Here is a 109240-nt window from a genome sequence, read left to right as displayed (position 1 = left end):
GCCCAGACAACCACTGAGACCTACACCCCCACGGCCACCATCCGCACCAACTGCCTGCTCTCCTGGACCAACATCAATGACGATGACACCATCAAGATCATGAACATCATCCACTCTGGATCTCCATCAGACCCATGCCCATACCACATCTTCAACAAAGCCAGCACATCCATCGCACCCCATCTCCGGAAAGTCATCAACACCTCCTTCGAGACAGCAACCTTCCCAGAGAGCTAGAAGCACGCCGAGATCAACGCCTTACTCAAGAAACCGAAGGCGAACCCCAAGAACCTCAAGAACTTCCGTCCCATCTCCCTGCAAAGGTCATCGAACAACTGACCCGCTACCTCGAGGAGAACAACATCCTGGACCCTTCCCAATCCGGGTTCCGCAGCAACCACAGCACCGAGACTGCCCTCATCGCCGCCACCGATGATATCACGTCCCTGCTGGACAACGGAGAAACAGCAGCCCTCATCCTCCTGGACCTGTCAGCCGCCTTCAACACGGTCGGCCACCATACACTACGAACACGCCTCCAGAACGCCGGGATCCAAGAGAAGGCCCTGGACTGGACCACCTCCTTTCTCTCTGGCAGAACACAGAGCGTCCGCTTTCCCACTCCGAAGCCACCGAGATCATCTGCGGCGTAACCCCAGGGCTCATCCCTCAGCCCAACTCTGTTTAACATCTACATGGCACCACTCGCCCACGTTGCCTGTCAGCACGACCTCAACATCATCTCCTACGCCGATGACACCCAGCTGATCCTCTCCCTCACCAAGGACCCCCACACCGCCAAAACCAACCTTCACAAAGGAATGAAGGCCGTCGCTGAATGGATGAGGAACAGCCGACTGAAGCTGAACTAGGACAAAACGGAGGTCCTCATCCTCGGATCCACCCCTTTCGGCCTGGTACGACTCCTGGTGGCCGACCGCACTGGGAACTGCTCCAACACCCACCGACCACGCACGCAACCTAGGGGCATCCTCGACTCCACCCTCTCCATGACTAAACAGGTCAAGGCCATCTCCTCCTCCTGTTTCAACACCCTCCGCATGCTCCGCAGGATCTACAAGTGGATCCCCACTGAAACGAGAAGAACGGTCACCCAGGCCCTCGTCAGCAGCAGGTTGGACTACAGAAACGCCCTCTACGCAGGAGCCTCAGCCAAACTCCTGAGACGGCTCCAATGCATCCAGAACGCCTCTGCACGCCTGATCCTCGACATCCCTCGCCGCAGCCACATAACACCCCACCTGAGAGACCTGCACTGGCTCCCGGTCAACAAGAGGATAACCTTCCAGCTCCTCACCCACACACACAAGGCACTCCACAACACCGGACCAACGAACCTCAACAGACGACTCAGCTTCTACACCCCCACCCGTCAGCTCCGCCGACCTCGCCCTCGCCACAGTCACCCGCTTCCGAAGAGCGACCTCCGGTGGCAGATCGTTCTACCACCTTGCCGCCAAGACCTGGAACACCCTCCCCATCCACCTATGGCAGACCCAAGACCTGCTTACCTTCAGAAAGCTCCTCAAAACCTGGCTTTTCGAGTAGTAGCAGCATTCCCCACCCCAGCGCCTTGAGACCCTCACAGGTGAGTAGTGTGCTGTACAAATGATATGATTGAATAATTGATTGAAGCTGCATTCTTGGCATTTCAAGGTGTCTAGGATGCAGTGAGGTTCAAGAATAATGCATCAAGGGTTTTTACTTGATGTGTTAAGTGCTAAAAGTGATTCCCTGGAATAACTTAACAAGGGGAGGCGGAAAGGACTGAAAACGAGCAGGGTGTCTGGTGCTAGGTGTGGTCAGGGCACTGACGGGCTTGCCTTTGGTGCACCAGCAGCGTGTCCGCTCAGCAGACACAAAGTGAACCCCACTTTGTAGCCGATTATCCAGGGAGCATGTCAGGGGGCATGGTGGATCAGTGCTACTTAGCGAGAGTCGGAAAAGGAGGTCAATTAAAATCTAAACTGCGGTCCAACAACTCCTCTATCCTACCACAGGCTACCCTGCGGACGAATAGTAATAGTAAATAAACACAAACTAAAAGAAGCGGGTAAAAGTTAACACACAAGACAATTTATAATGTTGAACAGCCTTTCCAATATGGCACCAGGAGCCAGTCACCACCTGAACAAGCATTTGCAATGCAATAGGTCTCGCATTAGGAAAGTTTGAGCTATTTGTACTGTAAATTAAAATTTTTTTATTTATGTGTTGGTTTTGAAAATAGCGAAATTAATAGCTTTGTAATTTACAATGCCAATAGTTATAACTTTCGCAAATGTGACACCTATAGCATTTGTAATGCAATATGTGTTGTATTTACGTGACTTACATGTATTGATTTTGCAAATAACAATGGTATTTAATTTTTTTAAATAATTAATACTTAAATAAAAGTTATTATAATTTATAATGGCAGTAGCTTAAAATTTTGTAAATAACTTTAGTGAAGATTATGTTCAGTGTATTTTATTGTGACGAAAATCCAAGAACAGAAGTGAAATATTAACCTCTTTTTGTGACATTTGTAATAAAGCTTGAACCATTGAGAGAACATATTTGAACCAGATTGATGCTGTGGTGGCGCTGAGTGATGATGTGGTGGCGCTGAGTGATGATGTGGTGGCGACGAGTGATGCTGTGGCGTTCAGTGATGCTGTGGTAGCGCATAGTGATGTTGTGGTGCCCCTGAGTGATGCTGTGGTGGTGCTGAGTGATGCTATGGTGATGCGATAGATAGATAAAGTGAGTACGATAGATAGAGTGAGTGCGATAGATAGATAGAGGGTGATAGATAGATAGAGGGCGATAGATAGAGTGAGGGCGATAGATAGATGTGTGTGGTTGTGTGTGTGTGTCATTGTATGTGTGTTGTGTGTGTGTGTGCATGGTTGTATGTATGTGAGTGCGTTTACAGAAGGATGTATTTGGAAGAGAGCAGAAGATCAGCATATTATAAGAGAACAGGTAGTTAAAGAAGGATGCGTGTTGCAGAGATCAACAGTTCAGCACAGTAGAAGAGAACAGAGAGTTAGACAAGTTGGCGGTGGAATGGAACAGCAGATCAGCACGGGAGAAGAGAACAGTGTTTTGGAGAAGGGTGCGGGTTGGTAGAGAGCAGCAATCAGGATGGGCCAACCGGACAGGGAGTTAAAGAATGAGGCAGGTGGAAGAGAGCAGCAGATCAGCAAATGCGAAGAGAACTTGGAGTTAGAGAAGTAGGCTGTTTAAGGGAACAGCAGATCAGCACGGGAGAAGAGAACAGTCGTTTGGATAATGTTGCGGTGTTGAAGAGATCAGCAGATCATGATGGGAGAACAGAACAGAACAGGTAGTTAAAAAAGCATGTGGGTGGAAGAGAACAGCAGAGCGGCACAGTAGAATAGAAGAGAACATGGAGTTAGAGAAGGAGGTGATGTGGAAGAGAGCAGCAGATCAGCACAGCAAAAGAGAACAGGGAGTTAGAGAATGATGCGGTGTAATAGACCTATAGTATTTGTAATGCAATGTGCTTTGTATTTATGTGACGTACTTGAATTGATATTACAACCAACAATTATTTCTAGTTGGATGATGTACTTGAAGGGTGGTTTTGGAGTTTTGATTTGCATTTTGGATATGGAGTTTTGATTTGGAAGATTGATTTGGCTTTTGTTTTGGAGTGTTGTTTTTGAGGGTGGATTTGGATTTTGGAGTTTGTGGGTTGATTTGTAGTGTTGATTTGGAGGGTGGACTTGGAGAGTGGATTTGGAGGGTGGAGTTGGAGGGTGGAGTAGGAGGGTGGAGTAGGTGGGTGAATTTGGAGGGTGGACTTGGAGGCTTGATTTGTAGGCTGGATTTGGAGGGTGGACTTGGCGTGATGGATTTGGAGTGTGGAGTTGGAGGGTGTAGTTGTATGTTGTTGTTGGAGGGTGTAGTTGTAGGGTTGAGTTGGAGTGTTGATTTGGAGGGTGGAGTTGGAAAGTAGAGTTTGTAGGTGAATTTCGAGGGAGTTTTTGGATGGTTGAGTTGGAGGGTGTAGTTGGAGTTTGGAGTTGTCGGGTGGATTTGGAGGGTGCTGTTGGAGTCTGGAGTTGTATGTTTGATTATGAGTGTGTATTTGGACGTTGGATTTGGCTGCTGGATTTGTTTTTTTGAGTGTGAGCGTTGAGTTGTCTGTTTGAGTCAGAGTGTTTTTATGTAGTGTGTAGATTGATTTGGCTGGTGTATTTTGATTGTTGATTTCCTGTGTTTAATTGTATTTCCTACTGTGTGTGTGTGTGTGTGTTGTTTTTCATAATTTCTTTTGTTTTTTCTGTTTGCGTCATTTTTTTGTGTGTGCTGCTGTTGGTCTTGTGTTTGATGTGTGTGCTTTTTTTTGTTGTGTGTTGTCCTTTGGTGTGTTGTAATTTTTCGTTTGTGTTTTGTGTGTGTTTTTTGTTATTTGTTCGTGTGTGTGGTGTATTGTGCGTGTGTGTGTCTGTGGTCTTGTGTGTTGTATTTTGTGTCTATTTGGGGTTTTTTGTGTGTGGTTTTGGATTGGTGGGGTTGTGTGTGCGTGGTGTGTGTGTTTTTTTTGTGTGTGTGTTGACGTTGTGTGTGTGTGTGTGTGAGGCTTGTTTTTTTGGGGTGATTGTGTGTGTGTGTGTGGTTGTGTGTGTCTGTGTGTGTTTTTCAGTTGTGTGTGTGTGTGTGTGTTTCTATGTTGTGTAGTTGTTTCTGTGTTGTGTGTGCGTGTGTGTTGTTTTCAGTGTGTGTGTAGTTGGTTGTGTATCTTTGTTGTGTTTTTTTTGGGGGGGGGGGGGAAATGTTAAATAGCGGATGTGTGAATGTCCCATAACAATATTAACGTATCTAAGTGTTTCGTTCTAGTTTTTTGGGGGGAATCACGTGCTATTTTGATTGACGTCCCCGTCAGCCAATGATATTTCAAAATCCTCTCGCGTTGCGTAACAATTTACGCGCGTCTATTTGGAAATCCCCATAATGGTGAAAGCGCGTCCTGTGTAAGGAGTGTCGGCTTTGTTGTCCGTTCAGTGCATCGTTCAACAGGTAAGTTTTTTTGTTTTGTGTTTGTGTAGTGTAATGTATTTGTTGATTTGTTGTTTCCTATTGTTTTATTTGCATAGTAGTGTGTTTGTCTTGCAACGAAGCATGTTTCTTTTGAAATGTCGGCTCTTTATGTATGTAATGCATTGTATCCTATTGTTCAGATCTAATTTGTTTATTTTTTGGTTTTGGTTACTAATTGTGTTAATAATTAGAACATAGTGTGTGTTTTTTTGTGTAATTGTGTAGTATTTTGTATATGTGCGTGAATCTTTTATATTGTTTCAACCCTTCTCTGTTATTTCAGTTATTATTCAATCTATGTTTGTATATCTTTTTATTTTGATGTGTATGTAAATTTCGTGCTGTTTACCACCAATGACTTTTTAAAATTTCTCGTGAACATGCAAGACTTGGATGGTGTTGCAATGATTCTTATAAAATGATAACATTTTCGATTAAGCTTATAGACCTAGTCCCTTTTTAAGGTGTCTGGAACAAGGATTACGATATATGAACAGTTTGTTTCATTTAAAAACAGCCTTCTTTGTTGTACTGTGTATGGCTGATACGGAATTGTTGAAAGTGGCCGAAGGGATCCAGGAAATATTAGAGAGCTTATGCCTGGATGCAGTACGGATATTGATTGTATCGAGTCATGTATCTTTTTCCCTTCGGCTTCGTCGAAGAATGTTGGCGTCTGACGTCATACGCGGAAGTATGACGTCAGACTGCAACATTCGTCGATGTTCACGAGAAATTTTAAAAAGTCATTGGTGGTAAATTCCTGAAGAAGGCGTGTAACGCCGAAACGCACGTCGATATTTACTGCTGTTTTTGTTACGAAGGATATTTTTAATTCATTTGTTATGTTTTCTGTCATAAGGACCAACTGATTGTTGTTGATTATTATGATGTATTGATGTACCGTTCAGTTTTACTGAATTTTATTATATAGTTTTGTGACACCGAATAAAACAATACACTTCCCTTTTTTAATCTTTCTATAGTTCTTTGTTCCTTCCTGAGTCCTCCACAAAGTATTGCTTGTATATTGTTGTTATTGCCTAGGAGAGATGTTTACACATATGTAGGTGAGAGTGTGTCAGTGTTCTTTTTCTGCATATTATGTTTTTCGTATTGATTGACGTAGTCCCTGTGTGTGTGATTGCTGTGTGTGTTTGTGTGACAGTGTAAATCAATGTGTGGTGTGTGAGAGTGATTGTACTTTTTGTGAGTCAACAGTATGTGTTGTGTGTGATTTGTTTTTCTTTGTGTGAGAGTGTGGGCTATTGTGTGTTTGTGAGTTGACGTGTTTCTGTGGTGTGTGTGCAAGGGGGACAGTGTGTAGTTTCTTGTGAGGGTGTCACAGTGTGTGTGTGTGTGTGGTCTGTGTAATAGGGGTCATTGTGTGTGGTGGGTGTGAGTTTGAAAAGCAGTGTGTGTCTATGTGTTGTGCGTTTGAGTATGTAACATTGTGTTGTGTGTGTTTTAGGAGGCTTTGTGAGGTTCTGGTGTCTGTGAGTTATGTTATTAGTGTCCCTGAGTACTGTGTTGCTGTTTTTGAGTGATGTGGTCGTGTCCCTCAGTTTTGTCTTGCTGTCCCAGAGTGATGTGCTGTTGTTCCAGAGAGATGTTGTGGTGTGCGTGAGTGATGTGTTGTTGTCACTAGAGTGATGTGTTGGGGTCCCAGAGTGATGTGGTGTTGTCCCTGATTGATGTTGTGTGAGTGTCCCTAAGTACTGTGCTGGTCTCTTTGAGTGATGTTGTGGTGTCCCTCAATGCTGTCTTGCTGTCCCAGAGTGATGTGGTGTAGTCCCAGAGTGCTGTTGTGGTGTCCGTGAGTGATGTAGTGGTGTCACTAAAGTGATGTTGTGTGATCCCTGAGTGATGTGTTGTTGTACCTGATTGATGTGGTGGGCTCCATGAGTGATATGTAATTGTCCCTGAGTGGTGTCACATAGTGATGTGGTGTTGTCCCTGAGTGATGTGTGGTTATGTCCCTCACTAAGGTGTGTTGGTGTCCAAGAATGAGGTGTGGTGTTGTCTCTAAATGATGGGTGGTAGTGTGTCATGTTGCTTTGTGCTGGTATCCCTGAGTGGTGTGTTGGTGTACATGAGTAGTGTTCTTTTATACATGTTTGATGTGGTGGGTTCCCAGAGTGATGTAGTGGCGTGCATGAGTGTTGTATTGGTGTCCCTGAGAGCTGTAGTAGTGTTATTGAGTTCTGTGGTGGTGTCCCACAGTGCTGTAGTGTAGTCCTTCTCTGCTGTTGAAATGTCCTTGAGTGTTGTGGTGGTGTCTCTGCGTGCTGTGGTGGTGTTTCCTTTAAGTTCCCCGGTGGTGTCCCTGACTGCTGTAGTGATGTCCATGAGTAGTGTGCTGCTGCCTCTGAGTGTTGTTGTGCTTTCCCTGAGTGGTGTGTTGATGCCTCTGAGTAGTCTTGTGTTGTCCATGAGTGTTGTGAAGATGCCTATAAGTGATCAGTTATTCTCCTTTAATATTGCACACATCAAATGTATTAATGTTGTGTAGCATTGTTTTAGAAGCTAAAAGAGACCTATGTAATCTTTTTATATCATTTGAATACTTTCTTTTTTGACATCCTTTATTCGAGGACGTAATAGGTCTTGTTGGTGTTGTAGGCTATGTTAGTAAGTCCATACAAAAAGTATTGCAGCGTACCCTATTTACAGAATGTACATATTTGCCATTGGCTAATTACATGTATGCATTAGTGGTGCATTGGAAGCAGTAACACTGGGGCTTATAGGGTCAAGCTTCCTGTACTACAGTATTCTAAAGTAAGCTAATGTTTTAATTTCCGTGGGTGATGTATTTGGTGATTTTTAATCAAATGTGTTCCCTGTGTTTAACAGCATGTTCAAATTTGCGCAGGGTGAATTACATGTTTGCCTTAGTGTTGCATCATGCGCACTAACCCTCTGAATTTTAGGGTCAACAATCCTGCTAGTCATTATTGTAAATAAAAGGCAGTCTTTTAATGTCCCTGGTGGATGTATTTAATTTTCTTCTAAAATGTGTTTCCGTTGTTTCTTCATTTTGTAAACAAGATTCAGTTTCCTTTTTTGAAATAAAAAAGAAACAGATTTGCCTTCACGCAGACAAACTAATACCATTTGACGCCCATGTTATCGTGTGCGATGGGGCATTTGTGTTTTAGACATTACTTCAGCAGTTGGTTCCCTTGTTTTTTGGTTTTTTTGAACACGAGATTCACTTCATGCAGCTTGGATTTGCATTTCACAGATGCTGCCCGACAACAGATTAGAATCTTTACGACGCTGCTTAAAGCACTGAAGTATCCTGTTGTAGTTTTGTCCCCAAACGGAGAAAAAAAAAGTGATGTTTCACACAATTGCAGACTTTCCGTTGGCTTTTGTAGTGTTAGTGTTTGATGTAAATGTTAAGGCTTCTAAATAACTTTCATCCTTTTTAAAAATTCCAGATTTGAAAAAAAAGAATTAAAAATAGCTTTAAAGTCCAAAGCAGTAAGCTTTTTGGTGTGGAACAAATCTTTATTGTGCTTAATTTGTAGGTATAGTGGCGCATGGTCGAAGGTAATTAAAAAAAATGTTTTAAAGATATTGACATCCGTAATTTCTTTCAACATTGCGCATATAAAAAGTGCAACGAGATGTTGTGTAGCAGGGTCAGATCGTGTGTTGAGCTGCAGTGAATGGGGTCTGTGATGTGTGGCGAAGTGGTATGAGCTGTGTGTGCATTAGGGGGTAGCAGCGGAGGATGGACAAGAGGCTGTGTAGCAGGGGCCGTTTGTGCGTTGAGCTGCAGGGAATGGGGTCTGTGAGGTGTGGCGAAGTGGTGTGAACTGTGTGTGCGTTTGGGGGGCAGCTAGAGTCAATTAGTCTTGGATCCATGCTTGGCTCAATCAAACAGAGGACCGAATGCATTAGAGGCCTTGCAGGACCTCTATATTTAAAGATCTGAAGTATGATCGAGGATTCGGTTTCAGGGACAATGAACATAATGTTTTCTTTCATCACTTCTTTTGGCAGTGCCATATGAAAGATTATATCAGCCACTGAGGATATTCTGGACTGTTTTCTCCTATGAGAAGTAGAAGAGTAAGACATTCATAATGTCCACTATACTGCCTACTTTCAAGGAGTTTGTCATGTTCTCGGTACAGTGTCTGTTCTATTGGTGTTAGTCGGACTGGACTGTACCTCTTTTTTCTAGGCATTTCATGCGTGACAGTTATCTTACTCTCGGGTGGCGTACTCTGCGAAGTAGGTATAGATATATCCTCTCCCATCGGAACTTGCTCTTAAGAATGATCAAGGAAGGGAGTTTTCCTAGACAGTGAAGACCACAACATATAGTGTTTCAATGTTAAACAAATGGGAGTGTCTTTTTTGTTGAAGGTTTTAGTGGTGATGACTTGGATGTCATACCCTTTGAAGTTTATCTGCAACAGCAGGAACATGGCAATCTGTGTTCTCCTCTTCTTTGACATTTCCTAGAGAGTGAAATATAGTCACAAACAGTATTGTGGAGAAAGTTGTAGGAACCCTACTGAAAGTAGCAGACCAGGAGGAGATTCTTCTGGGATGTTTCCTACCTCTGAGCCAAATTCCTTGTGCCTTTCTAACTCTAAACTGAACATTTGCCAATGAGGCACAAGATGAATACCAATGTGGACCTCTCAAATTTCAAACAAACTGAAGACCTATAACAACAACAAAATACAAGGCCTACAATCAAAGATGTCAAATGATGTGGAATTTAAACTGAACAAACTTAAACCTAAATGTTCAGTGATTCCAGCTGTATAGTGCAGAAAAATGACTGGCCATCAATTGCCAATGTAGTGTCCTCTGGAAATGGAAAATAAGCCAGAGTGGCGTAAAAGTGCAGTACAGTTTTTTTTATCTGTACAGCTGTACTACCTCTCCATATATGATATTCCATTTTAATAGAAGTATTGACTTCAGAGGATCATACTTTTAAAGGATCTTTTTAAAGGTTTACTTGGGTGCCCATACAAAAACCTTTACCTACAGGGAAGCACGTATTTATCTTGTAAATGTTTTAAGTATGCGTCAAACAGTCAGTACTGTACAGTCTACATGAATATCAGTGAAGGTGCTGTGACAAAGAACTCTGAATTTAGTTCAGAACCACAACAACAAATGAATATGTGTGGTCTAACACTACTTTGTGGCAAAACACAAATTCTACAACACTACTGTTTGCCCTCCAATTTTAAATGTTCAAATTCACAAAAGTTGTGTTTTTTAAGCAAAAATGCATAATTGTAAATCCAACAAGAGCCTTTCAGAGAATGAAACAATTCTAGTAGGCATGCACTCATTTCAGGTGAACATTTAAGAAACACACATCAGGGAGCAAAGATGAAGCAGAATTCTCAATAGGATCATGTGAAACCAACGAAGACAACACGTCCCCAGCAAGATCACCAGGCCTTTTATTGATTCCATCCTTGGGCTCTGTGCAAGAAGTTATTTACATTTATACAAAGGGAAGGAGGAGTGATTTGGTGGGGAAGGAGGGGAGATTTGGTGGGGGAGGTGAAGAGATTTGGCAGGGAAGGAGCAAGGGCTGGAATGGAAGCACAGGAAGAGCCTTGTAGACACGGCAGTGTGGCTTTGTTTAGTGTACCGCTTCTGAAATGAGGAAAGAATTCCGCTTCCTCTGAACATGTAAAGCTTTTAGTTTAAGGTGCAAAAATCAGCAGGTGAAGGTGCTGGAATACTGAGTTATAAAGTGGCAGAAGAAACGAGGTGGCACATTGTAAAAGGACACATTGTGAATTGTGTACTGCAGCCCCTCTACTGATAAGGAGCTAACACAAATGTGGAGTGTCTGGGGAGAAGTCACACTTTTGTTGAAATACTTAAGACCACCTGGCCCATAGCTCTCAATGCATAATTAGGCAACTTCAAGTATAAGAGGTTGGAAAACTCCTGTGCCATATAAGATCCGGTCATTGTGCATAGTTTCAAGGCGATAGCTGTCAGCAGGACTCCATCACACAGGTTTCAGAGATAAAAATGACACCAGAGCTTTGTCCTGGGTCACTGTGGGTTAATACAAAGTGAAAGTACATTTCCTCATGGGAACAGCTGAAGTTCAAACTTAGGAGCCCAGCCCAAAGCAGTCTTCATTACAGCAAGGGCAGCTGCCCCTAGTGCTACTGTGAGGCCCATCACTGCCAGCTTCACCAAGCGGGCGCTCTTCGGTTTGGTCATGACAGTCTTGGCATGGTTGTCTGTTGGAAGCAGTTCTTTGAAACGCCTACGCAGAACAGTATCTGGGTGTTGCTGGACTGAAGCCAGTTCAAAGTCTTTAAAGGTGGAAGCCGCTGTCCTGCAGGGAGTGGAGGAGAAAATATGAAGGAGGAACAGGAATGTTAGAAGGAGATGGGCCAAACTAAATACTCAGCCACCCCCCAACCCTGGCACATCAAAAGTTCCTCATTACGCAGAAGGTGGCACACATCCGCAAACTAGCCATTCTGCCCAAACAGAAATAACTACCCTCCAACATGAGAATCTATACCCATCAATCAAACATTAAAACATTACTACGATCCCCCACATCAGCAACTATGTCTTCTCCAAAAACAAATGACAGCCTTCCTGATCTCAGCAATTGCTACCTTTCCCCGCATCAGCAAGTATGCACCAACCCCGAAACACAAAAGACTACATCTTTTACCTGTTGATTTCTCTATTCAGACTTTAGAGATGCAAGTATCCCTCCTCTGATGCTGTTAATATCCATAATGCAGACCCCCCAAAAGATTAAATAAACAATAGAAGTGAAGATGATCGATGTAAATTGTATGAAAACATATTCCTGCCACATGAAGTAAATGAGTACCCGCCCTATCACAAAGAATGCCCCTCCCAGACTACCTTCCACAGATCAACAATAAGTATTTCCATTCCTCCAACAAATTACTACCCTCACCCACATCACAAAGTACGCCCCCACCGCCAAACAGTAATGACTTCCCTCCCTCACAACACAAAGTATGCCCCACCTGACCACGACTACCTTCCATAGATCAACAGCTACCCTTCCACACATTAGGAATTATGACATTTTTCCAAACATGACTTCTCTCTCCCACATTAGCTCATATGTCCTTCCCAAACACAAATTACCCCCACATACAGAATGAGAACTCCACCCTCCATTCAATGGAAAGCTCCTGTGTACAGGACACATCCATTTCTCAATGAATGGCGCAATCTTCGTGGCAGATAGTGGTGCCCCATATTCACACCAGGCAGTCTCAACCCTAAACCAAACAGCCAAAACCTTCCACATACCAGAAAAAGGAGAACCATTCTCCACCTATCATAGAAGGCAGCCTAACCTGTTTCCCTCCCCATCACTTTAATCAGCCAGCCCTAACCCCGTAGTACAGTAGCCGCAGGTCCCTACGCCTATTCTTATAGAAGGCAGCCCCACCACACACTTTCTACCATTCAAAAAGACGCCTACTGGAGGCATAGTGTGTCTAGGCACCCCTCCCCCAACAGTAGGCAGCCCCAACCCCCCACCCCTTCCAGGCCTGTAGCAGCAGCGTCCTTCGCCATTCCTGAAGAACTTTAAAGTAATAAACGCAATATTCAAGCACGTCATAACATTACAGCCGGCAGCTCACCCCCACTTTTGCAGAAGACAGTTCTTCTGCCTCATGAGCATAGCAGGATGCTTTTTTTAACTTATACATATGGGAGCTTCCCTTTTCCTTGCAGCACAGAGATAAATACCCATGGACAGAATTAGACAAATTACCCTATTAAGTCTACAGATACATACAACAGACTTTTGCAAAAACAAAAGTTTAGGAACCTAGTACAACATTGTAGTGGGAGCTGTTTGGTAGCGGCTTTAATTCACCCATCTGAGTCTCTTTAATTTCAACAAATGAAAGAAATCGCATGACTTTTTCATGATTAGGCAGTGGATAGCACAAATCCGGGCTACACAGGTTCTACTTTCTGTGAGCTGCCTAAGATGCCATTTTATTTTGTGAAAAAATATCAAAAAACAAGAACCTTTAATTTGCCCCTGTGTAAATAACAAAAAAATAAAAAATAAAGAAAAGCGAACAAAGATAAATAAGAGGAGAATGGACGTGCATTGTTGTCCTTATTAACTTTGTAAAGCACTATATTGCTTTGAAATGTGCTCGGAGACCGTCCCTCTGTAGAACGGATAAACCCAGCTTGCGTTCTTCAACCTTCTCGCGGTACTGCTACTAATTTACATCAGGCAGGTATGCGTGCTACATCACGGAACAGCTACAGTTATTTCACAGACACCCATCTCTTTTCTTCTGTGGCTAAGAACTGTTCTATGCAGCAATGCAGGGCCGAGCTATATACCAGGGTTGATTGAATTTATTCGGCATGAACTGGTCAATATGTAGCACCTTTTGTTGTCTACCTAATTTAATCACTCCAAGGAATTGATTCAAAATAGATCAAATTCTTTGGAAAATAGTGTGTTTTTTTGTTATAAATTAACTAAAAATACTGTGAATAAACCGCTCTGGCTATATGCAAGGCAGCTGTCTTTTAGTACCACTCTCCTGCAGTACAGCTGGGAGATTTTGGGCTCACATGTACGGGTGGGCAGTAAATTATGCTCCACCAGTGGAGTTATGCACACTCTGCGTTACAATTGTTAACATAGAATTCTGCCAAAACGCCACGAACCGCCGAGTGACAGTTTTTTCACAAGCGCGGCTCGCCAACAGTAAGTTGGCGAGCGAAAGTTGGCGTCCCCAGTACAATTTTCGGGCGCTAGAACAGCATCTGGCAAGATTTTCTCAACGTGGGCTGCTCAAAACCGTTCACACGGAGAAAGCTGCCACTTTAGTACAAAATCGATTAGCGCGGCAGCAAAAAAGCAGCCCACTCTGGCGTGCCGCATGGTGCAGCTCGGCCAATTTTGAAGCGCATAGACTAGGTCTGGCGCTACAAATCAGCGCACGGTGCTGTTTCCGCCCACTTGCGGAACTCCGTGAAATCTCAGAGTGTTCATGCAACTCCACGGAATTCAGCAGAGTGAAGCTCCACGAGTTCCACCAACTACTACTCACATCATAGGACTGCTGGATGCATTATTCTATAAACCTAAAGGCCTTGCAGGGCTGTTAAACGTCTAAGGATCTCATAAATCCAGATAGGCTCTACGGAAAGTATTTGCCTTTTAAAAAAACGCTGATACACCACCTGCTACTTTTAGGACGCTCAGATGTAAATATAAATTGGCCTTAGTGAGAGTAAACTATAGATGCAATAAAGCATGATTAAAACAAAGTAGCTATATCTACCCAATATTTTCAATATTCGCTGAGACAGGATTGTGTTTTCATACAACCTACATCAATTATCTTCACTTCTATTGGTTATTTGATCCGTCGGGGTCTGCATTATAGATATTAACAGCATCAGGTGAGAGATTCTTTCATCTTTAAAGTCTGACCACAGAAATCAATAGTTAAAAGATGGGGATGATACTTATATAGTAAGGGCTTTTATTGCATGCATGCAGCATTTTTGTATTTTGTTTCATTTTACGGAGAAAATACATGGGGCGGAAACCAGACAATTAAGTAAAAATAATATGAATTACGTTGCACATGGCTAAATATAAGAACTTGTCTGTGGCCAAAAACTGCTCAATTTCAGTGGCCTTAGGTAACTAACATCAATGATTTCTGTTGGAGTACATGGTAATGGTGATGTGAAAAACAAAAATTACATGCATCTGTTTGCTGACAAGAATAAAAGCCAGCAATATAAATAGCCTATGAATGAAAAAGTATGCGATAACTGCCCAGTGGACAGAAATTAATATTATTTTTAAGTAGCAAAGGTGAAATTGTGGCAGCCTATCTGAAACAAGCAAAGAGTTGATTTTGGAAGGCAAAATGTGCCTACCAGAATTCAGTGAGCCAGCGCGTGTACGAAATTCTTAAACAAAGGTAGGGATGAATCGCAGATCCTCAACATGGCAGCTAGGTGACATAACAAAAGGTCATTATCCAAAGGTATCGAAGGTGAAAAAGAGTCCTAGAACAAAAAGAGTACAAAAAAGTGATGTGCGGACTGCTTGAATCTCAGCCACTGATACCCAACTCGGGCCTCATCCCAGGCCATCGTTATTTTGTACAATATTCCACCTCAGTTTGGGCCCAGTCATATGCAAATCAGTCTTGACTCTGCTCCAAAAGGAAGAGCACTCCCTGAACTCCCAGGCCAGGTCATCCCTGAACCGAAACACAAACAACCCAAGACAGGTTTCACCCTGGACTGTTGTGCTTTATTTCCATGCCATGTTCTGGTGTTTTTTCCATCTTGTGCAGAAAGACAAGTACAATTAAATATGTTGCCAACAAATGCAGTACAGCAGTGTGTACAGAACATCAAGCTCATTCCAGACGAGATCCATGTTACCAAAAATGGCACGGACAATAAGTTGGAAGTAGGACCTGAGGGCATAGGGACATTTGGGATGGTCACTAGGCCATATGAACACAGCCCGTGAGCATGGCATAAAGAGAGCATCCACCATATAACAGTGCTTAGAGATAGGTGTTGCAGATATACCACACATGATGCCAAAGCGGCAAAAGTGCAGCAAACTTCAATGTCACCCAGTTTCCACAGAAAATGAAGCATGTGTTTTGAAGGGTTTATTAACGGTTTTAACTGAAAAACAGAAACCCTATCATTTATTGATGCCTTTAACAACACCCCTCAGTTGTTGGGTGAGGATCTTCTTGATAATCGCAGGACATGCGGAAAGTGGCTTTGAACAGTGGAGCAACAGGGCCAGTAGAATGGGAGTAGCACATCAGTAACACACAAGTGAACAGTTCAGAGTGGTCAATGGTCCACTGGCCATGCCAGTGTGATGTACACAGAAAATAACTTGGGTGAAGCATAACAGAGCCTGATCCATATTCCTGTGCTTCTTGTGTTGATACCCTGAGAATTTACCATTTAAGTAAAGAAGGCACCAGAATACATCCCGTTTTGTCAGTATCAATGGAGAGAATTTCTGTTTTGAGGCACTGATGCTGAAAACTGAAGTGTTGAGATGCTCAACTACAGAGATACCAACAATATTTGCTTAGTCTAAGTTTAAAATATATTTGGCTTAGACAGAGTCGATATGGCACTGCCTGCCTGCTTGCTGCGATAAGTTACACTTAGACGGCCTGTGAACCTGCATGACACTGCTCCGATATAAAAGCCAGAAACTTAATGTCTGACTGCCTGGCATGAATGGACCTTACTGACACTGAATATTGTCATGCCAGTTGTAGAAGGAAACATCTGGGGCCATATTATGCATGGGGCACAATCCTGGAAAATGTACCACATTATGGCGAATGTGCTGCCCCCAGGGCAGCCGCACACCCGCGCTGCTCCCTGGGAAGCGCATTCAGGTGAAACAAGCTCTTTGCATTGCTGTGGGGAGGGGGGAGGAGAAATGCGAGACACGGCCTGGCGGCCGTGAAAGTGAAGCCGGCGTGGGCAGTGAATAATTAGGGGAGGAGAAATGCCTGAGGCAAAGCGGCCAGGAAAGGATCCCTTTGATGTGGCCGTGAAAGCAATTAGGGAACTGGGGAATCCTGTGGGAGGGAGGCTGATTGCTTTCATGTGGGGAAATGCGCGTGCTTGTCTTCACGTGAACTGTTGAAAATCCGGCCTTCGGTTTGAGAACCTATTTTGGCCTCTAAAATTCTCCCCTATCCATTCCTGCGGAATGGCATAGGCTTGACCTAAAAAGGAGCAGCTGCTTTAAAGCCGCTCTTTGCTTTTACAGTGTAGGCGCCAACCCGCCTGCACTTTTAAAGGAGATTAGGGATCCCCTTGCAGCAGAGAGCAGCAAGGGCATGTCCAGGCGGTCTATGGGATACCCTTTCCCTCCGCCAGAGGGCTGCTCTCCGGTGAAGGACTGTCAGTGCACCTCCTGAGGGCTTCTTTGCCTCTGTGCCCGCGTCTGCAATATATAACGGGCGCAGAGGCAAAGGGATTCCCTCATTTGCATGGGGCACGCCCCCAAGCAAATGAGGGGATGCCCCCTGTGCACTAGCACTATCTGTATTACAGAAGGACCAGCACTAGAGTCTGCAGCCCTTTCTGTAATACTGCCTGGGTGTCGCGCAAAGAGGGCGCAAACGCCCGCTACGCCCCCGGGGCACCTTGTGTAATACGGCCCCTGACATCTTTAACGGAATAATTATCAAAATAGCTACATACATAGTATGCTTGAACACAGAACACATGCCAAACACACAAAAAGGTTAAAACAATAAGAGCATTGCCAAATGTCCTACTTGAAATTCGGTAAAGAAAACGCAGAAAAAAGATGAGATGTAGCCCTTGCGAACAATACTCGGTCTGCATTACAAAACTACCCAGCATCGATAGGAGGGTTTGTGCAACTCAAAATAATAACAAAAAAAGTCAAAAGAATTCAACAGAAATTCAAGGACAGCATTCTACCTGCCCCCAGCTATCACCTGTGCCTTTTCTGAGAGAAAACAAAAAGCTTCAAAGGAGGCAAGTTCGTGATGAGAATGAAGAAAGAGAAAGGGGGAATTATGAATGGGGACTAAAGCAGATTCCACCTTCACCCTGCGCCATCCGTCCCTTTGTTCTTGGTTCAGTGTGCCGATTATTTCCAACACAGCTGCATAACAAAACAAAAAACCTCACCTCTCTGCCTGCTGCTGCTGGGCCGCCTCTCTTGCAAGTTCTGATGGTGGAAACTGAACAAAAAGGTCTCCTGCTCGGCTGATGAGGGTCTCGTAGGGCAGGTCCTGTGGAATCTGCGACAGAAGGTGGTGGACGGAGGCCATGTCACATTCACTTTCCAGAACTTCCTCCTCCCGGTACAGGACAATCTGTGGTAACCCAAGGAGCAAACGACTTAGTGCAGAACTCCAACACCTTAAGCCACAGAACAGGTGAACAGCACCATGATCAAACATAAAAACCAAGTGCTCATACATCAGGTCGGTGACAGGGGACACTTCATAAAGTAAGCCACTGAAAAGGCAGACTACATCAGAAAATAACATCTTATAACAGAGACTTCAAAAGTGTAGGCCAAAGACAGTTATACTACACCAGGAACAAGCAACTATGAGTCAAGCAGGTATTGATGTGGGCCACAGACAGGGATAACATTGCTCCAGGGTGATGCATCTTAAACTAAAACTGTTATATTTTAATACAAAGAAAGTTAACACACCAAGGACAATACTTTTTAGTCCGAGCTGTCACTAGGTAGGGTCCAGAGAAGGTGTGCCCTGCACCAAGAACAAAGCGATACAAAAGGGGATGATGGACATAGCATTTGAGCAAATCAAACACTCTCCCCCAGTCAACTGATCTGGGCTTAATCCATCACCATTCTTTAGCTCACTCAGCCACCCCAGTTCAGACATGGCCATATGCAAATCAGGCTGACCCTGTGCCTCATGGGAACAGTCCAGCCCGAACTGCCAAGCCATGTCTTCCCTGGACTGGAAACAAGCATCCTGGGAACGGTTTCGGGTTCATAACCCTCATCAGTCAGGCTATCTTGAATACAGTGGCTAAGTGAGCAAGGCTGATTAGCATATGGCCATGTCTGAACTGGGGTGGTGTGGTGAGCAAAAAAACGATGGATTTAGGCCCAGATCTCTGTACTGGGGTGAATGTATGACATTGTTCTGCATTCTGTCCATCAACTGTTGTTTTTGCATTTGTCACCCCGAGTTGGATGGGTATGTTCAGACGTGAGTCCCGTGCTCTCCACGCCACTGGAGTCATGCTATCCTGGCTGAAGACGGCTGATAGCCAGAAACCGGTCCTAGGATGCTTGATTCCAGTCCAGGGAAGACATGGCTTGGCAGTTCGGGCTGGACTGTTCCCATGAGGCACATGGTCAAGGCTGATTTGCATATGGTCATGTCTGAACTGGGTGGTGTGGTGAGCAAAAAAAACGATGTATTTAGGCCCAGCTCTCTGTACTCGGGTGAATGTATGACATTGTTCTGCATTCTGTCCATCAACTGTTGTTTTTGCAACTGCACCAAGAACAAGCTTGCCAGCACCTTGCATTATTAATGTAGGCCATAGACCATCTAGGGACACAGTGAATAATGTGAGCCACAGACAAGGCACACTACACCACAAACAAGCATTTCTAAACCAAATGTTTATACAACTGGTCATGGAAAATAGTCAGGCCCAAGCATTTCACAATCAAACGTTAAAGCAGTGGACCACATAAATGAACAAGATGGAAAATAGGGCCGGCACCAATGAAGGCCACAGTGGACTTACGATATTTAAAAGAGGCTGCGGAATTGCTTTATGAAATCCATATTATTTGTTTAAAAACTTTAAATAGAAGGCATATAGGCCAGAACAATTTAATAAATCGGAAATGAATTTCAGCAAACAAATAAGGCCAGAAGATCTGCACAAAACAATTTTAAAGTCCGACTTTTAAGAAGGAAGTGGTGCCCTTAAAAACTGAATAAATATGTATCAGTGAAGGTTCTCTTTCAGTTAAGTCCAATATGTCAGTCATTTCAAGATTGAGATCAGCCTTGGTTCATAGAGGCGTAACTCATGACGAGCGGAGCTCGTCATGAGCGTCGAAGGGGTTAATCACCTATCTGGAAAAAAAATAATGCTTGGAGTCCGAGGCACCCCTTCCCCCACCTTCTCTATTAGAATTTGAGACAAGCAAACATAAAACTAGAATATTAATAGAGTCCATATGCTTTAATTTTTTACCGTAGGCTCTCTCAGGAGCAGAGGCTTTCACTTTTTACTGTCTACCCCTTGACTGGACAACCTGTCAGTCCACTGGAGGTGATCCATGCCTTTGCCATGTCGTTTGACAGTACAGTGAGGCTCTAGTGGTTAGAGTGCATCCAGTGGGGGTACCGCCACCCGAAGCCTAGAGTGGCTACTGTCCCCTCATACCAGATAAGGGAAGTCTGACAGATGGTGGCAGAGGAATGTAGTCAGGATGCACAGGCTTCTAAAACAGACTCAGGTTTGGTTTAGGATTCACCACCTTTCTCAAGTAAAATAAAAGTAGTCCTCTATAATTGAGGTCCAAGCATTCCCCATAGTGGGTGGTGTGCAGTGATATGTTATATGTGCATTTGGTGTGTGGTGGAACAGGAGACTGAGATGAGTGAATGGTGTTATGGCAGCCACAGCTTGTCGGACTACACTGCCCACACCGGTATGGGGGCCGCTGGACAGTAGGAAGGTCCACTGTACCCCCCTCCTGCTACAGATTCTCCACTACTCGGAAAACCTCCAAATGATCTGAAGTCGAAAGGACGCAGACTATAAGACGCCATAGACTTTCCCCAGGACTCCGATACGAATAAATCCAGGAAACTATCGTCATACGTCTTTTCTTCTTATTTTGATACACTTTTTCACATTTTATTCATATGACCACTCATACACAAGCTAGAGTACATCATATCAATTGTTTATTCTTGGTTTTAGTGGACTCTGTGAATAAACTGCATTTAATACAACTAACTTACAATTGGTGGTTCTTGTATATATACCATATTCTTGAGTAGGTAAAAAAACTACAAGTTTCTTCTTCAGTAACAAAGCAACATAGTGGAGATCTATCGAATCCACATTATTTGTGCAAATATTTAATTGAAATAAGCCTACTGTAATGAAATGGGATTGGCAACACTTCCCAAATGAACAATGACAAAAGCCCTTTTACCCTTGCTAAAGACCCAAAGTCTATCAAATCCTTATTAAAATAATGCTAATCTGTGACCTGATCAACTATTTTCCTACACAATGCCTTGAGGGCTGACATCCCACATATCCAATGTGGCAAGAAGAAAGGGACCTAATGATCTTTGAAACAGTATGCCTGTAGTTTAGAACTCAGTCTAGCAAACCATGGAGTGGACATTAAGCCTTCAGCTGGAAACAAAATGTGGACAAGAGGTTTACAGTCAGTGAGAAACTTGAACTTTTTTTTACCCAGATGAAAAATTGGAATGATTGGGTCCCCAAACACAGGACAGATGTTCCCTCTCTGTGACAGCATATCTCTGCACCATCAAGCTAAAAGTCCTGGAGGCACAGGGTATTACTTACTACCTGTTCTTCACTCCCATGTTTTCTGAGCAAAACTGCTCCTAAGCCATATGAGCTGGCACCCACTGGGATGGTGTGCAGTCTTTTATACAAAGCTATTTCAAAACTGGAACAATACCAATTTTAATCTTTAGAGCTTTCAGTACTATTTGCTGATCTTTTCACCACATAAAAGATGCATCTTTTCTTAGAAGTTTGCACAAGGGTAACATGCGAGTGGCAAAGCTTTCCATAAATGTATAGTAGTATTCACGCAACACTGTGAAAATCTTGGTCTGTGGGCGGTGGTACATTCTGGATATCCTTAACCAGGAATGATTTTGCTACTAAACCTTGTGCAGAAACTGAGTGTCCTAAGTACTCTACATCCTGTTTGAATAACTTACATTTTTCAGACACAAAGTCAGTCCTTTCATCAGTAACCTTGACCAAACTTCATACATAACTTAATGCTGTTCTTCATTTTTGGTGAAGACGAAAATGTCACCTTTGAAGCATTTTACATTTTTGTTCATGTTTTAGAAGAAGTGAAACATGAGACCCTGAACCATGGATGCTAGGGGTGCTTGTCCTAACGGCATCCTACAGTATCGAAATAGTGTAAATGTGAGAGGAAGGCAGGGAGAGACAGACTTCTCTGCATGTTCAACCTGATGAAAGGCTTGTCTGAGATCAAAGGTGGAAAATGCCATGGCGCTCTCCAGGAGAGCACAAGAAGTTATTTTATTCTAGGTTAGGCTGCCATTTAAAAATAAAGCATCTCGGGCACGAAAATCAACAGATGCAAGCGGCCACCCTTTTTGGTCAAGACTACAGTGGAATTCTCTACAAGCATATCTTTCTCGAGCTCATATAAATGTTTTTGTAGATTACCCTACACAGAAAGAGGTACGGCCCCTTACATTTTGCTTGACCACGTGGCTTCCTTCTCGGAGCTTAAAGCAGTGAAAGTATCCTTTGGGCTCATTCACTTTGTGGTTGAAAACTTGTGGAAGTGCTTTGATGTTCTGAAGTCCTGGGTCAGATTAGTAGATTGCTATTACTGGTTCAGAAGTACATGGATTAAAGATAATTTGGAATACATTCTTATCTTTCCATTCAAGGACACATACCCCTTTATGAGGTTATTTCTACCTGTGTGGTTCTTGAAAAGGAGAAATAGCCTATATGTCTATTTTCCGACCATCAAAGATGAAAACCTTGATGTCAGGTCTCAAGAAACCCAACTTGGACCCATTCGAGGCCAAAATTATTGACCTATTTCCTTGCTACCTGTTCCCACCAAGATTTTGGAAAAGGACCTAAATACTCAGCTAAGCACCTACATTGAGCAACAGCATTTGGTTGCCTTCCCCCCAAAACGGATTTAGGGCAGGCCACATATCTGAGACTGCATTAACAGCTGCAGTAAACAACATTCGTATGCAAGTTGATGCTGGACACACTACATTGCTGAAGCGGTTAGACCTATCAGCGGCCTTCGACACCATCTCCTTGGCAAAGCTGACTAATCGTCTTCAGGAAATCGGGGTGTCAGACTCTGCCTTAGAACACTTGGCTTCATTCCTCACAGACAGGTCACAGAAAGTACAGATGGCAAATTCTATTCTGATCCTATATCTACTTTCTGTGGAGTACCGCAAGGCTTTTCCTTAATTCCCACCGGTAATCTACGTTTTTTCCGAATCTTTTTTTCCGCGGACTTTGAGTCCGCATACCAACACTCCGCGAGGTCTTTGACCCCGCATACCATCACTCCGCATTTTTTCACAACGCGTGTGCATTTACCACGCATGCCTTTACAATGAATTACGTTATAAAAGCATGTATGGTAAATGCGTTGTGAAAATAAACAACAGAATTCATGAAGATGGAACTAGGAGGAGAGTGGAACCACGACGAGAGAGAGGTAAGTGGGTTTGGGTTAAATTTTTAGGGGTGGGGGATCGTGCTGGGGTATTGGTGTTGTAGTGTAGTGTTGTAGTGTTTGTGTAGTGTAGGGTTGTGCTGGGGTAGTGTTATAGGGTTTAGGGTAGTGTTGTAGTGTTTGTGTAGTGTAGGGTCATGCAGGGGTAGTGTTTTAGGGTAGTGTTGTAGTGTTTGTGTAGTGTAAGGTCATTCTGGGGGTATTGTTTTAGGGTTTAGGGTAGTGTTTGTGTAGTGTAGGGTCATGCTGGGGTAGTGTTTTAGAGTTTAGGGTAGTGTTTTAGTGTATGTGTAGTGTAGGGTCATGCTGGGGTAGTGTTTTAGGGTTTAGAGTAGTTTTGTAGTGTTTGTGTAGTGTAGGGTCATGCTGGGGGTAGTGTTTTAGGGTTTAGGGTAGTGTTGTAATGTGTGTAGTGTAGGGTCATGCTGGGGGTAGTGTTTTAGGGTTTAGGGTAGTGTTGTAGTGTTTGTGTAGTGTAGGGTCATGCTGGGGGTAGTGTTTTAGGGTAATGTTGTAGTGTTTGTGTAGTGTAGGGTCGTGCAGGGGTAGTGTATTAAGGTAGTGTTTGTGTAGGGTTAGAAAAGTGGTTTATGGTAGTGTAGGGGGGTCGTGCTGGGTAGTGTAAATGTAGGAAAAGGACTGTGTCGAGGGCGGATTGTGCAGGGGTACTAAATTAGGGTGTAGGGTAGTGTAGGGTACTCTCACTTACCTTTAAAACTTTTACAATGAGTATACCTTTAACATGCATGCCTTTGCGTTGTAGTGGCATGCGTGGTAAAGGCATAGTCGTTGTAAAAGTTTGCGTTGTTATAATTTGCTGGGTAATTGTATTTGCAGTGTAATAATTGCGGGGTGATGGTATGCGGGGTAATTGTTTGCAGAAAAACGTCACATATTCGTCCCACCCTGTTCAATATATATGGTTCTCCCTTAGCCAAGGTGATTCAAGCCTTTGGGTTGGAGGCCCTATCTTATGCTGACGACACACAAACAATTGTGTCCATTACAAAAAACTTGGAAGCTTCAGCAGCTAATTTTAACAGGTGCAGCACGCTGTTGCCTCCTGGATGGCAAACAACTTTCTCCGACTTAATGGGGACTAAAACGAGGTTCTGGTCTTCCACCACCAACAAATATATGGACCCACTCATGGTGGCCAGAAATGCTTGTATCATGCCCTCACCCTGTTGCTTCAGCAAAGAATCTTGGGGTCATAATTGACAAGAAAGCTTTCTTTCGACCCTCATGTGAACAGAGCGGTATCATCCCGTTTTTTAGTTACCCGGACCCCGAGGAAGATCTTTCCTTCTTTAGCTCTTCCATCGCAGAAGCATACAGCGGTTGCCCTGATCTTGCCCAGATTAGATCATTGCAATGCCCTTTATCTAGACATTTACAAGAGATCCATTCATAAGTTGCAGCTTGTCCTGAATGCTGCAGTGAGACCGATTTTAGATTTTCAGAAATTTCGTTCGATCTCCCCTACCATTCGAAAATTGCATTGGCTTTCTGTTGAAAAACAAATTCTATTTAAGGCCTTATGTATTGTTCATAAAGCACTTTTTAACCTTGGCCCAGAAGGCATAAAACACCAGTTCCAGCACCATGTCCCTGTCAGACAGCTGCCTTCTGCCAACAAGAACTGGTAGTACCCCGGTTCAGAAAGGCAAAGAGGGGAGGAACAGCCTTTTCTGTGGCCACATCCAGACTCTGGAACACCCTACCTATATCAATCTCTTGTCTAGAGTAACATCCCATCTTTCATAAATCATTAAACACCTGGCTTTTTGCCCTTTAATCTTTCCCTGACCTGGCTTCCCCTATCAGTGCTTTGATCCCTTGAGGCATTGTTTGCGCTCTACAAGTTGATTATTCATTCAGTTGCAAGTAGAGTAGTCACTTTTGTCCCAATACAGATTCAAAACATCCCTTAATGAGAATCGTCAACGGGGAATTGCAGCTTGCCATAAGAGTTCCTTTTTCCTGCAGAATTGGAGCCTATGCCTGGATGGCTTGTCTGGACTGTCCTCCTTTACGCTATTCACATTTTGAACCAAATACATCATATTGCCAGCCTTGCTGCTAAGACTTATTGCCATTAGAGCCCAGTGCTACTGGGCTCTAATGGCAATAAAATAAAACTTCGAAAAAGACTCAAATCCTCTCAATAACAGAGGACCTGTTCTAAAGAATCTCCAAACGAGCAGACTTTAAGGCCTCCGGAACTGCCAAAACCCAACACACGAAGACACCACTGCACCCGTCGCCTTCGACCCAAGTTAAAGTGGGTCACCAGTACCAACAAGGTTCCCCAGCACCCTCTCCTCCCAGTCTAGAGTCTTCTATGTTTTAATCTCTCCTGGACTCCCCGATGTTGCTTGCAGCCTCTGCACACAGACCCCCTCAACCGCAAGTACAGCAGTAAGGAAAAACCCGATGCCTAAGGACACCCCTGCACCCATCGCCCCTGGGCCTTGGAGAAGAGGACCAAAGGTGTCCCTAAGCATCTCCAGAGCGGAGACCACTTGTTGGTACAGCCCAACTGGCTTCCTAGCCATAGCCTGCAGCCTCTTTTTACAGTGACTGGTCCCCATTGAAGCGCATTGGGCTCCCAATGCTTATTTGAACCCTGCACCGTGCCACTGGTGGTGTTCAATTGGTGCTGCCTTGGACCTTGCCTACCACTCACCTTAACTCCGGGAGATAGGTCCTGTAAGACAATGTACTGTACCGGTGTGCAGAACTTAATCTTCCTTCCATAAGGTAACATTCAGAAATTGCATAGCGTCCACTTTTTAAAGTAAAAAGCATTTATATTTAAAAACATACTTACCTGAACGATTTTTCTCTGATGCCAAATCATATATAAAGAAACCTGGTATTTTCATAAATTGGTGTGGATCTCCTTAAGTCGTGTTGTCATTTATTAATGATAGTGTGTATTTTGGAAACGTCTTGCACTCCTCTGTGTTAAGCCCAAGGATGCTCAACGACACTATCCCCTAGTAGAGCACTCTGGGACTGCATAGCAAGCCCATGTTCCACTCCTAAGGGAACCCCTGGACTCTATACACGGTATATCAATTTATTGATATATCACATAAAGAGCCAACATCCTACAACAACCAAGGGAGGATGGAATGGAGGCAATGGAAAGGCGAGGGACAGAGCAGTACATTTTTTCCTTTGTCAGAGGTGCCCGGAATTCACAAAGGGAATCATGGTGGGCATAAAACCATTTACTTCTGCAAAGGAAAATATGGAGAACTTTCCAAGGCATGGTTTGTCTTGAAGTTAAGGAACGCCCACAAACATGTATGTTTGCGGGTATTCTCAAATCGTTCTCTAATGCATTACTACCATGTACATGGTTGGAGATTTTCTCCAGCCAAAGGGAAGCAGGAACTCCTCTTCCAAAATGGGTAGAGGAATAGATCACATCAAAGCTTCCTGGAGGTGCTTCTGCCATAGAGACAAATGTTCTTCCCTCAGAAAAAACAAGCATTTTCACAGGAGGCTCTATTCTCCAGGTCCACTATGGAGAACTCCAAAATATCAAGTATCAAATGAGAGACAAGAAAATAATAAACATGAATTCAGCATAATATTTCTAGCAGCAATCAATAAAATAGAAAATTGCCCATTCAGAGCATCAACAGCCTGTGAATTGTCAGGTCTAACCTTGAAATAAATCCCTTTTATATAATAGCGCTATAATGGAGGGTATGATTATGCCTCCCACATGGGCTGGTGCTGAAATTATACCTATTTTCAAAAAGGGATCCCCTCTTTTGCCCCTGAACTATCGTCCCATTAGCCTCCTGGATGTGACCCAAAAAATATTTGCCCGTGTTTTACTGGAGCGACTACATAGCTGGATGGAGGAATTTAACATCTTAACACCCCTCCAAGCAGGCTTTAGAGCACAGGTCTCGACAGTCGATCAGATTTTCAGACTACAAATGATTCACTGGAAGATCGTGAGTATCGAGGGTGGTACTCTGTACCTTATCTTTGTAGATCTGAAATCTGCATTCGATTTGGTCCCCAGGGAGAAGCTGTGGTTGATTTTCTTAGAGATGGGGGTCCCGGAATATCTCTGCCATAGGTTTGCTTGTTTGCATGAGGGTAATTATGCACAAATTAGATACGGCAATTAAACTTCCCCCATCCCAGTAGAACGAGGTGTTCGTCAGGGATGTGTTCTCGCCCCAACCCTTTTTTCCCTTTTTGTTAACGGGCTCATAGATCATCTGAATAAGGGCTCCAATATTGATGCCCTCAAGCTTGCAGGGCGCAGTGTACCTGCCCTGATGTTTGCAGACGACACGTTATTGCTTGCAAAGTCCCCTATGGGCATCCAGAGGACTCTTGACCATTTCGATGCCTTCTGCAAACATCGGGGCTTGGAGAATAATCTCCAAAAGACAAAATTTATGGTATTTAATGGGGGCAAAATGAATATGCTACTTACCAGTATGCATCTGTTCTTGGCATGTAGGGCTGCTAACATTCATATCTATTGCATAGATCGCCGCCTAGTGTTGGGTCCGGATGATTGCACATTGTTGTCCTGGAAGAGTCTTCGAAGTATCACGAGATAGGTGGCTCCTCCCCTGGACTACAGTGCGCATGGGCATCGACTCCATCCCCAGATTGTTTTTAGCCATTGTGGCAAAGATGGAGAGCGATAGTGTAAATAATGTCCATGCTAGTGATGAAATGCAAGAAGTAATCTGCAGCTGCTACAGGCGCCGGGGAGGAGGGTGGGCGATATGAATGTTAGCAGCCCTACATGCCAAGAACAGATGCATACTGGTAAGTAGCATATTCAGTTCGAGGCATGTGGGCTGCTAAATTCATATCTATTGCATAGAATACATAGCAGTCCCCTCATTAGCGGTGGCCGCTCGTGCCAGCTGCAGAAGTCTGAAAAAGAGTTTTGAGAACAGCCTGTCCTACAGCTGCCTGCTGTTTAGAGTGCACATCTACACAGTAATGTTTGGTAAATGTATGTGGTGTAGCCCACGTGGCTGCTCTGCAAATTTCTTCCAAAGGAATGTTACCTAGGAATGCCATGGAGGCCCCCAACTTGCGCGTGGAGTGCGCCCTGGGGGGGACCGTTAAAGTGCGTTTAGCCTTCTGATAACAAATCTGAATACATTTAACGATCCACCTGGCTATTCCTGCTTTGGAAATGGGGTTGCCTTTGTGCGGTGCTGAGAAGGCAACGAAAAGTTGCTGTGTCTTTCTAAAGTGTTGTGTTCTGTCAATGTAGTACATCAATGCCCTTTTAACATCCAGCGTGTGGAGCATTCTTTCCGCTACTGTTTCTGGGTTTGGTAAGAATGCGGGCAGTTCAATCGTCTGATTGACATGAAACTGTGACACCACCTTTGGAAGGAACTTGGGGTTAGTGCGGAGCACTAACCTGTTTGAATGGACTTGAATAAACGGCTCTTGTATTGTGAGCGCTTGTAGCTCACTAACACGTCTGAGAGACGTGATAGCAACGAGGAAAGCCACTTTCCATGTCAAGAACTGAACCTCACACGAATGTAGAGGCTCAAAAGGCGGGCCCATCAACCTAGTGAGGACCACGTTGAGGTTCCACACTGGAGCGGGTGGGGTCCTGGGAGGAATGACCCGCTTCAGCCCTTCTAGAAAAGCTTTAATGGCAGGGACCCTGAAAACAGAGAGATGCTGCCTGTTCTGAAGATAAGCCGCTATGGCGGATAAGTGTATCCTAATGGAAGCGTACGCTAGATTGCATTTGTAAAGATGCAACAAATAGCAGATGATGTTAGGAATGGATGCATCTAGCGGGTTTATGTCATGTGCTGTACAATAAAATGACAAACCGCTTCCATTTTGCTGCATAGCAAGCTCTTGTAGTGGGCTTCCGTGCCTCCCTGATGATGTCCATGCATTCTGCAGGCAGGTTAAGGTAGCCAAACACTAAGACCTCAGGAGCCAGATCGCCAGATTGAGCTGGTGCGGATCTGGATGCTGAATGTCGCCATGGTTCTGCGTCAAAAGTCTGGGTGTGAGGTGCAGCCTTTGATGCGGTACCACGGAGAGTTCTAGGAACGTGGTGTACCATGGTTGGCGTGCCCACGTTGGAGCAACCAGGATGAGTGTCATCGAGTGTTGCTTTAGCTTTCTTGCCACCAGCGGTATTAGAGGTGCTGGGGGAAAAGCATACGCAAATCTGCCTGACCAGTTCATCCATATCGCATTGCCCTGCGATTGTGGGTGAGGGAACCTGGCGGCAAAGCTTTGGCATTTTGCGTTTTCCCTTGTGGCAAACAGGTCTATCTCCGGATGACCCCACTGCTGGAAGTACGGGCGGAGTACTGATGGATGTATCTCCCACTCGTGCATTTGATGGCTGTACCTGCTGAGCAGATCCGCCATCTGATTGTCCTTGCCCGGGAGGTGTTCCGCCATGAGGAAAATGTTCCTCTGAATGGCCCACTTCCACATGCTCTGAGCCAGATGAGACAGCTGTGGAGAGTGCGTACCCCCCTGCTTCTGGATATAGTACATGGCAGTCATGTTGTCCGTCCGGATCAACACGACTTTGTTGCACAGATGTACCTTGAAGGACTTGATTGCCATCAACTCTAGATAGTTGATGTGCATCTTCTTTTGCTGTGTCGTCCATAGTCCCTGCACCGTGTAGTGGAGCACATGAGCCCCCCATCCCTGGAGAGAAGCGTCCGTCGTCATGATGATCTGCGGCACAGGCTCTTGGAACGGTCGGCCCTTGCAAGGGTTGTGTGGATTCCACCAATGCAGAGAGCTGTATGCCCGACCGGTCACCAACACTAGGTCTTTCAATTGTCCTTGAGCCTGTGTCCACTGATGCGCCAAGCATTCTTGGAGCGGACGCATATGCAACCTTGCGTGCGGGACTATGAAGATGCAGGAGGCCATCATGCCTATCAACTGCATAAACACTCTTGCTGGGAGTGATTGTTGCGGTCTGAACCGTCGGATGAGCGACTGGATGTTGTCGATCCTCACCTGGTTCGGCTTTATAGTCGCGCCTAGATACTGCCGCACATGGGCTGGCTGAAGGTGCGACTTTGGATAGTTTAGTGAGAACCCCAGACTGTGAAGGAGGTGAATTGTGTGGGACATGTCTGCGGCGCACTGCTGGGCCGACTTTGCTTGAACGAGCCAGTCGTCTAGGTAAGGGTAGACATGTATGTTCTGTCTCCTGAGGTGCGCCGCCACAGTCGCCAGACACTTTGTGAACACCCTGGGGGCAGTGGTCACTCCGAAGGGTAGGACCTTGAATTGGTAATGCTTGTTTTGTATGATGAACCTGAGGTACTTTCTGTGGGATGGGTGGAGTGGTATGTGAAAGTAAGCATCCTTGAGGTCCAAGGTTGCGAGGAAGTCTCCCTGGTTTAACAATGGAAGAACCTGCTGCAGTGTTAACCTTTCAACAATCTTTATTTCGATCTATATGATCATAAAAGATGTACAAGCAAACAACAATACAATATTTAAAACTGTAAAAATGGGAGTAATCAGTTAAAAAATCCATGACATGATTCTTTGACAAAGAGAAATGCATCTTTAAGAACAATCGTTTCCAGTTATTACAAATAAGTTCTTGGAAATAAATTAGGGAGAAGTTAGTCCAGGCTCAGTTGAATCACTTAAAATTCTTGCACGTACTCTCCACATAGCTGTCAAAAACTTCGCCATTACAAATACTGTGGGAGGTGTAAGATCAGTTTTAAGGACTCTATAGGCTGGGGCATAAGTTCGGAAGCCCAAGTTCCTTAAATATGGCATGAGCCAAAAGCTCCTAATGTTGCGGTAGGCTTTACAGAATAAAACCACATGAACGTCATTTTCTAATTTATGGTTACACGCGGGGCAGTTGGGTGTGGCCTGTTTGTCATCCCAATTTTTAGTAAGCGACCTCAAAGGAAGAGAGCCATATCTCCATTGTAAATAAATTTTCCTCACATAAACAGGAGACATTGCATCAAGGACATGTTCAAAACTGTAAATGTCTTTTGTTTTAATGAATGTGTCAGTCAAAGAGCCCTCCCGAATTGAGGTAATAGATCTCTGGAGCATGAAGCCATAGAAAAGTTTGGAAAGTGCTTTCCTAGAAAGCCTTAACGATGTTGCTTGGGGATCGTTCCATAACTCTGGGACTCCAAGGGATGTACACATATCTCTTATATACTTGAGCCATTGAATTTTGGATATAGATATCATTCTAAGAAGCTCTTGCAATTCGCTTCTATAGTGACTCAAGTCTTGACTACTCCAGAGACGCCTCCAATAGGTCAGTGGTTTAAGGCTCACTTCTTCGCTAATTGGGCACAGTGCCAAGTCCATTCTCAGCGGAAGTAGTGGAGTGCTTAAAGGAAGAGCCGTCAGGTGCCTAATAAAATTGTTCTCGGCGACTTGAATGGAGTGTAGTGGTGTGTGGCCCCATAGTTCAGCCCCGTAAATGATACCACCCCGTGCTTGGGCCTTGTAAATTTGTATTGCAGGTGCCAATGGGCGAAAGGGGGATTTCTTAGCGATTCTAGTGATTGCACCCGCCCTCTGGATTAGTTTGGTGGTTGCTTTTGTTTTGTGCGGCAGCCAGGTTAGATTGTGATTAAGTGTTATGCCCAGGTACTCAATCACTTTAACTCTCTCCAGAGGTGTAGGCCCTAAACGAGGATTTGGACAATTTTTGTGTTTGCGGCTCAGGATCATAAATTTTGTTTTTGTTGGATTTATTTCTAGGCCCCTTTTATTACAGAAGTCCAGGAATCCATCCAGGATCCTTTGCAGCCCCATTGGTGTTTTGGACAGCAGCAGGGTGTCATCCGCAAACATAATCGCGGGCACCCTGCTGCTGTTCAATGATGGGGCGTCGATGTTGGCAATTTTACAGAGGTGTTCTATCACCCCATTTGTAAACAGACAAAACAGGGTCGGGGCCAGCACACACCCCTGCCTAACCCCTCGTTGGACAGGGAACCTATCTGTAAGCCTGCCACCCTTTCCATACCTTACCCGGGCGTAATTGTTAGTGTGGAGCCTAACAAGCTGCAGTGTTAACATGTGGAAGTGTTCTGAGAGTATGTACAGGTTGAGGGGGCGTAGGTCCAGAATGGGCCTGAGCGAGCCGTCCTTTTTTGGGATTAAGAAGTACAGGGAATAAACCCCTGTGCCTTCTTCCTCCACCGGCACGAGCTCTATTGCGCCTTTTTGCAGCATCACAAGGACTTCTTGCTGCAATAAGTGCAAGTGCTCTGCCGACATAGGACGTTGTCTTGGGGGTATGTTGGGTAGAGTGGATGTTAGCTCTAAACAGTAGCCGAATTGGATAAGTTTCCTGACCCACCTGTCTGTGGTGATGGATTTCCAGACTGGCAGGAACTGCTGGAGTCTCCCCCCGACAGGTGTTGGATGGTCGGGGGGCAGTGACAGGGAGTCACTGTTTGTTGGCAGCAGAGGAACGGGAATTATTGTTGCCTCTGCCTCTGCCCTTTGCGCTGTTTCCTCTGTAACCACCTCTATTCTGTTTTGGGTACGAGGCCTGTGCGCCTCCCTTGTTGAAATGCGACTGCTGTGCCAATTGTCCTCTGGTAACACCCCGTGCACCTGAGCGACAAAAAGTGTTCCCTCTGTATTGCTGAGACTGAAGCGCCCCCATGGACTTAGCCGTTTCAGTATCTTTTTTTATTTTTTCGAGGGTGGTATCAACCTCTGGGCCAAACAGTCTGTCTGGATTGACGGGCTGGTTGAGGATAGTCGTTTGTATCTCAGGCTTGAACCCTGAGATGCGGAGCCATGCCTGACGCCTTAACATAACACTAGTGTTTATTGCTCTTGCTGCTGTATCTGCAACATCTAGCGCACACTTAATCGCAGCGTTAGAAATGAGCTTGCCCTCTTGTATCAGCATCTCAGCTCCTTCTTTAAACTGGTCTGGAAGGTGTTGTAAGAGCTGCTCTAAGGTGTCATAGTGCGCCCTATCATACCTGGCTAACAGGGCTTGAGTGTTAGAAATGCGCCATATGTTGGCTGCCTGCGCAGCCACCCTTTTGCCCCCTGCCTCCAGCACTTTAGACTCTTTGTCCGGGGGAGGAGCTTCACCCGTTGTTTGTGAATTCGCCCTCTTGCGGGCATTGGAGACCACCAAAGAGTCTAGAGGCAACTGTCCCCGAATATAAGTAGGGTCACCAGGTGCCGGCCTGTATTTCTTTTCAATACGTGGGTTCACCACTCTGGCTCTGGTGGGTTCCTTAAAAATGTCTGTTGCATGCTTGAGAACCCCCTTAAGCATTGGAAGTGTCTTCACCGTTTTTTCTGATGCCGAAAAAGTATCAAATAAAAAGTCAACTTCCACTGGGTCGGCATGCATCTCTACTTTGTGGTTTGAAGCTGCCCTTTCAATTAAGGCATTAAATGCCGCAGAGTCTTCAGTTGGAGAAGTTTTAACACCATACAGATGTAGGTCACTGACCAGCTGTTGGTCCCCCTGATCACCAGAGTGTATCCATGAGTCTTGCTGCTCATCAGGGTCAGTATTTTCAGGGAAGTCATACTGCTCATCTTGGTCACCCTCATCCCCATTGGAGCCAGTGGGTGAAGGTGTAGGACTCCTCCCAGGCCCTTGAGGAATGGGTTCAACAAGGTCTGGCGTGTCTGGTGCAGGCCTTTTCTTTTTTAGAGGTATGACATAGGATTCCACAGGCTGTGCCGTAATTTTCCTTTTGTAGAGCGTTAATCTACCCGTGTCGGTGTCGATAAACTGCTCCGAATGTTCGTCAGGCAAGGGTGGCCGACCAAAACCTCCCGTTAGCTGAGCCACTGAGTCCTCGGTCACCGTACGAGGTGCAAAAGCCTTCGGCGCCACCTTCGGCGGTAGAGTGTAGAGGATCGGCATCGAAGTCTTCTTCAGTGGAACACTCTGCTTCGGCACCGAGGGTGTTTCCTGCTCCGACCCCTTGTCCTTTATTCGTTTCAGGGAGTCCGTGACTTGCTTTGTAAATGAAGCGGATGGCTTCGTCGAGCCGACCGACGACCTCTGTCCACCCACAGGGGAAGATCCAAGCGTCGACGATTTGACTTTGGCGGAGGCGCGGATGCACCTTCGACAGCTGTGCTCCGGTCCCCTGTCCCGGCCTTAGTCGTCGACGTCGCTGACATTGGAGCAGCGGATTTGTCTTTCTGCGTTGGGGCTCCAGACTTCGGCTCGGTGCCCTTTGCCGACGCCGTTTCGACTGTCCGTGTGCCTGTTGGTGCGGCAGTCTTTGCTGAAGGTGTCTCGACAGTCTTTTTCGACTTCGACTCGACTACCTTAGACGACACTGGCTCGACGACCTTCTTCGAGCTGGTCTCCTTGGCCCCTTTCGGTACCTTAGCCTGTTCGACAGCCTTCCTCGGCTTCGAGGCCTCCGAAGACGACGGTGCCGATGCAGACCCAGACGTTTTCGGTGTCGATGGTTGGTCGGCCATCTTTGTAGTTTTCGATTCCGAAGGTTTCGGTTTCGATTTGTGTGATGGAGGCTCCGCTGTCGTGTCCGTAGCCGGGCCAGGAGGCGGGGCCGAGGATCGAGGAGTAGGGTCGTGGGTAAGGCCGTGTGGCGATCCCGTGACCTGAGCCTTAGTAATTGTACGCACGGGGCATAGCTCTTCCTCCGAGCTATCTTCTGCGGCCCCATAAACTTCCTCGTCGTCCCCTACCTCCTCGACGTTTTCGTCTAGGTCCAGGCCCTCGATGGGTTCTCCGTAGTCGGCCTCGACCTCCGCCGATGAAGGTGAGATCTGCAGGTGAAGCTCTTGCTCGTCTGCTTCGGGGTCTGTAAAGATGTCGACAGGCGCAGGTGCCGATCGCTGGGCCTCGAGGCGCGCCACGCGCCGAATCTTGAGCGTCTTCTTCGACCTGAATTTGGAACAGGCCATACAGTTGGCCTCGTTGTGGTCCGGCGACAGGCACTTGTTGCATACAGGATGCACGTCGATGTGTGGGTATTTTGAACCGCACACGGGGCAGTACTTGAACGGGCTTCGTTCCATCGTAGCGTCGTCCGGTCTTGCTGCGTCGACAGGGCCTCGATGACCGAAGAGTCACCCGACTCCACAGTTATCCGACTCGAAGAGTTGGAGTACACACGAGACCGAACGCTAACAATACCGACGAAGTAAAGAAAGCCTTGTGGCCTTCAAAAGTTGTTTTATCGATTCCGAACAGGAGACGTCGAAATCACATCCGAACCCAATGGCGGAAAAAAACAATCTGGGGATGGAGTCGATGCCCATGCGCACTGTAGTCCAGGGGAGGAGCCACCTATCTCGTGATACTTCGAAGACTCTTCCAGGACAACAATGTGCAATCATCCGGACCCAACACTAGGCGGCGATCTATGCAATAGATATGAATTTAGCAGCCCACATGCCTCGAACGTTCACGTAATAACCCGACCCTGAAGGGTCAACCTCTGGAAAGAGTTGTAGTATTTGATTACCTTGGTATTACTCTGACAGAGAAAATGGATTGGGGAGCGCAGACCAGCAAGGCTAACTTGAAATTAACCCAGGTTTCGGGAGGCATCCAAAAATTCTTTAAAAAAGCAACACAAAAGCAGGTTCTTCCACCTATGGAAGCCTATAGGGCACAGGCAAGAAGTGCTGCACTATATGGTGCAGAAATTTGGGGGCATTGTGCGCCATTAACTCTAGAACGCACAGAGAATGCGTTCATTAGACAGCTCTTTAGCCTCCCAATAAGTACAACCCTAATTCCATTGAAAATGGATCTGGGAATTAGGTCTATTTGTGAGGAAGCTGCATTAAGACCATTAACCTTCTGGAGACGCTTATGGAGCACTCCCGAGTAAGCCCCGTATAGAGAGGAATTAACTGAGATACTGGGGCTGAACGGGGCGAGTAAGATACCCTGGTTGAGACATTTTTTTTTTTTTATAAATCTTTTTATTATTCTAAAACAAGAAAAAAGGAATAGACCTATCCGTTGCCATACATACATACGTTGATAATAGGGTGAACAGGAACGATAGCAGGATAGACGTGGAGCAACAGAAGAATCCCTGAGAGGCCCGCGCTAATGAGTACGAAATAAGACTTGCAACATTACAATCGATAAACAGTTTAAATGCGGACCCTCAAGACCCTCCCACCCATAAAATCAAAACAGCAGAAGAATCATGGCAACCAGACACTAGAATTTAAAAACAAAATCAGGATATTCCGCCAATATTACTAGTAAAGGAAAAACTAAAAAGAGATTGAAAAAAAAAAGGAAAACCATATGAGCAATAACAGAAAGAAAACAATAAACCCATCCCCCCACCCTGCACCCCTGCATACGGCTATCGCCTAACCCCCACTAGCAGTGTGCCTGTCGCCCCAACTAACTAGGTTCTAAAAGTAGAAAAGAGAAAATGTGGGGGAGGGCATTTCCGTATGAGCTCCCGGTCCCCTTTCCCCCCGCCAGAGACCAGCATCCCCTATGATGAAAAGTCAATAATATCTATAATCACAAAAAATAAATTAGGGGGAGCCGTGATGCACCGCCCAACCTCCCGTGAGACCAACAGCCACGAATTCTACATCTATTAAGGCCGTAATAACAACTGCAGTCGATCACTCTCAGCCCTGGCCCTTCCGAACCACTATATGAACCCCTCCCATTACTTCAGCAGGAGAATCAAAGTGAAAAAAGAGTCTGAGTAAATGCAGTACAAAACAATTAAAAGTCAGCAACTGCTCAAGAACTTCAGCAGCACAGGAACACTCCTTCATGGACGGATAGTCCCAATGTAGTTTTCTCCAAGATCGTAAAGTCACTAAAGAGGGAAAGGATGGAACAGAAGTCCAAGGATAATCCCCCACAGGATTCTCCGGGAAGGGGACGCAAATCGATTCTCCCAAAGTCAGCGATGATGGTAGTTATGTCAATATGTTCAAAACACTGGGTTCGGGATTTTCCAGGAGACCAACCAAGGGCTGCTGCTCCTCTTGTCGCACGGGGTCCTCGTTCAGAATCAAGATGGTCGTCATTGAAATCGTAGCTTGTGGCAATACCTGAGATGTAGCAGGGTCCGGTTCCACGCACTCCATCTCCAATAAGCCCGTCATCATTTTGTGAATCAGGGCATCCACATGTGAATGAAATGCCCCGATGGCTGCCAATACCCTCTTCAGCGACGGCTCACGCTCCGTCCGGTCCTTTTCTCCACGCTCAACACCGATCATGTTCACTTCCCCCGGGGAGCCCGGTTTCTCCGGGGGGGAACTGGCAGGAGCGGAACGGACGGCGTTGAAGGGGACTGGTCGGTGTCTGCAAAGAAATTTTTAAAGTGGTTCAGGACTTTACTTCTCCTGCCGTCTGTACTCCTAAGTCATACTCACACTGACTCTTGGATACAACAACTAGCCACCTTCTTTGTTAGTAAAATTACAACTATTCAAGCCTCTCTCTCCCTCTCTTGTTCACGACCGGATTTGAGCCATTTAACTTCATCATCTTTTGTGGAGGGTCAAGGCCCTTTCCTCTCTGAATTCCCTCACATGGGTCTTAGTACATCCTTGGATCTTTTGTCAGGTTTGAAATCTGGCTCTCCTTTAGACCTATGTCCGGCCAAATATTTGGGGAAAGTGGCATCTGCCTTAAACACCTTGGTAAACCCTCTTTTGAATTCTTCCCTGTCTACAGGGGTAGTGCCTCAGGCATGGAAGCGCGCCATGATCCTACCACTGCTCAAGAAACCTACCTTGGACCCCCTCATCCATGCCAATTACAGGCCAATCTCCCTTCTCCCTGCTCTGGCGAAAGTGGCCGAGAGATACGTGCACAGGATAATTTCCAGTTTCATCGAAGGAAACGACCTGTTGCACGCCTCGCAATCCGGTTTCCGCGCTAATTTTTAGCACGGAGACGGCTTTACTCGAGGTCACTGATGCCATCAGGGAGGTGCTCGATTCTGGGGGAAAGGCCATGTTAGTCATGCTTGACTTGTCGGCGGCATTCGACACCGTTCCTCACGAAGGCCTCCTTGTAAGACTCTGGGAATGCGGCCTTCGCGGAACGGTGTGGAACTGGCTTAAATCTTTTCTGGCCGACCGCCGGCAAACGATCTGGGCGCCTCCTTTCTCCGCTGATATGGCCCCGCTAGAGGTGGGAGTCCCTCAGGGCTCCATCCTCAGCCCTATGCTTTTTAACATCTTTATGGCCCCTCTGGCGGGAGTCGCGGAATCGTTTGGTGCCCAGATCGTGTCATACGCTGACGACACCCAGCTCCTGTTCACATGCGATAGGGGCGGGTCTTTTAATGGCATACAGATCAGGGATTGTCTTGGCGCGGTATTTGAGTGGTTTAGATGTCATGGCTTAAAATGCCACTCCGACAAGTCGGAGCTCCTCTTTTTTGGCTGCGCTCCCGAACCCAATTGGAAATCCTGGTGGCCACAAGACATGTTTCCCCCTGATAATGTGTCTCTTAAGGCCAAAAATTTGGGAGTGATAGTGGATTGTGAACTATCTTTTGGGCCTCACATCTCGTGCCTCTCAGGAAAATGCTTTGGCATTCTACGGATGTTGAGGAAATTTCTTCCCCTACTATCAACTCAATTATAGGAAAACAGTTGTCCAGGCCTTGATCGGTTCTCGACTGGACTACGCAAACGTTCTTTTCTTGGGTTTACCGAAATATCTTTTGACCCGTTTGCAAGTAGTCCAGACCTCGGCAGCCCGAGCCATCTATGGACTCCCGAGGAGAGCTGGTGCCACTGCTTTATTGAACACCTTCTACCTATCTCTAAGAGAATTCTTTTCAAAAGCCTGACTGTGGCCTTTAAAGCCCTACACGGCACTGGCCCCCAGTATATTGGGAAACGTCTTTCCCGGTACTTACCTATCAGGACCCTGAGGTCATCTGGTCTGTCCATGATGACAGTTCCTGCATTTCGGCGTGCAAGAATGGGAGGTCGGTCTTTCCGTTACCTAGCACCAAAGGCTTGGAACGATCTACCATTGTCCCTGAGACAGGCTCCTTGTCTTCTTGCTTTTAGGAAGGACCTGAAAACATGGCTCTTTACAAAATAGATTTCCTCTCCTTTTGCCTCTGCTTTTTTTCTGCTGTTGTGTGGTTGTTTTTATCTGCTGATATTCTTCGCCAAAGCGCCGGGATGCTCCATGGAGTAGCCGTGCGCTATAGAAGAAATAAATTAACATAACATAACAATATGTATCTTGCTTCCGCGAGCGAAGACCCCGACTCACCGAACCCCGGCCGGACCACATCGGGTCCGCGGGTCAGGGACCTCCACCCCCGGCCACTGTCGTGCCACGTCACTCCTCCCTCGATGTTGGTCAGGCAAAATGAACACCGTCGAGATCGGGCAAAGAAAAAGCCTCCACTGCGGTAGACCGGACCCTGACTGCCTCTCACGGCCGATGTTGTTCAACTACGACACGGCCAGATCAAAACTCGAGGCCCCGGCTCTCCTGCTGGATTAGGTCACAAACTTCAACTCGACGCAGCTCCGTCACCCAAGCAAATTAAGTTTTCGGAATTGTACCATCGGAGTGAGCATCGGTTCATCTACACGGAGGTCGGGCGTCAAATCAGGATTATCGACAGGATCTTTTGGCAGGATACAGAGGTCGGCGGAGCCGGGAGCCTAAGCGGCCATCTTGGTTGCTAGCGTAGCTCCTCCCCCCTGGTTGAGACATTTAAAGTTGCTATGTGTGGAACTGGGACGGGTGGATTTGTGGGGGGAGCCTCGAATTGTGTCACAATCCATTACTAGGAAGGCCCTGGTTGAGGCTTACAGGGAACATCGGTTGTCCAATCTGATGAGTAACGGTTCAACTGGTCAACTGACTAATGCTTTTCTTACAGTTAAAAGTACTTATTGGGCCGAGACCATTTTGGATAGTATTTAACCAGCGTTGGCCCAAAAATTGTTTTTACAATTTAGATATGGGTGCCTCCCGTTTCGTTCGTTTGTTAAAAACTGGGGGGGACCATGATGCGATTGAATCCCCTGCCTGTGGTGAAGTAGAGGAAACCGAGGTCCACGTTTTCTTCCACTGCCACTCTTACAGGACACCTAGGCGACGCTGGTTAGTACCAGTATGTAAGAATATGGGCACAAGACACTTAAATGAGGCTTTTAGAATACTCAAAACTGAGTTGCACCCCGTAATTGTCTATTCAGTCTCCCATTATTTATTTTCCATGTGGTGCATAAGAAGGAAGTTTTTGGAGCCCGATCCCTAACGGTTGAACCCAGTATATGGTCCTTCCCCTTTTTTTTTAGAAACAAAATAAGGTTTATTAATTATGTCCCATGATTGAACAAATTTAATTGTAATTTTATTAACAATGAAGCCTTAGCTTCTGTTTTAGTAAGTTATTTTATTATATGTGTGTGGGTCTCTAGTATGGTTTTGTTCTAACAATTGCACAAATTATTTGCACTAGCACTTTATGGCCATTGCCTATGTGTTCGGTAATTGAATGGAAGAACTGTATTAATGTTTTTACCAAGTTTTTATCCAAGTTTTTATGTACTGTGGACATGTATATGTTTTTATGGTCAATGTACCGAAATAAAGCTTTTCAAATGAAATGATAATAGTGCTTTCCAAAAATACAGTCGTGCTGAACAAAGGTGAGCAGTGAGACATATTCCTATTTTGTTTGCTCTGCATAACCCAGATTTGCCCCTTCTTTGTAATCATCCTATCCAAATGAACAACATACAGCTGTCCTAAAAAGGAATGTGTTTTGATGTCGCTGTTCTAATGGCCCCCACATGCAATCCTTAACTAGGTTATCGGTAGATGAATTCACAGGATTGGGAATATCCCAGAGTTCATTAGTAATTAAAGATGCTCTTTCAAAACATAAAACAGAACCTTTTTACTTTGCCACTGCTTGGTTATAATAATAACTGCTGATCTCCAGGAATCTGAGCTGTACCCACTGCGTAGAAAGGCGTTAAAGACTGAGGCAAGCAGCGGAGCGCATATGTTTGTTTCCTTGTTAAACAGATCACACAAACCCATAACCGGTTCTTCGGTTTTGTTTGGTTTCTAACTTCAGATTGCTGCTACCTCAAGATCGGTGAGTAATGACATTCGTCTAACATTGTAACTGGGATATGGCCCCGCAGGCAATGCTCAGATGGGTCGGGCATACGCCAGGGTTGATCTCACGGCAGTACAGGGCAGTAAAATGCTCAACCCACTCTGTAGCTACAACATTAATGCCGAGGTTCTCTGGACTGCCCACATTGCACCTGGTACCAGTACTGCACATATTTAGTGTTTCCTATCCCTAGATGTCAGTATCAGAACATTGCATACTCTTTACTACATCTCTTTTTTCTCAGGCATTCTTATATTTTTTTCTTTAAGGCCAGTACCAGTTTACCATACAAAAAGTGCTTTCCTGGTCTAGCACTCTCCATGTAACTAATACAACTTGTCCTTTTTTTCTGGGTTTAGGGCGGAACCCGGAATGGTTAGGACTGTAAATAATTGTTGTTCTTTATTTCCTAAAGGACTGAAACGAGTAATACTCATCTGTGAAGGCTCCCCTCAAGAATCCCCCCAGGTTCTCGTTCAGTATGATGCAATCATGCTGGAACTAGATGAGTATAGTTCTCCGTCTTTCACCCTATAATTTTTGGGCCATTTGTCACATTCAGAGGAAATCTGGGGGTCAATGATGGGTGGATGAGTGCATCACTGGAGGATTAGTTGCATTATATATAAGCAGGTTGTGATCACTCGCCGGCCTAGGTTTGAGCTGCAGGTAGAGGTCAGGCCTCTACATCAATAAACTCATAGTCCATATGGGTACATCTCCGCACCTTTCTGTAAGTGCAGCTACCTGGATCGTATTTGACCATTCAATGAGTGAAGGTTGCTCCTACACATCAAAGCAAGAATTGCACTCCCTTCCTGCTGTATATGGCCCATAGAATATCTGCCTCTGGGATGCCCCATGCACCCTCTCTAATTTAAATGTATAGTAGGTCCCTGAATGAATATTAGAATAACTGCACACTACAATAATATACTTGACCGTGATACTGAAGTTCCTTCTTAGTTGCTCTAACTCTGCTTCTAGTGAGTCTTTTACACACCCAACCACCCTACCAACTGATCTTTGACGTGAAGTGTCTCAGAACAGGTCTGTCGACATCCACATTTCCAGGCCTCCCAATTGCATACCTCACTTATTCTTTAAAGCAGACTTATGGAGGAACCAAAAACAATTGCTAGTGGATTCATTAAGTTCCTATTTCTCCTGAAAACAACAAAAATGCTGCCTGAAAAACCACAGCCATTCGATATTTCAATTTGTTTTGGTCTAGACCTGCAATGTTCCAGTTCATACCTCGGAGGGTGAACAATTTTGCTTTGATTTTGCTCCTGTGGACAGGTTTGCAGCTCCAGGAATATTTGCAAGGTCCTACAGTAAACCTTACCCAGGGCTTGCTAGGGTTGTTGCCATCCAATTGGACGCCTTTGTGTCACATGGAGCCTATCTTTCACTGTTGTCTCTGCGGTCAATCATTTTTTTACCTCTAAAAAGGGACATTTTGATAAGCAAGTTACTGATGTTTTCATGAATTATAATAGACTTAAGCCTGGCACCCGTCCTATTTCTTTTTTTTTTTTTAATCTTTTTTTTATTAATTATATCACAAGAGAAAAAATATACATAGACATATCGGGCGGCAATAGACGAGCAGAAACAGATCTGTGGACGGGCAAATAAGTGACAAAACAATACACAGCATACGTCACGGTGATTCAAATGACGCTCGAACCAAAAGCAAGCAAGTAGAGAGTAATGTCAGCAAACACCTCCCACCTACACCCGCCCATCAGAAGTACAGGATACAAGGAACAAACATGAACACCCGAATATGGTATGAATAAGACTCAGGAGAATACGCCACAGCTCTTGTGAAGAGAGGAAAGGGGAATAGAAGGTCATAGAAAATAACAAAGAAAAATAAAAAACCCCACCCCCCACCCTACATCCCTGCCGATGGCTACGACCCAACCCCACTAGCAGCGTGTCTGTCGCCCCCTAAACTACACCCCAAGGAAGGGAAAAAGTTGGAGGAGAATGCAACTTCCCCTGCCCCGCTCGCACTAAGCAACACAAAATCGGATACAAACAGTTCAACGAATTGAGAACCGAAAGAGGCATTAGAAAGACAGAGCATTAAAGCAACTCCTTATCAGCAGCTGGCCGGGGAATCTGTCCCACATCATACGTAAAAATTCAACCCTGCCCCGCTTTAACACGCCCGTTGGTGCGTGACAACTGGACATTCGCCCCATAATACCATGTCCAATGAGCAAAGTTAACAGGAAAGCAAGGCAAAGCCAACACCATGTGAGGGTCCTGCGACAGGGAAACATCGAAACACAACCAACGATCGTCAGAGTTCAGCAACAAAGTACCAAACCAGCCCTTCAGATCAGGACGCCGCCAGGGCGATGAAGAATAGAAGGCCATGTCAGCCGGGCGCAAGGGCGGTGCAACTCGAATGGGCAAAGGCGCTGTTTTGTGGAAGTGTTCCGCCCGCAGTGTAGTTCCAGGCCCCCCTGCGTTACTCATGTGATCAATCCGGAACTTATACTCCACACCAGACGGAGCCCCACCTTTAACCAACTCCAGGCGTGGAACAGTAAACCCTGGCGTTGGCGCCGAGCCGCGAGCGGCGCTAATAATCACAGGATCAACGTGACTCCCGCCCGTCGGAGGGGTAACAATGGCGTCCAGCTTTAGTCCAAGTCCTCTGACTCCTCCCACCCAGGCAGCATGGAGGGAGCCAAGAGCAACAAAGAGGTCTCGAAACGTGGGCTCCATCATGTGGTTCTGGGCCAATCTCTGTCTCTCGGGACGCAGTTCCTCACGCAAAGCGGCATCCAACGCCAGATCAATAACAGCTGGTAGAAGAGCCGCGGTGGATCCACTAGGCAGGGGCCATCACCATTCTCAAAAAATAAGGGCAAGCTGCCATAGTCACCATGAACGTGCGCAAACCATCAGTCCCTGATGCCTTTTGCGAGACGCTGGCAAAAAGGGGCGCTTTGTGACACAGGAGACTGTTTCAGTGTTGAACCCTCCGAGTGCATGTAAAAGCAGCAACCTCTGCTGCACTGACGACTGGCGAAGCAGGGTGCACAGGTCTGTTGCAATTCCAGCCTGAATGGTGGTGTCGTGCCCAGCCCAATATGGCGGCCCCTTTCTCCACCGATCCACAACCGCCAGGACAAAAACCAGGATAAAATCGTGCGGGTGCACAATGAGGGATTACTGAAGTATGGTAGCCGTGGCTGGGTCGGCGCTCTTACCCCACCTCCACCAGCACAGGCTCCGTGTCGTCCCCCGCAGGTCCGTCTGGCAATCGCCTAGGCCCGCACAGCCACGTCTTCAATTGGCAGCGGTAGCCGGCGCCAACCTCCAGCACCTCCGCACGCAGCCCGACTCTGCCACGGTCCGGATAGCGAGGAGCCCAAGACGGGTTTCCAATAACGCCAGGACACCGGAGTCGCCGTCAATCATGCCCCAGATCCTCCGGCGTCACATCGTGTCGTCCACAAGCCTGTGCGAGCGGGAGCAGGCAGGATTTAAGCAGGATAAACGGTGCGGGCAGCAGAGCTCGCTGTCTAAGCGGCCATTCCGCTGCCCGGCCACCCGTCCTATTTCTAAATTATATTTTGTTGGCGTTTTGGGCACCTTGTTTGGTTGGATGAGCCATGGTCATCAGAATAGAGCAGTATGGAGTATTCTTTGTGGATCACTTCTATTCCCTTAGTGTTTGACAGCCCTTGAGCAGTGTAATATTAGTTTTGCGGTACAACCTACTGATCAGGTTACCAGTGAGGGTTCACCCTCAGCATCACCTTTTGTCAGAAAGGGCAAAGATATAATTTCCTCTTAAGTAATATGTTTGCAGAACGGCCTTCAAATATGTCAAAATGTTTCCTATGTTAAGGATGTCATACTTAAATATGGCTGGGTTTGAAAAGGACTTCTTGGTTATGGTCTTGTTTCTTCTTCTTTTTTTTGGTGTTTTTTTTGTGAGTGCCTTCTTGTCCTTCTGCCATATTTTCTCAATTCTGCTAATGAAACTGTATTTGCTGGTGGGAGTTCAAAAAATGTAGCTCAAATGCAAGGTGAAACATTGGTGGCTACCAGATTTACGGCTGCCTTGGCAGCTGATGCAAGTAATAATGTATTGTATTGTATTGTAATTGCATTTATATAGCGCTTACTACCCCTGACGAGGCGTCAAAGCGCATTTTCGGCGAGTAGCACGCTACTCCGGGACCCATAGAGGATTAGTGTTGAATTAGTATAGTGAAACATGCAAGTACATTTGAAGTGGTGGATAGGTTAGTCAGTTATTTGGATTTGGAATGATAGCAGAAGGATTGAGGAGGAAAAAAGGTTTGTATTTATATAGCGCTTGTTACCCCTAATGGGGTATTGAAGCACGCTACTCCGGAAGCCCATAAAGGATTAGTAGTGAATTAGTATGGTGAAATATGAAAGTAATCCCAGTGGTGGATATTAGTCAGTTATTTGGAGTGAGAAGGATAGCGAAGGGATAAAAGGGGAAGAAAGGTTTGCATTCATATAGCACTTGTTACCCCTGATGGGGTGTTGAAGCACGTCACTCCGGAACCCATAAAGGATTAGTGGTGAATTAGTATAGTTGAATATGGAATTTGAAAACTGAACATGTTAGTCTGTTAAATTTGATTGAAAAGGATAGTGGCTCAGCAGGTGGCGCGCAACAGGGTCAGTAGGGTTCAGTCACGCCCCCTGTGGTTAAATAATGCAGCAATCCTAGCCCCTCACAGAGACAGAGAAGCAACAGGACAGGCAGTGGTGGTAGCAGGGCAGAAAGAAAAAAAGATGGCAAAGCCGACTGTGGCCAAGCAGCAAGGCTTAAGGATTCACAGGCTGCCATCGATATTGGCAGAGTTGGCGTGAGCTCGATGATAGTGGGCAGGGACCAAGGGAATGACCATAACAGGGCAGCAGAGGCAAACAGCGCCTCAGGAAGGTGGGCAAATTGGTCTGTAACTAAATCCGTTCACAGGTGTATTTTAAAGGATGCAGATTTACTACTTTTTGAAAAATATGGCTCATAGTTTGTTACAAGGCACACTGCCATACAGAAAAATGAAACATTCACTTCTCTTATTACTGCATATGAAATTGTCGTTGTTCTTCATCTCCCTTCTTCACTACAAGGAGGATTGTAGGATTTGAGACACGGATTACTTCACTTTGCACTTTAATGCCTGCTCCATATTTTTTGTCATACGCATATGATTTTCTTTCTTTCCAGTCATCATGGTTCTCAATTATATATTACTCTTTCAATTCTCTTCAAATTTGTGTACATTTATTGTACTATTTCATTAACTAATTTTGTTAAAGTGTTTTAGTGACAGCACAATAGATATTTAAATCCATTAAACAATAGGGTATTTGAAGTTTAATCTGGAATCCTGCAACACTGAATTGAGGGCAATCTATGACATGAATGTGAAAAAGTAAGTACATCTTTTGGGCAAGTCTATTATATGTTCACTTTTATTACTATGTTATTAACATTTAATAATGCAGACGTTTACAAGAAGCCTGGTTACACATCAATTCCATGTGCCTGGGAGTCGCTTCTCATCCCATGCACATACTTCCCAACTCCTTTCCTTCCCTGCACTCACTTTTATGTTTCTTGCAACCAAAAGATTAATTACTTACCACAGCTGCAAAGTAAATGGGCATCAGTGGATGGCAAGCCAGGAAGAAGTCATATAACCGCAAGACATGCCGGAAGTCTGACAGCACGTGTCCAAACCATGTGATCAGCCAGCTAAGCGCAAAGATGGTGCCAACCTCTGCCCTGTGCCATACAACAAAACAAGTGTTAGTAGCTTTTTCTATTTCAGCCATTTTCTTCATCTCTTGGATGGGGCAAACTAAAGGAAATCACATTTTGAAAATAGGGCTCTTTTAAATTTGTAGAAGAAGATCAAATCAGTCAGCAGATCAGGCTGGTGAGTCTGTGTTGCTGCTCCTTCAGATGGGTCAGGAGTGTGGAAGGAGAAGCAGTTTGACCTCTACTACCCCTTATGCACTTCCTGTAGAGACCAGTGAAGGCCGCAAGGCATCCTTGTTGCCAGTGGCAGTATGAGTCAAGCAAACAGCCAAAACTGGGCATTCCTGTTGTCACTAGCACTCAAGTATAGGTAACTGCAATGCAATTCAACCTCAAGATACTTCCATTCCACCCATGTTGCCCTTTTTGTGTTCCAATGACTTTAATGAGTTTTAGGGTTATACAAAAAGGCAAACAGACAAAATATCAATGCATGGTAATGTCAGGTGCTTACGAGCAAGCTATCACAAAGTAATAACCAGACAAACAGTGAAACTGCTAAGAATGGTGGAAGACAATGAAATAAATGTAACATAAGTATAATTAGAAATAGCACAACACCCTATAGCTGTTAGGCTTGCTATGCATTCAAAGGAAAGACGACTAAAATGAGGGGTAGAGTCCAAGAGAATGCATACATCCTAAAGTCTTAATACACCAACCATGTAAGATAATGAACAAAAGAGTAGGAGAAGAAAGAAAAGAGAGGAAGGAAAGCAAAGGAGAGAGCCATGTGAACAAAGAAGGAGGATTTCAAGCCCAACCTGAAACATGTATGGAAGGCCGAGATGCTGGACTTTGAAAGGGCAATAGGGTCTACTGGGTGTTTTGTATGAAGGTGTCCAATTCTCTCCATATGTATTGTGAGGTAATGGGATTACCAGCGGATTTTAACTGAGCCGTGTGTGTGCTTCTAAAGTAGGTGGGCCAGACGAGACGTTGATATGGGACTTCCACTCTAAGAAGATGACCTTAAGGGCAGTGGTAATAAGTAGAGCAAATCCAAGTATGGGAGCACAATTGGAGACAGATGCATATGGACCCAGAATAATAGTTGGAAAATCCAATGAGATGGGCGTGGTAAAATATTTGCACAATTGGGAGGTAATATCTTCCCACTAAGAAGTTAGCAAATTAAGTAAGAAAAGCATTGGTTCTAGATCTCCACGCTCTGATTTGCATGACCAGCAATTGTCCGAGTTCATTTGTTTTAGTTCAAAGAGGCTACTGGAGGTGATGCAAAAAGTTTCGTTTGTGTTAACGATGGAATACATTTGCTTTTAAGTAAATGGGAGCTACTTTTCAGCCAGGTTCCATCTGAAGGAGGTGATTTACCAATGCCAGAGAAGCAGGTAGACCATTTACTCTGCAAGTCGGGGTTGAAATGGCTGGGGGGCACGTGATTTTAGATCTTGGATGCCACATGGTGTCCTGCATGCATGCATTAGAGAGTGGAGAATAAGGATGTCTTTAAAAGAGGTCCTGATTTGAAAATCTGCACTTTGGTGTTTAGGAAATCATAGAAATCCAAGTTGGAAAGGGCATGTTTCTGTTAGAGAGCAGAAAAGCTTAAGGGTTTGGTTTCTGAAAAGAGATTTGCCACTAGGGAGATGTCTTTGCTAGCTGATGTTGGTCCAATTGTGGAGGAAATTGTTGTTTAAAGCTTCTTTTTATTTCATGAAGAAATGGAGTAGGATTTGTTGATGTTAAGGAAAGAGCCTTATCCACCATTAGTAGAGCTTTAATTGTGTCTTTAAATATAATGTTGGAGTGGGGAAAGGTGTAATGAAGCATAGTCAAATTCACAATTAGTGGAAATGGGTGGCTGATATTGTTTGATACTAATCCAAGCAGGCATCCGGATGGGATCCACGTTAATCCATGGCGCCCTGCGCCGTCAGGAACACCATCTGGCAATTATGTTATGTTATTAATACTAGTAGAGCGCACGTTCACCAAAGGCTTCTTGGCTCTTAATAATAGCTGGAGCGATTAAGGCCTAATTAAAACGTAATATCATAAACATGTTTGAATAACCATGTTTTTAACATTCCATTGAAGGGCCCAAGTTGCAATTGAACCAGTTAGGTGGATTGCAGTCACCTTCTTTGAAAGTAAACCTGAGCTTTTAAAGACATTCTGGGTTTCTTCATGCACCAGAGAAAATCAGAGGTCAATTTTTATGTTTAAGATAAAAGAGTGGGAGAGGTGGACAGGGAGCATGCTTACCAGGAAATTGACTAATTTGGGTCACCAACATCTTCAGCGTTTCTAAACTGCCCCACCAAGATATGTTTAGGTGATTACTGAGTCAATGAATCCTTAATTCTATCAATTATTACGTGTTCGTTCTGTGATATGGACTTTGCCAGGTTGTTACAAAACCAAATACCAAAGAGCCCGATATTGATCTTGGTGAATAGGTTACTCCATCACAACTGTGACTGATATCCCATCTGCCGAAATATAAATTCCATTATATCCCAAGGGATTTATATTTTGGCGGATGGGATATGCATAACCGTTGTGCCAGATTAACCCTTCTGCCAAGATCTAAATCAGGCCCTAAGTGTTGGATTAATTTAGATTGCCCTGGAAATTTGGGTTCCCAACAAAGGAAGGGTAACAGTGGATATTTAGAGGTAAGACTTCAGTTTTATCTTTGTTCCAGGAGTAGCAGGAGAAGCCAGAGAATGTATCAATAATGGTTACAATAATAGGCATAGAAATAGCAGGGGATTCTGTGAAGGTTAAAATATCGTTAGCATTGTTGTCATTCTATCTAGGACCCTAATTCGATATTCCTGATGTATGCCCTTATGTGGTTATAATAAATAATATCCTTATAAAGGCATAAGAATCATATCCATATTTAGTCGTAGCCCATGCAGTCCAAATTAAGCAAGGCTACTTCCCCAGGCTCCTAGAGAGTACAACGAGTTCTCTAAACAAACCAAACCTCCAGCAACCTGGGAATTCCCCATGCTTTTGTTTTGATTTGTCCTAGAACTCCTGTGAGCACTGTAAGAACGGCCAGATCTTAGTGACATCTTTATTGACGTCTTATGTCCAACCTTACGTCAAACCCGGCACCTTTCAGGTATAAATATACCAACGTTGCCTTAAGCAAACACACGGTGGTTTGGAGCAGAGCGGCTATCTACTTGCCCGAGAGCCCAGCTGATGCGAGAGCCCACGGACGCCGCCCCTCCCTTTTGACGCACTGAGAAAGACGCTGTCTTTTTCTCCAGCCGAGAAAATCCAGCTCCGGTGTTTCCAGATACCCTTGCGGGTTGATGGGATATCGAGTCCTGAGAAAGAGATACCAGACCTCCTGCTTTCCATTACGCAGGTACGGAGCTGACTAAACACTTAAGAGAATTCTTGACTCAGATTCTTGGCAAAAACCAACTTAACTTAAACTGCTACTTACTTACTCCTTCCCACGAATTAGGCTTAGGTCAGGTACACCGGGGTAGGCGTATTTAGAAGCACCAGTTGAGTACGTTAGTCAATGTATATATGTATGTATATATTTTATCCATTTTAAAGTATCATATGGATAAGAAACCATATCAATGCTTTTACAGTATTATTTCATAATACTCCTTTTACTGTACGCACTTTACTTTACTATAAATATTGCAATTGTGGCAATTCATTTCTCTTGCATGAGAAAGAAGACTGCTCAATAAATAACACGTTTTATTGAAAACGCCCGTCTCTCTTTTCTCTGCACTCTGGTGAAACTAAATATGCACGATTGACTGAGTAAAATAGCTGTCTATTGTTTTCACACGACTCTAGAGATACACTCTTATTCTGAGGGAGCAAAGTTGTCATGTTTTATGGTTGTCAGAAACGAATCACTTCTTGTCTAATCAGGAAAGTTAACTCCTTCTTGAACATTCGAGAAAGTTTCTAGTGATCTCTGAGCTAGCTGGCAAAACTAATTAAGTCTAATATAGTCAGTAGAGACCTAGTCGACCTCAGTCCTACGTCTACACTGCTGTTTATATTATTCCAATGCGCAGAGCCTATTGGGAATATAGGAACTACACTACAGCATAGGCAGCCATTTTGAAGTCCATATGCTCGTATTTTAGGTTTGCAATTTCAATAGATTTGTCTAGCATTAACAGTTAATAGATCTATGGCTAGAAGAAATTACAGAGGGGAGAGCGGTTCAGCCCTCATAGGTGCCTTGTTGGAAGGCAAAAGAAGCCGACATAGCTCCAATGATTTGAATTCTCGCAGAAAGGTTAGAATACAGGGACATGACCATTTTAACGTAGAGTTTGCCTACTTTATACCTAAATAAGGCAACCTCCAGGTACAGCCAAGAAATCTTGCTTTCTCTGCACCATCTTTATAGTGGCAGCTGCAAGAGAATGCAGAAGAGATGGTCTGCCCTTGATAAGATCCGTCTGAGTAACATGGACTAACTTGGTGATCAAGGGTGCTAAGCATGTAGCTAGAATTTTAGCACAGATTTTGGTCTCCATACTAATTAAGCAGATTGGTCTGAAATTCTGTGGTTTGGAATGACCATTCCCGTCCTTTGGTATCACTACATTTGTGGCCTCAGCTGTAGTACCAAGACTTCCTTGGATGAGGCAAAGTAGTTCAGAATGGATTCCAAAGGGTTTATTATCATAGAGGCAAATGTTTTATAGAAACTGATGGGTAGACCATCCGCCCCTGGGGCATTGCCAGATTGAATGAGGTTAATTGCACCCTGAATCTCACTTCTCTCTATCAGCTTGTTTAGAGTTAGATTATATGAGGCAGAGACGGTTTTCATTGGAAGAGTCTGGAGGAATTTTAGGCATACCTCTTTGGGAGTGGTTATCGAGGGAGTTCATAGCTTAGAGAAGGATTTCTGAAACACCTTGAGCATATCAACCTTTTTGTTTTTACTGTTCCCTGACGGTCTTTAATTCTCAAAATTAAGGTTGAGGGGAGAGGATGTAGCCTTACAGCTAGAGCGGTCGTCCTCAAGGCCGGGGAACCAGGTTGGAGTCTCGGCAATGACGCTCAACATCCTGTGATTCTGGGCAAATCACTTAATCTCCCTGTGCCTATAAAAAAAATTAATATGTCTATATGTAACAAAACTGGTGCTCATGTAAGCGCTCTGATACCAGATGGCTCGGGTCTAGTTTGCGCTATATAAAACTCCCCCATAAAAAAGGTGCAATTTATTTTAAATGTAAAGTAGGCTGCTAGTGATTTACCAGCTTTATTCAGGCATAATATTTTGACCTTTCTGGCTGTGATCCCATAAGGGGGCACCATTACTAATTTTCTTTTTGTATTAATATTTAAGCCCTATAAGTGCTGCTAAGGCTGAGGACTCTTTAGAGTGCCTGTATAAAATTTCTTTGACTTTAATACCAGCCGTTAACCTGTCCAAGGATGATTTTATTTTTATATTTTACTTAACATTTAACTTTTTGATCACTTGGCCTCTAAAGAAACTTTTCAAAGTGTCCCATAGCGTGACAGGTTAAGAGCCCGATGTGCTATATCTCTAGTATGAACAATGCTAGTTATTATGTACATCTTGCACATCTGAATTGTTCTCTAGAACCTCTGTGATCATATGCCATGTACGAAATTCAGTTGAGGTGGGTGGGGAGCGTCGCGGGGGTTGGAGCCTTAATAAAAAGAAAAATGGCAGCATGGTCAGAAATTGTGATGGGTTCAATCCTGGAGGACAAGGGGTCCTGTAGGAGAGAAGTGTCTACTAGTGTGTAGTCAATTCTCGAAAAACTGTTGTGTGGGGGAGAGAAAAACAGTGAAGTGGTTACCTTGGTTGTCGTCATACTACGAGGTCATGAAATGTACATAGAGATCGCATTGCTTGGTTTGCTTTAGGAACTCTATATATATATATATATATATATATATATATATATATATATATATATATATATATTTGAAGGCGGAGTTTCTGTCTAAGATAACACCGATCAGTAAATTGATGTCACCTCCAAGAACAATTCGAGCATTAGATGGTACTAGTGCTGGTTTTGCCAACAGAGTGGAAGACAATTGTGGGTCATCACAGTCAAGAACATAAATATTTACAGCATATAGTTCAGCATCACTGTATTGAAGCAGAGTAAACAACCACCTTCCATTATCATTCTGTCCAGAGGCAATAATGTTTTGCCCAGAATTTGAGATTAAGGTGAGCACACAATTGTTCTTAGCGATTGCCCCCGAGCAGGATAGATCATTCACCCATCCACTGTGCATGGATAATGCCTCTTCATAACCAATGCTGATTTCTTGGAGAAACACAAGGTCTCCTTTAAGTGAGTGGCGGGAGTCAGTAACCTTTATGCGCTTCACAGGGTGGTTAAGGCCTTTGATGTTGAGATGACTTTCAATGCAGCCATGTGTTGGACGGGCATAGCAATGAGAAACAACTGTTTGGTGTAAGGTGCAGGAGAGAATTTCCCCAGCAGGCAGAAGGGGTGCCACACATTCAGAGGAAACATAGAAAATACCTAGTTAGACTGAAGAGGGAGGAGACAAACATTAAATAACCAAAAATGAATGTTCTCCCTTGAAGCAGGGAGATAAGCCTCGATGAGATAAAGTGCAGTGAATCGAGCAGTGGGGATTTCATGCAAGGGGGGTGGGGGGGGGGGGGAGAAAACCCTCTACACCTATATAAAATAAATAGGAGTAGGAAACAGCCTAGAGTAAGATATCTGGTTTGATAGAAATGACTGTTTCAATTACAAAATAGAATACTGAACATCGAAATACGACATATCCTTTATAACACAAAAGGAACAATAGATCCACATTAGTATCTGGGAGGGGCTTGGAGAACTGTATTAGTATGTTTTATACGCAGCTTCAATAGGGACCAAACACAGACAGCAGATAAACTAAAACTGTTAGGTTACAAGTTGGGCAGCTACGTCAACCCAGCAGTCAGGGTAGCTAAAAGTATGAAGTTTAACATTTAATTATTCAAAGATATGCGACAATAAGTGGTAAACCCCGCTTTGTCACCTTAAACCTGCAAAAGAGCGAGCATTACTTTGGCAACAGAACAGTAGAGTCAGAAGGCCAGGAGGTGAGACAAAGTGGTTGGAACAACTCAGTATGTTGACCTGGTAATATGGTGGGCAGGAAATGTTCATGGACTGATGAAATAACCAACATATAGTGAAATAATGGTTAGTGGGCACTGACATGGAACCACCTTACACCTTCAGAAATGACATATCAGTTTTGATGAAGATGATTACATCATATGTAATATTGTCATAACTCAGGTAGATGGAGACAAAAAGGTTACATTATACAAAACTGAAGATGCTCAGAGAGAGTACAAGGTTGAACGATGTACTATTAGATGCTATCATCCTATTGCATAACTGTACAATGGAGCAGTGATAAGCCTATCTAGGATTGTAGTTGCTATAATCCATGCAAGATTAAAATGTGTTAACTAGGAAAGTCTGCAGATAAGATTGTTCAGAGAAGACATGTGTTTGGCCTTTGCAAGCAATCTTCAATTTGGATAGACCAATGAAGAGGTGCCGAATCCCTTTGTCTGATAGGTTTTTCCTGAGGGCCAGAAAGCCTTTCTTCTGATGACTGTAGTCCCGGTAAAGGCTTGGGAGATGGAGACTCTGGAGCTTTGCCATAAGAACGACTTCAGGTCTCGAAAAATCTACTCACTCACTCGCTATGATGAGTCAGATTTTATCAGGTCGAGCTATTTTCAAGACCTACCGGTCTATTCTGGTGAGTGAACTTAAGCTAGAAAGGAACATGTGCTCTGTTCATTCAGCAAGTAAATGAACAATAAAGATACCTTTAAATCTTGTTTTTATCTTGACACATTTGCGGTCTGTTCAAGAACAGAGGTCAAATGTCAGTTTGTCTTTTTAGGTCTCGCCTAGGCAGCGCTTGTACGGTCTCTTCGAGACATGCTGCATTCAAGATATGGGCATAAAGCTCCGCACATCTTTTAATTGGCTCCTGTCCATGTCCTTTGTAAATGTGGCTTTTCATTGGTCAATAGGCTTAGTAGTCCCTCCTTAGTACCGCCTTGTCTCTTCTTGTAACCTCCCATGAGGACACCCCCTGTTACATGTGTTGTTACTCTCTAGGTTTTAATTACAGCCTCAAGGCACTATTTTCTTAAATGGCTTCAGGCAGGACACACCCTTGGTCCTAAACTAGGCTGGCAGTGGTTACTTCACTCGCTAGAAAATATCACATTTATATGAGACAGTCTATAAATTTCCCTTCATCAGCTCCACACAGAGTACAACCTAACCCAAAATTAATGTAATAATTCTTGTCGTCACATTTCAAAGCTACTAGTTGTACATATGGACATATCTATTTGAATGTACTCGTAATATTGTCTTGCATGCAATGAATTATGGGTAGGGTGTATTTAACATATCATCTGCAGTGTGCAGTACCATATGGGACCAAAAGAGGTCCCCTTTTGGCCACATATGATTCTGCACCCTGCAACATGGCTAGGTAAAAAAACACTGCCATTTATAATGCCAAAAACTCCAACTTTTTAGACATGCAGTGCTGGTTCCTTGCTCACTAGGGACCTCTAGGAGCAGCTTGCAGTACTGCACCGAGACATGCAGTGCTGGAGCCTTGCTCACTAGGGCCCTCTAAGAGTAGCTTGCGGTACTGCACTGAGACATGCAATGCTGGTTCCTGGCTCACTACGCAAGCATTTGCAATGCACTAGGTCTTGCATTACTGAGATATTGACTTTGCATTATTATTTGCAACGCCAATACCTCAAACTATTAGTAATACAAGACCTATTGCATTGCAAATGCTGGTTACTAATTGATTCTAATCTTAATGGTGTTTACTTTTATTTCCCTCACTACAGTCAGATGATTTTGTCAAGTGAGCTGTCTGACAATCTATGTGAAACAAATGTCTGTAGGTTGTCAGTTTCTTTCTAACACAAAACATTTAAATAGCTTGTAAATGAATAGTAAAATCATGTCAAAATATATCAGGAATAATGAAGGCACATTTTTTACATAATTTAGAAGTGTGATGCAAAGAATTTAATTGGAGAAAAACAAAACAGGAACACTTTACTTGGTGGTGTGCGAATGACAAATATTTGCAAAAACTCGATTTACAAACATTATTGTTTGTACACTACTTACAAACATTATTGTTTGTACACTTTATAATTTTATCAGTAAAACCACATGTCACTTGGAAGTATTGTGGCTATTTCAATCGAAAAAGTGCAAATGACAGTGTGTTACCACTTCATGTTTTAGTTATATATTTATTAAAAGTGATCGTTTTGAAACATGATTTGCGAAACATTCTTGCCCCTGCCCTGATAACAATGCTGTTCATGAACTAAGAGACAAGTCAAGGGTCATGTGTATCCTACATGTGGCTAGATTTGCATTATATATAGAGAAATAGTTTACTCTATTAAATCAAACAGACATATTCAACTCGCATATTTGAAGGTGCTCTCATATGTGACAATGAAGCAATTGGCGGCTCAGAAAATTAAAATATTTGCCCAGTATCGCATCATTTTTAACCAGTTTATGGGTCAAGCGCATTACAGTTAGGTCGTGTAGATCATTCAAGTTACTGGACCTGCAGGTCTAGTAAAAATGTTATGATTTTTTTAAGCTTGGCTTGATTTTCCTCATGTGTGCTGGGTTGAGATCAGAGTGTTGATGAAGAAGTGGTTTGAAAATTAGCCCCCATTAAGATGTAGCATTTTGGTTTTAAAGGTAGGTATCTGGTGGGCACGTTCAAGTGCAAAGTCTTTAGAGAATGTAATGCCAAGCATTGAGGAGATCCCAGATTCAAGAAAAGCAATCATCGAAAAAGCTTTGCCTTCAATGCCCTCAAGTAGGCTGAAAATGCTAAAGATTGCTTACAGCTCTGGGATTTCTCATTTGAGTGATGTTATTAAGGAGTCGGTTTTAATCAAGTGTTTTTATTGAGCACTGACAGGGTCTTCAGTCATGCAAATTCCACCCTCGACATTTGACATTCTACGGTTGAGCTCTTTAAGGTCCTTCCTGATTCCGGAAACCTCAACTTGTAAGATGTCCGTATTTGTTTTTGTGCTTTGAGCGGTTTTGTGTATGTTGTTTAGTTTTTTACAATTCCTTTGAGTGTGGTAGAGTGGTCTTGTTTTCTTTGACTGGGATGTCAGGAATCGGTGGTTCTTTTTTTGATCTCTCAAGATTAACTTTCCCATCTTTCTACTTGTGGTCTTTTGACTCCGCCATATTAAATAGCAGCATAACAGGGAACAAAACACTTGGGCTAGGAAGTACTTCAGCACTGACATTTGATACGCAAGAACCAAAGATGCATAAGCTGCTTGATCTTAAGAAAGCTGGGTATATCCAAGAAGCCTCAGTATGGGTGATCACTTATTTGGTGACAAAATGTGGTATTTCCAAAATGTGGTTCAGGTTGTTGTAGTGTGTGTTCGGGTTATGGCTTAAGGAGCTCTAGACAGAATACAGCAGCTAACATGCCGATTAGCTAGACAGAGGCAGAATTGTGGAAAGTAGTAACGCTGAGTGCCAATGTGGCCAGTGTGGTCAGGTGCTGCTAAGTGACAGTGTTGAGAGTGGACGGTGCTGCACAATCAATGAAGGCCTCTGTCATAGGTCAAAATGGTTGAACGGACAATGGAGCACTCAATTAATTGAGAAAGGAGTGTTTGGGAGATGGATTGAGGTGGTCTGTACAGAGGAAGTGCTGTCATCTCCAACCAGAATGCAGTTGCGTCTCTATCCTCAGCTCGGGGTTAACCGTATCTGGGTGGAAGGGGAATACACAAGATTTTATCCAGTTGACATATCCGCATAGAGGGTCAGGGTAGCGTTTATCATGTTGGGGACATCATGTATATCCCGTAAATACAGCAACATGTCATCGGCATACCGGGAGACGACATGCATTCCATCGCCCAAGGAAATGCCCCATAGTGCACCCTGTTTATGAAGCACCAGGTACAAAGGTTCAATGGCCAGCGAGAGTAATAATGGAGACAGTGGGCAGCCCCGAAGTGTACTCCTGTGTATCGGGATAGCATATAGTTATTTCACCATCCTCAGGAATAGAGTGCCAATTCCAAAGCGTTAGAGTGTTGCAAACAGATAGCTCCATTCTAACAAATCAAAAGCTTTCTCAAGGTCCAGTTCTAAACACTCAACTCAGGGCCACTTGGTGGGAGCATATTTAAGGACCCTAAAACATACATAGGTCGAGAGAGGTGTTTTGTGAGAGGACAAATCCATTTTGGCCTGGGTGTACCAAACCTTGAACCAATGGTGCTTAACTGTCCGCAAGTATTTTTGTTAATATTTTTTAGTCGGTATTAAGGAGAGCCAGTGGGCCATACGAGCTCGGGAGCTCGGGAGTTCAGGGGTTTTTATGGGGTTTGGGCAAAGATATAACCATCGCCATCCTCTGGAACTCTAAAAGTGTCTCCAAAGATAAAGCTTCATCATATATCTTAAGCAAGCATGGGGCGTAGGCTTTGTAGAATGTGTAGGGCAAACCGTCAAGGCCCGGCGTCTTGCCAATTGGCCAATGCTCTGATGGCATTGCAAACTTTGGATATAGTTAGTGGTTGGTCTAGTTCCAACAGAGCGTCCAATGGAATAGGAGGTACTGGTAAGTCAGATAAAAACTTGTCATGTGTGCATGCTGAGTGTGCAGCATAAATGAGACAATGCAGTCGTTTTACTAGTGTCACGTGTTTGCGCCTCACGTTGGCCAATGTGTCCGAGTCATCCAGCCCCTCAGCTGCTTGATTCTCTAGCCCCTGCAGTTTGCATTCTAGATTTGTGATGTCTCTGGTGAGTCTACGTCTTAGGTTACACTGTGCCCCTAGGCAGTGGCCTTTTAATGTCACCTTGAAGGCATCCCACTCAATCAGGCCATGTGAGGCCGTGCGTGTTGTGTTGAAAGTGGTCGTCCAGCATGGAACTCACTGAGGCCCAAAAATGTGGGTCCTCTAAGAGTGCTGGTTGTAACCACCATGTGGGTATGGGAGGAATGATATCTTCCCACTGCATCTGTAGGATTTGGGGGTTATGATCGGAGTGTGTGCGTCCTAGTCGGGAGGAGCGAGCGTGTAGCCACCCCTCCATTTATACAGGAGTGCAGTTGATGAGGAGCTGAGTACAAGGAGTAGACCTTCAACAGTGGGTTGCGGCTGCGCCATGCTTCCTCTAGATGCCATTGTCGTAGCCAATTAGTTAGCATGCAGTCATTGACGGTGGCAAGCGTACGCAGCAACGGAGGTAAGGAGCGGTCAAGGGAAGTGTCCAATACACTATTAAATTCCCCCCAAGCAGCCACAGAATCCCATCCCACCGTGAAAGGGTATGTGATAGTGCATGTAGATAGAGGGCTTGGTCCATGTTTGGTGCGTAGAGAGATCCCAGAAGAATAGGGCACCCATCCAGGTCACCCTTCACCAATACAGAACGGCTTTGGGTGTCCATAATCGATTCCACTGTGACAAATGAAGTGCCAGGCTTGATCCACAGGAGGGCCCCACAGGCATAACTAGAGAATCCTGTAGCATACACCTGTCCCCTCCATATTGGCCATGACTGATATATGGTGGGCATTGTGGCCATTATGTTGACCAGGATTGGCACAATAGTGCTCCTGGTATAATGGTGGGCATTACTGACATATCAGACATCCTCGATCTTACGGTGAGCATCCATAATTTAGGATTGTAATACCTGGGGATTTGAAACGTACGCTGTCCAGGTCAGGCATGTTCACATGCGAGCACGCAATCAAACTAATAAGCTAATGCCTAGGGACAGGATTTCCTGAAAAAGACAAAGGTAAGTTTGAAGGCAAAAATCATAGTTTTACAGAAAACGTTTTTGTTCTGGACAATTGAGCTTGTTTGTCCAAAATAGAAAGTGATATTGGATAGAGACGTGTATTTTAAAAAAAACAGTATGCTGATAAAGACAAATAGTTGCAATTTCAAAACACATTTGAAGTTAATAGTTCAATGATAATTCACGCCGAGCTTGGGAGGCCTATACTGTGGCATGTGATGCTTTGGTTGTTATTGCATTAGTCAGTTGGATACAGTTAATACTAATCTAAACCAATCTTATCTGATTCTGCCGTTTTCTGACGTTTCTGCTGATAACAGTCTGAAAAGCTTGGGTGCCCACTAATGATAATCCTGCTTAGGTTGTTCGTAGTGTAATGTTAACATTTGTGGTCACTATTTTACAGTAATAACATCAGCTCTTAGCTCTGGAGAACTTACTTGAGCTGAAGTAGCTCTCACTGCAGAAAAGGCTTGAGATCCCAGAGGGAGTCACCCTAAAGATAGTTCAAAGAAGAGCTCACTGCACTGATAATCATCTGCTCATAACTCAAAGGAGTGGCTGTTGTGGAAAGTAAACACACCCATCCTTTAAACTCACAGACTTAACACAGAGCCCAGGAGGACATGTCACTGATCATGGAATTAAAGTGAAGTAGGCCCATTATTAGCCATAAGGGCATGATGAATCTGGACAAAGACACTGACTCACAAGGATGAGGCAGGTCATCTGAATGACTTAAAACTGCTGGTGTCCATGTAAGGGTAATGCTACATGTACCATTAATTCAAACTTGTTGTTTATGGGGCACATGACCTCGATCTAAGGGAGAAGTGATTCGGCCATGTGGGGAGTTAAACATTAAAGAAAAGATCTACTGCTAACAAGCTTGCGAGTTGTGCACCGGTCTGTCAATCAGTCTAACAAAGCGGAGTGGGGATCAGCAGCATGTTCCGCTTCACAAAAGACCCAGCAGCACACCATTTCACACATAAAACTCACTACTGTCTGCCACTCAAACCCAACAGTGATACTAGGACAACAGAGCACATCCACTCACCGTTGCATGAAGTCATGCAGCTCTGGGTTCACTTGGTCAATGATAGGCATCAAGTAATTTAGAATGTGTTTGGTGTTGTCCATTGTTGGGTCCATGAAATCCCTGCAACCAAACAGATGTGAAATTGAGAACATGTGGGGAATTCCTTACTTGTTTGCTAAGTATTTTGCACCTATTTCGAGCATCTATATCTCAGGCTTTCCTCGTCGTAAATTACAGTCAGACCCAGTTAAAAGATTCAATGCACCCTAAACCAATCGGCCACTAAAAAACAGCAATAAAACTTAATTCTAGAACTCTTCACACAAATCCATGCAGGCAATCTTTCACTGGTGGTCTCTTCTAGCTTCGCCCTACTTCCTATATTCATAGTACTGTCTTCTCCGGTGAGTTCCCTTGCATTGTTTAGCCCTTTCTCCCCAACCCGACTGTTTCACTACACATTTATGAGTAAAGAGACCTGTTAACCTTGCTCAGCCCCCCCCCCTACTCCCCACACATGTATGGTGCTGAGTGATGCCCACCTGAGATGATGGGTGGATAACTTCTCCACGAGTGCTGTTGCCATGGTCTTTCCCACCACAAGTAGGAATGTCACTACAATGTCGTGGTACCCCTGGTAGTAGTGCAGTTGGGGGTTACGTTGCAGCACTTGCAGGATGATGTCAATCAGTTCTTCCTGAAGTCCAGATCGCTGCTCATCTGGCATGCCTACAGAGGGAAGAAGCATCAAAGTGACCTATGATTGGTTCTCATTCCTTGAAACAAAGAATTCAACTCATCAATCTTCATTCTACCACTGTGACGTCCAAACCTCATTGCATAGTTACTTCTAATCTGGCATACTTACCTTGGGAGGGGAAAATGAAATGAACCTTCAGCAAGACTCTAGGATCACATCCCTTTCTCAAGACCAGAGTCTTCATCATACAAACTTAAACCCCAGCGCTCAGCAGCCACAACCCACTTTGACTGCCACAAACTTATCTTCACAAACCATCCACAACACATGTGACTTTGAGGAATCCCCCTGCATCCTCAGATTTCTAGAAAAAGTTCTTTACATCAAGGCTTAAAGCAGGTCTCCTCCCATCCCAAGCGCTAAATATGGCCTCAACTTGGCCCATATAATCCTAGCTTATTATCGATCACAGTTTTCTCTGTAACTCTTGTCTGAACTCAATCTAAATTATTCATGTTTAATGTTGATTAGACCTGTCTCTAACGGGTTCACCACCACCCATCCCTTAAAGACTTTGTGGTAGTAGCATATTTACGTTCATGCAGTCAGTTCAAGGATCTCCACATGTGACAGCCATCCTTCTGCACTGACTGTATCAAAACATATTCTATTAGAATTCTGCCCCATTCACCTGTCACTCCAATGCCATTTTTTTATTTCAGGAAAGAACCTCCTCTGTCTTTCACAAAGGAGGATTTACATGTAGGGAAGCAGACCTTGTTGGAAGTTCTTTTTGATTCTTTTAAAAACATCCCAGGCAATCCCAGAATGCTCATGTCCCTGTGCGCCTCAGCATAAGCAATATGTCGTCTGTGTGCTAAAAATGGAGAGTTGTGCTCCCTTAAAAGGTAGTTTAATACTTCAAAACCATGAAAACATCAACAGGCAAACCCCTGACTTAACCAAAGACTATCAGTAAATCCACATTTTCATAGTGCCCTTTATTTTACATGAAGTCATCCACATTGTTCCATACAGCCTAGCATCCTTAAAACCAGAAAATTTCCTTATCCTCTATGAATCACCAAAAACGTGTTGGCACTGGATGTTAGCAATAGCACAACAGTACAAAAGATGATCAACAACAGCATGAGAAAAAATGCTAGGATCCTGGAAAAGCTCACCTGGCGGAAAGCGGCGGAGCGAACGGCGGACATCCATTAACACCTGGTCATAATCCTTGTTATTCATTCGCAGGTCCTCACCTGACAGTGAAATAAAATAACTTAGCTGCTAATAGTTTTATACCAAGAGTGTCATGGTTTGACCCCATTTTCTGTATTATTCTATATAAAATGCCCTTATCATACCAGAGCAAGGCACACCTGTACATCTTCCTTTCTCACTGAAGCAGATCCCATGGGTGCATTTAAGAATCAAAACATGCCCTCTCAAATACTACCTTAGCCCCAAATTATCACCCACACTCTTCAAGTACTGCAGTAGCATAAAGCCCATATCCTATAATTATCTGGCATCAAACTATAATCTGTCCCCTCACACAGTACAGTTGCACCCAAACATTCTCTCACACTGGTGGAACCATTCATGACCCTCACAAAAATTACAGCACCAAGTAATTGCCCATTTAGTACATACAGAGACCCTCATCTACCTCTCCCAAACTGTGATAACCTCAAGCACCTGCCCCTCCACTCATATTTGCATGAGAAAATCTTTCACTAACCCGGCGTAGGAGGCAGATCATGTGTGTTCACATTAAGGAGCTTTGGCCAAACCTGGCACCGGATCTCATCTGTCAGAAGCCCGCCTTCACTGATTGCCATACGCCTGAGAACCGCAACGTCGCTGGGCACCCGGCGGATAGCTTGATGGATCTCTGCCTCCTTCCTTCTCCTCTTGAAATTAGGGTCTGTAAAATCGTAAAATAAATCAGGCACAACATAATAAAACTCAATAGAAGCAAAGGTGCCAAGTGCCCCACCTCCTGCCATAGAGAGCAACAACTTCTTACTCCTCCAGAAGGCCAGAGTGGTCACTGGTTAATTCTCAGGAAGAAAATAGACAAAAGATTCAGAGTTGTCCAAAAAGCAAGATATGTCTCATCATCACAGTATCATTTTGTTGTCTTCTACCTTCTGCCTCCATCTCTAACCTTCATAAATGTCCCCCTTTCCATCTATAAACACTTTTCAAGTAGCTCCGTAGCCTTATCTTTAATGGTTCTGCCATTGGCATCGTCTATGCTGCCCACAAAGAACTTAATTGTTCTTAGATCACCAGAAGAGCACGGTGTTCAAACAAAGATGCTGAGTAAATTTCAGCCAAGAGAGCATTAAAATGAACAGGAAGATGATGGTCTTTGTCCAACCTTTTTACCAGGAGTCTAATCCTACACACCTGCTCACCAATGCCTAATTCTGGGTCTATCTTTCTATCGTCCAAACTTCTTACTTTAGAATGCTACACCAAAGTCCACGGTCAGTATACAACCAGACTACAACATTTTAAATAACTTTCTACAAAAATATTGTAGCTGTAATATCAACTATCAAAATATTATGAACGGAATTATAGATTCACTATTCTTAACTCCAGAAGTATAGATACAGTATTTTAACTTGATATAAGTACTTTGATTATATGCATATCTTAAAGGTGCATTGATGTGGTCTTAAGAATTCTAGACTTCGCTAGTAGAATTAGGTTATTCTGAACTCTTACCGTTTTTATATAATTTTGAATTTGACACCTTTGCCTGTTTCATAATTAGCAAAATGAAAAAGTAATATGCTACTTACCAGTATGCATCTGTTCTTGGCATGTAGGGCTGCTGATATTCACATCTTATGCATAGATCGCCGCCTAGTGTTGGGTCCGGATGATTGCACATTGTTGTCCTGGAAGAGTCTTCGAAGTATCACGAGATAGGTGGCTCCTCCCCTGGACTACAGTGCGCATGGGCATCCTCTCCATCCTCAGATTGTTTTTCGCCATTGTGGCAGGGATGGAGTATGATACAGTAAGTAATGCCCATGCTAGAGAGTAATTCTGAATGCTACAGCTGCTACAGGCAACGGGGAGAAGGGAGGGCGATGTGAATATCAGCAGCCCTACATGCCAAGAACAGATGCATACTGGTAAGTAGCATATTCTGTTCGAGGCATGTGGGCTGCTGAATTCACATCTTATGCATAGAATGTATAGCAGTGTCCTCCTAGCGGCGGTTGCCCTTGCCAGCTGCAGCAGTTTGAAAAAGAGTTTTGAGTACAGCCTGTCCAACAGCTGCCTGCTGTTTGGAGTGTACATCTACACAGTTGTGTTTGGTAAAAGTGTGTATGGTAGTCCATGTGGCTGCCTTACATATGTACTCTAGAGGAATGTTTCCTAGGAAAGCCATGGATGCCCCTAAACTTGCGTGTGGAATGCGCTCGTGGGGGAACTGTTAATGTGCGTTTAGCTTTTTGATAACAGATTTGTATGCACTTAATGATCCACCTGGCTATGCCTGATTTGGAAATGGGGTTGCCTTTGTGCTGTGGTGAAAAGGCAACAAACAGCTGTTTAGTTTTTCTGAAAAGTTTTGTCCTATCTATATAGTTAAGGAGAGCTCTCTTGACGTCAAGGGTATGCAGAGCTCATTCTGCTACGGAATCTGGGTTAGGGAAGAATACCGGCAGTTCAATAGCTTGGTTGATGTGAAACTGGGACACCACCTTTGGCATAAATTTAGGGTTAGTCCGCAGCACTACCCTGTTTGCGTGAATTTGTATGAATGGCTCCTGAATAGCTAGGGCTTGTAGCTCACTAACTCTTCTGAGGGAAGTAATTGCAACTAGGAAAGCTACTTTCCAGGTTAGGAACTGTATCTCACATGAGTGTAGAGGTTCAAAGGGCGGTCCCATTAGCCTGGTAAGGACTACATTGAGGTTCCATACAGGAGAAGGAGGGTGCCTTGGAGGAATGATTCGTTTGAGCCCCTCCAGGAAAGCTTTAATAGCAGGCACTCTAAATAGTGAAAGGTGCTGCCTGTTTTGAAGATAGGCGGCCACTACAGCTAAATGTATATGAATGGAGATGTAAGCCAGATTGCATCTGTGTAAATGTAGTAGGTAACAGATGATATTTTGTGTAGATGCATCCAGCGGATTTATGTAATTATTTTTACAATAGATGACAAATCGCTTCCATTTCGCCGCATAGCATGCCCTAGTGGTAGGCCGCCTTGCCTCCTTGATAATATTCATACAGTCGGGAGGCAAGTTGAGGTAACCAAACTCTATGACCTCAGGAGCCAGATCGCAAGGTTCAGCTGTTGCGGATCTGGGTGCTGAATGTCGCCATGGCTCTGTGTTAAAAGGCTGGGTGTTAATTGCAGCCTTTGATGAGGAACCACGGAAAGTTCGACAAACGTGGTGTGCCATGGTTGCCTCGCCCACGTTGGAGCAACTAGGATTAGTGTCATTGAATGTTGTCGCAGTTTGCGTGCTACTAGTGGTATGAGCGGGGCTGGTGGAAAAGCGTACGCAAATCTGCCTGACCAGTTCATCCATATCGCATTGCCCTGAGACTGCGGATGTGGAAATCTGGCGGTGAAGCTTTGGCATTTTGCGTTTTCCTTTGTGGCGAACAGGTCTATCTCTGGGTGACCCCACTGCTGAAAGTATGGGTGCAGCACTGAGGGGTGTATCTCCCACTCGTGCATTTGGTGGCTGTGTCTGCTGAGCAGATCCGCCATGTTGTTGTCCTTGCCTGGGAGGTGTTCCGCCATGAGGAAGATGTTTCTCTGAATGGCCCACTTCCACATGCTTTGCGCAAGGTGTGACAACTGTGGAGAGTGTGTCCCTCCCTGCTTTTGTATGTAGTACATGGCAGTCATGTTGTCCGTCCAGATCAACACGACTTTGTTGCACAAATGAACTTTTAACGCCTTCATGGCCATGAAGATTGCCATCAGTTCCAGTAGGTTGATGTGCATCTTCTTCTGTTGGGTTGTCCACAGCCCCTGGACTGTGTAATGGAGGACATGCGCTCCCCATCCCAGGAGAGATGCGTCCGTTGTCAGCACTATTTGTGGTACAGGATCTTGGAACGGTCGTCCCCTGCAAAGGTTTTGTGGATTCCACCAATGCAGAGAGTTGTATGCGCGACCGGTCACCAACACTAGGTCCTTCAATTGTCCGTGAGCCTGGTTCCACTGCCGAGACAAGCACTCCTGGAGGGGACGCATGTGTAGTCTCGCGTGAGGGACTATAAAAATGCAGGAGGCCATCATGCCTATCAACTGCATAAACACCCTTGCCGGGAGGGAGTGTTGTGGCCTGAACTTTTGAATGAGTAACAGAATGCTGTTGATTCTGGCTGAGTTTGGATGCGCCTTGGCCGCTAGAGTGTCTATTGTGGCACCCAGATACTGCTGGACGTGGGCTGGCTGAAGATGAGATTTTGGGTAGTTTAATGAAAATCCGAGGCTGTGTAGGAGGTGAATGGTGCGGGACACATGATGGGCACATTGCTGGGCTGACTTTGCTTGGATGAGCCAATCGTCTAGATAGGGTTAGACGTGAACATGGTTTCTCCGTAGGTATGCAGCCACTGTCGCAAGGCATTTGGTAAACACCCTGGGGGCTGTAGTCACCCCGAAAGGCAGTACCCTGAACTGGTAGTGCTTGTTTTGGATGGTAAACCGGAGATACTTCCTGTGTGCTGGATGTATTGGTATGTGGAAATACGCATCTTTTAAGTCTAGGGCAGCGAGGAAGTCTCCCTGACTGAGTAATGGAAGAACTTGCTGTAAAGTGAGCATGTGAAAATGTTCTGACAAGATGTATTGGTTTAGGGGCCGCAGGTCTAGTATGGGCCTGAGAGACCCGTCCTTTTTGGGGATTAAGAAGTAGAGAGAGTACACCCCTGTACCTTGTTCCTGTATAGGGACGAGTTCTATGGCCCCTTTTTGCAGCATGCTGAGAACTTTTTGCTGCAATAAGTGTATGTGCTCTGCGGACATAGGACGGTGTTTTTGGGGTATGTTGGGTGGAGTGGATGTTAGCTCCAGACAATAACCATACTGAATGAGTTGTCTCACCCACCTGTCTGGGGTAATGCTTTTCCAGACTGGCAGGAACTGCTGTAGTCTGCCCCCGACTGGTGTTATATGGTCTGGGGGCAGCGACAAGGCGTCACTGCTTAGTATTGGCAGAGGATCTGGTGTTATTATTTCCTCGTCCTCTGCCTTTGCTGCTGTTGCCACGGTATCCACCTCTATTTGTTTTAGTGTAGGTGGTTTGCGTGTTCCCTTTGTTGTATTGAGTTTGCTGGGATGCCTGTCCTCTTGAAGCTCCTCTGTTATTGGAGCGACGAAAGGAACCACCTCTGAATTGCTGAGACTGCAAGGCCCCCATAGATTTGGCTGTCTCTGTATCTCTCTTTATTTTTTCTAAGATGGAGTCTACATCAGGGCCAAACAGAAAATCAGGGTTTACATGCCGATTTAACAAAGTTGTTTGAATCTCTGGTTTGAACCCGGAGATACGCAACCAAGCATGCCTTCTGAGCATGACACTAGTGTTGATGGCTCTGGCTGCAGTGTCAGCTACGTCCAGCGCACATTTAATGGAAGCGTTGGATATGAGTTACCCTTCCTGTATTAGTGTTTCTGCTCCTTATTTGAATGCATCAGGCAAATGTTGTAGCAGTTGCGCCAATGTGTCATAATGTACCCTATCGTATCTGGCTAATAGGGCCTGTGTGTTAGCTGCCTGTGCAGCCACCCTTTTCCCAGATGCTTCCAACACTATAGATTCTTTGTCTGGAGGAGGAGCATCACCAGTGGTCTGAGAGTTGGCCCGTTTACGGGCATTGGAGACAACCAAAGGGTCCAAAGGCAACTGTCCCCTAATGTAGGTCGGGTCCACAGGCGCCGGTCTGTATTTTCTTTCAATGCGTGGGTTAACAACCCTTGCCCTGGTGGTCTCTTTAAAAATGTCCCCTGCATGTTTGAGGACACCTTTCAACATTGGCAATGTTTTTACAGATTTCTCTGAAGTTGAGAAAGTGTCAAACAAGAAATCCTCCTCAATTGGGTCAGCATGCAAGTCCACATCATGATTATGTGCTGCCCTCTCTATTAGTGCGTTAAACGCTGCTGTATCCTCTGTGGGTGAAGTTTTTACAGGATAAGAAGGAGTTTCAGGGATAGGTTGGGACTCCCCTTGGTCCGCAGTGTCTGTCCATGTTTGAGCCTGGTCATCTGGATCATTGTCCGCAGGGTAACCATACTGTTCGTCATAGTTGTACCCTAGCTCCTAAGTAGAGCGTGCAGGTGAGTAGGTACAAATGTCCTGTTCATGGTACTGCACACTTTCAAAAAGGACAGGCGATGTGGAAGAGTCTCTTTTCTTTTTTAGTGGAATCTTATAGGATTCCAGTGGAGTTTCCGACCTGATTTTCCTTTGATATATAGGAAGTCTGCCAGTGTCTGCGTCGATATGGAGCTTTGACTGCTCATCATAGGATGGCTCCTGATACATAACGCCTGCTTCTTGAGGATGGCTCCTCTTCCCAAGTGTCACAGGTGTGGATTGCTCAAAGCCTTTTGTTGGATCCGTTCCCTTAGGTCGTGCTGTTGGGGGCAGACCGAACTTTATGGCTGGCTTTGGGCCTGGCGTTGATACAGCATCGACGGACTTTTCTTTGTTGTCGTGCTTTCTACTTTGTGTAGACTTCGGTGCGGGCGTCGGAGGCGTGCACTTTTTAACGGAGTCGATTTGCTCCTTCGAGGCGCTTTTGGTTTTCGGCTCGAGGGCTTTGACCACCTTTTGTTTGTCGACTCGGTGCCTCGGTTCAAGGGCCGTATGAGAGTCAAGTCCCTTGTTTGTGTTGCCGGCCGTTGACGCCGACCCTGTCGGCTCGACGAACTTGGCTTTAGTGATGGCATGTAGCGCACCAATCTTTGGATCGACAGCCCTTGCGGTGGACCTCTTTGGGTCGTCGACACTTGGCCTCGACGTCGATTCTAATGTGCTTGCACTATTCGATCCGATGGCTGCCTTTAGCAGTTTCGGTTTCGTTTTCTCCTCGGTACCTTTCGGTTTCGCTTTCTGGTGGGCGACCGATGGCTAGTGTAATATTCTTAGCGGGGCCGAGACGCGGGGCTATAGAATGCTGAACACGATCTTGGCTAAGGACTTTCGGCGATGCCTCGACCGGAGCCTTGGAGAGTGTAAGAGTGTCTTGTTTAGGCCCAGTACCCACTGTTGGGCCTGGTTCATCACTCGAGTCGTCGTCGACGGATCCGATGGGGGACACGTCGTCCCTTACCTCTTCGATGTTTTCATCGTCAGCGACGTGCTCCTCATCGACCTCATAGTAGTCGGAGCCGTGCTCCGAATCTGGATCCGACGTCTGTTGTGGATCCTCAGTGTCGACGATCTCCTCGTCGTCTTCATCGAAGATATTCACCGGGTCAGGCGCTGGCTTCGACATCGTCTGTCGTGCTGCACGTCGGAGCCTAAGCGTCTTCTTGGACCGGAACCGAGCACAAGCGAAGCAGTTGTCCTCGTTGTGGTCGGGGGATAAGCACTTGTTGCACACCGGGTGTACATCGATGTGCGGGTATTTTGCGTTACAAAGGGGGCATCATTTGAATGGGCTCCGTTCCATCGACGATCGGGCCTTTGGTGTCGAAAAGGCCATGCGGCGCTCTTCGACGTCCTGCTTCGAAAGAAACTGGAACAAGAATTCGGCACCGAACGAGAGAAACAATACCGACGACCCCAAAGGCCTTTTGGCCTTGAAGAAAAGTTTCGGAACTGGAGGTAAGAGAAGAACATCCGAACCCAATGGCGGAAAAAAACAATCTGAGGATGGAGAGGATGCCCATGCGCACTGTAGGCCAGGGGAGGAGCCACCTATCTCGTGATACTTCGAAGACTCTTCCAGGACAACAATGTGCAATCATCCGGACCCAACACTAGGTGGCGATCTATGCATAAGATGTGAATTCAGCAGCCCACATGCCTCGAACATACATTTACTTGCTCAAACAAATCAAACTTTTCTAAAAAAACATGCAGTGCACGTGGTGCAACACAGTTGCAGACTCTTTCAAAAGTTATCTGATCAACTGTAGAGTGCAGAATTGAGGGATTAAACTGGTAGTAATGAGGTTCACCCTTTGTCGAGACAGTGCTAATGTATCAAACTGATGGGACTGGGGAGGAGCTTTTGTCTTCAGCACTAAAAACATTCCATTAATATTTATATTTAATGTAAATAGTGAAAACAAAGATTACTTGTTTGTCATGAAATGTTTTGTTTGTGCAAATATATGCTACACAACAAACACTGCCTCAAAGCAGGAGCTTTCTTTAAAGATCATTGGGAAAGCAGAAAAATCCCAAACGTCTTATTTTTCTTTTTAAGGTCTGATGTCTTGAATCTTACAGTGCCTCCTAGAGAAAATCTTACAAAATACATAGGTACTGTACAATAATGTTCAGCAAAGCACAAGAAATCAAAACTGAATACAATTTCGAAAACAAAACTTTTCTTCTGTATGAATGTTAAATGTTTTACTCCCTGGACTTAGAAGGAAAGGGGACAATACAGTGGTGTTTCCTTGCTTCTGAAGACAGCAACAACGTTTTTGTTGGGGAATAACATTTTTAATTGGATCTTGCATTATGATGGGTCAGAATGAAGTGACTGATCTAGACTAGCAAGGGAGCTGTGTGTGGGTCAGGATCAATCTGGGGTAAGCATCCGTGTAGAGAATATCCATGCCCTGTCAGTTGTTATCAATCTGTAACTGTGGTGTTCCAAGAGGCCTATGGAACTGGGCACTTCTCAATATTATTGCATTTTGTCCAGCAGTTTTAGTTACACAATATGTAAATAAAATAAAGATATTTTCAAAACAAGCATTTACAATGCAACGGTTTCGCATTTGCAAAAGTTTGAGCTATTGGCATTGTAAATGACAACATTTTTATTTATGTGTTGGTTTTGAAAACAGATAAATAAATGGCACTGTCATTTACAATGCCAATAGCTTAATCTCTCGCAAATGCCACACATACACACCCACAGAGAGCCCCCCACACACACACACACCCACACACAGCCCCCCCCCCCACACAGCCCCCCGTTTAACATGCAACTACGGTAAAATCCAATATAATAAAAGTAACATATGCCACATTCTTCTGATGGTTACGAAAATATTCACAATGCAGTAGCTCGCAGTTTCTTTCACATCCCCGACAACTTTTGGCCCTCGACCTTTCCTGAGACAGTGTCAGCCGCTGACTCTGCACGTAACTTAGGGGTTACTTTTGGGCCTAACTTGCAGCTGGATATACATGTAAATAAGACCACGGCTACGTGCATGATGCTGTTGCGCATGCTCCGTAAAGTTTTGCCCCTTCTACCTGAACAGTCTAGACCAGAAGTAGTGCGCGGGACCATCCTAAGTCGTTTAGACTATTGCAACGCTCTACTTCTGGAAGCCCCTAAAACGGTGCTATGTAAGCTGCAACGGGTGCAGAATATGGCGGCCAAGCTGGCCCTCTCTCGCCCTAACTTCAGCTCCTCCACCGCTGCTCTCCGGGACTTACATTGGTTGCCGGTCCATCTACGTGTTCAGTACAAAGCTGCCTGCCTGGTGTTCAGGGCCTTGCACGGACAGGGCCCGGTCCCACTGCAGAATATGTTTTCATGGTATTTGTCAACGCGATGTTTGCGCTCTTCTTCTGCGTGGCTGGTGGTGGTACCTAGATTCCAGAGAGTGAGGATGGGTGGACGCTCGTTTAGTGTGGCAGCGGCTAAACTCTGGAATTCTCTGCCACTCCTTTCACGAGGTCAAAGGGACCTTCTACCATTTAAAAAAGCGTTGAAGACCCACTTGCTCCCTAGGGCAGTGTAAAATGCTGTTTCTGTTGCTGACAGTGATCTCAAGCGCCAGGATGCCCTTGGGGTGACAGTAAAGCGCTATACAAATACACAATACAATACATCTCCATACACATGCCAACCTTTTGACCCACATTTAATTTCCGAGAAAAGTCGGCACTGTTAGTGTTTTATTGAACAGGCGGCGCACAGCGCGAGGGGCCTTCTGCAGTGCAGGCCACGCTGTGAGTGTAAAAGGCCCTACCTGCCGCGAGCCGCGGGGGCTCGTTATAAACACACGGGGGAGGCAAGGGACAATGGAACCCTCGCTCTTTCACTTCCATGGCAGTGCGAGGATGCAAGGCCCCAGGCGTTAGAATCGGAGAACAATGAACAAGGCTACGTCACAAAAGGATCGATGCAAAGCCGTCAACCCCCAGCGCTTTGAGGCAACCCAAGGCTGGCGTGGCGCTTTATTCATATATATCTAACATGACATCACGGTGCTTCACCACAGCTGCGACTCTCGCTGAATTACCACGAGCACGGACGTCGCCCATAGTTAGCAGTTGATAGTAATAAAAACATTTTTATGTATCAAGTTAGTGTTTGTAACATGCTTTGCGAAGTGCACTTTCGCATGTGATGCAGGGCCAACGTGCCATTTACTCTTGCATGGGTTGATAAAAGTACTACCTTTAAGGCAGGTGATACTGCAGATGCAAGCAAAGTATGAAAACAAACAATTATTCCTGTGCACCTAGATTTGCGCTACAAAAAAAGTGCCGCACATGAGTACAATAGGCGAGGAAAACCAGGGGCATACCTAAAGCGTTACCAACAAAGGTTAGAGCTTCGTGTACGGTCCTGGGGTAAAGTGTGAAATTTAACGCAAACTCTCGAGGTTTTTGCATGTGGGATCTTATCTAGGTAGTACTTTGCAGGAAATTGTGTAAAGGTGACAGTGTGCAAAAACGATGAATGTGTCCTTGTATAACGTAACTGGTGCTCATGTAAAATACGATAATCCGCAGAAAACACATAATTCCCCACTGCATGATGCAAAAGTTGGAGCCAGATACAATTTGTACTTCAAAATAATACCTGTGCACGTGAAACGATAGTGTATTATCGTGTAAATGTGGAAGCGGGAGTTGAGTGCAGGAGTGGCGAGACCTTGGCCATGACCAGAAGAGCTCGTTCGCCAGAGAGGTGAGAAGCGAAACCTGGAGTTGGAACAGTTTGAGTGAGGTGCACGGTCGGATTTAGTCAGGTCCCGGGCCGGCAGCCAATCACAGCGCGGCCCGGGAAATGACGTCACGGGGGGTGTCCCGGGCCGGCAGCCAATCACAGCGCGGCCGGGGAATGACGTCACGGGGGTGTCCCGGGCCGGCAGCCAATGACAGCGCGGCCCAGGACAAAGGGGCGGGACTTAAAAGACAGAGAAACGCCCCCGAATCGTGTTTTCAGGGGAAAGCGTGATTGACAGCCTCTGTCTCCCAATGGCTAGCCTCCATTTATGGAGCTAGCCAATGGGTGACAGAGGCGGGACCAAAGCCCCATATCTAGGACATAAGATTTCGCCCTGGGCGGGGCAACTGCTACGCAGTTGCAACAGCAGGGCAAAACCTAAAAATATTAACATGTTCCACAAAGGGCAGACTGCATTAACAAGCATTTACAATGCAATAGGTCTCACAGTGACATTGTTTAGTAATATTTGTATTGTAAATGATATTCTTTTTTATATTGTTTTTCTTTTCTAAAAAGTATACAGTATATATTAGCAATTATGCACCATCAGACTTTAGATGAATTTGTGAGAAAAAAAAAACCAAAAACACAAAGCAATAGTACTGGTTATCCATATTATACTGATAAAAAAAACTGGATTGTATGCATTTATGATTGTTGCGTTTATTAGAGAGGGATCTGTGTTTGACTGACAAATTATGTTAAAGTGACAGTGATTATAAATTGCTAAATTATAAGGTGTTTTTGCCTAGATGGCTCCGGCTGGTGAATTCTGTGCTCGGGCAGTTTCTGTGGGAGGGGGGGGAAGTGCGCGTGGCTATGTGTACATGCTTCTTATCCACCTACCTTGGAGGTCTGGCGTCCCCGGATCTCCTCTCATTATCAGGCCTTGCATCTGCTGGTCCTCATCAAATGGTGGTACGGTGATAGGGGAGACCCGGCGTATGCACTAGAATGCTACCTTATGGGACATCACACATTACATACGCTTTTGTACTCTGGTGCGTTGCCATCAGCCACGCGGGTGGTGTATATGGTTTGGAGAGAGGCTCTGCGGCGCATGGGCTGGTGAAACGTCCTGACTCAGGAGACCCCATTGTAGAACAATGGGCACCTGCCCACTTGGCGGCCCTTCCGGGTTTTCGGGGATGGGACGCCATTGGGAGACGTTCTGAGGGGCACGGTACTAAAGTCCTTCCAGGACCTCCAGAGGGAGTTTCATATGCCCCAGACACAATTCTATCGATACTTGCAGTTCCGCCACGCAATGTCCCCCAGCCTGCAGGGTCTTGAGTCCATACCCGAATTTAGTCCTCTGAAAGCAAAAGTTTTTATGGGGGATCTACAGGAAAAGAAGATTTCTTGAATCTATCAGTTTCTGGTTACGCATTGCTCCCCAACACTTCAGAAACTTCGGGGGGACTGGGAGGGGGATGTGGGCGGGCTGGAGGAGGATGATTGGACAGAGGCCCTGGCAGCCCCGCGGGGGCGCCATAGCGATACGGCTCTGCCTAGTCCAATTCAAATACCTCCACAGGGTCTACTTTACTAGGACACGGCTATGGCGGGCAGAGCTGATTGCGTTCCCGGAGTGTCTTCATTGTGGTCGGGAAGAGGGCACGTTTATACACACGGTTTGGCAGTGCACATCACTGGATCGCTTCTGGAGGGGGGTATTTGCATGTCACTCCGAGTTCCTGGGCTGGGAGCTTACACGTACACTGCAGCTGGCTCTGCTTCATGTCATGGAGGGGTGGGTGGCAATGCCCACAAATGGCATCTCTTGCTCTTAGGCCTTACACTGGCAAAACGAGACATTGCTAAGGAGTGGAAGGCGACAAGGGCCCCCTCAGTGGCTGCCTGGAAAAATGGTCTGGACTTTTGCATGGGGCTGGAGCAACCTATCTTTGTTGCCAAGGGTTGCCCGTGCAAACACTATAAAGTATGGAAACAAAGGGTGGAGTATCAGGGCCTATGGCTGGAGCCGCCAGTGATAGTGGAGCCTCCGTTGCCGGATTAAGTTTCTGGGCCAGTATAGATGAAGGGGAGGGGGGAGCAGGGAAGGTGTGCGTGCCTTCATTAGGACTATTTGATCTCCTATTAATGCTGTGGGTGAGACTGTTTAGACTCAGTGCGATCTTTAGGGGGGGGAGAGGAGGGGGGAGGAGAGGAAGGGGGGGAGAGGAAGGGGGGGAGAGGAAGGGGGGGGGAGAGGAAGGGGGGGAGAGGAAGGGGGGAGAGGAAGGGGGGGAGAGGAAGGGGGGAGAGGAAGGGAGGGGGTTGGGAGAGGGGTTCAATATAATTTAATGTTCTCTTGTACTGTATTGCTGATCCTGCAAAAGTCGATTGCTGTCAAGTTTATATTTGGTCTGATTTGGCAGATGACTCTGGTGTACAGAGCCCTGCGCAATATATGCAAATTGACAAATAAAATAGGTTAAAAAAAAATTATAAGGTGTTTTTGCTTAGAATTTTGCCGTGTGTCCTGGCTTTTGATAGACACGGTGAGCCTAATGGGTGTTGCGCGCCTGGTTAGTATCATACAACGATCACACAGCGAACTAAGTCATTTAGTTGGCGCCAAGGCACAGTATCACATAAGAGCCGATAATCTAAAGGACATTGTCAGAGACTTTTACTGGGAGAAAGAGAGGCCAGCCGTCCTCCATGAAGCGCCAAGTGGCTTCTAGGGCACGGTGTCCTTTGAGCCTCAACGGAAGTGAGTGCCAGGAACTCCTGGAACCATCGAACTCCTCCCGGTTTTTAATTGGGTTTGGAGATCTGTAAGAGCCCTTGGGCAGGTGACCCCAAACTCCTGGATGGTGTATACATGGTGGACTCCACAAATGGCAATCAAAGCCTTAGTTTACACTGACATGTCCTATTTGTAGCGCTTAGAAACAGTACAGGATGCAAATATTAATAATGATTGTCAAGTCTTGTAGATCTATCGAGGTCTTATAAGTAACATTCTTCTTCAAGCGCCAAGAGGCTATTATGGTGGTGGGGGGCACAATATAAATAAATAAATTGCTGTATTATATAGCACCGACAAACCCCAGGGGGCTGTCTATTCTCACTCCCTGTCTTCGGGCACATATATATATCTTTTGGAAGGGGCGGTGGGGAACTAGGCTGTCAGCAGCATCCTGAATCAGCAAAAAACTGAAGGCAGCGCAGCCCTAAAACATCCAAAGAGCTGAAATCTGCGTGTGTGTGGAGGGGGCAGTGGCGGTGTTTGAAACAATCGTGAATTGAATCTTTGTTCCAGACACACACCTCCCTCTTTATAGAGGAACATGTGGCACCGGTGCAGAACTTACTCATTGCACGGTGGGCTTTGGCCCCTGCAGCCTGTGCGAGGACTCCTCTGGGAACAACTTCAAGGGCCAAAGGAGGCCTGGGTGGAGGGGAGATGTAAACTATTTATTAGCTTGGCACCTCACACAGCCCCACAAATGTCACCAGACCTTGGCAAAGCATTTCATTCACACATTTGTGTTTCAAAGTTACCTATTCTGCCGGGCGGCTTTCTAGATTTCTGCATTCACCGCCCTCGTAAACACCCCTCGCCTCCCGGTGTGAAGGTACAAGCTGTTAGCATGTTGTTTTTTTGGTCATTGCATCGAGGCTGTATTAAAATAAATAATAAACGTATCAATACAGATTGAAGAGCGATGTTGTGTCTCCTGTTTAAGTTTTTTAATAAAGACAACGCACATTTGAATTTAAAAGCGTGGGTTCTAATCCCACGTTTTTTTGGTTGCAGTTTTATATAGCGTGAACTCAGAGCGCTTCACATGAGCACCTGTTATGTTACACAAGGACACATTTATTTCTTGTTAGGCGCAGGGAGATTAGGTAATCACAGAATGCTGAGCCGACACTGAGGCACGAACCCGGTTCCCCAGCTTAAGGCCACATCCTCTTCCCCAACGCTTCGACAACTGACCCATGATGATTCTGGACGAGTCATGTAATTCGACCACTGCGCCAACTTGTCATACGGTTTTGCCTCGACAACTCCCCCAAGAAATGATGTTTGCAGCTCTCATGCGTTAGATGCTTTTGCTACATGACTCAAGTTTTCTGTGCAGTGCTACAAAGATTCTCAGGGCCACGACCTCCACATACCTAACTTCATTATTTACAGCTACATACAGGGTGATCTAAAGCCAGGCGAATCCTTACTGGTAACAAATATACCCTGAAAATGCATCAGCCCAACTTTGTATTTGAAGCGAAACAGGCAGCAGGACTTCCGTATATTTTGCAGCGAGCTCCGGTTATGTTAACTGTTTTCCCTATAAACAACCAGGCTGGCACGGAGTATATCACAGATATAATACCTTCTTTATTGAGAGCCTGCAGTCTCCTAGCCACGACTCCCAGCAGTTATTACGGCGGGCTGGGCAGCTCCTCCGAGTCATGGGAGGGAGGGAGGCAGAGAGGCGGCAGGGGAGGGACTGGGGGGAGAGATGGCACTGTGCATACCAATGCCGAGGGAGAAGAGGCGGAATGCGGCATGAAGGCAGCGTGATCAGGCACATCTCCTATCCCGGCAGGCACGCATTGTGCTGAAAGTGCTGCCTCAGCAGAAAAACCAGAGTCTGCTGGGATCCCCCTGTCCTCCCCGTGACCCCATGCGCCTCTGCGCTATGTGCCTGCTTCACAGCTGTTGTGAAGACTTCTCTTATCTGCTTGTTAAATAAACAAGCAGATAAGAAAAGTGTTCAGGGCAGCCGCAAAGCAGGCCATGGTGTCCGGAGGGGCCGTCCAAAAAAACGGACAGGGCGGCAACCAAAACCCTGATTTCCAATGGGAAGCCAGCGTTTACCATAAGCACTGATGCTACCCAATGGAAATGAGGGGCGTGGCTTAGAGTCCCTTTTAGAATTTTTTTATATACAATATCTCTCGCAGGCGAAGAGCGCATGCGCGCTACAACGCCAGGCGAGACCTAAAAAGGTACAGCCCCCAAATCCCTCTTTATGACGGTCTGGCACATGAAGTAACCAGGCAGAGATGAAAGGTGCTCAGCAGTTCAAAGGGATAACGTTTACCTTTTCGAAACTAGGTGAATCAATACATACCTCAGCGTGACTAATGCACACTACCATGAGTCCCAACTGCTTTATTCTAGAAAGAGGGTGCAAGTTACTAAAACTTTATCTTGATCATAGCAATTAAGCGGAGCTCACATTGTGGATCTCTGCACCTGCTGAAGATGGTAGAAAAAGGGGGAGCAAAGTACAGTAGAAAGTAAATTGGCTTAGTGTCAGTGTGACAACCTGCTCATTTCACAATTCTGGATACCCTGTATACAGGACTCTTACTTAGTGCTCTACAAGATTATGGCATGCTGCTCACAATGTCGTATGTCGTATACTTGTAAAGCGCACAGCTGCCCCAGCAAAGGGGCGTCCCGGCGCTGTATACCGCTGGGGAACCCGTCCTGGCTTTCCCTGTGGGATGGTCCCTACTGGGAATCCCCAAGGTGGAGCCAGGCATCCCCGGCGTTGATGGGGCCGTTGTGGAGATTAGGCAAGCTAATGCCCAGAGTTGCCGAGTGGGACCCCAGGTTAGAGTAGGCACCGAGGCTAGAATTGTCAAGTCCGCTGACCCTGGTCCACGACCCTGCCGCGTCGGGAATTGAACCCTGGTCCCGGGTCGACTTCTGCTCCCGGGTCTGCCGCCTCTAACCAGTGAGCCACACCACTCCACCAAACAGAGCGCTAAACCGGTTTGGGTAACTGGGGGATCAAGAGAGCTTAGTTTGTAATAAGTTCAGGAGCCCAAAGTTAGTCTTAAGAGACAGATGCCAAACTCTGGTGGTGTTGCTGAACACAGACTGCCTAATCTTCACTCTACACTCCCAGTCGTTACCTACTCAGGCAAGTTCCTTTTTTTGATCCTGTTTTTCTATTTTTTCTTCCTCCTTTTTCTTCCTTTCTCTCTCTTCAAAGTCAGATACAAGAAACAAAGTCCTGGTCCCCAAATGAGTACTGCTGCCCACCACCTGCAAACACCGGGAGAAATTAAGCAGTGCAGACTCCCCAGCGTAGGGTACAACTGTCCCCATGATCAATCTGTTACACTAATGATTGATGTTGTTGGTCCTAGCAATAGACTTACGCTTTTTTATTTTTACTTGACTCCAGTCAGGAATGTGCCTACATGCCTCTCCCTGGTAAATCCATGCAGTGTGTTATAGCTGGATTCCGTACGACTCTATTTCAAGTCTAACTGGATGTGCGTGCATAAGCTTGAGTAACATGAGGTGGTGTATTCATGTTGGAGTCATCCCTGAATGTATATATACATTGTAGGGTGTTCCAGCAGGTTAATTGCAGCCAAGTTTGCTGCCTTCCTTGAACCTGCATGCCCTCCTGCACTGCTCATTAAGATTCCCACCTCCCATATGAAGTCACTGCAAAATGCAATGCCTAGCTTTGAATCATTTTCTCCAGCAGAGATCATTTGTTGTAAATAACTGAAACTGAACGAGCACCAAAAGTCAAGGTGTGATTTGGACAGAGAGCACCTCCTTGAAGATAGTGGCCTGGAATCTGGACTGGGGCACACTGTTTAAAGAAAAATTGTCTGCCTGCCCCTTCCCCATATGATATGCTTTGTGCACAGAGCGGAACGTCCCAGGAGTGTGAGTGGCCCACAGCAACTCCAATAATAGATGTTTTTCAGTTCCAAACAGATAATGCATTTCCCCCATGATTCACTATTTCGAAAAGGTCATTGTGAACTTTAAACTTAACTGGACATTTGGGAAAATGAGTTGTCTCTAGGATTGGAAGAAATATGACCGCTCAAGCGATCCCAGTATTCAACTTTTTACTCAGAGCTCTAGACAACAGTGTAGAGCACGGTGAGAACCAGAGGTAAATCTTTGTCAATCTCCCTTTTAGGAGTAAGGATTAGATCCCACTGTTAATAAGAAACTCAGCTGCACTAAAAGGATTTAACTGTAGAAATTCTGGACTAGAGAGAATCTACCTGTTCAGCGTGAGCTGCGTGCCATGATTAATTGAGAAAAGCAGATCCTGCAAAGACTAGGAGTTATGGCCAATCTGCGACACACCGATGTCAGCATCCTGTTTAGCACCAGATTACCATAAACGGCCACTGTATCTGAACCCTCCATTACCACATCATGGTCTGCACCCAATAACTGCAAGAGGCCTCTGCACCTGAACCCAGAATGATACTCTTCCTCACCAGATGATCATGGGAGTCATGTGCACCTGAATCCTGCATTGCTGTTAATTCAACTGGCTGATTATCCTGTGTGGGTAGTATTCCCAGCCATTGTAAGCAGCATCATTTCCTAAAGTAAGAGTCAAGTGTGCACTGCTTCCGCAACCACCTCAGATGGTCAGTTTAAAGGATGGGCTGGTGTACCTGCCTGCCCCTTCTTCATGAAGCCCAGACAACACCTCTGGCCACATGTGGCACAAAGGACACAGGCAACCTCAGTCAGCAGCATGGCACCACTCACACAAATGGAAAAAAAAGAACACATGTAGGCCTGGACTGCACATGACCATACTCAGGGTATAAGATCTGAGTATGTAAACTCTACTACACGTTATGTCTAGAACTCACTTCAATTGCAGAGTACCTTAAGAAACAAAGTCAAACAAAAATGTCGATGCTGCAAGACTTATTCAAGTTAAGTATATTTTCCAAACAGAATAAAAATATATTTTTTCTAAAATAACATCTATTTATTGTAAGGTGTAAACTTGCAGCCAGAACTAGACGAACACCCCACACCAACCTCCAAGGCAAAGCTTCAAATGTTCGCCCATATTGACCAGTGAAAGTAAGATTAAAATGAGGCTCTTGGCATTTCAGTGAGCTTGCAGTAGTATCTGGTTTCCGCTTTTCCGGAACAGCAGCAGTACTTAGGATTTCCTATCTGTCCCAAAGTTGTGCAGACCACGAATAACTGGCCTGACACAAAGCAACCGATAACCCGAATGGAGGACCTTTGGGCTGCCATTCACAAACATGCAGTCCAAAGCCATCTCTATTCAAGAACATCAGCAAAACACAATAAATTGCATAAAAGAATGACTATCTGAAGTACAAATCTGAATGACAGACAACTATATTTTGCTGGACCCACAAAAGAAACCATTCTAATGTGTATCCCAACATACTCCCAAACATTTCCACAAACTTGGATATCCAGTGATAATTCCCCAAACAATGATCTCAGAGGAGCCATACGTTTTGCCTTTCAGCTCAATTCACACCTCGCATGTAGCTCATCTTTCAAGAGACTTGTTAAATCTACCAAAATTTAGCACATTCTACCCCATGAAGGTACATTCTGAGTAGTATAATGTCTACCCTTCTCACACATTCTCTCATGCAACACCGTCCTAACTGGAGCCACGGTCAGTCCTCAGGATCCACTAATAGTAGCTCTTAACTCAACAGCACACCTCATATTTGGATCTGGATGTTAGCTACATCAATCCAGTGTTTGAGGAAAAACACTGACTCCCATTGGAAACGATAATGCAGTTTACAAAGCACCTTCTAGCCACATCTTCACCGCATTCCCGAATACCTTTAGAGGAACAAGAAGTCTAAGAAGCCCTTCTAAGGCTCAATGGGTAACTGGAATGATGCATTGTATGGAGTCGGACACACACTCCCTTACTGGACAGACATAGTCTAACATTCAACACTTGCCCGGAAGAGGAATGCATCTAGACACTATAGTAGTGAAGGGGACAGAGGGGAGAGAGAGGCCCAATTGCTCAGTCCTGTAGCCAATGCTGTTGAAGAGTTATACAGATGATGCTTGTCCTGGATGAATTGCTGGATACACTTATTGTGATTTATGAAATGGTGGTAGTTTTTGCTGATGTTATGCATAAAACAATAAAGATACATTTTTTTATTCTAAGAAGTCAATGCATTGCAATATGGGAGACTCACAAATTCAGGACTAAATAAGCCATCAAGTGATCATTCTCACTTTTAACATCCTCTAGTCAAACTGTCCCCCAACGGAAATTTAAATCCAATCAACTCTCATCTCATTCTATTACCACTGAACAACGTACACACTGCATCCTTCCCAGCAAATAATTCTCACTTGCTCTGTTAATAGTCTTCTTGGTCGGGATTGATATTTTTTTACCAGCTAATTAACTGCAACTAGACTTGTTTGACTCCTCTCTCTTCAACCCAAATGACTTTCTTATTAATAAAATAATTCATAAAATGTGCATGTATAGGACTGCCTGTCCCTAACTGGCCTGAGAGGATGCTAAAACTGAGGAGCGGTCAGTCAGATACATGTAAAGTAGCTCCATGTGAAGGGCATACCCACAGTCAGACTTGTTTTTGCATATGTTATATGTTATGTTATGTTATACTAGTTTTATAAAGCGCACAGCTACTCAAAGTATCCCGGCGCTGCTACCAAGAACACCCACCACAGAACCAGCTGAAGAATCAGAACGTCAGGAGGAAAAAAGGCATCAGAACAGCAGCGTTTTCAATTTCTTCTTCAAAACTGCCGGGTCTGAGACCATCCTGAGGGCAAGAGGGAGCTCGTTCCAGGCTAAGCCAGCTTTGCAGGTGAAGGAACAGCCGTCCAGCCAGTGGCGTTTGAACCGGGGGGTCTGTATAAGGAATTGGTCAGACAACCGCAGTTGCCTGGGGGGCGTATAGAAGGCAAAGCGCTTCTGAAGGTAAAATGGGCCCAACCCATACAGAGCCCGTTGGACAATGGACAACATTTTAAATTTAAGACAAGACTCGACTGGGAGCCAATGTAGGTGGCGGAGATGGGCCCGCACACTCTGCCTAGGAGAAAGTCCCAGTAGTAGTCTCGCTGCCGCATTTTGGACTACCTGCTGCTTCCTGGTAAGATACCCCGGACATCCCACCAGGAGAGCATTAGCATAGTCAAGCTGGGAGAGGATAAGCGCCCGGACAACCGTTTCTTTGGCACCGACTGGCAAGAGTGGGAGAAATTTTCGCAGTGTTTTTAAGATGCCAAAGCAAGTCCTTGTGAGTTTCTTAACGTGAGTCGCGAAATTAAGGTTCTCCTCAAACCAGACCCCCAGATTTTTTGCTAGACCCTTGTCTGACTGGGGGGGTGGAAAGTCACATGGCCAGAGGGTGACTCTAAAGTCCGCAGAGAACCGGCCAAACAAGAGCACCTCCGATTTCTCTTCGTTGCACTTAAGCTGTGCATTAGACAGCCAACGAAACACTGACGAGTGCTGACACATAACAGAACCACTATATAATGGAAAGGCACACAAGTATTTACTAAGTAAATACCTGCACCACTAAATTCATACAGAAATGATTAAATTTTACATTTATAGAACGATTTGATTCCTTATCTGGACTTGGAAAAAAGCACAATTAAATTAGGCCATACCGAGGCCCCTGACTGCTGGGTTTCAAAGGCTCCAACCCTACAGAATTTCCAGTGGTTCAGAGGGATTCTAAGTTCATCTTCACATAGTAGAAGACAGGCATAATTGGCTGAAAATTAAAAAAAGAAAAAAGTCCCTGAAGACACGAGCATTGCATCACATGTGCAATGGAGCAACTTGGCAACACTACTATAGTCTTATGTCAGGATCACAAGACTGGCAGATTTGGATCAGTTAATCTAATTTCAGCATTACCCAGAAAAGCAAGCCGAACTGAGGAATAATCTCTCACATGCAAAGAGGCACGCATGGCAGGGTAAAGTAGACCTTGAAAGGTCTTCTTGCTTGCTCACAAACGCAAGGAAGATGTACTTAGGGCTAGTGCTTGGACTGCTTCACTGGAGCCAACTGGTGAGCAAATTCATTTGCTGGTCAGTGTCCCTTTAAACGTATAAAAATTCTGCAGGCCACGAAATGTTGGCAGCCAGCTGCCTGTGACCTGACACTGGCTTTGTGTGAGTTTAATTCATGTGTTCAAAAGAAATCAAATAATTCCAAGGATCTAAACAGGGAAATGCCAAGCTCACTCTTGCTATTTATGGGCAATTTTTCTAGTCCTTGTGACTACTTAAGCATCACGTATGCCACTTCTCTTGTAAAAATACAACTTCTATTTCATGACTTGTATGAATTGCTCTCTTTAATGTGCCTCTGAGAGGTTGAAACACTGGGGTGCAGTCAAACATGTACTTGCTAAGCAGCGCATGCCAAGTCCTAAATATGAAGCCAGCTTATTAGCAAAAAAATGATTTTGCGTGCTATGCCTTGGCCACCCACACTTGTACAGGAAAATGCACAGTCCAAAAGGCAGGCACTGCTGGCTACAAAGCCAGACTGGATGAAGGTGTCACACATTAAATGGAGTCCCCGGTCAGGATCATTTCTGAAAATCAAGCAGACCGAGTGGAGTATATGACATGTCAGCATTACCACTGACAAGACTCTGGAAAAATAGGTCAGACCAACTGGACAAGGCCAGTAGGGGTGGGTAAAAGTCAGTCACATGGCGGACATCTTTAAAAGGCTTCTAGAAATGTTGTAGATTCAGTCAAGACATTGACAAATTAGAAGAGCGGGCCACAGCCACATGCTGCACACATCTCCAAAAGGCTACATCAGGACCCTTCTGGCTTCCAAGTGAAACAGTGCACTCTCACACTAAACCCACTTTAATCGACTTTGCCAGGTGGGGCCCAATTCCACTTGCCAACTCGTCGCCATTTGCCTCTTGGCTAACATCAATGCTAGATCAGCCACCTTGCTGGTAGATTACTCAATCTTAGGGCAGTGAAGGAAGCTCAGCAAGCAGACTTCTAGGTCCGATTACATCCGTCGTCCTGTGGTCCGATTGACTATTCAGCAGTATTTCCTCTCAATAGGTCCTCGTTTTGGAGCTATCCCGGATCACATATATTGTGAGAGGATGAGCTTGCTTTCCCACATCTGGGGCATACTGTAGTTAAAACTTTGTAAAATTTGTTAATTTTTCGATATGTAATGTGGGTTCAATGTATGAAAATAAACGACATCATTTTAAATGGCTGTTCTTTGAAACCCTTTTTGCAGTGTTCCGAATACTATCTCATTCCCGATCTTCTATATGGTTGCCCAATAAGCCTCATATTTCTCTCAGCTTTCTAGAGAGCGTTAAAAGATGTCAATGAACACCCAGTATAGCAAAGACACGATCCTGGTCCCTCAGGCCAAAGTACACATCATGCGTGGCCCTTTTGTGCCTGTCAGACTCCTCGTTTCCCTTCCTGAACATTTGTTTTACTGTCGCTACCAGAGATCTGTAAACGAGAAATTGCCCTGCTGACAGATCATATTTACTTATCTGGTCCTGAAATTGTTTGCGAGTCCCACCTTTGTATAAGTCACCACCTGTCTCAAACCCTTCTCTCCCTAGTGTATATTGGTGGGCTTCGATCAGGTTGTGTACGACTAATGCAGCATGTCCAATAGTTCGTAAAAATAGCTTTCGATTAAAGTAAAGTCCTCTTTTTGACCTTGGAGGTAAGTAGGATGTTGAGTATGTTCTCTGTTGATGGGTCATCTGAACTACTCTCCTACCTTGTACTTTGAACCATTCAGCCCTACAAATTTCCAGCTAGATAATACAGCTCATAGTCTGGTGCAACTAAACCACCCTCCTCTGTTGGTAGTCTCAACTTTGTCAGTGCAGAGGGGCCCCACATCAAGTCTACCAGCACTGCATACAATTCTCTAAAAAAAAAAACAGCATGGTTCCAAAGTAATAAAAAAAACATATGGTAGTATCAGGTAGAGCGTTACCCTACTGGCTATGGATAGAGGCATAATCGATAGTGGCAGGGTTCTACAAAATGATAAGTTTCCCCTCGTTGCTGCTAGTCTTGATCTGATATTCTCGTCTAGAATATCAGTCTCATTGTGGTACATTCGTGCTCAGATATTTAAACAAGGTTGTGGCCTATCTTGAACCCTGGCAAGCCATGGGGACATTTACTCAACTAAAGTCTAGATGTATTCAAATAGGCTGAATTTCTTTAGGTCTGGGAGGCTGCCAAATTCTTCTAGTGTCTTTATGATTCTGCCTGCTTCACACCTAATATCACGGAGGACCAGCAGCATAACAGAGGTAAATCAAGTGCTACATACCAATAATAGTGATACCTTTATTTCTGCATCCCTGTCTCAGCACACCTGCAAATGGTCCCATAGCCACTGCAAATTTAAATGGGGGGGAAAAGGAATCTGTCATGTTCTCCTTTTAATGTCAGTTGAAGGCAATATAACAGATCCAGTTGTGAATCTCGCTGTGGAATTTGCATATGTAAAGAGGTCCACACTTAAGGAAACTCGCTCCACGATCCAATTTCTCCAAATCAGGAAATAGAAATGTCTAGCTCTGTGCATCAAATGCTTTTAAGACATCTATAGCCAATACCACGGCTCTCGGAGTAGGGTTGCTGACTAATCCAACATTCAGATCACATAGCTTATATCCACCCCCCCTGTTACTACATGGCATGAACCCACATTGATCTGGATGTCTTAATCGAGACTAGTTGGAGTAATCAGCTAGCCAATACCTTACTTAGAATTTTTTAGTCCGTGTTAAAAACCGCACGTACTCCATCGGGTCTCAGCCAGGGTTAGGAATGGGTACTATTAGTGCTTCAAGAGCATGCTCTTGCAGTATTGTTCAGAATAACTAATTTCTGCACCAGAACCTCTATAAACGTGGGTAGGATTCTGCCAGGCAGCTGTCAAACCCTGTGACTTTGTCCATGGCCATTCCTGTAAAAGCCATTTTCATCTTCAGCTGTATCCAGTGGAAGTGCCTCAAGTCGCGATCTCCCAATGTATTCCTCTATCTCCCTGTCAGCCACCACCTTGTGTGATTTATATAGGTTTGAATAATACTCTACAAATGCACTATTAATTTCAACCTGTAAATGGATCATAGCACCCTTGATCATGCGTACTCCAGCTGCTTAACCCCCGCATGAGTCAGATTTCAATAGCCAGGCCAACAAGCATCCTGCCTTGCTCCCCTCACTTTGTGATCTGGTTTGATGTGCACTGTAGTCAAAACATGCAAGCTTTTCGGTAAGCTTGGAGTATATCCCTTTCATCTAGTAGTTCAACACATATTGTCTTGAAGGCACTCCGTTCTACCAATGCGCCGGAGACCAATCCCTCACTATTGCTAAAATACTGTTGTATCCCCGAAAGTGGGGCGCTATAGTTCAGTGACCTGAATTCGCCATGTAGGAATCACCACCCTCTGTTTTAACCCACTGTATGGCTAGCAACAGGGTTTGTGATCCAACAGAGTCTTACATAAAGTATTCTACTTAGGTCACTGTGGAGTTGAGTGGCCAGTGCAGATTATTCTGTCTAGCCCAACTTGTAAATTGAGGGTTGGGGAGTAAAAGGAGTACTTTCTATCTATAAGGTTGAATGTCCTACCATGAATCCGTTAGTCCCCAGTGGTGCAACTATCGGCGAGTGCCAGAGCACTTGTTACTACTAGCTCAGTGGGCAGGAGTCTGTTGTGCAATCGATCCAAGATCTTGTCTCTCACACTGTTAACAAGCATTGGTATAGCCAATAGGTCTCCCCTTTGGGACCTTATCAGTGTTTAGCCCTGCAACAGTTGATGTTGTTGCACCAAGGATATGGTGCTGCATAACTACATACTTATAAGGTCCCAAAAGCAAGGCCTATTGGCTATGCCAATGCTTGTTTTCATGTAGCAGGTGAGCTTACAATACAGCAAACGGAGTCACATCTAGGTGTCTGGGTGTGTATATGGTTTGAACAAACGTTCATGACAGGACATTATTGCGGTCTCAGCTGCCAAGGCTGAAGACAGTTGATTTCCCACAGTTTCTGTCACTGTGTAATAGACGTGTTAAAACTATATGCTCATCCAATCTTTGGACTCTCTGCAGAGCGCACAGGGGTATTGCCAAATATGTGTCAATTGCATTCTATGAAGAAGTGAATGAAGGTGATACACAACTGTTGAAATATTGACAGCACCTTAGAAAATACAATGCAGCGCACAAGTGTGTGTGTGTGTGTGTGTGTGTGTGTGTGAGAGAGATAGCGAGAGGGCATGGAGAAGTGTAGGAGGTGAAAGGAATGCACATGCAGAAGGAGAAAGTGAAACAGCAGCGCAGGAGAGGAAGGATATGACGTGTGAGTCATGCAGTCGAGGGACTTAGAATGAGATGTGTGACGGAAAGGGTGTAACAGAGAGAGATTGTAGACTAGAAGAAAGTAATGTGAAAGGAAGAATGGGAGAGATTACTTACTGATTTAATGTTGAATAAAAATCAGTGTTACCAAGCATTCGTAAAGCCAATCGGTATGGCTTGTTTTTGATGCATGCGTTTGGTGTTGTGTGATGTATTTGGCTGCACTAACACAGATAGAGACACAAGAACACCAGCCATGATGTGGCACGCGATGTCAAGCAAAGGAGTTTGGCAAACAAAAACATTTGGTTGGTTACTGGCTATTGATGTGGAGTGCAGCAATGATGCTTGGATGTTTACGTAAACAGCTGGCTGGATTCTTGGAAAATGGAACACGAGCGACATCGTCGATGCAAGATGAAGCAGGAAGGCGACCTTGGGTTTTAAAAAGGGTGCATTTATCATGTCCTACCTCAATTGTCCAGAACAATCAGCAGCCTTCAACAATCAGCGCCGCTGTTGACAGAGAGACGGACAGGAGAAAAGGCAACGGAGAGACAGCTGCAGGATTTACATCCCAGCGAGTGCCCTGCTGTCGCACGGAACTATACCAAAATTCGCTTCCCGATACAGGATTCAGCCCGCATCCCTGACTTAACGACGCGGCAGGATTAATGGAAAAAAGACACGTTTGCAGGTTGAAATCACAAACAAATGGCTATTTACAAATGCAATGGCTTTTTAAGTGGTTATGAGGAATGGGGCTGCATCTTTCACTAATCAAAAAAACGACATCGTTCTGAGCCTGTGAAGCGTAAATTGATTATAAAGGTGTAAATTACATTATTTGAGCAGCCTTCAACAATAAGCGCCGCTGTTGACAGAGAGACGGACAGGATAAAAGGCAATGGAGAGTTTAATCGCAGCTCTAGGTCTTGAATTTAATCAAATCCAAAACAATTATATGGAAAACAAGCACGAAAGTGAAAGCTAATTGAGGCACGCAAGACTTAATGAGCCTTGACGGAAACCCATATGGTGGCTGCGCGCGTGCACGCTCGCGTGAACACAAGCGCTAGGCCACCAAAAGCCCATGGCAGCACTTTGAAAACCCACACACTAAATTTCTCGAAGAGCAGCGCATGAGCTGGCTCAGCTTGACCTAAAATCCCCTAACACAACCATTGGGTAGTTAGAAATACACTTTCTTGTGCCCTTTTCAGAAAAATCAAACATCAAGTTTAATAAAGCATTCTAACAATTCAGTTTGAGGCAGATAACACATGTTAATTTTAAAAGTGTTCTGAATCCAAATGTGTATGCCATAGATGGCAAGTAATATAGCTCATCACGCTGAGCACCTGCTGCTACAATCTGGAGTTAGGAATTTCAAAATCTGAAGTGGCAACTACATCCTTCATTCTTAAAAGTTTCTTAAATATTTTACTAATTTAAAATGTCATATCAAAGCAATAATCAATCTATCATAAATACTTAAGTGTTAAAAGCCTTACAAGTTGAATCAAACATTTAGATACTAGTATAATACCTTATTACATGCACCACTAGAGATGGGCAAAGTTGTCTTCCGGAATGAATCACCCTTTCTAGATAACAAAATCAATATTCTGTGTAGTAATTTCTTAAAATGCATTCAAGCCCTTTAAACCGTGTTTACTTTTGTCCTTTGTCTACAAGATTCTGTCCTAGTTTAGCATCAGTGGGATCCAGTGCATTCCTTCCTTCCTCTGCCAGAGCCCACTCACATACATCATTCCTCCATTGCGCAACCCCAGGTCTATCCCACTGCAACCAGTGCATTGTAATACACCTCTGCGGTAGAATCATGCCCAGCGTAAAAACCTCTAACTCAGTTTTCTTTCTTAAGTCAAGGATGTAGGCTTGCAGTACAATGTTCCAAGGTTCCATCAATCAAATTCTCCACAACCAGTTGCAAACTTTTTACTTCAGTTTCCCATAAGCTAGCCACTAATGTATGCTTCCACGCCTTATGCATCCGATCTGTTCTAACGCAAATCACATTGAGGAAATGTATCTGGCAGTTGTGGGTAAATTTAGAGTATAATAGTTAGCTTGTAGTAATAGTCTGCATACATACTTACATCAAATTGAATCGTTATTGCATAACAGTCAAGGCTGTAAAATAAAACAACTCCTGCAGGAAAAAAAGATTCCTCGGGCACCACTGAACAGCACAACCTTTGCAGGGCTGGAGAACCACAGAGAGCAGAGAAACCGGGATTCTCTATTTTCACTGTCAGCTCCTGCAATACACTGCAGCAATCTCCCAAACTCAACCCCTCTTTCTATCAAAGGTGGCTAGAATGCAAAACTTCTGCTTACACAACATTATTCACCAGCGACCTGATACTACAGCCCAACTAAAGTGCATCATTGACTTCCTCACACCACTTACCATTATGTGAACAATCATATGCCCTCTCCATATGTTCTGTAAACATTCATGTGTGCCTAGTGTAACCAAGTTCCTACAAGTATGCATAGTATGTATTCCGTGAGGAGCTCTGCTACTCCTTCTCCCAAGGACTTCATTATATAAATACAGTGGCTTCCCCAAGTCTCTTAGCCTGATTAATGATTTGTTTTCCATTTTAAGGACAAATGAATGATAAACTCTAATCTGGGTAAGAAAGAAAGGACTACCCGCCTTCGGTTTTGTAGCTTTTTCTTGATTTTAGTTTGAGGAAATGGTTTAAAGACTGTCAAGTGGAGTGTAAACTATTTACCATGATGCAGCCTTTGGAATAGTGGAACAAGTATGAAAGGGACACGAATACCAAGGGCTCGTGACAGATGGGAGTTAATAAATTTCAGATTCACAGAGGAGTCTGATCTTAAATTTAATAGACAGATTATGTGCAAGAGAAGAGGTGCTAAAGTCTCAAATGAATCCTCCTTTTCTGGTGTGCGTAGTTGAGAGGTTTTCAAAATGTCCTTCGCTCAGAGACTCAAAGACCTGAAGGTAGAAATGACATTGTAGTGTGGTGTGAGTAACACCACAAGGTTACAATTTATGGTTATATATTATAATAGTTGTTCTTTTTGCTGAACCAGAGGCTCTCAATAAGGAAGGGCTAAGATGGCCTTTCAGGATTCTTTCCAGTGACTGCAGATTACAAAACTGCAAATCAGTATACACGTCATCTACAGCCTTTAATGCCTCCTTTTTTGCTCTGTGGGCTCACCCCCACTTGAAAGCTCAGAATTTGCTGCTTTATAACCTCATCATCCCCCCAAAATGTTTCTCGTGCTTTTTGCAGTGACGTTAGTGACCAGACGCCTAACAGACAAGTCCAGTCTTACTGTTAATGTATTACAATAGGCCTTTAAGCAGACTGGAAAGAAATTGAAACGTTCAACTTAGCTTTTTATGTACTGAATATATATTCGCCTTTGTTCCTTTACAGTGCTTTGCTGCCCTCCAGCTAAGTTTGCGCTATTCAAATAGTGCATACATTGTATGGTGGAAACCAAATGCTTTATGAAAGGTTCTGTTGAAAAACTCGTGCCGCTGAGCCGCAAAATGATAACAGTAAGTCACTGTTATGCAAGTTTAATATATTTTACACGAGGTATTCTTTTTGTGGCTAGTACATTAAAGTGGCAAATAAAAGACATAGGCGGAAACTGAACTTGTTTATAGTAAAAATAAAACAATTGCATTTTATAATTTAAACATTTCTATCTGCACCATATTAACTCTGCTCTCCATCCTCCCCCGCATACTATACCCTCTTGTATCACGCACCTCCTTTTCTCCATAACTCATTCCATAATGTACATGTACTTATTCCAATATATGTGCCTCTTACCCAAACTAAAGACCTCTCCAATGCTGTCAGCCCCTTGACGTACTGCATCCACTATTTAGCCTGCCTACTTCACGCGATCACTCGATGTACGTTTTTCACACATTATCCTGCCCTGGGCTTCCATTTAATGAATCACTACATTCTGAGAGCTGTGGTAATCATCTGATGTAACTGAACTGCCACACCTGATAACAATGATTTGGAAAAGGAAAGTTCTGGAACTGAATACATGGTGTACGTGAAGCGATATGGCCCTGTACTTATCACCTTCACACAGCTGCCTGACTATTTCAGTCTCAATTGGATGAGCAGAAGGCTGTAATGGACACTTTATTGATCATTAAATTCCTAGTGAAAATATTCACCGTTGTAATATAGTCATCATATGAACTAGTTAGTCTGTAAGGTAGGATACTGCATTAGAGAGTTATGTATGCAGACTGGGCATGTTTAGAATGCAATTGTCTGGATAACAGACAGAACGATTGACTAATGAGGGAGATGTTGCAGGGATTCTGCCCAAGAACACAACTATGAGCAGGATTATAGGACCTTGGTGTATAGGGACCGAGTCATCCTACCACCTGAGTACCCATGAGCCCAGGACCGACTAGCTATAGTGTCTCACTTGCTCTCCTACTCACTCACAGAGAAACAAGTGATTAGACGCCCCAGAACACAACACTCCCAGATCTCTCAGGAATCGCTGTAACAAGACACACCCTTTCACTCACTCTTGTACTTGTCCATAATAAGATCTGACAGAGACACAAAACAGTTTAAAATAATTATTTTAACTAACGTGCCCTAACATGCAGTATACATTCCACACCAAGCAGGAAAATGCATAGTACAAATACAGTTAGCAGAACAGCTAGTCCATATATCAAGAAAGAAGAGGTCACCATGAAAAGACAATGGAGAAAAGACAATAGAGCCTAACCTGCCCCCCCTTGCTAAGAAGAAGAATTATTATATATATCAAAAGATATCTGGGCTTTGTCAGCAGACTCCATACCTTAGCCTACAGAGAGTAAGTCTACATCACAGGTGCTGTCTCGCTCTTCTCCCTGGAAAGGTTCCTCTCCAAGTGTGTGCCACCTATTCGTGTACTTGCATAACACCAAAGTACGTCGTCCTAAATAATAGCTGCGTAGGTATATTGTGTCTAGGTGCAAAGGCCTTACCAGAACAAAATAACAAGGGGCATTGTTTATCGACCTTGCTCACGATGTTCAGACCAAATACCAGGACAGGCAGAGAAGGCACACAGCAGTCTGTTCTCATGTAAAAAGGGCGAACAAAGCCTTTGCAAAAATAAAGCTATGTAGTAACGTGTGCAAAGCTGCATAATGTCTGCAGAGCTCATGCTAATTTTATGGAGAAGACAATGTCCTGATGGGCCATGTGACAGAAATGTTGGGAGAAGTGCTTTGAAGAAATAGTGGAGTTAAGAGGAACTGAAGCTGCCAACACAACCCAAGGCAATCAGAAGCAAGATCATTCATTATCTTTAAAGATGCCCAGCGCACTTTCCTTCGGCAGCATGGAGAGGGTCCCAGGCACTTGTCTGTCAGAGCTGAGAGAAGCTTCAACTGCTAACACAACCACAGACCGTAAGAAGCCACATGTACCGGGTCTATCTCTACAGATGTCCTGCGCACTTTCCTTCAGCAGCATGGAGAGGGCCCCAGGCACTTGTCAGAGCTGAGAGAGGCTTCAACTGCTAATACGACCATAGACAGTCAAAGGCCACATGCACCAGGTCTGTCTCTGAAGATGTCCAGGGTCCTTTCCTTGGAGAGCAAAGGGACTGCCCCAGGCACTTCTTTGTTAGAGCTGAGAGAAGCTTCAACTGCTAACTTAACCAAACGCAGCCAGATGCCACATGCACCAGGTCTATCTCTACAGAGGTCCTGGGCCCTTTCCTTGGACAGCAAGGAGAGGGCAACAAGGCACTTCTTTGTGAGAGCTGCTTCAACTGCTAACCCAACCGAAGACAATCTGAAGCCACATCCACCAGGTCTACCTCTACAGATGTCCAGGGCTCTTTTCTTGGACAGCAAGGAGGGGGGCTTAAAGCACTCTATAGGAAGTCAAAGCAGAAAAGAGGCAGGAACTGTAACCAGGGACACATCTGAGTTCCATGACTATTTCGAGCTTTTGGGGAAGAGAAGGGATGGAAACTACTACGGGTATGCCTATGAAGACTAAATGGAACGTGAGGGTGAAGTGTAGACAATTACTACACACATTTTTCGCCGAGGGGATGAACATTCACAGCCAGAAGCAAACCGCATACCACTCACCGAGATAGGGTGAAAGAATGCTAGTGAAATTTGGGGAATGTGTTAGATGAGGTGGATTTAGCAGCACACGTGAGCTATATAAAACAATCCTAGAGCAGGTCTCAGTTCTAAAGAGGAATTAGATCAGGTAACATACCTGGTAAAATCAATTTCCACAGCAATCCGAAGAAAATTAGCTAAGTAGATCAGTAAAGTTATAATTTTGCTTTCAGTTTCACTTTATTCTACAAGTCACTGTAACCCACCCATGGAGGGGATGAGAGTCAATTTGGCAACTCCACCATCCTGCCCTAAACTGGAGTTTGGGAATGAGAACAAACTGAGGAAAACATTTACTTGACACTCACAACAGAACAATTATCCCATATTTGCAAACAGTAACTGACTGACCACCACTTAACAACTGACACTAAACAGTGTTAAGCAAGGAAGAAATGTCACCTTATACTGCTTGTGGTGGTGTTAATGGTATGAGTTAAAGTACTGGCAAAGAGGGTTAACAGGGTGTTTAATGAAACTGAATTTGAGTCACTAAGTGGACTTGTCTATGACGTGTTCACTCCTGGTTAGTCAGCTCAGATTTGGTAATGTGATTTGGGGAGATGTACGCATTGTTACTTACATAGCGAAAACTTCATCAAGGAGCATTGTACTTCAGGCAGGATTACAAGATGAATTAATTTTGAGTACCTTAACTGGGTTATTACACAATGGCATTAAAGAATTATACTACATTTCACATATTTAAAATATTTTATAGGCACAATGCAATTAAGTGAATTGCCCAGCTGATTTTTGCTCAGGTGACAAAGTTTGGATGAACTCAGACATATACATCACAAAAGCAGCATGTTGGTCATTAGGCCACGCAACAAAACATACAGATCCAGATGTGCCTGTTTTTGGGCAATTCTCCCTGAAATAAGGCCATTCTGGAACATACTGGTGAACACCAAACTTTAATCCCTGAGCACAGTGCTGCTAATCTAAATATGATGGTCTCAAATTAGAATCCAGAATATTAAAAACTGTATAAATGAAAGAAAACTTATTGTTGACATGACTTATTCCTGAGGACATATATTACAGACTTAGAACACAAAAATCAATAGAAAGTGTTAGCCTACCAGAAGGATCAGAATGAAATGAAAGCAAACCTGGTTTGAAGCACCTTTTACCTGAATTTCTTATAGTAAAACTTTATACATGTTAATCAGCAATGCTCATAGAATATTGTCAAGATGTTTCCCCGATCGCTCTAAATCTACGCAGTCAGTTTTAAACTTGTGAGACCCCCGCATGTGACTCATATGTGTAAAGCAGCAAGCAACGTAGCTACATTGTTGCCACAAAGACTACATACATCAAGATTTTGCAGATATATTGTTAAGATACATAAAAAAAACTTCTTGTGATTCATACCAGACGAAAAATTTAAACAAAAAATATAATCGGTATGACCCAGGTAACACAAGCATTTCCAAAGTTAATGTTTTGAACTAGAAGTCTAACTGAAGTTATCGAACTGGCTTACATGTTAAAGCCAATCTCATAAGTCACGGATTTGATTGTCTTTCATCTTTTTACTGCCTTTTGAAGGTAGCAAATCGGGCGTGCTGTATTTTTCTTATGTATTCTTTTGCTTTAAAATGTGCATTGCCTGTGATGGGGAACACAGTGATCAAAAGTCATGTCCGGTAGCTCCCATTAGAGGGTATGTCACGTTCTTTCTCTTTATATCTTTTTGTTTGCTGTATTTTACTTCCGTTAGCCTCTGTATCCATTTTGTTATTTGTTTTTTTAAAGAAGTATTATGAAGAGCTAATCACCAGCTACGCCACTTCTGAACTCTGAGAAAACGTGTATATTTTTGTTGAATATACCTTTACCAACTCATGCCGAAATCTCCTCTGTAGTCTTCTGGACGATTCAACCCTGGTCTGCCCTTGTGATGGGTCAACTACCCAAGTTTTGTTCCATTTTATGTTTTTTTGCAGATTTTACAGCCCCTCTCTTCTTATTCTACATTAAGTAAACTTTAAATAAGTCTAATCTAGAGTAGAGCTGTCGAGATGTGTCCACACAGTAGAGATGCGTTAATCTATCTCAGCTACTAGGCAGTTCTGACATTTGTTACAGTCTGCTTCTTTCTTAAAGAGGCAGGTAGATGTAGAAAAATCGATGGAGGGTTGAGTACTCGATTAATTGTTGTTTTGTGTGAGTTTTAAGTATAACTGGCAGTCATACACCTGATTTGTTTTAATTTTGATACTGCAGGTTTTAGTCAGCATATTTAAATACATGTGTGCTCATGTGTTTAGAACATGATATACCGATGTGTATATGGGCTTTGTTCCCCTTTTTATGTGTGATATTTTTATGGCTAGGCCGCAAAAATTATTTTTGAGTATGTTACGTTGCTAGTACCACTATTAACACAGAACCTATATTTGTATCTGTAAATGCGTTATACTATATTTGTAGGTACAAAAGGGGGTGGTGATGGACAGAGCATCTGAACCAATCAAACACTCACACCCAGTCAACAGATCTGGGTTAAATCCATCACCGTTCTTTAGCCCACTCTGCCACCCCAGTTCAGACATGGCCATATGCAAATCAGTCTGACCCTGTGCCTCATGGGAACAGTCCAGCCCGAACTGCCAAGCCATGCCTTCCCTGGACCGGAAACAAGCATCCTAGGACCGGTTTCTGGAATTTCAGCCATCTTCAGCCAGGCTTGCTTGAATCCAGTGGCAAAGTGAGCAAGGGACTCACGTCTGAGCATACCCTGCTAACATATGGCGAACATAGCGGTACAAAAGGGGTGGTGATGGACGGAGCATCTGAACCAATCAAACACTCACACCCAGTCAACAGATCTGGGTTAAATCCATCACCGTTCTTTAGTCCACTCTGCCACCCCAGTTCAGACATGGCCATATGCAAATCAGTGTGACCCTGTGCCTCATGGGAACAGTCCAGCCCGAACTGCCAAGCCATGCCTTCCCTGGACCGGAAACAAGCTTCCTAGGACCGGTTTCTGGCATTTCAGCTGCCTTCAGCCAGGCTTGCTTGGATCCAGTGGCAAAGCGAGCAAGGGACTCACGGCTGAAATGCCAGAAACCAGTCCTAGGAAGCTTGTTTCCGGTCCAGGGAAGGAATGGCTTGGCAGTTCGGGCTGGTCTGTTCCCATGAGGCACAGGGTCAGACTGATTTGCATATGGCCATGTCTGAACTGGGATGGCATAGTGGGCTAAAGAACGGTGATGGATTAAACCAAGATCTGTTGACTGGGTGTGAGTGTTAGATTGGTTCAGATGCTCCGTCCATCACCACCCCCTTTTGTACCGCTTTGTTCGCCATAAGTTGGCATGGTTTGCTCAGACGTGAGTCGCTTGCTCACTTTGCCACTGGATTCAAGGAAGCCTGGCTGAAGACGGCTGAAATGCCAGAAATCGGTCCTAGGAAGCTTGTTTCCTGTCCAGGGAAGGCATGGCTTGGCAGTTCGGGCTGGACTGTTCCCATGAGGCACAGGGTTGGACTCATTTGCATATGGCCATGTCTGAACTGGGGTGGCAGAGTGGGCTAAAGAACGGTGATGGATAAAACCCAGATCTGTTGACTGGGTGTGAGTGTTTGATTGGTTCAAATGCTCCATCCATCACCACCCCCTTTGTACCACATGCTATATTTGTATGCACTTTAGCAGCTTTTGGCTGACTGCAGAGCACCTGTCTGTTTTTCCATTTCTGCATGATTATGGGACTAGGGATTGGCCAAGTAGGAGTTTAGTGCCCTCTCTTTAGGGCTTTGGGATGTTATGCACTTTATTTATTTTATGATGCGGTGGAATACGTTTTGACTGCATGATTGTTGATGTTGCTAATTATGTATTGTAATGCTTTTATAGTATTTTTCCTAAAACTGAATAAAGTTGATTTGACTTTGAAATCCCCCAAATGTTTTTCAATATTAAACTAAACATGCACATTATAAATATTATTAACATTGTCTAGCTTAAAGTCAAGATTTACAATGGTTAAAATGGAAAACGTCACAAAAATAACAATCTACGTTAAATGCAATATGTTTTGATGCAAAAGGCAGGTTAGTGTCGTTGACATTAATGACATGAAAATAACAGGTTATGTATATAAAATTACATCATTATCAATTAACGGTAAGTAAAAACAGGCCACCATAACCTTTCCTAACGCTGCTTATGAATGAGAAGGCGCTATGTAACTATCAGAATAATATATCAGACTTTGCTTGAAACTAACTACAACTTATTTACAATCGCCATTTGGTTGGTTTTCCTGTTCCTGAAAGCTCAACATAATTAATTACAGTAGCAGGATAGTTTTAATAGAAAAGCTATTATCTAGCTACATGGGTACACTCTTAAGCTTGGGGCACGATGTCCCAGTAGCTGGAGATGGAGCAAAAATAGGTAAACATAGTTGCCACTTGTGCTGCCTTTTAAGGAAAGAGTGCTTTACATGCTGGTATTATTGAACCTACACTTACATTGTTAAAAGTGAAACTACAAGTACTGGATGCAGCATCGTTAAGGCAACCAACAGAGTACTCTTTGAAGGTGCCACACATGGCATGGGACCATTTGCAAGTATAACTCTTGGGTACAGTATCAAAACTTGTCTACAGATCTCAATGCATAGTCCAGCTTGAACAAGGACTCGGGCTAGGCCACAGTATCTGATGTTAGTTACAGCGTCACCCCTGTGCGAAAGAAATGTGTACTTCTAACAGAGACACAGAATTTGTAGAAGAGGGCTGTACTTTTATATCCCGGTTTGTTGGCAGATCTCCCGAATCTGTCACTTTCCTCCTCTCCTCAACATCCCTTGTCCATACAACAGCTGAGCAACCCCCAGTATTTACCTGCATGTATAAACACGCCCACCAGTCGAAAGCATGTCGAGGCAAAGTTTAAGATACACCTGCACTTCAGTGTCATCACAAGGTTGGGAGATTGAGAATGTAGCGCTCTATGCAACATCTCCACGTCATAAAGGCTCTCTTCTAAGCTCCATAAGACCCCCACGCCCCTCCCCACTCTAGAACCTTTAGTTTCCATCTGTTCTACAACACTGAGCTCTACTCCGCTCAGCTATATAATTACCTCGCTTGCAGTGGCCGGTGAGCTGGGGGCCGGAACCAGCGCTCCGAGACTTCCTCATGTTCCCGGGGGCCGGCACATCCCGGGCCGAGGTTAAGGGTCAGATGCTCCAGTTACCGGAGTCTGACGTCACTACTCCGCTAACGGGAACATCAGCAGTGCGGGGCCCCCAGCAGCTAGCGCCTCGCCCTTCCACCGTGCGGACACTCCTCCCATTGGCCACGGGAGGCGGGGCTATGCGTTCCAAGTCTCTCTCTGGCAACCATCACTAGCTTCCGGGTTCTGGGAGCATTTTATTGGTCGGTGATTGATTGTTTCGCCTTATGTTACCCCGATTGGACCAGAAAGGGAGAGTTGCGCGTCCCCATGGCAACGCGTCGTCCTTCGTTCATTTCAATCCAGGAAGTTATTGGACAACACAGCCCTTCGAGGAGACCATCTTGAGAAGGGCGAGGAGGCACGTCAGCCTCATTCAGCACCAGCAGTTGAAAAAGATGTCCATTCCTAAGAATTTTCTTAGACTGTTCTGACTTCTTACACTGATCTGTGTCTTCACGAACCTGGTACCGACTTGGCATGTATCACTTGTGTGGTTCGAGATCCGCCGTCTGTACCCCCACCCACACACAAACACAGTATAGTTTCATAGGTCAAGGGAAAGAATGGGATTCGAAAAAAGCGTTGACAAAGTCAAAAGGTCTGGTGTTTATTATTACCCCTGAGGCGCTATTATGGAGGTTAGCATTCTACTTCAGAACTCTAGATTTATTTTATTATTTTTTTGTTTATTTATGCATTTTTGTACAGTGTGTATTTTGCCCAAAGGTACTAAAGCACTTTACAATAGACATACGTCGTTACATGTACAAGTACATTAAGTACTAAAGTTTAAAATATCGTTATAATAAGTTCCAGAATTTCAAAATAGTAAATGATTACCAAAGGCACAGAATTACAATTTTTCAAGATGTAGATAGAATGAATTGCAGCAGGGAATACTTTGTTTACTGGTGCCATGTACTGGGAAGCGTCTGATGAAATGTACGGCAGGGCTACCCAGTGCAGTTGGGGTATCCCTCTAAGCACAGCCTAATCACAGCAGTGGAATGAATGCTCACATGCACACACAGTGAGCGTACAGCAGTGACAGCTCGCACAGGTAACGCTGTGGGGCGGCGAGGCAGGCGGGGCTGGGTGGGGGTAGTGGAGTGTGACATACAACGGGAAAGTGGAGAGTAAAGAAAGAAAGAAATAAAAGCACTTATTTTGCGTCGCAGCTTTGCCGACTCTGCTTTTTCTCAGGGGGATGCTGGGAACACTTCCCTTGGTTCCCTTAGGGATTACTTTGGGGCCCTTTCTGGAACTCCCTCTGTTTACCCTTGGCCCCCCACTGTTCTGCTGGGGACCCTGCCCACCTTTGGTGAAGTGTCCCACATGACCCTTGTGGACCCGGGTACTCACCCAGCGGCCACCTCTTCAGCAAGCTTCCTAGGGTTAGTCAGCTTGCTATCAATAAGGTGCTGGCGTAGCTCTGGAAAACAATTGCTAGACAAGTGCTCGCAAACAAACCATAGAGCCCCTGATAATCATTCACTTTGCTACCCTTCACCCAACCATCCTATGCTCTGCAAAAAAAAAGTCACATATTCTACCCAAGTGCTAGACTCCAGTTTCTTACAATTCCTAAACCTTTGTCTATATTATGTTATTAAGGCTTCCTTCATTTGCACATAAGAATTCAGATCCTCAGAAGGCAATTCCAATAAGGTATCTCGCCCATCACATAGGAACCGCCCCCACAACCCTGCTCTCCAATTCTTCTCAGGGACCCGGTGGGGGGTCTTAGCTACCTCATAGGCCTTAAACCATTGCCCAATATCTTCACTCTTATGAAAATCCTTAATGACATCCTTGGGAATAAACACTCTTGTTTCTACAGGTACGGACGGTGCTCTGCCACCAGAGGGAGAAATTTCTAAACTTTTAGCTTTCAATTCCATTTCCCTCAACATCCTCTCATGCTTCAAATGCATTCTTTTCTCCGTGCAGCGAACTCGGTAACTTCTGAGCCGAGACAGGCCCTGCAACACTCTTCTCCGGTGATGCAACAGTGACCTCTGCAGCGGCGATACGCTTTTCCGGTGATGCAACACGATTCGTCGGTAATGCGATAGCAAACAGATGCGGCGGCAGCACGCTTCTTCGGCGATGCGACGGCAACTGCTGCGGCGGCAACACGCTTCTCCTCGTTGCGTCGCGCTTCCAGCTCCCAGCGACACGCAGTCTTCTCAGAGGGCCCAAACAACAGTAGGCACCTCTCTGCAGGTAGAATTCCCAGCAAGGGGATTCAGGGTAGCTGGTGGTGAAGTCTTGTATTCCTGTGATTTCAGGCAGGAGGCAAGCACACTTCAAGCCCTTGGAGACTCTTCCTCAAGATTATGAAAAGTTCACAAAAGTCCTTTTCCCCTTTCATTGGCAATAAAGTAACCACTGCAGGCCAACCCCAGAAATAGCAAAACAGCACAGGGGCAGTCTCCTCATTCAGCTTCCTTGGTTCTTCTCCTTGGCAAAGGTTTGTCTTGATTCCCAGAAGTGAACTACAGTTCTGTGGACTGGGTCCTAATATTTATACTGCAAAATCCTTTGTTCTCTGAAGGCAGAGAGTGTCTGTACCTAGTCAAAACCAGTTCTGTCCTCCTGGGTGCAGCTTCCTGGCAGGAAGGGGAGACAGCATTGTTAGAAATCGGACCTGGGCCAGGTAGCTGACAATAAATCTCCCCCTACTCTCTATTCTATGAGGGCTCAGGTCAGTGAAAAGAAATCTCCGCCCCCCTACTCTCTATTCAATGCAGGTCCTATTCAGCCCAGCCCTGACCCATCAGACTGCTGGAGCGAAGGCCCTCTCCGGATACACAAACCTGGCAGAAACATGCTGGATGGTTAGGCAAGAAAAGACCTACTTTCTAAAAGTGGTATTTTCGTTTTGATTTCAAATCGTTTTTATTGAGTTACAAGAAGTGACAAATAATTAGAACAATAATAATAGTAAAAAGTAAATCAATCAGGAGAAAACAAATACAAGACAAAATAAGTAAATAAATAGAAACTAGAAATTGCTCAAGTGCCCAGCTAAGGTATTCACAGTTCCCCATGAGAGTTCAAAGGAGTATACAATACTGTATATAACACAAGTGTGTCAAGTAATTACATTCTACGCAATTATAGAAGCAAGAAATACAATACAGTACAGGAGATTTTTCACGGTGGGTCGTATGAGAATGATGAGGCATCAAGGGACTTCCAGAGTTTCCTGTGGGTTTCACTCCATGGAGAGGTATGGAGTGAGACATTGTCCGCTCCTCTGAGGAAAGATAGCCACTCTTGCCACATTCTAAAAAACACATCATTGGTGTTTTTCCACTTACACAATACAATTTTACAGGCTAAGGTGAGCATGAGGTCTAGCAAGTATCGGTCGTTTACATTTTCGACTTTAGGGTCCAAAGCACCTAATATAATATATGAAAATTCTCTTGGAGGGATTATGTTGAAAGCCTTACTTATACACGCATAAACCTTGTCCCAGTAGGTTTGTAAAGTAAGTTTAAAGATTTTTTCGGGTGTCCAGTTTGTCCTATTTATTAGCATAAGTTTGGTTTGCGACAGTATTGAAGATATTTTATTTGAAAATGGGTTGGTATGTATTTTGTCCCAGTCATATGTGATGTTGTTTGAGTTGGGTTCAGATTCCCACTTAACTTCACATTTTCTGTGAGATTTGTGAGGCTTGGGGGAAAGAAGTTTATATATTTTAGAGACGGTGTGTCCTGACTCTAGTAGCTGTGACATCTTGGAGACAATCGACGGGTCGTAGGGTTTAATAGAGAGCATCGAAAGGAGAGATTTTAGCTTTAGGAAGTTATAAAAAACTCCTTTGGTTTTAGTCCGGGTCGATCTTGTAGGGTAGTAAAAGGTAATGGGAGGGCCCCTATAAAGAGGTTTTTGACTAGATTTTTGCCGTTTTGAGACCAGTATTCCCAGTGGAGCATCTCACCATCGATCTTCAGGCTCGGGTTGCGCCAGAGAGAGGACATATTGGACTTATTGATTTTTAGTGTGGAGAGGTGGTCCTGCTGTAAAAGGGCTCTTTCAGTATTAAGCAGAAGGTACTTTGAATGGGGGAGGTGGGATACATTCATGGTGAGGAGAGCAGGTAGAGGCATATCATTGATGATTGACTTCTCTATATCTATCCAGGCTGGGGTATAATCAGTCTGAGTGATTAGTCAATTGGCCTCTTGTTTGCAAAGATACACTGTTTGATAGTTCTTAAAGTTTGGAAGGCACAGACCACCTTTCTCTTTCGGTTATTGAAGTTTTTCCATTGATATTCTGGGTTTCTTGCCTTACCAAAGGAACGTACTAAAAAGTTAATAGATTCTATTCAGGAAGTCATTTGAAAAAGTAATTGGTAGCATGCTAGCTAGATAGTCAGTTAACAAGAGGAGTAACCATAATTTTTACAGTCTTAGCCCTATCCCACCACAATAGATATTTAGGTGACCACCCATCTAGCAATGAAGAGATTTTCTTGTAGAGTGCGTCTCGTTGGCTTGGAGGGTGGTGATCAAATTTCCGGTGAAGTCTAGGCCCAGGTACTTGAAGCACTTAGGTTGCCACAGGAGACCAGATTCGCCCATAATTTCTTTACCACCAAGGTTATTCAGGAGTTTAACAGTCTTATCTTTATTTAATTTGTACCCAGATACGACAGCAAAGTCTTCTATTGAGGACATGAGAGCAGGGATAGCAGCTTCGGCATTCTCGAAGACAACTAGTACGTCATTGGCATACTCAGTAATCTTGACCATGCAGTCATTAAAACATATCCCTGAGATCTAGCTATTATTCCTAAAATTGTATAGGAAGGGTTCAATTGCAAGCAGAAATAAGAAGAGAGAAATGGGGCAGCCTTGTCTTGTTCCTTTTTCTAATTTGAAGGAAGATGAGAGGGCGCCTCCCGCTCTTACCCTAGCCAAGGGATTAAAATAAAGTGACATTACCATGCACGTAAAATTGTCGCCCAAGTAAAATTTATCCAGCGTTGCTTTCAGGTAGGCCCAATCTACTTTGTTGAAAGCCTTTTTGGCATCCAAAGTGATAGCCACTGTTGGCAAGTCATTAAGTTTGGCTTTCTCCAGTACATGAGCTAGGATTCGGGTATTGTCACTTGATAATCTGCTCTTTAAATAAAAAACTTGCGAGGGGTGGATACGTTTGGGTAAGAATTTTTGAAGACGCTTGGCAAGAATCATTGCGTACATTTTACAGTCTAAATTAATTAGGGATATCAGTCTATACGTTTTGGGGAGTTTTGGATCTTTCCCTTCTTTTGGGATTACTGCTATAATGGCTTCTGCTAGTGCAGGGGTGGGGGAATCATATCGCCCGACGCCCGAACCATGTTGTTTTTATTGATGGGCAAGAAGATTTATTGTCTATTATGTCCGACGGACAAGTAGACATTAAATCACGTTAGTACAACAGGTTGTTGGCACTCTGGGGCTCACAGCCAATCCGAAGCTTGCACAGAGTCTTTGGAGGCATCTGATTGGCTAGCAGCCCATGACTGGGCTCTAGCCAGTGGTTGGCTGTGGGGGTTAAACGTCACTCAGTCTATGCAAGCAGAAGTCCGTGGCCGTAGCGGGGCTCGCTTTCAGGTAAATTAAGCAGTTTTGCCCGTTTCAGCATTGCTAGTATTTGAAAGTGTGAGGTTGGATGCTCCCATTAAACTATTCTGTACTTGATTGCGTGGAATTGTGACAGAGGTGCGATTTTTTTTTTAGCAACTATCGGTAAAACTGGCCCGCCGTGGCGCCTCAGAAGAGGACGTCAAAAAAGCGTATTGCAAGCAGGCGCGCTGCGCCACTACCGTGACAAAAAGAGGGAGCCAGGCTCTGAGAACAGCTTAATGGTGATTGCCGAGGCTTCAGACGTGGTTAGTGACCCCAAAAAACGAGAGTTCTTCGACAAGTACAGTGAATATAATTATGAAGGGCGTCGATGGCGGGCTCGGTGGACCCGTCATTCAGTTACACTTTCCACTGTGATCCTCATAATGTTTTCAGAGTTCTTCAATTCTTTTGATGCGTGCTACTGTGCACGAAGCGCAACAAACACACGGAAGTTAATGACCCATTTGCCAGCTTTGGGATGGGGGTCGGTGGATTCAGTAACGGGTTTTCTGCGGGCTCAGCGAGGACGTAATCACGTCAGCAAAAATCAAGACCCTCCAGTAGTGCATGCACTTAAAGGTATCTTGATGAAATCTACACCGGCTGCAGCAGTTAAATGAAGATTTTTTGATAAGCACCTGAATCCAGACGGCAGAACTGCACACTCCGAAGGACGAGATTGTAACCTTAGAAATCAAGAAAGGGCATGAAGATTACCTTCCCTAATGAAGGAGACGAAACACCCACAAGCATCCTCTCCGATCGAGTCTTTGTTCTGAAAAGATAAACCCCATCTAGTCTTCAGAGGGAAGGCTCGGACATTATCCACCCAGTAAAAATCACCCTGATAGAGGCGTTCTGTGGTACAGTTAATCCCCCGACCCTGGACAGCAGGACCATCCGACCGTCTTCAAGGACGACATAATTGAAACTGAATCCCAGGCGAAGGCCTCCTGCCACCCAAAGCCGCAGAGCAGCGGGGCGACCTCATCCTCAGTTCCCAGACTGAATTCCTCCCTCATCAAAGAAAGTACTGGAGCAGATACTGCCCGCATAGCCACAACGTGGACAAAACAATCGAACTGGAAAGTTGGTGTTTGGCCTGAAGAAAAACTGTAAAAAGTGAGTGTTATACAGGAATATTCAATAGTAACATGCTTAAGGCATTCTTGTATTAAAACGGGTGTCATGTTTTCAAGTTTTTATCTATTGGGCCTGACCAAAGGTAGTGTGTGTGAAACTTGGGGTTGCATTATGCAAGCTGTTGTTTTTTCACCGATATACAGCAGGGTACCATGACTTCACTGTGCACCGAGGTTAGGTACTGGTAAAATGTTTAAAACATGTAAATCCGTATTTGTATGGTGCACTTGAACATCTGCATAGTGCATTAATGTTTGTTAAAGTCAATAAGCCAGACAGCAGAGGCGCAACTAGACTGAGGCCCATTTGGGGGGAGAGGGGGGCCCTAAACTTCCAACTATAGACAGTGAGTGGAGATGCAGGGGCTCTAAGAAGGGGTGAAAACACAATAAAAAGCTTAGTTAACAAATGAATGGTCTTTGAAAGACCTGTGAAGTACTCGGTTGCAGCTGCGTGTGTGCCCGGGAAGCTGTCTCAGCCCAGGCTGACACACACGGGGGGAGGGAGTGGGGTCTGAAGGCCTTTGATCCCAATCAGCGTTGCGCCGCGCGCCTGCCGTACAGGGATACCATTTCTCCTGACTGGATCATGCAGCTGTGTGAGGGGTGTTCTCAATGAGGTGGGACAGCACTTATTTGTGAGGTTTTAACTTTCCCATCCTTTGCATGGACTTTTGAGGGGGTTGGAATGCTTTCATTTTTTAAATCCTTTCATCTGTAATGTCCATTTTCAGGTGTAAGGGCCTTTGCTTCTGTGGAACTTCTGAGAATCTTGGACAGTGTCTCTGTAAATCTCACCTCTTGTTAGTAATGTTCTTAATACAGTGATTAATTAATTTTTTTAAAAGCATTGCTAGGGTGTTTAAAAGGGTTATTTTTTCGAGCAGATCGCTCTGAATAGAATAGAACTGCTGCGCCTGCTGTGACGGACTGTGTGTACTGAGAGACCCTTATGGCTGCAGGAAGCGCAGGCTCCCATCGCCCTCATCGCTGCTATTGGAGTAGTGCCACTCAGCGCACCTCTCCATTGGTGGGCAGAGCAGATTCAAACTCCCTTTCACACAAGACGTGTGACAGAGATGCCAGATTGTGCAATTTCCCTCACAAATGGGTGATATTTTTCCCATTTGTGCGAGAAAATACTCAATTGACCAGTGCCTTCTATTTTTCAAGCTTAATTTGGCCCATTGTGCGCATATTTTTAAGCTGTGGCGGCGCCTCAGCGTCAGCACTGCAATTTATCATTCTTGAGCTGCCATGCTTGCTAAAAAATTGTAAAAGGACGCTGCCATTACTAGATAATGGGTAAGGAGGTACCCGAGAGGGAGGCGCAAAGGTGGCATTGCATTTGCGGGACTCACTACGATGATTTTCTTGAGGAGGGTCCTGTCAGTCTGGAACAGAGGCACGACGCATAAATTGCACCATTCTCATTGTTTGTTCAGACCCATGACTTCAGACCCAGATCTGAATGTGGGTGAAAAATACATTTATTTCGAAAAGTGAATGTTGTTTTCCATAGAACACAGTAGATGCCTCAATGTACTAATAATATCAAATTCTGCTATTTGTGTCATGTTGCAGAATGATATGTGATTGCGTCATCACTTTTATGTCTGTCTTTAGCCAAGACCTTTTGATTTTACTAAAATATGTATAATATTACTTAATGGTGCTTTAAGCCACCTCTATTCACCCATTGGTCTGTTGTTGGGTCATTCCCATATTGCTTCAACCCACTACAGCATACAGCATGGGGAAGTGGGTCAGCATCATTACTTAATCCTCTGATTAAAGTCACTTTGAGTAGCTGCAGTGCATTTTTCTCTTTCACAAGGTGCACATCCACACTCAAGGAGTTTCCCTGAGTACCAGAGTTACCAGATGTGATCGTAGA

General features: G+C 44.6%; 1 protein-coding gene and 1 pseudogene across 1 annotated transcript; one reads left to right on the top strand and one right to left on the bottom strand.

The window, feature by feature from the left end:
• Positions 1-10499: 10499 nt before the first annotated feature.
• Positions 10500-100702, bottom strand: TBC1D20 (TBC1 domain family member 20). Its single transcript, XM_078651728.1, has 8 exons — positions 100470-100702; positions 63559-63744; positions 62996-63076; positions 61654-61840; positions 61130-61231; positions 46996-47137; positions 17815-18002; positions 10500-11425 (listed from the first exon to the last, which is right to left on the bottom strand). Exons 1-8 carry the CDS (start codon positions 100525-100527, stop codon positions 11170-11172), a joined length of 1200 nt encoding a protein of 399 aa, XP_078507854.1. The 5' UTR covers positions 100528-100702; the 3' UTR covers positions 10500-11169.
• A 5442-nt stretch (positions 100703-106144) lies between these two features.
• LOC144768970 (dnaJ homolog subfamily B member 1 pseudogene) lies at positions 106145-107394 on the top strand (annotated as a pseudogene).
• Positions 107395-109240: the final 1846 nt, after the last annotated feature.

The sequence above is a fragment of the Lissotriton helveticus genome, chromosome 7 (assembly GCF_964261635.1).
Source record: "Lissotriton helveticus chromosome 7, aLisHel1.1, whole genome shotgun sequence".
In the NCBI taxonomy this organism is placed as follows: domain Eukaryota; kingdom Metazoa; phylum Chordata; class Amphibia; order Caudata; family Salamandridae; genus Lissotriton; species Lissotriton helveticus.
Note: the sequence above shows the minus strand (reverse complement) of the source record. Positions and strands in the feature narration are given on the sequence as shown.

Excerpts from the sequence above, each read along its gene's own strand:
- TBC1D20 (XM_078651728.1), bottom strand. The coding sequence starts at position 100,527 with ATGAGGAAGTCTCGGAGCGCTGGTTCCGGCCCCCAGCTCACCGGCCAC. Across the intron at positions 61,232-61,653 it reads TTATCCACCCATCATCTCAG|GGATTTCATGGACCCAACAA; the intron begins GTGGGCATCACT and ends GTTTGGTTGCAG. Across the intron at positions 18,003-46,995 it reads CCATTTACTTTGCAGCTGTG|ATTGTCCTGTACCGGGAGGA; the intron begins GTAAGTAATTAA and ends GGGTTACCACAG.